This window comes from Macaca thibetana, chromosome 17, assembly GCF_024542745.1.
Source record: "Macaca thibetana thibetana isolate TM-01 chromosome 17, ASM2454274v1, whole genome shotgun sequence".
NCBI classification, from domain to species: domain Eukaryota; kingdom Metazoa; phylum Chordata; class Mammalia; order Primates; family Cercopithecidae; genus Macaca; species Macaca thibetana.
The window spans coordinates 23,933,840-24,048,055 of record NC_065594.1 but is presented as its reverse complement, the minus strand read 5'-3'; the positions used below and the strand labels follow the sequence as shown (position 1 = coordinate 24,048,055).

At 45.0% G+C, this 114,216-nt stretch overlaps 2 protein-coding genes, 1 long non-coding RNA gene and 2 other non-coding genes across 9 annotated transcripts; 4 read left to right on the top strand and 1 right to left on the bottom strand.

Annotated features, from left to right (window-relative positions):
• Positions 1-18,776: 18,776 nt before the first annotated feature.
• SLC25A30 (solute carrier family 25 member 30) lies at positions 18,777-95,564 on the bottom strand. 3 transcript variants are annotated; one of them, XM_050766222.1, is made up of 11 exons: positions 95,533-95,564; positions 92,409-92,526; positions 75,886-76,006; positions 35,247-35,365; positions 32,956-33,103; positions 29,561-29,655; positions 28,012-28,097; positions 25,932-26,027; positions 24,749-24,873; positions 22,613-22,751; positions 19,687-19,971 (listed from the first exon to the last, which is right to left on the bottom strand). In XM_050766222.1, the coding sequence occupies exons 4-11, from the start codon at positions 35,308-35,310 to the stop codon at positions 19,843-19,845; spliced, it is 882 nt and encodes a 293-aa protein (XP_050622179.1). In that variant the 5' UTR covers positions 35,311-35,365; positions 75,886-76,006; positions 92,409-92,526; positions 95,533-95,564; the 3' UTR covers positions 19,687-19,842. The 3 variants fall into 3 exon arrangements, with proteins under 3 accessions (XP_050622180.1, XP_050622181.1, XP_050622179.1); XM_050766223.1 differs by lacking the exons at positions 19,687-19,971; positions 75,886-76,006; positions 92,409-92,526; positions 95,533-95,564 and adding exons at positions 18,777-19,656; positions 20,905-20,985; positions 42,169-42,276; XM_050766224.1 differs by lacking the exons at positions 75,886-76,006; positions 92,409-92,526; positions 95,533-95,564 and adding an exon at positions 42,169-42,207 and having other exon boundaries at positions 19,686-19,971.
• Positions 42,407-48,883, top strand: LOC126940398 (uncharacterized). 2 transcript variants are annotated; one of them, XR_007720736.1, is made up of 3 exons: positions 42,407-42,605; positions 43,865-44,010; positions 48,444-48,883. It is a non-coding gene; the product is annotated as an uncharacterized LOC126940398 (long non-coding RNA). The 2 variants fall into 2 exon arrangements; XR_007720735.1 differs by having other exon boundaries at positions 48,439-48,883.
• A 43-nt stretch (positions 95,565-95,607) lies between the features above and the next one.
• TPT1 (tumor protein, translationally-controlled 1) lies at positions 95,608-99,683 on the top strand. Of its 2 annotated transcripts, XM_050766240.1 has the most exons (6): positions 95,608-95,817; positions 96,074-96,147; positions 96,673-96,863; positions 97,258-97,363; positions 98,070-98,186; positions 99,468-99,683. In XM_050766240.1, the coding sequence occupies exons 1-6, from the start codon at positions 95,790-95,792 to the stop codon at positions 99,468-99,470; spliced, it is 519 nt and encodes a 172-aa protein (XP_050622197.1). In that variant the 5' UTR covers positions 95,608-95,789; the 3' UTR covers positions 99,471-99,683. The 2 variants fall into 2 exon arrangements, with proteins under 2 accessions (XP_050622197.1, XP_050622198.1); XM_050766241.1 differs by lacking the exon at positions 96,074-96,147 and having other exon boundaries at positions 95,794-95,817.
• LOC126940895 (small nucleolar RNA SNORA31) lies at positions 99,251-99,378 on the top strand. The gene has a single exon (XR_007720968.1). It is a non-coding gene; the product is annotated as a small nucleolar RNA SNORA31 (small nucleolar RNA).
• A 722-nt stretch (positions 99,684-100,405) lies between the features above and the next one.
• Positions 100,406-100,542, top strand: LOC126940896 (small nucleolar RNA SNORA31). The gene has a single exon (XR_007720969.1). It is a non-coding gene; the product is annotated as a small nucleolar RNA SNORA31 (small nucleolar RNA).
• The last annotated feature ends 13,674 nt before the right edge of the window (positions 100,543-114,216 follow it).

The window sequence follows — 114,216 nt, the reverse complement described above, 5'->3', positions numbered from 1 at the left end:
ATTGAATAAATAAATGGTGGAGAAGAGACAATCTTCTATCTTACAAAAGAATTCCAATCAGGAAATGTAGAATGAGTGACAGAAATAAAAAATCATCATTAGGACACCACAGTAATAATTGTAGCAGGCAAGATCTAAGGATGAATGCTAAAATGATTGGGTGAAAGTTAAAGGAGAAATAAATTTGCATAATCCCAAAGAATCTCCCTGAGATATCTATTAATAACAAGAGGGAATAGTAACTTCACAGAGGAGAAACTTGACAGACACCACCTTAACCAACTGATCAAAGTCAGTATCATGAAACTCCTGGCAAGATGGGTTGAAGACAGGATACAACTTCTGTGGTATTCTTGTCAAAAATGCAAAATGTCATTCTAATCATGAAAAAAGATCAAACAAACTCACATTGAAGAGCTTCCTACAAAACAACTGACCAGTATTCTTCAAAAGTGTCAATGTGTCATAAAAGACAAAGGAAAGACTAAGGAACCATTGCATTTTGGAGGAAGCTAAGAAGACAAGACATCTCAATGCAATGTGAGATCCTGAAGTGGATCTTAGGACAGAAGAAGGACATTTGTGGAGAAAATTAAAAAATAAAACATAGAAAGTGACATAAGGTCTGTACTTAGGTCACAGTTTTGTACCAATGTTCATTGCCTGGTTTTGATTATTGCACATGGCTAGGTAAAATGATAACATTAGGAGAAGCTGGGTGAAGAACATACCTGAACTGCTCTTGCAAGTTTTATTAAGTCTAAAATTATCTCAAAATAGTGTTTAAAATTTCATGTTACAGAAAATATGTATTTGTTTGGAGAAAATGGTTCTGATATAATTGAAGCAAATGAAGCAATATATAATCCTGTTGGCCAGAAGGAACATTTCCAAAACACTGACAGATAGTAGGAATTACTGATAATTTTCTTTTCTTTTCTTTCTTCCTTCCTTTTTCTTTTTTTTTTTTGTAATGAGTTTTGCATTTTAGAATGAGTTTTTTTTTTAAATATTCAACCCAGCTTCAGAGTACTGTTTCCCCATCATCAATCCACCACTGTTTTCTAAAGAAAGTCATCTTGTAGATATGTATTGACATGTGACACTATTTGTTTAAATGCCTAAAACATAATTTCTTCAAGCCAGAGTGATCTTTAGTTCCACAATTCTCAAAAATAAGATTAATCCCGTTGAATTTTGCGATGTCAGCTCTTTACCAAACATTATCCTTCAAGGGCCAAATGTAAGCAACTTCTCTCCCAAATGTGTTGCTACTGCAGATTTTCATAAATCCTTGATCACTCCACTTTCTTCTAAGCATTATTTTCAGTTCCTTTTTGAGACAGGGTCTCACTCTGTCACCCGGGCTGGAGTGCAGTGACACAATCATGGTTCACTGCAGCCTTGACCTCCCCAGCTCAAGGGATCCTCCTGCCTCAGCCTCTTGAGTAGCTGGGACTACAGGCCCAGGCCACCACACCCAACTAATTATTTGTATTTTTCGTAGAAACAGAGCTTTGCCATATTGCCCAGGATGGTCTCGAACTCCTGGGCTCAAGTGATCCGCCTGGTTCCGCCTCCCAAAGTGCTGGGATTGCAGGCATGAGCCACCTTGCCCAGCCAAAATATTTTCACCAACTGGTGATTCATGGTGCTGAAGGGATGCAAGGTAGATCATGATACCCATGGAAAAGATTTCGGCCAAGGTTGGAGGTTTAATCAGGTCAAATGAGGGGAGATGAAGGAAAACACAATGCTGCCTGATCTATTCTTGAATGAGGAATTGAGGGAGCCAAGGAAGACAGCCATGCCTGGAGGATCCAGTAGACACCAGCTGGCTTATGGAGGACACGAGAAGAGCCTATGGAACAGACTAACAGTGATTTTTATGGGGTGTTTTAATTGTATGGAACAGTAGCATAGAAGTATATACATTTAAACCATGCAGTGTTGCTCAAAATCTAGTGGAAAGTGTGTTATACGACATGCTGAACCTTCTACTTCATTCTAGTTTTCTGTATGAAGAAATACTGCCTAGTCCTCCACCACCACCCAAAAGTACAAATTTCCTATAATGGATTCACTGTTATTCTCTGTACTACAAGTCAAATTTCTTCCTGTTTCTAGGTGATGTTTAGCTTACTCCCAGAAGGACTACACAACGTGACGAATACAATTGCAGTTCTTAAAATGTGTTTATTTAAGTATTGGTAATTGTTCCCATAAAATCATTCAAATTGACAGAACAAAGACATACATTGAGTATATCTATACATGAAAGGTTTAAATATATATTCATATTATGTTTGAGAAAGAGCAAGAGAATGAGAGACAAGATTGCACAAAATATCTTGGGAAAGGGACAAAGATAAAGTCAGAGGAGGCTTACCCCCAAATGATTAAGGTCCCCATATCACGGTAGATGATACCTTGTTTGTAAGATCTTATTCAGATGTCAGTTTTGTTTGTCAAAATAGCACGTCTATGCATAAAAGAAAAAAACAAAAATAAATTTGTAAAAACAGATTTCAGTTTTGATCTCTTGATCACAACCCTGTGCGTAAGCAGAGTAGGGGTTATTATTTTCCATTTAAAGATAAGCAAATAAAACACAGGGAGATGAAGTGAGTAGTCAGAGACTTTTCAGAGGGTGAAGGAAAAAGGACACTTTTGTGGCAGGGGTTGATACGCTCTTTTTAGAGGGAAATTTGCCGACACCTATCAAAACAGAGGCTAGAGAAATGGAGAGTGAGACAGAGAGAGAAAGAGAGAGAGAATATAGTCCTTGGATCCAGCCATTCAATCTTTCTATCACTGGGAAATTATTCTAGAGAAATTCTTATATATGCAAAAAAGTACATTTACAGGACAGTTTTTAATGGAGAAAAATTGGACACACCCTAAATGTACATCAATGGGGCATAGTTTTGTTCCTGTTGCCAATTGCTATATAAAAAACGAATCCAGGCCAGGCGTGGTGGCTCATGCCTGTAATCCCAGCACTTTGGGAGGCCGAGGCGGGCAGATCGCCTGAGGTCAGGAGTTCGAGACCAGCCTGGGCAACATAGTGAAACCCTGTCTCTACTAAAAACATAAAAATTAGCCAGGCATGGTGGCAGGCACCTGTAATCCCAGCTACTCAGGAGGCTGAGGCAGGAGAATCGCTTGAATCTAGGAGGCAGAGGTGGCAATGAGCCAAGATCACGCCATTGCATTCCAGCCTGGGCAACAAGGGCAAGACTTCGTCTCACACACACACACAAAAACTAATCCAAAAATTGTGTGCTTAACAATCGCCATTTTATTATTATCTCATGATTTTGTGGGTCAGGAATTTCCAAAGGGCACATTAGGAAAGATCTGTCTCTGCTCACAATGTCTGGAGCCACAGCTGCAATGACTCACATGGCAACAGGCTGGACAGTTGAAAACTGACCATGGATCTCTACATCCTCACATAGGCTCACAGCCTCTGTGTCCACTGTCTCCAGCCAGTCTCTCAAGCATAAAGACATCAGGGCATTTCGACTTCTTTCAAACCTGGCTCAAGGTTTGAAGAGGCTGTTCCCCTAGTCTTTTTTTTTTTCTTTTTTGAGACGGAGTCTCGCTCTCTCCCCCTGGCTGGAGTGCAGTGGCACGATCTCGGCTCACTGCAAGCTCCGCCTCTCGGGTTCCTGCCATTCTCCTGCCTCAGCCTCCCAAGTTGCTGGGACTATAGGCGCCCGCCACTGCGCCTGGCTAATTTTTTGTATTTTTAGTAGAGGCGGGGTTTCACCTGGTCTCGATCTCCTGACCTTGTGATCCGCCCGCCTCGGCCTCCCAAAGTGTTGGGATTACAGGCGTGAGCCACCGCGCCCGGCCCCCCTAGTCTTTTTTTGACCTTCATAGAAGGTCACTTGTGCTGACAGAGAGACAGAGAGAGAGAGAGAGAGAACACCATCACACCACCATGGACCGCCCAGATTCGAGAAGGGAAATTGACTCCACTTCTGAAGGAGAGCAGCTGCAAATAACTTGTAATATTTTTAATCTACCACAAACCTGATACTTTACAACCATTAAAAGGAAGTATTTTGTGGATTCTACTTCTATATAATCTGTGAATTACCTAAAGTCATGAGAAAATTTTCAAAAGTGATTAAAATGTTATTTTGGTATAGTGATGGTCTCCCAAGTATACACATATCCCAAAATTGATCAAATTGTACATTTTAAATATGTGTAGTATACACATGCACATGTAATGTACTTCAGTTATACCTTAACAGAACTGAAAAGGAGGGGAGAATTGAGTATATCTGTAAGTACCGACATGGAAGAAAGCTCACCATATATTATTGAATTTAGAAAGCAAGTTACATCAATTACAGTATGAATGCAATTTTGTTCCCAGAACCAAGCCAGGTTCGGCTGCGTTTTCTTGAGGCCCAATAATGAGAAGCGGATAGACTAGGAAATAAGAGAATTTATTGCTGTAACTGGATACAGGGAGAAGGTTGGAAATAATTCCACCAGACGAACTCAAAGTGTTACAATTTTCTTAGGGCTTATATAGGTTAGGATTATGTGCCTACATGCAATATAGCATTTGCCTAAGTCTACTGGTAACTAATTTTGTTTCAACTCAAGTCAGAGGCAAAAAATGCTTGCTAAGTCTGATTTAAAGGGCCCCAGTACCTTCAAGGCCTGTCTACTGTGGTACTGGACTGATTATTTCTATCTTATCTCCTTTACAGCTTGGTCCGAAGAGCTGCCTTAGACTCTCCGATGAATCTATTCAAACAGCTGCCTCTGTTACCTTGACTTGTCTCAGATTCCGCTGACCCGAGACAGGTCCTGGCACTAGGAATGTGAAACTGTCTCTATTATTTTGACTTGCTCCAGGTTAGGGAGAAGCCTATGCAAGGCTCCTACTGACCATATGTTTCATTTCTAGCTAGGATGTCTGGGCACTGGTTTCCCTAGGTTTAACTACTTGCTCAGTGTTGAGGCAGTGCTGTGGATTATCCCTCTGTAACTGGAGTGCTATGTAGACCTGTCTGTGTGATTGTCATGCACGCCTGTGTGATTGTCAGGGAGAATTGGCCTGCCACAATTCCATTTCTGGTTCAAAAACACAGACACACAGAGTAAAAAAGTCTGAAAAAACACGTAGCAAATTGTTATTTGTAGTTAACCTCTACGGGTTGGATTGGCAGAGCAGGTAGAAGACAGTAGGACAAGGTCTTCCTTATTTTAAAATTACTGAAAAAGGCTGGGCGCAGTGACTCATTCCTGTAATCCCGGCACTTTGGGAGGCCGAGGCAGGTGTATCACTTGAGGCCGAGAGTTCAAGACCAGTCTGGCCAATGTGGTGAAAACCCATCTCTACTAAAAATAGAAAAAAACTAGCCAGGCGTGGTGGCACACACCTCAAATCTCAGCTACTTGGAAGGCTGAGGCAAAAGAATTGCTTGAACTTGGGAGGCGGAGGTTGCAGTGAGCCACCTTGAAAAAGGGTTGTTTTTAAAAAATGAATATTGGCCGGGCGCGGTGGCTCACGCCTGTAATCCCAGCACTTTGGGAGGCCGAGACGGGCGGATCACGAGGTCAGGAGATCGAGACCATCCTGGCTAACACGGTGAAACCCCGTCTCTACTAAAAAATACAAAAAGCTAGCCGGGCGAGGTGGCGGGCGCCTGTAGTCCCAGCTACTCGGGAGGCTGAGGCAGGAGAATGGCGTGAACCCGGGAGGCGGAGCTTGCAGTGAGCTGAGATCCGGCCACTGCACTCCAGCCTGGGTGACAGAGCAAGACTCCGTCTCAAAAAAAAAAAAAAATGAATATTGAACTGAAGATCAGAGTGAATTCTAGTTCTAGCTCTGCTGCAACTAGCTGATTATGTAAATTAATTTCCTATAAACATGTAGAAAATGTACATATTTATAGCAATACTTTATATCCTATTAACACCTATTCAAACCCACACATATAGTCCCCGTGCCCCGACTCTCCTTCCAGGCTGAGGTCTAGGGCAGATGGTCTACAGTCTGCTCTGGGCCAGTGGGCACAGGCAGTCACCGGCACAAGGGGAGCTTTCTTCTTCTCCATCCTTAAGCACATTAGACAAGGTGTGTTTTCCACTCTGCTGGGGCCCCTCTTTATGGCACCTACCTTGTGTTCTAGAGGACTGTTTTAACACATAATACTATAAAATGTTTGCAATTATTATTACCGGACTCATACCCCATACGGAATCATTGCCATAGGCCAGAGACACCCAGCTTATCTGAGTCAACACAAGTTATGGAGGCCTCTTCCTGCTCCTTCCTGGGGTCAAGGCAGGTGGAAACAGCTTTGTAGCAATTTCGACCGTTGCCTGGGTGAAGTCTGCAGGCTTTAGTCAGGCTTTATAGCACAAGCCAGTGCCTGGTTATGTTCCCAAACGAAGGCTCTGGTCTTTTAAGAACAGAATTTGAGGCCGGGAACAGTGGCTCACACCTGCAATCCCAGCACTTTGAGAGGCCGAAGCGGGTGGATCACCTGAGGTCAGGAGTTCGAGACCAGCCTGATCAACATGGAGAAATCCTGTCTCTACTAAAAATACAAAAAAAATTAACTGGGCATGGACGTGCATGCCTGTAATCCTAGCTACTCAGGAGACTGAGGCAGGAGAATCACTTGAACCCAGGAGGCAGAGGTTGCGGTAAGCCGACATTGTGCCATTGCAATCCAGCCTGGGCAACAAGAGTAGAACTCTGTCTCAAAAAAAAAAAAAAAAAAAAAAAGAATAGAATTTGAAGTTGGAAGAGAATTTTAAAATTATATAGTCAAGCCCTTTCTGTCTACAGACGAGCAAACTACAACCTGCAGAGGTGAGATAAGCAGCCTAACGTCCTGCAATCAGGTGGTTGACATCAGAGTCACCACTAGAACTTAGATATCCTGACTGTGGCTGACACCTTTTATATACAACAGAGTTTCTCCAAGTTGACTGTTGTACAAAGCCCTTAAAAAATCTGCACATCCCCAATGTTGATGTAAATAATTGTATTATATTGCTTAAGTATCAACAAAAATAAGACTTGACATAAGCTTTGGATGTTTATACCAAAATAGACTTGCAAGTTACATGCCAACAGAAATGTAACTAACATATAACAGTATATAACAAATAACATTCAAATTAACAACTCAAGTGAGATGTGGGATATTATTTTGCTGGAAAACGAAATTGCTTCTGGCAACACGAAGACAGTCCTGACTACTGCTATACAGTTGCTTGGGAGTTCACCATGCTTCTGTTATACCAGCAGCATGATGTGTTCCCTGCCATTTGAACTACTGGGAAGACTTGACTCAAGGTAAATCCCTAATACCATTTTGCCTCTATCTGGCTTGTACATATCGTTGGCATATTAAAACAACCCTGCTGTTTTTTAGTAGCTTAATTAAAAATACTCTATATGCACAAAGAAGGAAGGCAGAAGCTGAAATCATGTGGTAATCCTAAACTATAAAACTGTCATGTCGGTGATCCAGAATATGCATTAATACAGTTTTAAGAGTTGAAATAAGGCCAGCATGGTGGCTCACGCCTGTAATCCCAGCACTTTGGGAGGCCCAGGCAGGCAGATCACAGGGCCAGGAGATCGAGACCATCTTGGTTAACACAGTGAAGCCCCGTCTCTACTAAAAATAAAATTAGCCAGGCGTGGTGGCGGACGTCTGTAGTCCCAGCTACTCGGGAGGCTGAGGCAAGAGAATGGCATGAACCCGGGAGGCAGAGCTTGCAGTGAGCTGATTGTGCCACTGCACTCCAGCCTGGGCAACAGAGCGAGACTCTGTCTAAAAAAGAAGAGTTGAAATGAAAACAAGTATTTTAAAAATATAATCACAAGCTCAAGTTTGAGAAAGACTGCACCACATCCTACTGTCTACTGCCTAATAAAGACACAGACCATGGTTAAACTTTCCTATTACCTACTACAAGTGTCTGCAATTCCACATTTCTTTGCTTGCTAGGGTTTTTCACCCAGTAATATCTTAGAATAAGCCCCTGGAGATGGAAAAATGCCTAAGGGATAAGGGGCAGAAGTGCTCTAGATCGAGGAAAGGGAGAGATAGGGAAGGAGACGATGGTAAGGATCCAAAGACCTCCTTATAGTGGGTGCTTCATAGCCTCACCGTGGTCAGCCCTCCTCAATGACTCAAACCTGGACACTACAAAGGACCCCTGCTGATAATGTGGCATTGCAAGAATAGTTCATGTGATGGTTTCCAAAGCACCTCTCATCTGCTCCTCACTTTCACTCGGGTAGGTAGTTGGTGGATATTATTTTTTGCCCTATTTAATGAATGATAAAAACAAACTTCAGGGAAGTTTCTGCTCAGCATAACAGTTAGTAAAGGGCAGACCTGTCATTGGAACCAGGACACTGGGCAGGACCTTCTCTTTTTCATCTACGCTAACACAAATGAAAGTGAGGGACACAAAGACGTACATTTGAATCCATTAGTACTTTTTTTGTCACAGGACATCTTAGCAAGCATGAGTTCCAAGGATGAGTATTACAGGCTCACAGAACTGCCTCCCAGCCTTCTATACTACTTCAAGGTTGTACTAGGGCCAAAACACTAAATCACGGCGTAAAAGAGGAGGAACGTTAGAACACACAGACTTCTCAGATCATTTTCCGTTTTACTTCATTGCTTATAAAACAGCAAAGTTACAAAATGGAATAGTTCAAAAGAAATCATTCTTACGCACAGCTGCACATGTACAACTGCCTCGTGAATTTTCAGAGCGCGTTCATGTGGAATTGATGGCTTTCTTTATGTATACTCTTCAGCCTATTATCAGAAGAACCACTTCCCTTGTTATAGGTTTCTAGAGCTTCATCAAGGGTCTGAAGCTCTGTTTTCCTTTTCAAATTATTTCCTTTCTTACTCACTTTATCAATTTCTCATTCACACATCAGTGACTATATAAATCACTGTAAACTTTGACAATGTATTTAAATAGTAGCTAAGGCTTTATTTCATAATAACGGAAGAATTAGACAAATAGCACCCCAGCTTAGAATTCAGAATCAATATTTAGAATCAAGGCATGTTTTGAAGAAAGACATAATTACCTTCCAAGATTTCAACCTCAAAAAGTTATGAACTGCCTCTTTGCTAATAATAAAATTAAAACACATGCAATAAAGTCATGTATAAATGTTGGTAAAAACATTTTTGGAAATATCTATCAGTAGCCTTGAAATGCTCACTTTTTTTTACTTCCTTTTCCAGCACTTTTTCATAAATTGATAATCTCTTAAATTTTTTTAAAAAAGCTTTATCTACAAAGATGTTCACAGCAGGATATTAACAAACAATTAGAAACAATTTAAGTATAAAATTATGGTAAATTTACTTGATGGCTTATTAGACAGTCATTTTAATTACATTTAAATTTTACTTGTATTTTGTTTTTTAAACGTTTTTATGAGTATGTGTTATTTATAATGATAAACATAAATTATAATTATGCCTATATGTTTGTTGTGTGTGTGCATGTGTGTGTATGTGCTTATTGTGCAGCATTAGAGATCTCATAACATTACAGATTACCCATTCATTCATTCGCTCATCCTCTTATTAAACATTTATTGTGTGTTGGGTTCTGTATTAGTCCGTTTTCATACTGCTGATAAAGACATACCTGAGAGCCAGGCACAGTGCTCACGCCTGTAATCCCAGCACTTTGGGAGGCCAAGGTGGGTGGATCATTTGAGGTCAGGAGTTCAAGACCAGTTTGACCAAGATGGTGAAACCCCATCTCCACTAAAAATGTAAAAATTAGCCAGGTGGTAGTGGCACATACCTGTAATCCCAGCTACTTGGGAGGCTGAGGCAAGAGAATCACTTGAGCCTGGGAGGCGGAGGTTGTGATGAGCCGAGATTGTGCCACTGCACTCCAGTCTGGGTGACAGAGTGAGACCCTGAATCAAAAAAAAAAAAAAAAAGACATACCCAAGACTGGGCAATTTACAAAAGAAAGAGGTTTATTAGACATATAGTTCCACATGACTGGGAAGTCCTCACAATCATGGCATAAGGAAAGGAGGAGCAAATCACGTCTTACATGGATGGCAGCAGGCAAAGAGAGAGCTTGTGCAGAGAAACTCCCATTTTTTAAAACCATCAAATCTCATGAGACCCGTTCACTATCACAAGAACAGCACCAGAAAGACCCACCCCCATGATTCAATTAGTCCCCACCAGGTTCCTCCATGACATATGGGAATTGTGGAAGTTGCAATTCAAGATGAGATTTGGGTGGGGACACAGCCAAACCATATTACATTGTGTGCTGGTCTGAGTATTCAATACTAAATCAGAACATTTCCTGTATTCAGGGAGCTTACAGTCTGGTAAGGTAAACAGACAAACACTGGCAAGTGCAATACAATATAAAATGTGGTGTCTGTGAATAAGCATAAGGTGATATTACAGGAAGCAAGGAAGAAAAGCATCTAATCCATACTTGGACGATGAGGGTAGGTTTCCTGTTAAAGGTCTACCTTTAACAGTGCTTGGCATACAGTAGATGCTCAATAAATATATTTTGAATGAATTGGGATCTGAACAGCAATAAGACAGAGAAGGAGAAACTTTTTCAAGTGAGAGGGAACAGTATGTGCTAAGGCCTAGAAGCAAGACCATAGAACATCTGTGGGAAGTAAAATTTGACAATATGATTAGAATTTGAAGTTGGAGGTAGAAAGATGACAAGAAATGATGTTAAAGAGGTGCATACGGACAAGACTGTGAAAGCCTGGGTGCCATGATAAGGAGTTTGGCCTCTGTGCTGAGGAGATAGAGCAGTGAGGACATTGCCCATTGGCCGTATAGAGAAGTCCTGGATGGTGTGACATATGCATTGACTAGAAGCCAACCCAGAAGTGGGGACACAGAGTAGAGGCTGTTTCAGTCATCTGGGCCTGAATTAGGAGTGTTGGTGGACATGGAGAGAGGAGAGTGAATGGAAGAGATATCAAAAAGATAAAGTCCACTGGGATTGAGGTGTAATTGACTGGACATGAAGGAGTCAGGATGTCTGGTTTGGACACATGGTTGTGTCCTTCACTGAGAGGGCAGCATGGAAGAAGACGGCTTGGCAGAGGGTGACGAGTCCAGTGTTGGACACAAAGCATGCTGTGAGAATGTTTTCCACATACACAGAGCTCCCTGTCTATTCTAATGAGCCAGACTTGCGTATCCACCACCTAAACGGAGGATTGCCACAGTAGACCCAACAAACAACCATGTCACATGGACAGTTTTTGAGCTTTAAAAGCAGCCACTCAGTTGTAAAACAGGTATTGGGAAAATACACCTATTTTTGTCATACCTTAAGAAACTAGGTGTTTTAGAGAAGAGAGGGAGTCCACAGAAGGGAGCAGGATGGTGTCTTGCAGCAAGTGTTTTTGAGAAGGGGTTCTACAGTCTGGGTGGTGGGGATGAGGGTGGTTCACAAATGTTCTGAGAGCAGACAAAATATATCTCTTGCTTCCTAAGTATGGTGTTAGAGAATGAAAAAAGCCCAGAGTACTCCCAAGTCCTAGAGTAGCACATGAACAATGGAGTAGGAATGCATGAGAAATTCTGTAGGCAGCTTCACAAAGACCCTTCACACAGACTCAAGCATAGTGCAGGGAACGACACATGCTATTCTATCTCCAAGGGTGGGAGAAGAGACCTTGGAGCTACAGTTGGGCCTGGAGAAGCCTGGAGTCCAGTAATTTGGGGACCATTACAAATGGCTAGATATCCCTCAGTTCTCAGCTTTAATGTCTTTCTCAGGGGCATCTACTCTGCAGCCTGGCTGAGGTCCAGCCTCCCATCATATACTTCTGGGGCCCTGTACTCCCCCTTGTCAAAGGACAATTTTCAGAGCATGGCTCTCATATACATGCGAAATGAAGGATGCCCTGCATGGTGGCACATGCCTGCAATCCCAGGTACTGGGGATGCTAAGGCAAGAGGATCACTTGATGCCAAGGAGTTCAAGACCAGCCTGGGCAACACAGCAAGACTCCATCACTAAAAAAAAAAGAAAGAAAGAAATCAAGAAGTAAATCAAACAGGGGAAGAAGACTATCAAAAATAGCCAGGCAGATTATAAAATAATCATATAAAACTATACAGTTGACCCTCAAACAACACGTGTTTCAACTGTGCAGGTCCACTAATACATGGCTTCTTTTCAACCAGACACAAATTGAAAATACAGTATTCACGGGAGGCACAACCTGTGTATCCTGAGGGCCAACTTTTGGTATATGCAATTTCCGCAGGGCTAACTGCAGGACTTGAATATGCATGGAGTTGACTATATGCAGGTGACCCTGGAACCAATCTCCTTGCATATACCAATGTATAATTGTAATGATAAATTTATAGTTTTTTTAAAAACTATATTTTTTAAACAATCCTTAAAACTGAAAAATATTATTGTCAGAATTAAAATAGGTAAATAGTTGAAGAGAGAATTACAGTAAGTTGGAAAATAGATATAGAGACATTTCTCCAAATACAGCACGAGACAAGAAGATGGAAAACAGGAGGTTTAGGGACACAGAGGAAAGAACTAACAGATTGTATTTGGATAGGGTCCCATCAAGAAACAGAATTTATCTGAGATTGTTCAAATAAAGAGACTTTAGTAAAGGAAATAATTACAGAGGTGTGGGGATAGTTAAAGAGACCAATAATAGATGTTAAGGCACTGTATTAGTCTGTTCTCACAATGCTATAAAGAACTACCTGACACTGGGTAATTTATAAAGAAAAGAGGTTTGATTGGCTCATAGTTCTGCAGACTGTACAGGAAGCATGGCTGGAGAGACCTCAGGAAACTTACAATCATGGTAGAAGGCGAAGGTGAAGCAAGCACATCTTCATATGGCCAGCAGGAGAGAGAGAGAGCAAAAAGGGAGTTGCTACACACTTTTAAATGAGATATCATGAGAACTCTGTCATGAAAGAGCACTAGGGGGATGGTCTAAACCATTAGAAACTACCCCCATGATCCAATCACCTCCCACCAGATCCCATCTCCAACATTGGAGGAATACAATTCAACATAATATTTGGGTGGGGACATGGAATCAAGCCATATCAGGCACCTAGAGACTTAGCAATAGTGGGAAACCATTACCACCTGTAGGGTTGAGAAGACAAGGTTAGAAAATAGTGACAGCAGAGCCCAGTGACAGTTGTAACTGTGGAGCTATCGCCAGGGACATGGCAGTGAAGCAGGGAGAGCATGAAAAAATACCATCTTCTCTCTCTGCCTCCAATTTCCTGCTAGTGTTTTTCATTGGTTAAATGCAATTGGAAGCCAGAAGGTAAGGGAATCTGAGTAATGCAGTCTCTGAGTCATGCAAGAAGCCGGCATCCAAAAACATAGAGCAGGGCACAGAAATCATAGATCTGAGGGCAAATGGAGATTAACTATCTTGTCCTTGATCATGGATTCAAGATTTCCAGTCCTGGAGGTATATACATACTGGCTGGAGTTCTAAACACTTGGAAGATTTTCTTTTCCAACTATTTTTCAGTGATACTCATGACTGGGGCTGTCACAGTGTGGCAATTCATTTCTATCTGGTGCCTATATATTGTTCAGAACCATCAATAAATGAGGCCTCAGTTTTTTCTTTCTCTGTCGACTGGCCATAGGGAAATGCCTACGATGCTACACGTGTGGTCTGAGGGAAAGGCAGCAGTAGATATCTCAGCCTCGACTTATGCCTTCAGGAACTGTTTGAATTTGACACTGTATATACCATACCACCTCCATTTGCTGACAGAGTGCTGTTGTGCACACCCAGCTCATGATGTGAGCCACTGCGCCCAGCCAATTTTTAAAAATTTTTTGAGGCCAGGAACAGCGGCTCCTGCCTGTAATCCCAGCATTTTGGGAAGCCGAAGCAGGAGGGCCTCTTGAACCTAGGAGGTCAAGACCTGCCTGGGCGATATAGGGAGACCCCATATCTACAAAAAATTTTAAAATTAGCAGGGTGTGGTGGTGTGCACCTGTAGTACCAGCTACTTGGAAGGCTGGGGTGGGAAGATTACCTGAACTGGGAGGTGAAGGTTTCAGTGAGCGGAGATCACACCACTGCACTCCAATCTAGGTGAGAGACCTTGCATCAAAAAAAAAAAAAACTTGAACTCCTGGGCTCAAGCAATCCTCCTGTCTTGGCCTCCCAAAGCACTGGGACTTTTACAGGCACCACCAGTTACTACAGGACCCAAAAGCAGCTGTGCACTGGACCACTCTGCATTGTGTTCGGTAAGGCCGTGTCTGTGTATAGATACAAGAATGCTGAGGAACAGCACTGAAGAGTGACCTAAACAGCAATCACCAACTGCTGGTGTTTGGCTTTGTTCCTCATATGAAAGGATTCGAAGCCCAGGGAGGAGGCTGGTTGAATGAAAAATATTTGCTTGGCACGATAGTTGCTATTTCTAGATCAGTTCAGGGAACTATGGGAGCCTCTCACAAGTGTGAAAAATCCAAGCATTCAGATGGAAGTTGGGGCTCTTATCTTCCAGCTTGGGCTGTACCAGGGCTACAAGGACATACAATGCTAAATAAATTAAAAACCAAAATCTACTCAAAACCATTTATTTCAAAAAAGTTCTGGAGATGGATGGTGGTGACGGTTGCACAGCAATGTGAATGTGCTTAATGTCACTGAACTGGGCACTTAAATATGGTTAGGATGGTCACGTTTTATGTTATATATATTTTACAAGTAAAAAATTTTTTCATCTCAGCCTGAACTGAACACTAGCTGACAGACGTTTTGATTTCTTTGACCATCAAGGAATCTTGGCCAAGCGCGGTGGCTCACATCTCTAATCCCAACACTTTGGGAGGTCGAGGTGGGCGGATCGCTTGAATCCAGGTGTTTGAGATCAGCCTGGGCAACATGACGAAACCCTGTTTCTAGTAAAAATACAAAAATTAACCAGGCTCAAGCCACGATCATGCACCACTGCACTCCAGCCTAGGCGACAAAGCAAGACCCTGTCTCAAAAGAAAAAAAAAGAAAGAAATCTCAGCAGGCTGAGATGGAACTCATTCTTCTCAAGAAGAACATGGCAAGCCATTATACAGAGGGGCCGTAGTCTGGAAAGCAGGGGATGCTTACAGACATATAAGTTGTTTCCAATGTTTTGCTCTTGGTACTCATGGTTCCACTATTTACATCAACCTTTTGAGAAACAGATCTATACACTGTCTTCTATTTCCCTCCTTTGCCACAGAATGAATCTACTTGTAATCTACCAAAAATTTATCCTGTCACATTTCCCCAGCTGCTGGTTTAAAAATAAATATCCTGGATTTAAAGCCAATTGTGTCTAGCAGGTGCCGCCATCCAAGTGAGGATTTCACTGTTCACAGGCATTTGAGACACACCAGCAGCTGGCGGTTCTCACTGCTCTTCATATGGAGGCAACCATATATGGATAAGTCATTCAGTCTCTTAGGTAGGAGAATTGAGGCCAATCTCCCCACTTTTAGGACTGTGAAACTGTTCTGTATGATACAATAATGGTGGATATGCATAACTATACAGTCATCCAAATCCACAGAATGTACAACACCAAGAGTGAACTCTACTGTAAACTATGGACTCTGAGTGACAATGATGCATCAAATAGGTTCATCAGTTGTAATAAATGCACTGCTCTGGTGCAGAATGTTGATCATGGAGGAGACAGGGGTACATGGGAATCTCTGTACCTTCCATTCAATTTTGCTAAAACCACCCTAAAAAATAAAATTTAAGAAAAAAAAATAGCTCCCCTCTTTCCCCCATTTTACCATTTATTTATGCTTTGTGAAATGGAGTCTCACTCTTGTCTCCCAGGCTGGAGTGCAGTGATCTCAGCTCAATGTAACCTCCACCTCCCGGGTTCAAGAGCTTCTCCTGCTTCAGCCTCCTGAGAAGGTGGGATTACAGGTGCATGACACCATGCCCGGCTAATTTTTGTATTTTTAGTAGAGATGGGGTTTCACCATCTTGGCTAGGCTGGTCTCGAACTCCTGAACTCAAGTGATCTACCGTACCTGGTAGATGTTCGTTTTTAAATAAACAACTATGTTTAATTCACATGCTAAAACAGGCACCTAGAGAATAGTTTCAGCTAAAAAGATTAATGAACCCACTTCGCATTGAGTTAGCTGGTTGTTTTCTGCCACCCAGGTGTCCCTGCCTGGTCCACAGTTGACCAAGGATCCCTCCATCTGCCTCTAGCAACACCCAACACTGTATGAAGGGCTGAGGGGATCGGACAGTTCACATCACTGACGTCCTCCCACTGGTATTTTCGAATGCGAAGCCAGTCCTCAAATCAAGTTCACTGGCTTGGACTGAGCTGCCAGGTATTTCATATATGGGAAGAGGGGATAGCGGGGGAGGAGAACCACACAGGTGCCAGGCAATGAGTAAGATTATCCCAGCAACTTCTCCATGCAGAGAGAAATGTCTGCAGCTGCAACAGTATTTCTACTCCAGCCTTCTAGACTCCACGTAGTTTGCCTTTGTTTGAATGTTTCCATTTATCTGAAATAACCAGAAATCATTTTTATTATTATATATTACTCCAGTTTATTAAATAAATGAAACAAGGCTTATGTCACATATTCCAACAATGTTTAAATAAAGAGCTTGAAATATAAAGGCTTATGAAAACTTCATACTCTATATAATGTGTACTATTTCTAGCACATGAATAAATATAAAGGACAGGAGCCACTTTTTATATTACGAATCCACAACATTAAGTATCAATGATTACACAAATCCATAAGCACACAAACAAAAAAAACCCATTGGTTATAAAAACTAGAATTCTGGCCGGGCGCGGTGGCTCAAGCCTGTAATCCCAGCACTTTGGGAGGCCGAGACGGGCGGATCACGAGGTCAGGAGATCGAAACCATCCTGGCTAACACGGTGAAACCCCGTCTCTATTAAGAAATACAAAAAACTATCCGGGCGAGGTGGCGGGCGCCTGTAGTCCCAGCTACTCGGGAGGCTGAGGCCGGAGAATGGCGTGAACCCGGGAGGCGGAGCTTGCAGTGAGCTGAGATCCGGCCACTGCACTCCAGCCTGGGCGACAGAGAGAGACTCCGTCTCAAAAAAAAAAAATAAAAAAAAAAAAAAAAAAAATAAAAACTAGAATTCCTTTTGGCATATTTAAGAATACCCAAAGGTGGGGAGGGGCTTACAGCCAGACCCCTGAAAACAAGGGGACCAAGTCTCCCGATTCCTTAAGTTGTTTCTTGGTTAGAAGCTTCAACAATTGCATTAACTCTTCCAAAAAAACAGAAAAAGTAGGTTAAGATCCTGTTCAATAAGGCACTTAACAAATCTACACTGAAGAAATACTATGCTTTTATCTTAAATCATGCTTAGTTTCACCATGAGGTTTGAATTTCTTTCCACCTTGGTAGGAACATGTACGTAATCTGAATAAACTGGTAATAATGAATACTGTCTGACATTCACTCTTTACATGGTCTGCAGAATGAATTTGCTTCTACTGTTTTAAAAATCGTATGCACATTTGAAAAAATAAAATTTTTCTACATTAAAAAAAGAGTGGTTCAAGAAAAGCAATCTTTAAACTCAGAGATCTCAACAGTGAAAGCCTCACTATAGAAAGTCTTTATAAAATCAATGGAATGTTTTGGAAAGAAGAAAAAGTCCTAAGGTGTAGTTTAGAACCAGGAGCAAGGCCTGAATGAGCTCTGGGGTCCTCTGCTGCCCTCTAGGATTGCCCAGGGAGAGGTGGACTTTCATCTGAGTCTAAGCAATTAACAGGTCACCCTACCCAACCCCTCCCGTCTTTTATCCTCTCTTTTTGATGACTTTGTCTTAGCTCTCACTTTTGGAAATAATATTCAAAGGGACCATTCATTCATAAGGAAAGCAAGGGAAAAATGCCTGGGAGGAAAAATTATCTGATCCCCCACAAAACCCTGCATTCCTTCTATTCTGTCTCAACGAAGAGACTGGCCAAACTGGGAATTTGGCTGCACTACTGTGGAAGGAGAATGCCCTGGAGCCCCAGCTAGCATGTATTTAATGTTGTTCTCAAAGGGGGAACCGAAGGGACCCAAATAAATATGTTCCCTGTCCTGTGGCTGCCTTCTGGAAGTGGAGGTTCTTGGGGTTCTCACAGTCATCTTTTGTTTTGAAAAGAGTAAGATGAAGACAAGAAGGAAGAGGGCTCTTTCTCTGAAGCAGGTTAGAGAAAAGAATAAGAAAATAGAAAAAGAAAAAAAGAAGAGGGAGAATGATTTATTGTGTCTATAGAAGGAAAGAAAAAGAGAAAATATTACATGTCACCTATCAGAAACTAGCTAAATAGATGCACTAAAGAAATCATTGTTAAAATTTCAAGCAGGTATTTTCCATCCAAACTAAACAGGAAGTCCAAGGCAGGCACAGCACAAACTAAAGTAAAAAGTGGAAAGCTGGAGAAATCAACTCTTTGATTCACTACCAACATTTTGCTAAGGAAAATGTACTAAAGCCTGAACTTATACAGTGTTCTTTCTTTAATAAGACCTTAACAAAGGGCTTCATTCACAATTACCATGAGAAGCCCAGGATAACACGCTCCTCTTCTACATAGACTGTTTAGAGCTATTCCACAGCATGATGTAAACATACTTACATTTCAAGTCAAGTAGCAGCAGCTACTTTTTGTTCTTCATTTGACCCTCTACATCAATAGATGTTATTATCCCCATTTTACACATTGGGAAATACATTTTTTTTTTTTTGCTAAAAATCATAAAGCTAATTACTAACATTACCTAAGACAGAACCTAAGCTGCTTGAAAACACCTCCCACCAATACGGACCTTGCAACCTTCAAAGCCAACGCATAACACCACCACGAATTTAGAGATTATTACTTTGTAACAATTTCTCACAAATGTCAAGTCTTCAAAAGCTTAAAATCACTTATTATAAGTGGAAGATCCTGCCAAAATAGGAAATTATAAAGCAGTGCGATATTCCTAGGATCCATTTCCTGCACCGTTTATACCTGGGGTTGAACAGTCCAGGTCTCCATACATGAAATTTCTTCAGCTGACAAGGAGCAAAAGTTCCCAGAAATTCAGGAGCCACAATATCTTCTCGGAGGCTCCATTCCATGGTTCCGATGAGCTTTTCTAGAGCAGTCTGATGTTCTCAGTCATGAGCTGAGATGCATCAGGAGCTACTCTCCCTGAATAAAACAATCCAGAGCTCCTGATTTTCTTGCAAGTTTTCTTTAGCAAGGAACATGCATTTCATATATTATCTTTGATGTTGAAGGGTGCTCCAACGGTAAAGACTAGTGTTTGGATGTTAGTTTATGCCATTAAACGTTTGATGAAGAGCATCCAATGCCAACACACAGCAATCTGAACTAACCCAATCTTCATCTGTTGCTCACATCCCAGAATCTGTGATGAGCCAAGCAGTGAGAAGCAGAGTGAAACACAGGAAGCTTTGCTGTTTCAGAAGTTACCGTTTTCAGAAAGATGTCTCATGCAGCCTTGACTTGTCATAAATCCAATTTCTTCAACTGCTCGTATGTCACAAAGAACTGTGGTTATGGGTTAAGGATGACACAGAAAATGCCATCTTCACAACTCCAGTGCATAACAACAGACTTACAAATGACACACTTAATAACAAATAGGTACAGGCAGACCCACGCTATGGACACGATTAAATAAAAGGGGTTCCATCCTTAACTACATCAAACTATCTGCCCATAAGCCTTCCAAGGTCAGCTTGGAACAGAAAGATCACAGCTGAGATATGTAAATCCCGTGGCATCATCCTCTTCTGAGATGGCATCTACGCTGATTAGCTTTTGTGGCTTTGCTGTGGTGGAAAAACTTTCCAGCACGGTAAGCTTTTGAGAGAGAGAGAGAAAGACAGTTAGCAAGTCCTGGGAAGCTCTCCTCAAAGGCTTCCACTACGCAGCCTTCCTCGGGAGGCGGGAGCTGATAAAGAGCAACAAGAGGACGGCGAAAGCCAGCATTCCTGCTTCACCATTCTGCCCTTCCGTGTCTAATTAACTGCCTCACGGGCGCGGTGGCTCATGCCTGTAATCCCAGCACTTTGGGAGGCCAAGGGGCGGGTCACTTGAGGTCAGGAGTTTGAGACCAGCCTGGCCAACATGGTGAAACCCCATCTCTACTAAAAATACCAAAATTAGCCAGCCATGGTCGTATGTGCCTGTAATCCCAGCTACTCAGGAGGCTGAGGCAGGAGAATTGCTAGAACCCAGGAGGCGGAGATGGCAGTGACCCGAGATTATGCCACTGCACTCCAGTCTGCGTGACAGAGTAAAGACTCAGTCTCAAAAACAAAAAAAAAGTTACCTGCCTTTCCTTTCCTGCCTCCCACTGTGGCACCCAGGAAGCGTGCCGGCCTGCCAAACAATTCCGGAGCTAATTCCTGTTTATCTTCAGGCGCGCTCTAAGATAGGCATTCTAAGACATCGTTGCCAACCACATCCTTCCCAAGGTGGCTAGGGCTATAAAGCCAATCCTTCTCTCTCTCTCTCTGAAATCATAAATATCCTCAGCTTCTAGAACAGAGTCTAACTAAACATTTTTAGTAGTATCATTACTTTTGAATAATATCACCATCAAAGCAAGATTCAGTGTCTAGCACAGAGACTTTACACTTCCTAAAAAAGAAACTAGTGACTTCCTAGCATCAGAGGAACTCAAAAGAATCAGAACCTACTTCTAAATTGTAATTAATAACATGAGAGTTTATACAAATGGTATTCTTTAGCTATATCATTTTCTAGATCTATTGCAACAGAAAAGGATACAATGATATTCCAAGGACCAAGTCTCAACCAATTTGGCCAAAAGCCTTTATAGAGAGCAAAAAACCCTTCATTCTTCCATGTCTGTTAAAAGAAAAAAAAAAGTTAACTTCCAACTTTCTAATTATGCCAAATGCATTACTAATTAGTGGCCAGGCCGGGCACAGTGGCTTTCGCCTGTAATCCCAGCACTTTGGGAGGCCGAGGCAGGCGGATCACGAGGTCAGGAGATCGAGACCATCCTGGTTAACACAGTGAAACCCTGTCTCTACTAAAAATACAAAAACAAATTAGCTGGGCATAGTGTCGGGCACCTGTAGTCCCAGTTACTTGGGAGGCTGAGGCAGGAGAATGGCGTGAACCTGGGAGGTAGAGCTTGCAGTGAGCCAAGATCACGCCACTGCACTCCAGCCTGGGTGAAAAAGCAAGACTCTGTCTCAAAAAAAAAGAAAAAAATAAAATAAAATAATAATAATAATAATTAGTGGCCAGACTGATTTGTTTTTCTTAAAAATAAAATCCTGTTTGGAAGGACTGCCTACGAAATCTTTGCTCTTTAGAGGCTTCTGTGTGGGTGAAAGACTAAGGCTCCACGCCCAACAACCCCAAAGAGGACTGAATGAACTCCACACAAAACAGATAAACAGTGTTGAATGAGTAACAAATGAGATTTAATTCCAATTAGGGTCTTTTGCTTCCGTGTCATGTGGGCTCCTGAACAGGTCAGAAATGAAGCAATAGTGGTAGAGATATCATTCAGAGTACCACTATTTCCCAAGTTGTTGGGTGGATGAATATGGTAAGTGTCTTTGCTTTATTAAGGCAACACCTGAAGGGTAAAATGTGCTGGTGTCATGTCGGAAAACAGGAACCACAAAAGCGGCCCCTGTAGCCATAAAAAAGAAATCACCTTCCTTGCAGCAACATGGATGGAGCTGCAGGCCATTATCCTGAGCAAACCAACGCAGAAAAAGAAAATCAAAAACCACATGTTCTCACTTTTAAGTGGGAGCTAAACAATGGGTATATACGGACATAAAGATAGAAATAACAGACACTGGGGACTCCTAAAGGGGAGACGCTAGAGTTGAAAAATTATCTATCTGGTGTAATGTTCACTATTTGGGTAATGGGTACATTAGAAGCCCAATCTCCACCACTACGCATGTGCCCATGTAACAAACATGGACATGTATCCCCTGAATCTAAAATACATTGAAACTTGAAAATAAATAAATAAATACCACCTAAAAAAAAAAAAAAAGTGGCTCCTAATCTGACCACTGGCAATCTAGTGAGGGAGCAGTTGAAAACTTTCACCCACTCATAAAACAGTAGGCCCAATTATTTAAACTGAGAATTAAAGTAAGATTGATGTGTTCCTTTAAGAAGAGATGTCTGAATGAGGGATATTCATACTAGTTTGACCCAAAAGGAAGAAAGTATATTTTGGAAGGAGACCCAGTTCTTCTATAATCACAGGAAATATTATTATTTTCTCACCTTTCACAGGAGAATGGAGGTATAAAGAAAACAACATTGTATTTATAAACGTTAAGCACACTATGGCAAAAATGGTCTCCTATATGTACATCTCAGGGCTTTAAAGCATCATTCATCTTAGTTTTAGTAGCTCTCATAATTCAGTTACTTCTTAGATCAAAAAATATATATAATTCACAATCCTGCAGAGACAGACATTTGCTCTTACCTGTAACAAGCAATCCAGGGTTCCTGTGTAGCCAGAGCATCTGCCATCTTGAAGGACTCTCTGATTCATCATACGTGTCCTCACAACATCAACAGGGTTTGAGGCCAGGGCCCCTGCCAGACCACAGGTGAAGCTTGAGCTATAAAGACACCATTGGAAAAAAAAAAAAGTTAACCACCACTGAGCTACAACCACCATCGAAGGCAGAAAACAGCTTCTGACCAAACTATGGGGTTTTCTTGTTTGTGGTTTTTGTGTTTTGTTTGTTTTTGAGGCAAAGTCATGCTCTGTTGCCCAGGCTGGAGTTCAATGGTGTGACCTTGGCTCACTGCAACCTCTGCCTCCCAAGTTCAGGCGATTCTCCTGCCTCAGCCTCCCAAGTAGCTGGATTTCAGGCACACTCTACCACACCCAGCTAATTTTTTTCATATTTTTAGTAGAGATGGGGTTTTGCCATGTTGGCCAGGCTGATCTCAGACTCCTGATCTCAAGTGATCTGCCCACCTTAGTCTCCCAAAGTGCTCAGATTACAGGCATGAGCCACCATGCCCAGCCCTCAAACTATGTTAAACTAACATATATCAACATGAAACATATCAAGAAGGGCCGTATCTAGAGAGCTTGATAAACTGCTTAAATATTAGGACCGATTATACTAGCTGATAAATCCCAGCCACAGCTAAGAATACTTGACATTCTAGAATGTCAAAGGATCATAAAACATAAAGGAAATCCTCCAAGGATGATCTTTCCCATCTATTTACCTGTAAGTGGACATCAGAGTAATTCTAGCCATATCATAATTAAATCATTTCTTAGACATCAAAGAAAAAGATCTCCCTACTATAATGCCCCTCAAAGGTCTTAGGTTCTGCTATATTTTCAGTCCCACAAGACTACCACGGACCATACTTTGTATCAATTAATTCAGAGCAAGGTTTCTCAGCCTCAGCACTAGCTATATCCCTGCCTCTCCCACTAGATGTCAGTAGTATTCCTCTTGGTTGTGACAATCAGAACAGTCTCCACACATTGCCCACCAATGGATTATATATGATTTTATATATATATATGTATGTATGATAATATATATGTATGATATATCCATACAATGTGATAATCTGCAGCTATTAAAAATAAACGAAGACCAGGCCTGCAATGGCTGACACCTGTAATCCCAGCACTTTGGGAGGCTGAGGCGGGTGGGTCACTTAAGTCTAGGAGTTTGAGACCAGCCTGGGTGACATGGCAAAACCACAGCTCTACAAAAAAATACAAAAATTAGCCAGGTGTGGTGGCTTGCGCCTGCAGTCCCAGCTACTTGAAAGGCTGAGGCAGGAGGATCACTTGAGCCCAGGAGGTAGAGGCTGCAGTGAGCCGAGATCGCACCACTGTACTCCAGCCCGGGTAACACAGTGATACCCTGTCTCAAATAAATAAATAAAGTCTGTAAGTACTGACATGAAGTCTGTAAGCACTCAAAGATATTTGGAATATGTTGTCAAATCATATTTTATTTTAGAGACAGGGTCTTTCTCTGTTGCCCAGGCTAGAGCTCAGTGGCCCAATCAAGGCTCACTGCAGCCTCAACTTCCTGAGCTCAAGCAATCCTCCTGCCTCAGTCTCCCATGTTGCTGGGACCATAGCCATGCACCACCATGCCCAGCTAAGTTTTTAATTTTTTGTAGAAATGGGGCCTCATTTTGTCGCCCAAGCTGGTCTTGAATTCCTAGGCTCAACTGATCCTCCTGCCTCGGCCTCCCAAAGTCCTGGGATTACAGGCATGAACTACTGTGCCCAACCTGTTGTTAAATTTTGAAAAGCAAATAAAAGAATGTAAAACATGATCTTATCTGTGTAATAAAGTTCATATAATACACTTTTGTAGACAATGTTTGCATACACATAGAAAACGCCTGGAAGATACTTATCAAACTGTTAACAATAGCTGCCTACGTACAGGAATAAGGACTTTTACTTGGTCCTGCCTCACTTCTGCACTGCAACTTTTCAAATATGAGAATATAATACTTTTATAATAAACTTGCTTTAGAATTTCTATAAATTTGTGCCAAATTTCCACCCTAAACTCATGCATACCTAAAAGATTAATTTTTAAAAAATCCATACACATACAGGAAGTGGGTGTACACAGTGTCTCCCATCAGGCCCGAGAGAATAAGATGCTTCTTGGTGATGTCATAGACCGGCAGCTCCACACCAACAACAATAGCAGCCCTCTGCGCAGTAAGGGACACACCCTGGGTAAAAACATTAACAATAAAAATGATTCTGATTTGCCTCTGTAGAACGAGTCTTGCAAATGTGCAAAGGTTCTAATCCATAAACTATGATCAATTTTTATCTTTTCCTCTGGGGAGGCAGAAATGTAGAGTGACAGAGTGGAAAAGATCACAGGGCAAGAACTCAAAAACTCTGAAGTCTAATTCTGATGCTGGCATTAACTATATGACCTTGGGCCAGACTTTGGCCAGGACAAGTCACCTCTCAGAGCCTCCGGTTTCCTTGTATGAACAGAGAGATCGCACTGGATGATCTTTAGGGGCTATTCTATGAACTGACAAGTCATTAGAATACTAGGAAATAACACTGTACACCGCATGCATGCCTAATAACAGACTTCAGTTACAAGCCATGAAATCGTATGGATCAAAACACCCAATGGAACTGTAACCTACTTCTCCATAAGAATTTAAAAAAAAAAAAAAAAAGAGCAAACGACCAAACAACAATAAAAAAAGTGCTTATCCTTCACACAACATCTTATTCATAAATTATTCAAAGGGAACTTTAAAAATCCTGACATAGGCCAGGTGCAGTGGCTCACAACTGTAATCCCAGCACTTTGGGAGGCCAAGGCAGGCGGATCACCTGAGGTCAGGAGTTTGAGAACAGCCTGACCAACATGGGGAAACCCTGTCTCTACTAAAAATACAAAAATTAGCCGGGTGTGGTGGCGCATGCCTGTAATCCCAGTTACTCAGGAGGCTGAGGCAGGAGAATTGCTTGAACCCAGGAGGTGGAGGTTGCAATGAGCCAAGATTGAGCCACTGCACTCCAGTCTGGGCAACAGGGTGAGACTCCGTCTCCAAAAAAATAAAAATGACATATTCCTTATATGCCCATTTTATAGATAGGAAAATAAAGAAAGATATTTGCATGGGCAGAAGATGCCACTCTTCTTCCCTTACTCCATTACGACACTTGGATTAAAATTAAGTGATAGAAATAGAACAAATAAATTCAAAAAAGGAAGAAAGAACTAAATAAATCAGTTGGATCCATCCTTCCGGCTTACCTTCCACAGCCCTCTTGTCCCCTCTTGCTGGTAAATGTTCATGAAGTTGCCTATCATCCCTCCTTGAATGGTGCTGCTTTGCGCTTGCATCCGAATCTAGAGATTATTTTAAAGACCAACATCAGAAAGAAACTACCACAATCCCAGCCCCAACCAATGGATACCTCTGACAGTCAGTCACTCAGTCAGTCAGTCAGTTGCTAAATAACCATTAGCAGAGAAAAAACTGTCATATAAATACTGCTATGATGCTACCTTAAAATGACTAAAAATTTTTTCTTAGGAACTCTGAGATCCCCAAAAAGCATCTAGGAGAGTCCAGAGTCCTATGCACAGCAGTTCATTAAGTGTCAAAAAAGAAATTGATTTTGTGAAAAACGTCTTTCTAGAAGGATAGAAAACAGCACACTTCCCTACTACTATATAGGTGAGAGAAAAGTTAATTACAAAGGTTTAATAAAATTAATGAGTTATCCAGCGTACTTGGCAGCATTAAGCATAGACAAGCATAGTTCTTAAATTAGCTGCTCCAAGCCACTACAGTCTCCAACCAGCTGAACCGAAGGTATGCAGGCGAGCTGGCCAAGCGAGAGCCACATGATACCTGTCACACTCTGTTACACTTTAATTAGTGGAATCCACATGACCAAGATTCCAACATAAACATAATGTTTGATGTAGCTCTTTGCATTTTTAAGAATGAAAACAGATTTTTTACTAAAAAATGTGTACCTTATTTTTGTTTACGGAGCAAATACATTACCACTAACTTCTAAAGGAACTGTTCTTGCCACACTAACATGGGAAAATAAACCAAGATACAGGAACTACCTTCCCAGAAGGCCTAAGATATAATTAAGAAATTAATAAGAGGGTGAATATTTTTCTCTAGCTCTCTTACCCCACTACTGGTAAACTTATGGCAAAGGTACCTTGCATTTCTTCCTTACCCACGTGGTCCCTTTGCTACAATGCATGTATAACTGTAGTGTACCCAGAACACTGCAGATGGCTGTAATGCTTGTCAGAATTCCCTATTAGATTGAAGGCTCTCTGAGGGCAGGGTCCTTGTCTTACTCATTTTTGGATTCTAACCATGGCATATACCAACTGGTACAAGGTAGAAGCATAGAATACTAGTTAAATAGTGGGGCAGAAAAAGAAAAGAGGGGAGATAGGAAAGGAATACTCAGTAGGAGTTCAAAAATAAGTCATACTGAATTTTTATTTTATTTAATTAGTTACTTCCTTGCTTTATTCCAAAAAGGAATTAAGAAGTTATAATATCCCTAGTATTTTCAATAAGGTCACCTAACGTGTTATGTAATCTAATTGTAGTAATTAAATTTTTTCATCTGTATTTCCTGAATTAAATTTAACAAAGAAGATGCAGGCGGGGTATGGTGGCTCACGCCTGTAATCCCAGCACTTTGGGAGGCAAAGGCGGGTGGATCACGAGGTCAGGAGATCAAGATCAGCCTGGCCAAGACAGTGAAACCCCATCTCTACTAAAAATACAAAAATTAGCTGGGCACGGTGGCAGGCGCCTGTAATGCCAGCTACTCAGGAGGCTGAGGCAGGAGAATCGTTTGAACCCAGGGGGGCGGAGGTTGCAGTGAGCTGACATCGTGCCACTGCACTCCAGCCTGGGTGACAGAGTGAGACTCCATCTTAAAAAAAAAAGAAAAAGAAAAAGAAAAAAAAAAAAGATGGATTCAAAAATAATCATTAATGAGCAGCCTAGATCTGTGTAAAACTTGCAGTCCATCTATATTTAATGAACCAATAAAACAAAGAAGATTTTCCATGAAAAACGAAAATCAAATGCAGGCCAAGCCTAAATTTTTTTTTCTCCTCAATCACCAAAACCTGTCTCCAAAATGAGCTCTACTTTTGAGTTCTTCTGTATCAGTGGGAAACCCACCTTGTGGACATTGAAAAGTTAGAGTCTTCATGGCACTTAAATTATAAACAGATTCACATATACACAGATGCTACATTCACAGATTCCATTACCTGAATGTTGTTCTCAATAAGAAAATGTGGAATGTGCCTATAAGATATAGATAGCACAGCTTACTTTCAAAACATCAGTTGGATTAGCAATGGTTGAAGATATGACTCCAGAGAGAATTCCACATATCACATTTATCAGTAGAGTTTCATCTGTAAACAATGACACGTTATTTGACTCTACATATTTACAGAGTTCTTCCTGTGAGAAACTCAACTTATTTACACATTACTTGTTCACCTTAAGATTTAAAAACGTATGCTTCAGGCTGGGCACCGTGGCTCACATCTGTAATCCCAGCACTTTGGGATACCAAGGTGGGTGGATCACTTGAGGTTAGGAGTTTGAGACCAGCCTGTCCAACATGGTGAAACCCCATCTCTACTAAAAATACAAAAATTAGCTGGATGTGGTGGCAGCTGCCTGTAATCCCAGCTACTTGGAGGCTGAGGCAGGAGAATCACTTGAACACGGGAGGTGCAGGTTGCAGTGAACCGAGACCACACCACTGTACCCCAGCCTGGGCAACAGACCAAGATGCCATCTCAAAAAAAAAAAAAGTATGCTTCATGAATCCAGTAATTTTAAAAGGATTAGAAATTTCACTAATGAAGGAATTTTGCTTTGCAAACTTTCTTGATATCTAAATGTGAGTTTATTTTTTTTCTTTTGAGACAGGGTCTCACTCTGTTATCTAGGCTGGAGTGCAGTGGCACAATTACAGCTCCCTGCAGCCTCGACCTCCTGAACTCAGGTGATCCTCCCACCTCAGCCTCCCCAATAGCTGGGACTACAGGCGTGCACTTCCACACCTGGCTAATATTTTGTATTTTTCGTAGGGATGGTGTTTCACCATGTTGCCCAGGCTGGTCTGGAGCTCCTGGGCTCAAGTGATCCACCGCCTCAGCCTCCCCAAAGCACTGGGATTACAGGCATGAGCCACTGCACCCGGCCCCAATTCACATTTATGTATAAATTCAGACCATCGTAATTCAGATGAGCTATGTCTGTTAGGACAATAATTCCTATGAGATAACATGACGACTTATTTGGCACAGAAAGTTTTTATAGCACATCATATGTATTTAGTTTGAAATATCCTGAAGTATTTCCAAAGCATCTTAGCTCTTGTTCGCCACTCTCACATAATAGTGTCTGGTACTCAACCCATTGTGAAAAGAGATGAAGACAGGCAGTTCTATGGATTAAAACAAAGCCACAGAACCAAAAAGCTGCAGAGTATTAGCATTCAGTGTTGTTAACATTAAGAAATGTATTCACTGTTTTCCTGAAAACTAGATGACAATTCATATGATTTTAGCAAATTTTAAGTTGGATGGAATGGTCACAACACATCCCCTGGTCTAGGCATTTTGGAAATGGGGACAACTAATTAAAATGGTTGCAGAGATGGTTCCTTTTCATTATTTCTCCCCTCAATTGAGCTGATAACCAACTTGCTTTCAGCACAATTAACTAAGACTTTACACCCAGAGTTCTTGTAGTGGCAGGAAAGTCACAAATAAGCTGAAGAAAACCTGCTCCAGAACCACTTGAATAGAAAGACAAACAACCCACCTCCTGTTCACAGCGGGAAAACAGATTCCCCACTCACCTTCTGGGCGTTCAACGAATAGTCGCTTCAAGCTCTGGTAAGTGCCTATCTTGATGGTGCCATAGGATGCCTGGCGTAACATCGCGGGGGCAATCCTGTTAAATCAATGTACAAAGGGACAAAAGCAATCTAAAAATCACTTAACATGGGCTAGGCAACCCACAGGCAGAATGCCATCCATAATCAAACTACGTTCTCTAAAACAATATTTTTTATTTTTTGAGACATAGTTTTGCTCTGCCACCCATTGCACTCATTGCATTGAGTATAATGGTATGATCTCAGCGCACTGCAAGCTCTGCCTCCTGGGTTCAAGCGATTCTTCTGCCTCAGCCTCCCGAGTAGCTGGGAATACAGGCACCGGACATCACACCTGGCTAATTTTTGTATTTTTAGTAGAGACAGGGTTTCACCATGTTGGTCAGGCTGGTCTCGAACTCCTGACCTCAGGTGTTGGCCTCCCAAACCTGAGGCTGGCCTCCGCACCCAGCCTCTAAAACGATTTCTTAAAATTCAGAATCCAACAAAAACACAGGTGGGGCCAGGCGCGGTGGCTCACGCCTGTAATCCCAGCACTTTGGGAGGCCAAGGCGGGCGGAACACGAGGCCAGGAGATTGAGACCATCTTGGCTAACACTATGAAACCCCGTCGCTACTAAAAAAACAAAAAATTAGCCAGGTGTGGTGGCAGGCACTTGTAGTCCCAGCTACTTGGGAGGCTGAGGCAGTAGAATGGTGGGAACCCGGGAGACGGAGCTTGCAGTGAGCCGAGATCGCACCACTGCACTCCAGCCTGGGTGACAGAGCGAGACTCCGTCTCAAAAAAAAACCAAAAACAAACAAACAAACAAACAAAAAACACACAGGTGGGTCCAGATAAATCTGTGCAAATTATTAGCTCACTAAGTGAAAGTCTGGCCCCTCATATTTATTCTCAATGAAAATGTAAATGAACGAGTTCAAGACAGAATCAGGAAAAACAAGCCTACTTTCCTCCATCCAATATGCCTGTCCTATTATCCTCTCCAAACCACAACCACAGTGTGGCATCGACACTCCCCAGCTCTCTTTCCGCAATTCCCCAATTCCTTCTTGAATTGCAATCAGGGTTTCTGCTGCCCTCACCCTCAAAACTCCCCTCATCAAGGTGACCAACTGACACTTTTGTTGCTAAGTTAAAATGGGGCTTTTCAAGTAGGATCTTGTATAGGCTCTTTGCAGTGTGTGCCACGGTTTACCCTTTGTCCTACTTGTAGCTTTCTCCTCCCTGTTCTGCTGTAGCATTACCCCATCCCACTTCTTTTCTTTTCTCTACAGCATCCTACCTGTGTCTGCTCGGGTTCCCCAGAATTCTATCCTATGCTTCTTCTCTCCTTACTGTACATGCTCCCTGTGTGAGCTCATCTACTCCCAAGGCTTCAACTACCATCTAAAGACTGGCTGGGCATGGTGGTTCATGCCTGTAATCCCAGCACTTTGGGAAGCCAAGGCAGGCAGTCCACTTCAGCTCAGGAGTTTGAGAGCAGCCTGGGCAACATGGCAAAACCCCATCTCTGTAAAAAATATAAAAGTAGAGCCCAGACGCGGTAGCTCACACCTGTAATCCCAGCATTTTGGGAGGCTGAGACAGCAGATTACTTGAGGTCAGGAGTTTAAGACCAGCCTAGCCAACATGGTAAAACCCCATCTCTACTAAAAATACAAAAAATTGGCCAGTTGTCGTAGCTGGTGCCTGTAATCCCAGCTACTCGCAAGGCTGAGGCAGGAGAATTGCTTGAACCTGGGAGGCAGAGGTTGCAGTGAGCCTGGGCAACCAAGTGAAACTCCGTCTAAAAAAAAAATTGTGTGTGGGGTGTGTGTGTGTGTGTGTGTGTGTGTGTGCGCGCGCGCACAGGTAGGTGCAGTGGCTTGTCGTGCCTATAGTTCCAGCTATGTAGGGGGCTGCAATGAGAGGATCACTTGAACCTGGGAGGTAGAGGCTGCTGTAAGCCATTTTGTGCCACTGCACTCCAGCCTGGGCGACAAAGCAAGATCCTGTTTCAAAATAAATAAATGAAAAATAAAATAAAAGACTGATGACTCCAAATCCATGCTTCCAACACAGATCCAAAGACATATTTCCAATCTTCCTAGAGTCTCAATTTAGATGTCCTGTGTATACCTTCAGATAGGGTACCACACTGAACTGCTTCTCTTCCTTCTCCAAACAATCATCTTTCCTCTTGTGTTTCCTAGACCAGGGCATGGAACCTCCAGCTACACACTGGCAAAAACCACCAATTGAGACATTAGCCTCGGCTCCTCCTTCTCTTCTACCCAATTCATGTATGGAAACCTCATATTAGGTCACATAGTGCTATTAATCCTACACCCTAAATAGTTTTCTAGCCTGTTTTCTTTCTCCTCATCCCCGAAACCAATTCAGATCCTCATCTAGTCTTCCTACATGACAGCCCTGCTTCTAGTGCTGTCTCTTAATTCTTTCTCTCCATGGCAGGCAGGTGATGTTTACAATGTAAGCTGATCAGGTCCATCCTCCTTCTTAAACCCTTTCAGTGGCTTCTGTCTGCCATAGATATAGCAAACTAAAATGCTGACAGGTACCAAGAAAGCAGATGCTAAGAGTGAATGATCCAGGCTGGGTCGAACTGCACACGCATACACTATGTGGTTGACAGAGGTTTTGTAAACCAGAGACAGTATCCTTCACCCCAGCTACCACTGTCATAACTGAACAAATGTGGGCCTAATGTTGATTTCTCTCGAGAAGATGGAGTCCCAGATTTTTACGTGCAATTTCTCATTTTTTAAATATTGGCTCAGTTAAAAAACAAAAACCTTTGGGGATTGGTGGATCCATGGCAGGGCTATGGGTCACCAGTTTGTGGTGTGGTATACTGGAGAAAACCAAGAGGCTTAGCATGGCATGAGGCTGTCCATGTTCTGTTCCTGTAGGTATTCTGATATAGATCTCACTCACTTTCCTATCCAGTGCCTACAGAATACTGTTCATTAAATACTGAAAGACTGGAAAGTAGTTCATGGCAACTCTTATCCACATCATACAATTTTCATTATGGCAAAAACCTCCTTAATTCAGAATATCTAAGGAAAAGTGCTATTTTCAAAGAGTTTAAAAACTGAACAGAATGTTTTTAAGCAAACAGAATTTTTTATTGTCTGTCTGTACTTGAATATAGTAAAAGTTTCACCAAAATATTTGCCACATAATATATATACTTAGAAATTAGAGTTGAAATTAAAAGTGAAAAATCTATCATGCTCTTTTCAAACATACCTCAAACTGCTTACTTGTGATCTGTGCAGTCTTGGTCTGAAGTCTACCCATGTGAAACAGTGAACAGGGACACAGAAATGCATGAAGGCCTACTCACCCCGAGTAGAGTGCTTTCAGTCCTTCTTCTCTGCCTATCCTCACTAATGCATGCAACATTCCTCGATATCTAATTTCTTTAAATTTTGCATCATTCGTCTGGCCTTGAATCTGGAGCCGTGTCTTGGTTAAATCAATTGGAAATGTACCTTAAAATTTAAAAAGAAATTCACTTAATAAAAAGAAATTCCACTAACTAAAGGATACGTTGTGATATATTACTGAGGAAACATTCAGACTATAATGTGAACTAAGAAAGTGATTAAGAAATGGCACTTTGCAATCTTGTTTATATTTTTAAAAATTGAGGAATCAAAAGACTAATAAAACCCAAAAAATGCATAAATATATTTTCCTTTATCTTTTTATTTATACCTCATCTTATTCTACATAGGATTTGGGTAGGCGGCATTGTTGTAGAAAGCAGATACACAGTATGATTACCTAAACAGGAAATCCATTGAAAAACGTAAGTTACTATTCTGTATATAATTGAAGGTTAAAGTTAGGTTGAATGTGAACAAAGAGGTAAAAAATTTCATTTTCTAAAGGAGTTTTTCCACTTGGGAGAGTGTTTTATAGTCTAAAATTAATCTGGGCCAGGCGCAGTGGCTCATGCCTGTAATCCCAGCACTTTGGGAGGCTGAGGTGGGCAGATCACCTGAGGTCAGGAGCTCGAGACCAACCTGGCCAACATGGTGAAACCCCGTCTCTACTAAAAATACAAAAATTAGCTGGGTATGGTGGCAGGCACCTGTAAGCCCAGCTACTCAGGAGGCTGAGGCAGGAGAATCGCTTAAACCTCGGAGGCAGAGGTTGCAGTGAGCCAAGATCACGCCACTGTACTCCAGACTGGGTGCCAGAGAGAGACTCTGTCTCTAAAATAAAATAAAATAAATCTGATGATGCAAATAAATATGTTAAATACTTTACCTAACAAATAGTCCACCCAAATATATAAAACCCATCCTTAGACAGTAACCTTGATTCACGGTGTCAACGAGAAAGCCCACCAGCCCAGAGAGCCTAAGCTGGTGAGTGGGTGGTTACCACGGCTCATCCAGCTTACCCCTTGGCCTCAATTCCCCCCAGCCCCACAGGGGTAGTATTCTGTTCTTGGACAGCAGTGACTGAGCCCTGGAAGCAATAATGTGTCCAACCCAGCACAGGGCATTCAACAGTTGCTCAATCAGTGTTTGTTGAATGAATGATTCCAGAGAATAAACAAACAGGGTCTGATGTGGAACCCAACCGATGAGGAAGTCACAAATGGGAACTAGATAATGTGCATCATCAGAAAGTGACTAGATAACTACAGTCCATCTTATCTGGCTCAGGGAACACCCTTGAGCTTCTCAAACCTCTTTACAGCCAAACAGGTTAACAGTGGCAAAGCTGGGGAAAGGACAAGGAAAACAGACAGACACAATCCAAAAATGATTCATAAAACTTGTGTTTGGGGCTGGGCACGGTGGCTCACGCCTGTAATCCCAACACTTTGGGAGGCCAAGGCAGGTGGATCTCTTGAGCTTGGGAGTCAAGACCAGCCTGGGCAACATGGCAAAACTCCACCTCTAATAAAAATACAAGAATTAGCCGGGCGTGGTGGTGCACATCTGTAGTCTCCCCTACGCGGGAGACTCAGGTGGGAGGACCACTTGAACACAGGAGGCAGAGGCTGGAGTGAGCTGAGATCAGATGACTGCACTCCAGCCTCAGCAACAGCACCAGACCTTGTTTCGAAACAAAAAATTTTAAAAAATTTGTGTTTGGTCAACAGGATCAACTTTCTCTCCACTAAACTTTGAACCCTAAACTGCTAATAGCAGCCAAAATGACTATTTTGCCTTAAAAAGCATTACCAAAAGAAAACTTATTTTTTTTTTTTGAGACTGGGTTTCATTCTGTCACCCAGGCTGGAGTGCAGTGGTGCACACGTGGCTCACCACAGCCTCGACCTCCTGAACTTAAGCAATCCTGCCACCTCTGCCTCCCGAATAGCGGGGACCACAGGCCTGTGCCACCACATCTGTCTAATTTTTTTTTTTTTAACAGAGATGGGGTTTCACTCTGTTGCCCAGGCTGGTCTAGAACTCCTAGACTCAAGGGATTCCCCTGCCTCAGCCTCCTAAAGTGCTGAGATTATACGCGTGAGCCACCACACCCAGCTAAAAGACATTTTGAATTCTGAGACAAACATTTCATCATCTCACATTCTACACTTGAACTACATTCACATCACACACCATCACGCACAGCAGGCTATGTGACCCACCACCCTCAGGTCCTTACCGCACTCAGCTGTGATGGAGGCCAGCCCCCCATACACAAATGGCTTCCAGTTGAGGGCTGACATTCTCACACTGTCTCTTCTTTGATTTACAGAAACATCGCCTCCAACGCAGTTTTTCCTGGACACAACAGTAAGATATGATAAAGCTGTAACTTCTCACACAGGCAGTGTCTTCTCCAAACTCTTCCCCTAGGTTTTATTTGGAGAGTGCTATCACCAAAACCCCCTGTAGCCATTCCCAAGGGAAGCCTCCCCTTAATAAAGCAAAGCACCCCTATTTCCTAAACCTCAAGTCAGCAATTTCCAAGCTTACTTTATCAGTGGTCTTAATTTTTACTGTGACCTCAAGAAGTAATCAGCTACTTTGGTAACTTGGTATGCGTGCTATGTATTCAGTGTAGTGCAGTGGAAGCTGTTTTCTGAAAGTCTATTTTATCTTAAATCTATTCTTCATACAATAAGTATTTGCAGCGGGCATGATGGCTCACGCCTGCAATCCCAGCATTTTGGGAGGCCAAGGTAGGAGAACTGTTTCAGCCCAGGGGGTCAAGACCAGCCTGGGCAACACAGTGAGACCCTGCGTAAAAAAAAAAAAAAAAAAAAAAAGTATTTGCTATTCATTCACCGCTATCTTAGTGAGTCCTTATTGGGGGGACATCACATCCCTCGGGTGCACTGCAGCAGAAAAATGTTGCAAACTTGTGTCATAAGGTAAAATGACAATTACTTAAAATTACAAGCTACTTATTTTATTTTATTTATTTTTTTTAAGACAGAGTCTCACCCTGTCACGAAGACTAGAGTGTAGTGGCACAAACATGGCTCACCGCAGCCTCAACCTCCCGGGCTCACGTGATCCTCCCACCTCAGCTTCCCAAGTAGCTGGGACCACAGGCACACACCACCATGCCCGCCTAATTCTTTTATTTTTTGTAGACTGGTCTTGAACTCCTGGACTCAAGTAATTTTGCAGCCCTGGCCTCCCAAAGTGCTGGGAATAGAGGTGAGAGCCGCCACGCCCAGCCACCACAGGCTACTTGTAATCTATATTCTATAAATATCGGCTCACTTCTCTTAGCCTTATTACGTTACCAGCTGTGAGGCAGCTTGGCATGAGGAAAGAGGTTGACTCCGCGGTCAGAGCCACCCCACACCTTTCCTTGAGAAGTTCCCACACACCTGAGTCTCGGTGTTTTCTTCACCAACACCATCGTCACCACAGCAGACAACACAACCAATTAGGGGTACAGCCATACTTTTATTCACTAAGTTAAATAAATGTCAGGCTGTAGGCCTATTGTGTGGATTAAGCCGTATATATTTTAAAGACACTCACAAATGTTGCCCTCCATCTTCCTTTTCCGTAATAAGACCTTGCTCCCTGTGATGTGTACTCTCGTGCCACAGCTCAGGTCCTTCACATTCATGTCACGTTCTACAGTTGTATGTAATTAGAGCCGGTAAATGTGGCCTCATGCCCATTAACAGGAGACTCATACAACTAATACACTTTTGTATATATACTATCAACTATAGCTACTGTTGGTTTAAAACAAAATTTCTAACTTTTCAGTCATTATTGGCAGGCAATATGCCCAACATGTTTACTTTGCCTGTGTTTAGGAACTTCCCAAGTCTCCTTTTCCCAGGAGAGGGCTACCACGAGTCACCACTGCCCAGAATATCAGTTTCCAACGCTAGGATCCCCCTATAGAGCACCTTGAATAAACCTATTAATCATTATTCCTTGTTGATGGATACTAACCAAATTCATAGCAGTTACAAATGAGTAAAATAGAAGGTTCTGTAAGAATGAAACATGAAAACCACTATGTTTTTAGGTATTTCAGTACCAAAGAGCAAGCCCTTTCCCAAAAGACTCCTATCAGCTCCCTATTATCCTTGAAAATATTTAGTAACTGCACTTAAGTAAATCCTAGCCTTATTAAATTGGTAACTCATATAATAATTAAGACTGTAAGTTAGAGATTGTAAGAACCTATTAATAATAAATCCAATAATTCATTTACCATCCAGTACTAACTTCCTCAACTCATTCTTAGACTTAGCTGATTGCCGATTAAAAAGCCAAACGAAGGCAGGTGTAGTGGCACACATCTGTAGTCCCTGAAATCTGTTGTCTTGAGCGTAGGAGTTCAAGACTAGCCTGGGCAACAGAGTCAGATCCATCTTTTTTTTTTTTTGAGACAAAGTCTCACTCTTGTTCCCCAGGCTGGAATGCAATGGCACAATCTCAGCTCACTGCAACCTCCACCAGGTTCGAGTGATTCCCCTGCCTCAGTCACCCAAGTAGCTGGGATCACAGGCATGTGCCACCACACCCAGCTAATTCTGTATTTTAATAGAGACAGGATTTTGCCATGTTGGCCAGACTGGTCTCGAACTCCTGACCTCAGGTAATCCACCTGCCTTGGCCTCCCAAAGTGCTAGGATTATAGGCGTGAGCCACTGTGCCTGGCCAGCTAGTTAAGTTTTAATGAGATCTGGCTACTTTTTCCTCTGTCGGTTTTGATATTAAGTTTTCAGCTGGTTAGGTTAAAATCCAGAGGCTCTCGGTTAATACTAACATGTAAATACTCAACTAGAGCTAAAAAATGTGATGGAATTGCTTCTTCATAGTTTTGAAACAAATGGGATGAATCACGTGCCCATTCATTCAGAAGTACCACCAATAAAACTTTTCTACAAATTATTGTCCACTCCCGGATCAGCATCCTATAAGCAAGTACTTCCATTCAATTACAATTTTTTAAAGTTAGCTAGTCAGGAGGCAAAAGAACTTTTTGGCCTTTCTCTTTCCTTTCCAAAGCTAGGACTAGATCTCTAAGCAGTTAATATTACTGGAACTTATCAAGTCAATGTTTGCCGAGCAAAAGAATCATTTGGCTTAAATATGAACCAGAGAGCCGCAGTAGATGGGCAAACATCCAAATAAGGAAAAGGGGCGGGCGCGGTGGCTGATGTCAGTAATCCCAGCACTTTGGGAGGCCGAGGTGGGCGATCACCTGAGGTCAGGAGTTCGAGACCACCTGGCCAACATGGCAAACCCAGTCTCTGCTAAAAATACAAAACTCAGGCAGGTGTGGTGGCAGGTGCCTGTAATTCTAGCTACTCAGGAGGCTGAGGCAGAAGAATCACTTGAAACTGGGAGGCGGAAGTTGCAGTGAGCCAAGATCTCAACACTGCATTCCAGCCTGGGCAACAAAAGCGAAACTTTGTCTCAAAACACACACACACACACACACACACACACACACACACACACACACACACACACACACACACACACACACACGCAAATGGCTAGTTAGGACTGGAATAAGTAAGTAGATGTCCACCAAGTTGTACTGGCCACAGCAAGCTGTGACAGGGCTATAGTTATCTTAGGTTGAAACCTCTGTTCAGTAAACTAACCCATTTCTTTGTTTTGGAGCTCTTTCTGAAGGGGAGTCTCCTGAAACACTTCCTTAAATTCCAAACACAGTTGTTTGGAAAAATCCCAAGTGGATCTATAGAAGTCCCAAGGCTGCCAAGCCAAGACAGTCAGAGAGATTCATGTGTCCTTAGCAGTCAATAGTGTCTGGGCAGCAACTCGGGGAAGGAATTAAAACTTTGCAGAAATTCCAGTGTCGGGCAGTGGCTGTACACTGATTTTACACTCCTCTTACAGCCATGTTCTCTAAGCCACGCTAAAACCCAGTAATTCGTTCCTTCTCCTTGCTGCATTATGAACATACTACTAACACTAGCAGTCATCCCTGAATACCTGCTGTCAGGCATTGCTATACATTTTCCTCACAATCCTATGAAAGAGGTATCATCAGCCACATCTCACAACTGACCAAACAGCCTCAGAGAAGAAAAGTAACTTTCCCTAGTCAAAGCTACCAAATATTCAAACTAAGGTCTCTCCGAAGGATCACATGACCATTCCTCTAGGGACTACTTTGCAGCCAAACACTATCTTCCAAAGGCTGTTAAAAAAATATTGGTGGGTGCAGGGCAGGGAATTCTATACACGCATTATAAATATAGAATTTTCCAGCAGAGGAAACAAAAAATTTTATTTTTAAAAATGCTAGCTGTTGGCTGGGCATGGTGGCTCACACCTGTAATCCCAACACTTTGGTTGGTGGAGGAGGGTGGATCACTTGAGGTCAGGAGTTCAAGACCAGCCTGGCCAACATGGTGAAATCCCGTCTCTACTAAAAATACAAAAATTAGCTGGGCGAGGTGGAGATGCCTGTAATCCCAGCTACTCAGGAGGATGAGGCAGGAGAATCGCTTTGAACCCAGGAGGCGGAGGTTGCAGTGAGCGAAGATGGCGCCACTGCACTCCAGCCTGGGCGACAGAATGAGACTCTATGCCCCCCACAAAAAAAAAAAAAAAGAAAAACTTGTTAGCTGTTAGTGACTGGCTGAATAATTTTTTCTTTTTTTTTTGAGATGCAGTCTCGCTCTGTCACCCAGGATGGAGTGCAGTGGCACTATCTCCGCTCACTGCAACCTCCATCTCCCAGGTTCAAGCAATTCAGCCTCCTGAGTAGCTGGGATTATAGGCATGCGCCACCATGTCCAGCTAATTTTTGTATTTTTGGTAGAGATGGGGTTTCACCATGTTGGTTAGGCTGGTCTCAAACTCCTGACCTTGTGATCTGCCTGCCTCCGCCTCCCAAAGTGCTGGGATTAGGCATGAGCCATGGCACCTGGCCCAAATTTTTTTTTTTAACTTAAAAACAAACATGCCGGGTGCAGTGGCTCACACCTGTAATCCTAGCACTTTGGGAGGCCAAGGCAGGTGGATCACCTGAGGTCAGGAGTTCAAGACCAGCCTGGACAACACCGTGAAACCCCATCTCTATTAAAAATACAAAAATTAGCCAGGCATAGTGGTGGGCGCCTGTAATTCTAGTTACTCGGGAGGCTGAGGCAGGAGAACTGCTTGAACCTAGGAAGCAGAGGTTGCAGTAAGCCGAGACCGCGCCACTGCATTCTGGCCTGGGCAACAAAAGCGAAACTCCATCTCAAATAAATAAATATATAAATAAATACAAAAAAAAGTGAAAAATACAAATTAAAAAAAAACAACAAAGTTGTTAGCTGGGCTAGTCACACATATCTGTAATCCCAGCTACTTGGGAGGCTGAGGCTGGAGAATAGCTTGAGGCCAGGGGTCCAAGACCAGCCTAGGCAACAGAATGAGATGACCATCTCTACTAAAAAAATCCAAAAAATTATCCAGGCATGGTGGTAGGCGACTCTAGTCCCAGCTACTCCGCAGGCTGAGGTGGAAGGGGCACATACGCCCAGGACTTCAAGGCTGCAGTGAGCTATGATCATGACACTGCACTCTGGCAGCCTGGGTGCCAGAGCAAGACCCTGTCAAGAAAGGTTAAAAACAAGTTTTCTGAATGAAAATGTCTATACAAATTAAGAATTTCAAAGGATTCTCCCTACACTTAGGATATATGCTAAGTTACACGTCCTGTCTACATTTTCTCTTATATGGTTGCTTAGTGTTTATTTTCACCCACCTGACCTCATGTGCACAGCTGTAAAGGGAGGTAATTAAATATAATACTAGCTGCTGGTACTTCTGAACGCTTTCCAAGTTTCTAATATTTATTTATTTAGAGGCGGAGTTTTGCTCTTATTGCCCAGGCTGGAGTGCAAAAGCATGATCTCGGCTCACTGCAACCTCCACCTTCTGGGTTCAAGCGATTCTCCTGTCTCAGCCTCCCAAGTAGCTAGAATTACAGGAATCCGTCACCACGCCCGGCTATTTTTGTATTTTTAGTAGAGACAGGGTTTCTCCATGTTGGCCAGGCTGGTCTCGAACTCCTGACCTCAGGTGATCTGCCCGCCTCGGCCTCCCAAAGTGCTGGGATTACAGGCGTGAGCCACTGCTCCCAGCCGTTTCTCTTATTTAATTCCTGATACGTTCTTTCAGTTTTACTTGCTGTTTCCTTTTCAGTCTGAACTCTTAAACTGTAATCGCACAGCCTTTAAGGCTTCTGTGCTCTCATACATTTTTGTTCCTTGCTGGACCGACTGCCCTTTCAATAATGCCCTTTCATGAACTTTTCCTATTTCCTGTTCTTTTTAAAGGTGCAGAAGGAAAACTAAGGTCATCACAGACTTCCAAAAAGCGGGGTTTAAAAGAAATCTTCTAAGTTATCATCTCGTTTCACGTTAATTAACTGAGTCCGCGGTCACAAAGCTTCGCAACGGCAAAGCCAAAAGCAAAATTCATGCCTTTCAACTTTCTCACTACCCAAGTAGGACGGCAAGCCGAATCCGCAGGGCAGTGCCAACACTGTTTTTGCTACTCTTGCGCAGAACAAAAATGCTAATCACTGCAACTGCTTTACATGAAATTGCACCTAGAAAGACTTTAAAACCCAGAGGTACATTAACTCTCCAGGCAATTTCCTCCCAGCCTAGCATGTGCCACGAGCGATTCCGAATGTGGTGTGCCCTCTCCCAGAATGCGAAGCTCGCGGGCGCTCAGGCTGCCGTTTGAATGAACCCACGAGTGGGAGGGACGTACAGGCAGGGTTGCAAGCCCGGGGCACGCGTGCAGACGCAGAGATGCCACGACGGGATTCGCACTCGGATCTCAATGACCCTGGAACAGGAATCACCCCACGCCAACAGCGATGCACCAGCCCGACCCAAGGAGGGAGCAGCCCGAGAAGCGGAGCCCTGTCCCAGTCCCCCGAACCTCGCGCCCCGCCGAGCCCCGCCCGGCCTGCGAACTGGAGAGCAAAGGCAGCCCAGAGCACGCCCGATTGCAAAGGAGGCTCCCAGGAAACCGCAGCCCAACCCTACCACAGGCCCGGGTTCCGGGAGCCGCAGAGAAAGAGGGGCCGGCGGGAGGAGGCGCGGGCCAGGACTTACCTGGAGGCGGCGGCCCCACACCTCCTGCAACCCGGACTCAGTTGCTACAAGAACCGGAGGCCGCTCTAGGAAAGGAGAAAATGCCGCGCCGGCCCAGGAGCCTGCGCGCAGCCCCGCCCCGCCCCGCCCGCGCAAACACGCCAACCTCCTCAGTTCCTATTGGTTTCTGCTAGCACTAGCCACGCCCATGGCACGCCCCTGACCCCCCCCCCGACAGAGACACTTAGGGGCGGGGCCAGCCCCAAGTCCCTTTCGGGATCTTCCACTGCCGCTGCCTGAGGAGGAAGCTGCTTCGGACTCGGTGGCGCCTGATGTGGCCTCTGATATCGACTGGGAGGTGGAAGAGAAATTTGGGGAACGCATCGAGAACCCTGGAAAAGCAACCTTCTCAGGGGGCGGTTCTCTGTGCCCGCGTGAACCTTCACAGTTGGATGGAAGTAAATTTGCCCTTATTTTTTTATACCCCAGCTTTTAGCTTGAAAATGTACAGATTAGGCCGGGCGCGGTGGCTCACGCCTGTAATCCCACCACTTTGGGAGGCCGAGACGGGCGGATCACGAGGTCAGGAGATCGAGACCATCCTGGCTAACACGGTGAAACCCCGTCTCTACTAAAAAATACAAAAAACTAGCCGGGCGAGGTGGCGGGCGCCTATAGTCCCAGCTACTCGGGAGGCTGAGGCAGGAGAATGGCGTGAACCCGAGAGGCGGAGCTTGCAGTGAGCTGAGATCCGGCCACTGCACTCCAGCCTGGGTGACAGAGCGAGACTCCGTCTCAAAAAAATAAAAAAATAAAATAATAAAATGTACAGATTAGCGTAGCCGGACGTGGTGGCGGGCGCCTGTAATCCCAGCTACTCAGGAGGCTGAAACAGGAGAATCGCTGGAACCCGCGAGGCGGAGGTTGCAGTGAGCCAAGATCGCGCCACTGCACTCCAGCCTGGGCAACAGAGTGATACTCCCTCTCAAAAAAAAAAAAAGAAAATGTCCAAATGGACCAAAAAATTAAAAGAACCATACTATATGAGTAGAAACTTTTACATATATAATATATATAATATACATATATGTAAATAGTTGTATATTAATATATCACATTTTTTAATGGTATTGCAGTGTTTGTGTTCAAGTACACCCAGGTATATTTTTGTTTTGTTTTGTTTTGTTTTGAGACGGAGCCTCGCTCTTGTTGCCCAGGCTGGAGTGCAGTGGCGCCATCTCGGCTCACCGCAACCTCCGGCCCCCAGGTTCAAGTGATTCTCCTGCCTCAGCCTCCCAAGTAGCTGAAGCCGGGTGCCGTGGCTCACGCCTGTAATCCCAGCACTTTGGGAGGTCAAGGCGGGCAGATCACCTGAGGTCGGGAGTTCGAGACTAGCTTGACCAATATGGAGAAACCCCGTCTCTACTAAAAATACAAAAAGTAGCCGAATGTGGTGATGGCACCTGTAATCCCAGCTACTCGGGAGGCTGAGGCAGGAGAATCACTTGAACCTGGGAGGTGGAGGTTGTGATGAGCCGAGATCACACCACTGCACTCCAGCCTGGGCGACAGAGCGAGACTCCATCTCGGAAAAAAAAAGAAAAAAGAATAAATGCATATGTATAAAACTTGCATCTATTGATGCAAAGTGGTACTCCAGGAATCTTTACATTCCTTGATTCATTCAAGCCAAAGAAATGTTATTTCCATTTTACAGGTGATGAAACAGAGTTTTCATGAGATAACTGGCCTGTTACAGAACCAGGGCCCCGGGCCATCTATCTCATTTCCTTCTGTGTCTCCAGCTCAGGCCCCAGGCGGAGCTTAAACAATCCCTTTTCTGTCCTCCAAACTGGACTCTAGGTGAGTACCTGGATTTTTGCCACGCACTCTTTTGAAATCAATAAAATATGGACCCGTTTGAAGTATCCCCTGAATTCTGGCCATAAAAACAAATACAATCCCCAGCCTGTGGGGGAAAGTCATTGGAATGCTTGCCTTTCTAGGGCAGGGAAATAAGAACATGACGCTTTCTACCTCTCACTCACCTCACCAAGTCCTTTCCAGACTCATGACTGTGTGGCACTGCATACTAAGTACTGGATTCCTCCCTCTCCTGTAGAGCTTTTGGACACCCAAAGTCTACCATTACCCTAAGCCCCACCAGCCTGTGCTAATACTCACATAATACTTAGAAATACACAGGAATCGCCAAACTTCAAGTATGAAGATCCCTTTGTGGGTTTTTTTGTGCTTTTGTTTTGTTTTGCTTTTCAAGACAGGGTCTCGCTCTGTCACCCAGGCTGGAGTGCAGTGGCCCAGTCACAGCTCACTGCAGCCTCAAACTCCTATACTCAAGCAATCCTCTTGCCTTGGCCTCCCAAAGTGCTGGGAGTACAGGCATGAACCACCATGCCTGGCCAAAGATCTTTTGGAAAGAAAAATGAATTTTTTAAAACTCTGGAGTCCCTATAAAATAGATGGTAGTATTCTCAGTGTCCATTATGAAAATGCATATTGAATTTGTGGGCCCCCTGCAGTAACCTTGGGTTCCCCCAAGGGTCTTGGCCCATGAATTGGAAACTATTTCTCTAGGGAATAGTAACTTGGTTGCAGCAGCATAACCAGTTTAGAAACAAGAATAACAAAAAAAGTTCGGGCGCCGTGACTCACACCTATAATTCCAACACTTTGGGAGGCCGAAGCAGGTGGATCACCTGAGGTCAGGAGTACAAGACTAGCCTGGCCAACATGGCGAAACCCTGTCTCCACTAAAAATGCAAAAATTCGCTGGTCGTGGTGCTGCCTGCCTACAGTCCCAGCTACTTGGGAGGCTGAGGCAGGCGAATTGCTGGAACCTGGTAAGCGGAGATTGCAGTGAGCTGAGATTGTGCCACTGCACTCCAGCCTTGGCAACAGAGCGAGACTCCATCTCCAAAAAAAAAAAAAAAGAATAACAAAAAAAGTAGTAAGTCCAGAAATATATCTATGAACTATTCAGTGCTAGTCCCTATTGGAAGCAGCTTCTTTTTCATCTATTGTTTGGCTTCAACTTTCCCCCTATTTGGCTCTTTGTGCATGTTTTTTATCTGACTACAGTTAACACACCCAGGTAGCAATATGGAAATGAAGACCTAGGTTCTACTCAGTCCTGGTCACAACTTTATTAGCTCTCTGGCCTTGAGTTCATTAAAGTCCTCAGTTGCAAAATGGAAACAATACCCTCCCTACAGAATGTTAAATGAGATGACGTGTGCAGAAACGTACTTTGTAAAATGTAAGTGCTGTAGAAATTTGAATTCATCCGGCCATGGCACTCACCAGTTTAAAATTCTTCATTGGCTCCCCAGTGTCCTCAAGATTAAAAGTAAGCCCTCAGGCTGGCACACAAGGCCCCTGACCAGTGGTCCTTAGAGCCCTCCAGCGGTAAGAATCTAGTTCCCTATCCGCGTCACTCATGTACTTGCCTCTCAATCCTGTATTCTAAAGTCCGGCCACATAGACACTTCTCAAGTAGCTGGACTTTTTTTGCCACTTAAGACTTTTATTAGCAAACTGTTAAAACAGTAAGATCCATACAGCCAAAAACCCTCACTACACTCCCTTAGGTGGATGATGCCAATCTCTATGAGGAGCTGGGCAGCAGGAACCATTTTTTACCCACATCCTGTTTTCATCATCTTGGCAACTGTATGTGCACTATATAGTGGCAATAAAAAACAAATGCTTTGGAATCAACTACAATTTGGTAAATGTTTGTGTAACCACATTAAACTACAGGAATGGTGCAGATAATATGGACCTGCATCTTGCCAAGAATGAGTCTAGCAGGTTTTTCTGGATGGGGGTCCCTCGGTGCTTGCAGAATGAAAGGCCTTAGTCAGACCTTTCAGGGGTAGCAATTGGTGGTTGGTGGAAGGAGGAGGTTGTATCTGACTGAGACATCTGGTCACCTCCTCTCCTTGGCAAAATGGAGCAGCAATGAGCCATGGCTACTCCTAACAAGAACACCTGGATAGGCCAGTGTTCCTAGCTGGTGTACTGGGAATGAGCCCATGACATTCTTTATCATTATATTTTTTTGCAGCAGTTCTCAATCTCAATGAGATTTTGCCCTCCAGGAGACATTCGCAATGTCTGGAGTTTTTTGGTTGCCTCAACTCTAGATGCTTGCTACTGGCAAGTTGGTAGGGACCTGGGATGCTGCTAAACGTTCAACAATGCCCGGGAAAGTGGCAATAGTACTGAAGTTTGAGAAATCCTGTTTTATAGGAATGTTGCTTTGGGCATTTGTTTTTCCTGGTTACAGGTGCTTTGTTGAGAATGCATCTTTTGTGTAAGTCATTGAATGGTCGTATAAAATACTCATAGCTCCCCAAACACAGTGACACTCCCTTTTACCGCTGCGACTTGGCACACACTGCATTGCACCTGCTGAGTTATTTCTCTTGCTAAGTTCTTCTCATCCATCAGGCCTCAGTTTGGACACCATGTCCTCTAGGAAGTCTCTCCTAGTCCCTAAAAACTGGGTGCAGTGGGTGCCTGCCCACGTTGTGCATCCATGCTGCTATGAGAACAGTTACCGCACTTCAAAAGAATGAGCCGTTTTCTTGACAGTCTTCCCATGGAACCGTAAGCTCCTTGGGGTAGGGACCCAGTCTTGCTCACTACCGTATTCTTAGTGCTCAGCATAGTACCGGGCACTGTGGGCCCCCAATAAATACAAGCACATTTGGAGAGTCTCTATAATTTGAGAGTTGGCAGGAAGACAGAGGTCAGGACGGAGGCTTTTTCAAATTGTCTGTCCCTTCCCATTGATATCACCACAGTTGTAAGCCCTGCTCAAAAGTACTTCTGCTTCCTTAGATGTGTTCCAGTAGACACAATGGTAAGAACAACAGTGCAGGGAAACTCATGTGAAGTCTGGTGAGTTGTACTTAGAAATCTGGTTTATTTAATTTTGCGTTATTCTCTGCATTTATTTATTTTGATATCTTTTTAAATTTTATGCCCAAGGGTTAGCAAATTATGGTCCATGGACCAATTTATCCAGTTGCCTGTCTTGGTATAGCCCCAGAATTAAGAATAGTTTATATTTTTTTATTTTTTATTTTTATTATTATTATTTTTTTTGAGACTGAGTCTCTCTCTATCGCCCAGGCTGGAGTGCAGTGGCGTGATCGCGGCTCACTGCAACCTCCACCTCCTGGATTCAAGCGATTCTTGTGCCTCGGCCTCGAGAGTAGCTGGGATTACAGGTGCCCACCACCATGCCCAGCTAATTTTTAGTAGAGATGGGGTTTCACCATGTTGGCCAGGCTGGTCTGGAACTCCTGACCTCAAGTGATCTGCCCGCCTTGGCCTCCCAAAGTGCTGGGATTACAGGCGTGAGCCACCGCCCCCGACCCAGTTTTTATATTTTTTAAGTGGCTACATTTTAAATGGTTATGTAAGTATCTACAGAATCTCAGTTTTGCCTCCTGGGCCCTAAAGAATAAAATCTTCACAATCTAGTTCTTTACAAAAACTGTTTGCCGATCCCTATGTGAGCCTTTAGCAAAATTTGCATTTGAATATTCCAGTCTGGTCTCAGCTGTGCCTTGGCTGTCGTTTCCTGAGCCTGTTGGGGTTCATTTGGTAAAAGGGGAAATGGCACAGCCTGTAACAGCCTGTAACAGTAGCAGAAGCAACTGTCATGAGACCTTGAAGAAGACCTCCTGACAGCCTTACCGGACACTCTTGTAACAAGATTATCTTAATACAATCAGTACAATGTATACACTTTACCAAATTATCTCACACCTTCATTTTAAAGTCACAAATATAAAATCAATTGCACATTTTAAATTGAAATTGCAAGGTAATCTGTAAGATTCCCTATGAGGATAATTTCTTTCTTTACTACTACACTTCGCATGAATAGCAGACACATGCAGATTGTCTTACACTTAATGGTTAGTACTAAAAATATTAGTACTATGGGTTTGATTTAGCTCGTCGTTTCTATATTTAACTCTAAACCTTCCAGAGTTACATGATCATATAACAACAGATATACCAGCCTAGATGAGCTGGGTAATTGGATGATGAAAAAAAATCAGGACATTAATGAGATTGTTTATCTTGAAGAGATCTGAGACTGGGCACCAGGACTAGGGAACTATACTGGGCTGGGTCCTGAAACTGCTACCCCAAAACACGGTGCTTTGACATACTGAACTGAACAAGAGGCCACATCTCTCTAACCTTCCTCCCATCTTCCTGTCTCTCGATCCTCTGTCTCTCCCGTAGCACAGGAGGAAGTTGTACTCTGAAGGTCCTTTGTCTGCCTGAAGTCTGGATCCACCAAAAAAGAAAACAGTTACCTCTGGTCCCTTCCTCAAGTTTTCATTAACTGAACTCATTGCAAGAAGAAAGACAACTTGGTCCACACACATGGATAGACTTTCGTCACAAACCACTGTTTGCTCATTGGGTCCAACAGAGTTTGTCCCAGGCCGTTGTATATTTCGATTCCATTGACTTCCCCTGAAGATCATTTACTACCTTCCTAAATCATCCACGTTTCCCCATCTCCCTTTCACTCAAGAAGAGGATATGAGACCTTCAGGAAGACCTCCTGACAGTCTTACCGGATGCTCTTGTAACAAGATTCTCTACCCCACTGTGTGGGGAAGAAATCGCTCTGTGATTTTCCCCCATGCACATTAATAAATTTTGTCCGGCATTTCTCCTATTAATTTGCCTTTTGTGAATTTATTTTCAGCAAGGCTTCAGACAGCAAAAGGGAAGTTTTCCCTTGGCCCCCTACAATTTTTTTTTTTTTTTTTTTTGAAACAGATCTCATTCTGTCGCCCAGGCTAGAGTGCAGTAGTGCCATCTCGGCTCACTGCAACCTCTGCCTCCCAGGTTCAGGCGATTCTCCTACCTTAGCCTCCTGAGGAGCTGCAACTACAGGCATGCGTCACCACTCTTGGCTAATTTTTGTATTTTTAGTAGAGACAGGATTTCATCATGTTGGCCAGGCTGGTCTCGAACTCCTGACCTCAGATGATCCACCCGCCTCAGCCTCCCAAAGTGCTGGGATTACAGGTGTGAGCCACCATGCCCGGCTCCCTACAATTATTATATGTCCCATTTTTATAGGGAAGTTGTGTCTGATCCATCAGCAGGGACCGTGAGGAAGGTAAGCCTTTCTGTTGTCATTGAGTTTTGCTACCTTCATCCCTGGGCATTTTTCTGCCAGTTATACCCTTCTCCAGTTTGTTCATGTTATTTTTTTTTTCTTTTTTTGAGATGGAGTCTCGCTCTGTCGTCCAGACTGGAGTGCAGTGGCGCAATCTTGGCTCACTGCAACCTCCGCCTCCTAGGTTCAAGTGATTCTCCTGCCTCAGCCTCCCGAGCAGCTGGGACTACAGGCACATGCCACCACACCCAGCTAATTTTTGTCTTTTTAGTAGAGATGGGGTTTCACTATACTGGCCAGGCTAATCTCAATCTCTTGACCTCATGATCTGCCCACCTTGGACTCCCAAAGTGCTGGGATTACAGGCATGAGCCACCAAGCCCAGCCTTCTTTTAAACATTTTTTTTTTTTTTTTTTTTTTGAGACAGAGTCTAGCTCTGTCACCCAGGCTGGAGTGCAGTGGTGTGATCTCTGCTCACTGCAACTTCCACCTCCCAGGTTCAAGCAATTCTCCTGCCTCAGTCTCCTGAATAGCTGGGATTACAGGTGTGCACCACCATGCCTGGCTAATTTTTGTATTTTTAGTAGAGACGGGATTTCACCGTGTTGGTCAGGCTGGTCTTGAACTCCTGACCTCGTGATCTGCCCGCCTCGGCCTCCCAAAGTGCAGGGATTACAGGCGTGAGCCACCGCACTCGGCCTCTTTTTAACTTTTAAAGCCTAATTTGGGTGGGGAGAGAGAGAGAGACAAAAAAAGAGAAACAAATCACAGTTAAAGGATTAAGAATAATGATAAAACTTCTCAATAGCAATTCTGGAAACTAGAAAATGATGGAGCAATGACTTAAATTTGAGGGGAAATCATTGCCAAACGATAATATCCACCTAACCACACCAGCAGTGGGAGAATTCAAAAGTTACATATGTGCAAGCTCTTTTTTTTTTTTTTTTTTGAGATGGAGTCTTGCTCTGTCACCCAGTCTGGAGTGCAATGATGCAATCTCAGTTCGCTGCAACCTCCACCTCCTGGGTTCCAGCGATTCTCAGGCCTCAGCCTCCTGAGGAGCTGCAACTACAGGTGTGTGTCACCACACCTGGCTAATTTTTGAATTTTTAGTAGAGATGGGGTTTCACCATGTTGGCCAGGCTGGTCTCGAACTCCTGACCTCAGGTGATCCACCTGCCTTGGCCTCCCGAAGTGCTAGGATTACAGGCATGAGCCACCACACCCAACAGGTGCAAGCTCTTAAAGAATTGACCTCTTTCATGTATGTGTCCCCAAGAAAGCTAATGCAGGATATTCTTCCCCAGAACTAAGGAAGAAACTGAGAAATGGAGTTCAGGAAATAAAAGACCAGCAAAGGAGGATGGGGAAAGGAATTCTCAAGATAACACTGAAAAGAAATCTCCACTCCAGCCTGGGCGACAGAGCGAGACTCCGTCTCAAAAAAAAAAAAAAAAAAAAAAAGAAATCTCAGAACAGCTGGGCACAGAAGACTCGGGAAGATGGCGAAACACAGTTTCTACCAAAACAAACAAACAAAACCCAAAAAACAAAAATTAGCTGGGCATGATGGCACACACCTGTAGTCCTCAGCTAGTCAGGGGGCTGAAGTGGGAGGATCACCTGAGCCCAGGAAGGTTGAGGCTGCAGTGAGCCGTATCGTGCCACTGCACCCCTGGGCAACAGAATGAGACCTTGGCCCCCCAAAAAAAAAAAAGAAGAAGAAATTCAATCTGAACCTTAACTGGAATTGCTTGTATTATCTTTTTTAGCCCATCATTTGGCTAAATATTTCACTCTCTAACTTTCCGAGTTGCTTTCACATAGGTACTGCCAAAGCAAGCTATCAGACTTAAGTTTATCACAGGCAAAATTTAAAGGGCAAATTGCAACCTCCAAGAGATGAAATGAATGGCTCTTTTCATGAAAAAGAAGTTGGGGAACTGTAAGTGATCCGGGGCACTGCATGCTGAGAGCTTCAAGCATAAAGGGTAGTAAACAGGTGGCTCCCAGGGGTAATTTTATCCAGAGTGTTCTGCAGTGTGGCTTTTCGGAGCGTCAGGGAGGACAGTGCCCCAGCTCGTCACTGCAGAAACGCCCTCGATCGTTCAAGTATATTCACAGAATAACCAAGGAGAGCACAGTCAGAACTGACACCGGTTTAGGAACTGGAAAATTGAAAGTTGTATGACCCTGTGAGGACTGTGTTCTCAGTTCTTGGAACTTGCCCTAAGAACAGACTGTCATGCTCCATTTTTGCCTCTGATAAAGAGCATACATGAGTTTAGCACAAGGACTCTGAACATAACCATGACATTTCCATCTGGCAATAGTGGAAGGGTCAGGGAAGCTGGCTGAGGCCCAAGGCTGGTGAAAAAAGTCTGAGCTGTTCTGACGGGTCCAAAGCCATTTATGTCCGTGGCTTTCAAACTTGTTAAACTATAACCCACATTAAGAAATGCATTTTACATCATAACCCAGTAAACACATATACACACAAACACACTACTGAGACAAACATTTCTAGAAGGAATACTTAATCTGTAATGCACCGTATTCTTTATTATTCTATTTTATTTTTTGTTCATACTGTTCATAGCCCACTAAAATGAAAATCCAGTTTTGAAAAAAATACTGATTATAAAATTCCAATCAGGCTGGGCACAGTGGCTCATGCCTGTAATCCCAGCACTTTGGGAGGCCGAGGCGGGCGGATCACCTGAGGTCAGGAGTTTGAGACCAGCCTGGCCAACATGGTGAAAACCCATCTCTACTGAAAATACAAAAAACCAGCCAGGCATGGTGGTGCATGCCTGTAATCCCAGCTACTCAGGAGGCTGAGGCAGGAGAATTGCTTGAACCCGGGAAGCAGAGATTGCGGTAAGCCAAGATCACGCCATTGCACTCCAACATGGGCAACAAGAGTGAAACTCCATCTCAAAAAAAAAAAAAAGTCCAATCAAACCATACTCTTCGTTTTTTTGTTTCTTTGTCTTTTTGTTTTGTTTTGTTTTGAGTGCAATCCCAACACTTTGGGAAGCCAAGGCAGGCAGATCGCTTGAGGCTAGGAGTTCGAGACCAGCCTAGGTAACATGGTGAAACCCTGTCTCTACTAAAATTACAAAAATTAGCTGGGTATGGTGGTGTGTGCCTGTAATCCCAGCTACTTGGGAGGCTGAGGCAGGAAAATGGCTTGAACCTGGAAGGCGGAGGTTCCAGTGAGCCAAGATCGTGCCATCGCACTCCAGCCTGAGTGACAGAACAAGACTCTGTTTCAAAAATAAATAAATAAATAAATAGTTGTTTAGGTTGAGCAGCAGCTTACCCTCTGACAACTCATCTTGAGGCCTTATGCTGCTGAAAAATTCCTCTCCCAGTGGGTGAATTGAAGGAGAGCTTCTGTTTTTTTGTTAGACATAGCCACCTGTGACCTTGACAGTGACTTGGTTTGGTCATCATTTGTTTGTTTTTGTGTAAATTTAACTGCTATCTAAATAGCCATAAAATGGTTAAACAATAATCTTCGGTGAACACATAGCGTCTCACTGCAAATTCTGCAGCTGAGGGATGGCAGACCATGAAAGACCAAGGAGTTTCTGAGAATTGGGAGAGTTGCCCGAGACTTTTGGTCAGGAAGATACCTTTTCCTTATGCAAAGTCAAGAAAGGCGTTTAGGTCCATAAACCTATAGCACCTGGGGCCAGTCTAGCAGGCAACGTTGACAGAGTCTTTTCAATACAGGAGAAATATCATCCCCAACACTCATGCACACTTGTTCAAAAACATATCTTTTGGAACCAGGTAAAGGTGATGGTTGCACAACACTGTAAACACACTAAATGTCACCAAGTTGTGCACTTTAAAACACGTAAATGGGTTGGGCACAGTGGCTTACGCCTATAACTCTAACACTTCGGGCGGCCATAGTGAGCAGATCGCTTGAGCTCAGGAATTGGAGACCAACCAGGGCAACATAGCAAAACCCCATCTTGACAAAAAATACAAAAATTAGCCGGGCACGGTGGCACGTGCCTGTAGTCCCAGCTACTCTGGAGGCTGAGGTGGGAGGATCACTTGAGCCCAGGAGGTCAATGCTGCAGTGAGCTGTGATGGCGCCACTGCACTCCAGCCTGAGTGACAGAAGAAGAGCCTATCTCAACAAAAGAAAACAGTTAAATGCTATGCAAATTTCACCTCTCTCTCTCTCTCCCCTTCTCTCTCTCTATTTCTCTCTCTTTATATATATATATATGCACATATATATATACAAACACACATATATATACATATACATACACACATATATATATTTTTTGGAGACAGAGTCTCACTCTGTCGCCCAGGCTGGAGTGCAATGGTGCGATCTCGACTCACTGCAACCTCCGCCTCCCAGGTTCAAGTGATTCTCCTACCTCAGCCTCTAGAGTAGCTGGCATTATAGGCATGCACCACCACACCAGGCTAATTTTTTGTATTTTTAGTAGAGACGGGTTTTACCATGTTGGCCAGGCTGGTCTCGAACTTCTGACCTCGAGCAATCTGCTGGCCTCGGCCTCCAAAAGTGCTGAGATTATAGGCATGAGCCACAGTGCCCAGCCTATCAATTTTTTAAAAAAAAAAAAAAAAAAAAAATATATATATATATATATATATATGAACATACACCACCAAAGCAATACAAATGTGACCTTTTTGGTTATTATTTGTTCTGGTTTTCTGGCACCCTGCATAGTCAAGGCAGAAAGGTTTTAGGGATTTAATTTCAAGAAAATGAAGATAGAAAGATGAATGATTGTATAAATAGTGAAATAGCTGCATTTTTTAAAAATGGGCTTTGCAGATGCTGCCACCACCAGGAGCCTTGTACTATCAGCCACGGTCAACCCCACGGTGTTCTTTGACATCGCCATCGACGGCAAGCCCTTAGGCTGCGTCTCCTTCAAGTTGTTTGCAGACAAGTTTCCAAAGACAGCAGAAAAAAACTTTCACACTCTGAGCACTAGGGAGAAAGGATTTGGTTATAAGGTCCCTGCTGTCACAGAATTATTCCAGGGTTTATATGTCAGGGTGGTGACTTCTCATGCCGTAATCGCACTGGTGGAAGTCCATTTACAAGGAGAAATTTGATGACGACAACTTCATCCTGAAGCATACAGGTCCTGGCATCTTGTCCATGGCAAATGCTGGACCCAACACAAATGGTTCCCAGTTTTTCATCTGCGCTGCCAAGACTGAGTGGTTGGAAGGCACGCATGTGGTCTTTGGCAAGGAGAAAGAAGGCATGAATATTGTGAAGGCCATGGAGCGCTTTGGATCCAGGAATGGCAAGACCAGCAAGAAGATCACCATTGCTGACTGTGTTTTATCTTAACCACCAGACCATTCCTTCTATAGCTCAGGAGAGTGCCCCTCCACCCGGTTTGCTCATAGTATCCTGGAATCTTTGTGCTCTCGCTCAGTTCCCTTTGGGCTCCATGTTTTCCTTGTTCCCTTCCATGCCTAGCTGGATTGCAGAGTTAAGTTGATGATTATGAAATAGAAACTAACAACCAAAAAAGAAAAAAAAAATGGCTAGTTTGATACAGCTTAGCAGATGGCCTAGAGCCAGGGTCCAGGACTAGCCATTGTTTCACTACCTCCTCCAAAGCCCCGGGGAGCCCATCTCACCCACAATCCCCTCTGAGTGTGATCAACAGTGGTTACACATGACCCATCACCCGGTCACACAGATAGGTCAAGGGAGACATGGATAGAGGCCCGAGGTGGCCTTGAGAGCTCTGCCCTATAGTGGCCCTCTGCTGGATGGTGAAGGCTGTCCCACAGGAACTCTCGGGACATTTGACATAAGGTACGAGTGAAAATCTGCTGATACAGACGAGAGCAGTAGAGTCAGAAGCAAAACAGCTCCATCCCTGTCATGGTGGAGCCCCAGACCAGGGATCCCCACAGTTGCCCAGTTCTGAAGAGTCACTTCTAGGTATTGTGATGGTGCCACCAGAGTTGCTATCAGAGCCACGGGGCTACAAGTACATCCCCGACCACTTCCTGTATGGCCTCATCACGTGGCCTGAGACAACTTCCTGTGTCCTTTATTTCCCCATGTAGCCTTATAATTGGCCTTCATTCATGGAAATAATCTGAGGATGTGCCTGCTCCTTGAAACCCTGAAAAATCTAATTTACATCTAAATGCCACAAAAGGAAGCCACTGAAAAGATTCTGGTCACATCTTCCTTCCCTAATGAAGGACTGGTGGGGACTCTCTAGAAGCCATTAGTAGGGCAACTTATTTCTAATCCTCCTCTGCTGTGCCAGCCTCCACTATGGAAGCTGAAAATGTTAAATACTTCTTTCCCGGCTGGGCGCGGTGGCTTACACTTGTAATCCCAGCACTTTGGGAGGCCGAGGCAGGCGGATCATGAGGTCCATGATCGAGACCATACAACGTGGTGAAACCCCATCTCTACTGAAAATACAAAAATTAGCTGGGCATGGTGGCACATGCCTGTAATCCTAGCTACTCGGGAGGCTGAGGCAGGAGAATCACTTGAACCAGGGAGTCAGAGGTTGCGGTGAGCCAAGATCACACCACTGCACTCCAGCCTGGCGAAAGAGCGAGACTCCATCTCAAAAAACAAAACAAAACAAAACAAATTTCTTTCCCAGCCTTTCTTGCAGCTAAGCATGGCCACGTGACAAGTTCTGTACAACGAGACAAACATGAAACTCTTGGGCAGCGTAAGGGGGAGTGTTTGAGAAAGGCTTTACTTCTGCACAAAGAGGAGAGGCCGAGGAGCAGTGGTCACTGGCACTGCCCCTTCCCCATTCTCGTGCTTGAATACAAACATGGTACCTGCAGCTGTGGCCACAATCTCACTCTCACGAAGTAACAAGCATGTTAACAAAAGGCCCACGTGCTAAGAAAGGCAAGACTGAAAGACAGAAAGGGTCAGCGTCTTATTGACATTATCGGGCAGCTAAACCAATGCCAGCAACTTTCTACCTCCAGGCTTCTTGTTTCTTGAGAAAAAGACCACTTTAACTGGGTATTATTGCCTATGGTTTTCCTCACTGATAACACTGTATATGTAAAACTAATAACAAAATGTGCATCATAGGCCGGGCGCGGTGGCTCCCCCAGCACTTTGGGAGGCCGAGGCAGGCGGATCACTTCAGGCAAGAAGTTCAAGACCAGCCTGATCATCATGGTGAAACCCCGCCTCTACTGAAAATACAAAAATTAGCCGGGCATGGTGGTGGGTGCCTGTAATCCCAGCTACTCGGGAAACTGAGACAGGAAAATTGCTTGAACCTGGGAGGCGTTCAAAGATATGGGAGGCATCTGGCCGGGTGTGGTGGCTCATGCCTATAGTTCCAGCACTTTGGGTCCGAGGCAGGTGGATCACGAGGTCAGGAGTTTGAGACCAGCCTGACCAACATGGTGAAACTCCGTCTTTGCTAAAAATACAAAAATTAGCCGGGTGTGGTGGTGGGCGCTTGTAATCCCAGCTACTCAGGAGGCTGAGGCAGAAGAATCGCTTGAACCCAGGAGGCAGAGGTTGCAGTGAGCTGAGATTGCGCCACTGCACTCCAGCCTGGGCAACAGAGTGAGACTCTGTCTCAAAACAAAACAAAACAAAACAAACAAACAAACACAACCTACAGGAGACATTTCCTGAGATGGAAGCCTCTGCACTCCAGCCTGGGCTACAGAAAAAAAAAAAAAAAAAAAAAGTATCCTAGATTTATAACTTACTTAAGTAAATCTTTAAGCAAATCACATGTTATTGATTCCACAGCAGGATTCAGTCACTCCGACTATTTCTTGTACAACCTCAAGTGGTTTAATTTGGTGTTTTTTTGTTTTTTGAGACAGAGTCTCACTCTGTTGCCCAGGCTGGAGTACAGTGATATGATCTGAGCCACCACGTCCGACCATAAGTTTTAAAATCACTTTGGGTTTTAAGGAGAGTCTTGTGAGGGTCTCTGCATACACCAGTGTCCAAGCTCTGCAGACATGCCAGAAACAGAGTACTTTCTGTTTGACTGTGCCTGCTCTTACACAGACACTACTCATGTGCATGGTTGTGGATGGCTTCATGCAGTAAGAGTATAAAGACCTGACTCAAACACACAATTAAGCACACTTTATCACCGCTCATGTGAACGGGAGCTACTACAGAATCAAGGCATGAAATTGTTAGGGGTTGATTTGCAACAATACGGCTGGCCCTAAAGGACATTATGCTAGGTGAAATGAGTCAGTCACAGAAGGACAAATACTGCATGATGTCGCTTACATGAGGCCTTTAAAATAATCAAATTTAGAGAAGCAGAAAATACAATGGAGGCTGCCAGAGGATGGAGGAAATAGGGAGTTTTTCAATGGGTGTGAAGTTACAGTTACACAAGATGATTAAGATCTAGACATCTGCTGTATAACATAGTGCCTATGGTTAATAGTATAGCATGTCATGCACTTAAAAATTTGTTAAGAGGGTAGATTTCATGTTAAGTGTTCTTCCTTGCATACACACACATAAAAAGACAGAAAAAGGGGCACAACGAAACTTTTGGAGATGATGAACATATTTGTTACCTTGATTGTGGCAATGGTATCACAGGTATGTGTGCATTATAACCAAAGTCATCAAATTGTATACACTTAAATATGCACAATTTTTTGTATATCATTTGTACTTCAATTAAAGCTGTCAAAAAATTAAAGCATTGTAAGTTAAAGAAAAAGAAAAAAAAGAAAAGAAAAGGTTGGGCATGGTGGCTCACACCTGTAAATCTATAAGCCTAGCACTTTGAGGGGCCAAGGCAGGTGGATCGCTTGAGTCCAGGAGTTGGAGACCAGCCTGGGCAACATGGTGAAACCATGTCTCTTAAAAAAAAAAAAAATACAACAATTAGCTGGGCATGGTGGCACACACCTGTGGTCTCAGCTACTCAGGAGACTGAGGTAGGCGGATCACTTGAGCCTAGGAGGTTGAGGCTACAGTGAGCTGAGATCACACCACTGTACTCCCCCTGTCTCAAAAAAAAAAAGAAAGAAAGAAAAGAAAGGAAAGGAAAGGGACCCTGTACAGAATCTAATATGGACATAATGCATCATGTAAAAAAAAATTAGGGGATAGTTGTTAGAGAAATACATAGCCACACACATATTAAGTATCTTCCCAAAATGCTCAATGTATTTATGACCTAAAGAGCTGATACTTAGCTAGCCCACATAACAGGAGCTCTAAATAGAATAGACACTCAACCAATGCCGGGTAACTAACAAATTCCTCTGCAGAAGGGCAGCTCTAGAAGCAGATGCATTTCACCCTCGTGCTTATGCTGGAGCTGATAACAATGTCCTGCTGGGTTTCTCTCCTCGTCACGTCCTTCCCCACAGGTCAAGGCCAGATCTCAGTTGATGATTCGAGTCACAAGGACATGCATTCCTCTCAGAGTGGACAAATGCCAAACTTGCTCTGTGAACACCACATAAGGGTTTTTAATGGCTAGAGGTCTCTATATGACCTGGAACTCCTAGCCTTAATTTTGACTTTCCAATAGTCTAGGAAAAGTTCTATATCCAGAGATGCAAGTACTGACATTACCACCATCACCCTTTCACCTACTTACCTAAAAAGGGATAACTAGACCTTGGCTGGGGCTGATTGATCTAGGCAACAGAGTGCCCTCTGTACCTTGACACTCTGTCTATTTCTCAGATGTAATGCAATGTCCACATAAATAAACAGAATGACTCTTTCCCCAAATATGTTTCCTTTAATCAAAGTTCACTGAAAAACAAAAACCAAGGATGATTTAACAAAGTAGTTTGTATGTGGTGTTCATTGTCCTCTTTCCATTTATACTAAAAAGAAAAGAAGGCTGGGTGCAGTGGCTCACGCTTGTAATCCCAGCACTTTGGGGAGCTGAGGCAGGTAGATCACCAGAGGTCAGAAGTTTGAGACCAGCCTGGCCAACATGGTGAAACCCCGTCTCTACTAAAAATACAGAAATTAGCTGGGTGTAGTGGCGGGCAGCTGTAGTCCCAGCTACTCTGAAGGCTGAGGCAGGAGAATCGCTGGAACTCAGGAGGCGGAGGTTACAGTGAGCCAAGATCACGCCATTGCACTCCTGCCTGGGCAACAAAAGCGAAACTCTGTCTAAAAAGAAAGAGAGAGAGAGAGAAGGAAGGAAGGAAGGAAGGAAGGAAGGAAGGAAGGAAGGAAGGAAGGAAGGAAGGAAGGAAGGAAGGAAGGAAGGAAGGAAGGAAGGAAGGAAGGAAGGAAAGGAGGAGGGAGGGAGGGAGGGAGGGAGGGAGGGAGGGAGGGAGGGAGGGAAGGAAGGAAGGAAGGAAGGAAGGAAGGAAGGAAGGAAGGAAGGAAGGAAGGAAGGAGAAAGGAAGGAAGGAAGGAAGGAGAGAGAGAGAGAAAGAAGGGAGGGAGGGAGGGAGGGAGGGAGGGAGGGAAGGAAGCAAGGAAGGAAGGAAGGGAAACTTGATAGAATGGTCAGATGGCTTTTTCAGTGTAACTCTATCGTACACAGCATGATATGAGTGCTAAATAAATGTTAGGTAAGTTATCAGTAAAGCCGATCTGGAAATTTACAAGATTCGACTGAGAATTGTTTCCTGTCCTCGGTTGCTATGAGAATACCAGGGGAACACTACCAGGGCTTGTCCAGGATGAATGTCTTCAACTTCACACCTTATTACTTGCTCTCATGCACTAGTGCTTCACCTTAAAATGAATCATAACAGCAAGTTATCCAGCAAGAACACGACGGGAGGTGAACTGTCTAGCTGTGGTGCTTCCACAGCCAGCCACAGGAGGGGCTGTAAAGAGATTCTCTTGCCTAGGACAATGGCATTTCTGATTGCTAATTTTGTCTGACTGTGGTTTACAAATTCAACTTCCTTTGAAGATCTGCATTCACTTGATTATCTGGCCCAGCAAACTAGAACAGAATGTCTAGCTACCAATGTGTATCCTGAATATTTGTTTCCTCTTGGGTTTAGTAAAGTAGAAAATGAAACAGAACCACAAGAGGAAATATGCCTAGAAAAAAAACCTGATTAAATCTGTGGAGAGTGGTTGGTAAAAATGGAAACATTTCACATTTCACCAAAAATCTTACATGTTGCTGTGGAAAATAAATGAATTTTTTATTTAAATGCATGCATTTAACAACCACCGATTGATTGTCATGCTGGGTACAAAAGGTAGGGAAATGCCTTTGCATTTAGAGATTTACAGTCTGATGGAAGAGGAAAAAAGAAAAAACAAAATTGTATAATGGCCTGGACAGGTTCGTAGAAGTCTTCTTGGGAAAGGCCAGGCATGGTGGCTCATGCCTGTAATTCCCGCACTTTGGGAGGCCGAGGCAGGTGGATCACTAGGTCAGGAGTTAAAGACCAGCCTGGCCAAAATGGTGAAACCCTGTCTCTACTAAAAATACAAAAAAAAATTAGCCAGGCATGGTGGCAGGCGCCTGTAATCTCAGCTACTTAGGAAGCTGAGGCAGGAGAATTGCTTGAACCAGGAGGCGGAGGTTACGATGAGCGGATATTGCACCATTGCACTCCAGCCTGGGCGGCCGAGCAAGAAAAAAGAAATCTTCCTGGGAGAGATGACACTTTAAAAATAATAATAATAATAGGGCCAGGTGTGGTGGCTCATACCTATAATCCCAGCACTTTGGGAGGCCAAGGCAGGCAGATCACCTGAGGTTAGGAGTTTGAGACCAGCCTGGCCAACATGGTAAAACCCCGTCCCTACTAAAAATACACAAATTAGCTGGGCATGGTGGCACGCACCTGTAATCCCAGCTACTTGGGAGGCTGGGGCAGGAGAATGGCTTGAACCCAGGAGCAGAGGTTGCAGTGAGCCAAGATCGCACCACTGCACTCCAGCCTGGGCAACAGAGTGAGACTCCACCAAAAAAAAAAAAGAGACAGGAGAGAGCTTGCTTCCTCTCTCTACTCTCTGCCAGATGAGAATACAAGCAGAAAGTAGCTATCTGTGAACAAGGAAAAGGGCCTTCACCAACAACCAGCCTTGGCATAAGCAGAAATAATAGACACTGGCAACTCCAAAAGGGTGGAGGTTGGGAGGGGAGTGAAGTTGAAAAATTACCTAGGCCGGGCGCAGTGGCTCACGCCCGTAATCCCAGCACTTTGGGAGACCAAGACGGGCGGATCACGAGGTCAGGAGATCGAAACCATTCTGGCTAACACAGTGAAACCCTGTCTCTACTAAAAATACAAAAAAATTACCCGGGCGTGGTGGCAGGCGCCTGTAGTCCCAGCTACTCGGGAGGCTGAGGCAGTAGAATGGTGTGAACCCGGGAGGCGGAGCTTGCAGTGAGCGTAGATTGCGCCACTGCACTCCAGCCTGGGCGACAGAGCGAGACTCCATCTCAAAAAAAAAAAAAAAGAAAGAAAAATTACCTATCAGGAACCATGTTCACGATTTGAGTAATGGATACATTAAAGCCCAAATCCCCACCGGTATGCAGTATGTCCATGTAAGAAACATGCACATGTACCCCCTGAATGTAAAACAAACCAAAAGAAAGAAAGAACCTGGCCGCGCTAGCACTCTGATCTCGAACTTCCAGCCTCCAGAACTGTGAGAAACAAATGTTTGTTGTTTAAGCCACCCAGTCTGTGGTAATTTGCCACAGTAACCTGAACTAAGGCAGGACAAACAGGATAAACTTTGAAATGAAGGATACTGACTTTTCTTCCGAGAACGAAGTGAAGGGGAAAGGGGAATAAAGAGATGATTTGGAGAGGAAGAAAAAGGCAAATGATAGCATCAGAGACACATTGAAGAGGAGATTACTGAGGATCGTTCCTGGCACCCAGTTGGTCAGGAGTTGAGCGATAACACGTTTCCGCAAAAGACAAGAAAGCATGGTAGAGATGAGGGTTAGCTCTGTCACCAACAAGTCAGGTGATCCTGGTGAGCCTGAGTGACCTCTACATTTCCTTCTTCCTTTAAGACGGGGGACTCCCTTCCCACTCGTGCTGAATACCTGATAGGTTCTTCCTACCTGCTGTACAAACAAAATCAACTCACGGAGACCACATCACTGCAGTAAAGAAAGCATTTAATTTACCTGAGGCCAGCCACACCACGTGGGAGACGCATCATCACCCAAATCTATCTTGTCCAAGGCCTGGAGGTTAGGAGTTTTTCAAAGGTAGTTTGGGGGAGGAAGCGGGTGCTTGCTGCTGATTGGTTGGGGGTGCCATCGCAGGGGTGTAGGAAATGGTCCTCCTGTGTGCCGATTTGCTTTGGGTAGGGCCACAGGAGTGGTTGGTGGGTCCAAGTGGAACCATCATCGGCATTAGACATGCAAAAAACCTGAAAAGGCATCTCAAAAAGCCAGTCTTAGGTTCTACAGTAGTGATGTTATCTGCAGGAGGCATTGGGGAAGTTGCATATCTTATGACTTCCAGAATGATGGGTAGCAGTGGTTTATGTCTACACCTTAGCAGAATTCAGGCTCCTCTCCTCTGCCTAGCCTGGTGGTCTCTCAGTAGCTTTACATAGGCAGTTGAGTTTTGGGGAAGGTCTATTATTGAGTATCTCCCACAGTTAGCTTGGCCCAGTAAAAACTAAGGCAGCTTGAAGGCTATAGGCAAGAGGGAGTTGGTTAGATCAGATCTCCCCCACTGCTATAATTCTCTCACTGTTATAATTTTTGCAAAGGTGATTTCACTGGCCCTCTCTCCACCACCCTTCTCAAAGCCAAGGTAAGTCCTACTGAGCCCCAGGGAACCGAATCCTATCAGGTGCAGTGATGGCTGGTGTAACTGCCCAGTAGGTTCTCCTTACCCTCTGCTTAGATAAAGCTGATTTACTGAGACAGGGGAATTACAATGGAGAAAGAGTTTAATTCACACAGAGCCGGCTGTATGGGAGACCTGAGTTTTATTATTACTCACAACATTCTCCCCGAAAACTCTGGGGTTGGGGTTTTTAAGGATAACGTGGCAGGTAGGAGACAAGGGAGTGGGGAGTCCTGATTGGTCGGGTGGGAGATGAAATCACAGGGAGGGAGTCGAACCTGTCCTCTTGCACTGAGTCAGTTCCTGGGTGGGGGCCACAAGACCAGATGAGCCTGATTATGGGTCTGGGTGGTGTCAGTGATGCATGGGAATGAAGGGTCTGCAAAAGAGCTCAAGCCCTGATTTTAGACTTTACAACAGTGATGTTATTCCTAGAAGCAATTTGGGGAGGTTGAGAATCTTGAAGCCTCAGGATGCATGACTCCTAAACCATAATTATTTTCTGTTTGTTTGTTTGTTTGTTTTTTGAGACAGTATCGCTTGTCGCCCAGGCTGGAGTTCAGTGGCGCGATCTTAACTCACCGAAAACTTCACCTCTTAGGTTCAAGCAATTCTCCTGCCTCAACCTCCCGAGTAGCTGGGATTACTGGCGCCCGCCACCACACCTGGCTAATTTTTGTATTTTTAGTAGAGACAGGGTTTCACCATGTTGGCCAGGCTGGTCTCGAACTCTTGACTCAGGTGATCCACCCGCCTCGGCCTCCCAAAGTGCTGGGATTACAGACATGAGCCACCGGACCTGGCCCTAAACCATAATTTCTAATCTTGTAGCTAATTTGTTAGTCCCACAAAAGTAGACTGGTCCCCAGGCAAGAAGGGAGTCTGTTTTGGAAAAGGGCTGTTATCATCTTTGCTTCAAAGTTAAAGTATAAACTAACTTCCTCCCAAAGTTAGTTTGACCAGTAATGAGCAAGGATAGCTTGGAGGTTAGAAGCAAGATGGAGTCGGTTCGGTCAGGTCTCTTTCACTGTCATAATTCCCTCAGTTACAATTTTTGCAAAGGCAGTTCAGTGGGACGAGGTCTATTCACTTGAGTCTCCCACCCCTATAGGACCCTGCAGCTCCTGGTGTCCTGGTTGTAACAGGAAAAGCCATCCCAGCTCAGCAGAGACACTGACTCCCTCAGTTGGAATCCAGGGTGTCTGGGAGGTGACATCGCTGGTGCAGGTCCCATGGTTGTTGATCTCGACACTGCAGAGGGGCTGGGTTCAAAGCGCCATCATTCCCACTCTGCTCCCAGCTTTTCATTACGTGCCCCAAGCTTGTCCCTGACCTTTATCCTGCATGTCATGCCAGGTTTCCGCATAACAGAGACCTTTTCTGACAAGACAGTGAAAGCAATTGACCTTATTGTGGAGAGCTCAGAGCTGCGCTGTTAAAAATTAAACCTCTTAACAATTCCCTTTCATTTCATCTCTTAAAAGGCTCCTGGGGCCGGGCGCGGTGGCTCAAGCCTGTAATCCCAGCATTTTGGGAGGCCGAGACGGGAGGATCACGAGGTCAGGAGATCAAGACCATCCTGGCTAACACGGTGAAACCCCGTCTCTACTAAGAAATACAAAAAACTAGCCGGGCGAGGTGGCGGGCGCCTGTAGTCCCAGCTACTCGGGAGGCTGAGGCAGGAGAATGGCGTGAACCCGGGAGGCGGAGCTTGCAGTGAGCTGAGATCCGGCCACTGCACTCCAGCCTGGGCGACAGAGCGAGACTCCGTCTCAAAAAAAAAAAAAAAAAAAAAAAAAGGCTCCTGGTCCAGCAGATCCGTTGGGAAGAAAAAATTCAAATTATTTGCATACAGTCCCATAAATTCATCTTGGATTTTTCACACTGTCATTTCCCACTTTCTTCCTTTAACCTGTTATTGAAGGCCCAGCTGTGAAAGGAAAATAAATCTCAAGACCCTCAAATCAGTAAGCCAAAGGGAAAAGTCAAGTTGAGAACTGCTTAGGGCAAACCTGCCTCCCATTCTATTTCAAAAAAAATATTAGCTACTAAGATAAATTCCTGTGGACAAAGGACAGACAGAACTCAAAGTCATCCCTCTGCTTACTGACATAAATGCATATCTGATTGTTCCTTTGGAAAGGCTCATCAGAAACTCAAAAGAATGCAACTGTTTGTCTCTTACCTACCTATGACCTGGAAGCCCGCTTCCCAATTTGAGTTGTCTCGCCTTTCAGGACTGAACCAATGTACATCTTACATATATTGGCTGATGTCTCATGTCTCCCTAAAATATATAAAACCAAGCTGTGCCCACCTCGGGCACATGTCAGGACCTCCTGAGGCTGTGACACGGACACGTCCCTTACATTGGCACTTTATAAATTGACTAAGAAACCAGTATCTCAGATATTTGGAGTTCACACAGTCAAACTTCCCACCCTCTAGAAAGGCTCAACAGGCCGGGCGCAGTGGCTCACACCTGTAATCCCAGCACTTTGGGAGGCCGAGGAGGTTGGATCACTAGGTCAGGAGATTGAGACCATCCTGGCTAACATGGTGAAATTCCATCTCTACTAAAAAATACAAAAAATTAACCGGGCGTGGTGGCGGGTGCCTATAGTCCCAGCAACTCGGGAGGCTGAGGCAGGAGAATGGTGTGAACCCGGGAGGTGGAGCTTGCAGTGAGCCGAGATCATGTCTCTGCACTCCAGCCTGGGCGACAGAGCAAGACTCCGTCTCAAAAAAAAAAAAAAAAAAAAAAGAAAGGCTCAACAAATTGTTTGTTCACCAAGAAACCTAGGGCTTAGATGCCTAGAACCAAGTATGTTATGAATGAATAAATCTAACTCCATAAAAGGTTTTATTGATGCTATTTTTTTTTTTTTTTTTTTTTTTTTTTTTGAGACGGAGTCTCGCTCTGTAGCCCAGGCTGGAGTGCAGTGGCCGGATCTCAGCTCACTGCAAGCTCCGCCTCCCGGGTTCACGCCATTCTCCGGCCTCAGCCTCCTGAGTAGCTGGGACTACAGGCGCCCGCCACCTCGCCCGGCTAGTTTTTGTATTTCTTAGTAGAGACGGGGTTTCACCGTGTTAGCCAGGATGGTCTCGATCTCCTGACCTCGTGATCCGCCCATCTCGGCCTCCCAAAGTGCTGGGATTACAGGCTTGAGCCACCGCGCCCGGCCTATTGATGCTATTATTCAGTAATTAATATTGACAGTCAACCTATCTTGGTACATCTCTTGTATTATTTAACTTTAATAAGTTTATATCTCATATCTCAAATCTAGTGTTGATATCATGTCTTGATGCTTCTCTTTCACATCAGTGAGCACAATATTTTTATTTTTATTTTATTTTATTTTTGAGATAGGGTCTTGTTGTGTTGCCAAGGCTGGAGTGCAGTGACACAATCATGGCTCACTGCAGCCTCAACCGCCAGGCTCAAGCAATTCTCCCACCTCAGCCTCCCAAGTAGCTGGGACCACAGGTGGGCACCACCACACCAGGCTAATTTTTCTCTTATTATTTGTGGAGATGAGGTCTTCCTACGTTGCCCAGGCCGGTCTCTTAACTCCTGGGCAAAAGTGGTCTTCCCACCTCAAAATGCTGAGGTTACATGCATGAGATACCCTGCTTGCCCTAAGCACAATATTTTGAACATAATTGCGGTCCAATAATACTTGTTGTCTGAGAAAGACTCTAGAATTTTGCCAAAGAGCTTTCTTTTCCTCAACTCCCTCCAGACTCATCCTGACCTTGCATCTGTTCATCCTCTGACCTTTAACACTACCCTCCAGTAACATTTCTCACCTCCAGAAAAACCCGGAACAGTCAAGAGAAAACAGCAAGACTCCAGGAGGGCAATGAAATGGAATTAAGATTCCCTGGAAATCACTCCAGATGACTGAAGAAAATACCTTCAGAATAATTCTTCCAAACTTAAAAAGTCCCAAGGCCGAATAGCTACTTTGTACAGTAAACTGAATCATGAGCCACTATTCATTGGGAGGTGACCCTGGCGTAAGTAGTTAGAGCTGACAGAGGCAATAAAATGCAAATGCCACTGTGGAATTCAGCTTATGAGGATATTTTTTTAAACGTTTCCAGGGACTTAGTAGAAAACAAAGCGAGATCATACAATTCTAAGGTTTAATACCAAGAATTACACTATACCAAGTAAAATGTTAACTCAAGGAGGATTTTCTAGGACAGCTTGGATGGACATATATGTCTTTTCTTATGTGTTGCTTTTGCTAATCACTCAAAATTAACCTTGGTAAGGGTCCGATTTTTCTTGCCTTTTTTTTTTTTAAGATGGAGTCTCGCTCTGTCGCCGAGGCTGGAGTGCAGTGGCGAGATCTCAGTTCACTGCAAGCTCTGCCTCCTGGGTTCACACCATTCTCCTGCCTCAGCCTCCCAAGTAGCTGGGACTACAGGCGCCCACCACCACGCCCAGCTAATATATATATATATATTTTTGTATTTTTTTAATAGAGATGGGGTTTCACCGTGTTAGCCAGGATGGTCTCGATCTCCTGACTTCATGATCCACCTGCCTCGGCCTCCCAAAGTGCTGGGATTACAGGCGTGAGCCACCACACCCGGCCAGAGTCCAATTTTTCTAACTTCTGAACTAGTTAGTCTGGTTGCCAAAAGTTTGGTTCTCTCTTTGAAGTCTGGGTATTTGGTAAAAAAGAAAAAAGAAAAAAAAAAAGGTTGGTTCACTGATAAAGCTATTCGTATTGTTATTAATTATAAAATTACACATACTCAATTGAAAATGTATTTCAGGGCTGGGCATTGTGGCTCACGCCTGAAATCCCAGCACTTTGGGAGGCCGAGGCGAGTGGATCACTTGAGCCCAGGAGTTCAAGACCAGCCTGGGCAACATATTGAGATTCTGTCTCTTTTACGTAGTACACATTTTTAAAAATAAAAAAATGTACCTCAGCAATTAATTCTTGGGCCCACAGCACATATATTAATGTCTGTGTGCTATGCGTGTTACATACGGTAAACCAAAAGTATCTGAGACAGGTCTCAATCAATTTGGAAGCTTATTTTGCCAAGGTTAAGAACATTCCTGGAAGAAACAAACAAGGAATCACAGAAACAGTCTCTGGTATGTGTCTTTCTTCAGAGATGATTTTGAGGGCTTCAAATATTTACAGGGGGAGCGTGCGCTGGAGTGAGAAGAGGGAGGTTATAGTCACATTACTGAATCCACATGTTGCAAGAGGGAAGGAGCAGGTAAGGGAAATTGTCAATTACATATTTACCTGGCATCAGTAAATCAACATTTTACAGAAGATAAAGGGAACATAGAATAGCTACCTGTGGAGATATTTAACCCTTTATCTGTAGCTGTCTCTTAGGAACAAAAGAAAAGGCAGCTTCTTTTTGTTGTTGTTTTGTTTTGTTTTGTTTTTTTGAGACAGAGTCTTGCTCTGTCACCCAGGATGGAGTGCAGTGGCACCATCTCGGCTCACTGCAAGCTCTGCCTCCTGGGTTCAAGCAATTCTCCTGCCTCAGCCTCCCGAATAGCTGGGATTATAGGCACCCACCACCACATCTGGCTAATTTTTGTATTTTTAGTAGTGACGGGGTTTCACCATGCTGGCCAGGCTGGTCTCAAACTCTTGACCTCGTGATCCGCCTGCCTCGGCCTCCCAAAGTGCTGGGATTACAGGTGTGAGCCACCGCACCTGCCTCCCCACTCCTTTTTTTTTTTTTTTTTTGAGACAGGGTCTCCCTCTGTTGCCCAGGCTAGAGTGCAGTGGCATGCTCTTGGCTCACAAGTGTGCACCACCACACCCAGCTAATTTTTGTATTTTTTTAGTAGAAATGGATTTTCCCCATGTTGCCCAGGCTGGTCTTGAACTCCTGGGCTCAAGTGATCTGCCTACCTCAGCATCCCAAAGTGCTGAGATTAAAGGATGAGCCACCGCGCCTGGCCTAAAAGGTAGCTTCTTGCATTACTCAGCTTTCAGCTTAATTTTTTTCTTTTGGCATAGTGAGTTGGGGTCCCAAGTGTTTCCTTTCTTTTCACAATACTTTATTCTGTTTTATCCTTGTAACAAACCATGGAAGATAGGAATTATTGCCCCCATTTTCCAGACACAGAAATTGAGGCTCAGGATGTAGATTTAACAAGCACCCTAATGATGAATCAATAACCTGTGTAGCTTTGCTTATTGGGAAAGGATGCTCTGAGCAGCAGATACAAGTTTCCCATCTATTCTATATTATTCATTGAATATAAAGAAAGTAGTATTCTGGGCCGGGCGCAGTGGCTCACGCCTGTAATCCCAGCACTTTGGGAGGTTAAGACAGGTGGATCACGAGGTCAGGAGTTCAAAACCAGCCTGACCAATATGGGGAAACCCCATCTCTACTAAAAATACAAAAATTAGCCAGGCATGGTGGTGTGTGACTGTAGTTCCAGTTACTAGGGAGGCTGAGACAGGAGAATTGCTACAGCCTGGGCTAGAGAGCAAGACTCTGTTTCTGAAAAGAGAGAAAGAGAGAAAGAAAGAGAGAAAGAGAGGAAAGAAAGAAAGAAAGAAAGAAAGAAAGAAAGAAAGAAAGAAAGAAAGAAAGAAAGAAAGAAAGAAAGAATTCTGAATTTTATATATCAGATTCTCGTAAGACTGTTTGGTCTAGGCCAGGCGCAGTGGCTCACGCCTGTAATCCCAGCACTTTGGGAGGCCGAGGCAGGCGGATCACGAGGTCAGGAGATCGAGACCACCCTGGCTAACACGGTGAAACCCTGTCTCTACTAAAAATACAAAAAATTAGCCGGGCGTGGTGGCGGGCACCTGTAGTCCCAGCTACTTGGGAGGCTGAGGCAGGAGAATGGCGTGAAGCCAGGAGGCGGAGCTTGCAGTGAGCCGAGATTGCGCCACTGCACTCCAGTCTGGGTGACAGAGTGAGACTCCATCCCCCCCTCCCCCAAAAAAAAAACAAAAACAAGACTGTTTGGTCTGAGAAAGTTTCTGGAACTAGTTTGATTGATCCAGTTTACAAGGCAGGACATGGTGGTATCAGGGCCCCTACTCCAACTCTGTCCCAACTTTTCCAGGCCAAGGGCAGCAGGCCTGGGAGAAGCACCTGAATACACACTGAATCTGGACTGTGCTTCACAGCATCAAGAGCCCCGAATAGTGGAGTTTGAGGGCCGGCGATGGCATTAATTACTCCCATTCCTTCTGTTGAGTGATTCAGGATAACAAAATTCTGATAATAGGCCTGATATTAAACTGAACAAGAAGGGCATCTTTCGGTCATCCCAGACCAATGTGGGCTTCTCTCGCTTCTCTGAGTATCCTACTCTTCACTTCCTTTCCTGACTGCTGACCACGAAACCCCATTCCTCAGCCCATCATCTTCTTTTTGATCCTGCTCCTTATGTCGTCCAAGTCAGAGCTCCAGGGTCATCTTTAACCCATTGTCTTCCTCACCTCCATCCACAAGTATTAGCGTGTCTCCCTCCTGCACCCAAAATGTGTCCCCTCCCACATGTCCCTTGAGCAGGTCCTGTGCTAGGCCATTCTTGCATTGCTATAAAAAAATACCTAAGACTGGGTAATTTATTAAGAAAGAGGTTTGTGGCCGGGTGCGGTGGCTCACACCTGTAATCCCAGTACTATTGGAAGCCGAGGTAGGTGGATGGCTTGAGGTCAGGAGTTTGTGACCAGCCTAGCCAACCTGGCAAAACCCCATCTCTACTCAAATACAAAAATTAGCCAGGCGCGGTGGTGCGCACCTGTAATCCCAGCTACTTGGGAGGCTGAGGCAGGAGAATCACTTGAACCAGGGAGGCAGAGGTTGCAGTGAGCTGAGATCATGCCACTGCACTCCAGCCTGGGCAACAGAGCAAGACTTCGTCTCAAAAAAAAAAAAAAAGAAAAAAGAAAAAGGTTTGTTTGGCCCATAGTTCTTCAGGCTATACAAGCAGGACTCCCTCATCTGCTTCTGGTAAGAACCTCAGGAGCTTCACAATTTACAGTCAGGGCGGAAGGCAAAGGGACAGCAGGCAATGGGACCTGGCGAGAGTGGGAGCAAGAGAGCAAGGTGGGAGGTGCCAGACACTCCTTCCTTCCCTCCTTCCTTCCTTCCCTCCCTCCCTCCCTCCCTCCCTCCCTTCCTTTTTATTTATTTTATTTTATTTTATTTTTTTTCTGAGACGGAGTCTCGCTCTGTCACCAGGCTGGAGTGCAGTGGCGCAATCTCAGCTCACTGCAAGCTCTGCCTCCTGGGTTTTTAAGCGCTTCCCCTGCCTCAGCCTCCCGAGTAGCTGGGACTACAGGTGCGTGCCACCACGCCCAACTAAAACACTCAGCTCTCCCATGAACTCACTCATCATCACCAAGGGGATGGTGCTAAGCCATTCATGAGGGATCCGCCCCCATGAACCAATACCTCCCATCAGGTCCCACCTCCAACACTGGGGATTACATTTCAACATGAGATTTGGAGAGAAGAAACATCCAAACTATATCAGGCCCCCACCATCTCCATATCTGCCCTGCTGTAACCCACCAGGACTCACTGGCCTCCTGCCTCTGGACCTGCCTGGATTACCTAACCTATTCTCCATATCCGGGTCAAAGGTCTTTCAAAAATGAAAATCTGGCTGGGCATGGTGACTCATGCCTGTAATCCCAAAAGTTTGGGAGGCTGAGGTGGAAGGATTATTTGAGGCCAGGAGTTCAAGACCAGTCTGGGCAACATAGTGAGACCCTGTCTCAACAACAACAAATACACACACGCACACGCATGCACACACACACACACACACACACACACACAATGCAAATCTGCTCATTTCCTTCCCCTTTGTGATTCCCTACTGTCTTCAAATGAAAATCCAAGTGCCCTGGCATGGCACCCAAGGGCCTTCTGGACCTGGGTCCTGCCTTCCTCTCTGGCTTCAGTCTCTCCTTCCTCCACACCATGGCGTGCAGAACTTCAGCTCTGGTAAGGCAGGAGCACTTTGCCACATCGGCAGTGCTTACACCTCCCAGTTTTCACACTGGGCTTTCTGCCTGGGCCCCTTCCCATTCCTTTGTTCTGGTTAACTCCTTGCTAGATTACTTGTAAAAATTGTCCCAATCTTTCCCCTCTCTGTATCCAGGCTCCTTTGCAAGGTGCCTCTGCAGCTTCAACCATCAAGAGATGGAGTCTGTCTTCACATCGGCCAAATCTGGACTGGCCTGGGATTTGCTTTGACCAATAGAATACACTGGAAGTATGTTCTGAGCCTGGGCCTCAAGAGGCCTGCAGCAACTACTCGATCTCTTAGATCCTTATCCAATCACTGTGTGAACTTGAACTTCATTTTTGGATATAAATAAAACAACATAACGTGAGTTTTGGGATATGATCTCCTGGGCAACCTCTGAGGAGGGGCTGGATGGAATAAACCAGAGGTTCTGGAGCGTTAACCACCCACAGTGAACCTTGACCAGTTGGAAATGGGGAATAGGAGGGAGCCAGACGACACTTTCCCTGCTTTCTGGCTCTGTGGACTGCTCTGCCCATCTATGCAGTCCTTTCTGTGGGTGGATGCATGCATGCCTGCTGAGCGACCTGCTGTGTCTCCTCACAACTCATGGCAAAGTGGTGGCCAGGCAGTGTCCTCACAGCAAATCTAGGCATCTTTGTCTGCCTCACTTCTCCTTTTCTCTCACCCTCACCACCCCTGGCTTGCACCCCTAAATCCATTTGTTCAGGTCCTAACCTTTGCCTCAGGTCCTGCTTCCCAGATGACAAGGCCAGGGCAGCAGCCGATGTGCACAGCGTCATAGCTTGCGTCTAACTTAGATGCTTTGCTTCCCACTCCTCAGAAGCCAAGAAATCCCAGAAAGGACACGTATTCATTTTCTGTGGCCACTGTAACAAATTGTCACAAAGTTAGTGGCTTAAAACAACACAAGAGGCCGTGCCTGGTGGCTCATGCCTTTAATCCCAGCACTTTGGGAGGCCGAGGCAGGCGGATCACCTGAGGTCAGGAGTTCAAGACCAGTCTGACCAACATGGAGAAACCTCATCTCTACAAAAGATATAAAATTAGCCAGGCGTGGTGGCACATGCCTGTAATCCCAGCTACTAGGGAGGCCGAGGCAGGAGAATCACTTGAACCCAGGAGGCAGAGGTTGCGGTGAGCCGAGATCACGCCATGGCACTCCAGCCTGGGCAACAAGAGCAAAACTCTGTCCAAAAATAAATAAATAAATAAATAAATAAATAAAAATACAAAAATTAGCGGGGCGTGGTGGTGTGCGCCTGTAGTCCTAGCTACTCGGGAGGCTGAGGCAGGAGAATCACTTGAACCCAGGAGACAGGGGTTACGGTGAGCCGAGATCGCACCATTGCACTACAGCCTGGGCAACAGAGCGAGACTCTGTCTCAAAAAACAAACAAACAAAAACAACACAAGCTTACTGTCTTCCAGTTCTGGAGGTCAGATGTCTGAAATCAGTTTCATTAAAGCCAAAATCAAGGTGCTAGCAGGGCTGGTTCCTTCTGGAGGCTCTGAGAGGAGAAGCCATTCTTTGCCTTTTTCAGCTTCTGGTGACGTCCCTATTCCTTGGCTGTGGCTCCTTCCATCTTCAAAGTATGTCGCTCTAATCTTGGCCTCCATTGTCGCACTGTCATCTCCTTTTCTACAGGCAAATCTCCCTCTGTCTGTGTCTCATAAGGACTCTTGTGATGACATTTGCAGCCTACCCATGTAACCCAGGATAACACCCTCATCTCAAGATCCTTTACTTAATTTCATCTGTGAAGTCTCTTTCACCATACGAGTTAACACTCACAGGTTCCAGGCATTAGCACCTGGGCATCTTTGGGGGCCATTATCCAGCCTCCCACAGCCTATATAGTCTTTTTGCGCCCATACCTTCACACCCAAGTGTAACAACCCAGTTACCTGTCAAAGAGTTCTCTGGAGTAGGTTTCTACTGTAGTATCAGGCCTTTATGTAAAAATGAAAGGCTACGTTTACCACATAATTCATAGTTAATTTGAACAAATATTCTATCTCATCCTCTCATTGTTTAAATAAATGAAGCCTCTGAGAGTTCAATTGTCTCTGGTCATCACAACATAAAGCAGATAATTCGACCAGTGTGGACATCAGATGCCCCAATTTTATCTGACTAGGCTGTTTATTTTACCCAATCTCTTTTTCCTTTACTGCTGGCAGGGCCCAGCTGGCTTTCAGACAATAACTTTTCATGGTTTCTAATTAGAAATTAGAGCTTAATGCACTAAATTGATACCATGCGTAATCTCCTTTATGACCCAATTTTAAGACTTACAGGAAATTCACTAGGCACCAAAAAGAAATTGAATGCAGATCAGCAGATTACCCGGTTGTCTAGATCTCATTTCCTCAATACTTTATTCTCAAAAAAATCTTATTCTTGATTTAGCCAATTTAAGTATGTCAAAACTGTGATGACAGTCTAGTTTAAGGCATTGATTTGATTGTGTTGTAAAAAATATATTCTTTCAGAAAGATAACATGCTTGTTCTTTCATTCAGTCAATATATATTTATTAATTGTATTGCTATGCCAGTGTCTTAGTTCATTCGTTTGGCTATAAAGGAATACCTGAGGCTGGGGTGGTACCATGTTGCCTAGAGTGGTGCCATATTTTCTGGGATAGCACTATGCTGGCTGGGATGGTGCCATGTTGGCTGGGGTGGCGCCTGCCTCAGCCTCCCAAGTAGCTGGGATTACAGGCACCTGCCACCATGGCTGGCTAATTTTTTGTATTTTTAGTGGAGACGGGGTTTTGTCATGTTGGCCAGCCTGGTCTAGAATTCTTCCACCCACCTCAGCCTCCCAAAGTGCTGGGATTACAGGCATGAGCCACCACACCTGGTTCAAATTTCTTTTATCATGCTCCATAGGCTCAATAGCAGGAAATGTGTAGAGATTCCTGTTGGTAACTGGTCATCATATCAGTTGGATGAGCTATAGACAGACCTTGAATTATCCTGTATCTTACTGATTTGCTATCTTTGTACACTGCAGTTACATAGACATGTGTCACCTCCGCCCCACTATCCAGAAATATGGGCTCCTTTGTGCAGGGCCAGATCTGCTCCCCTGTGCATCCCCATCACCCGGCACCAGGCCTGCCCATGCTAAGCCTCCATAACATTGTTGGACTAAAAGGTGACATAGGATATTCAACTTCTCCCAGCCATATGTTTTCATGAATGAAATGGCAGTGCAGAAAGGGAATGTTTGCGGTTTCAGTGGGCCTTTCCGAGGGCACTGCAGGGCACACTTCTGCCATCTGGCCCTTGGTGCATAGAGTCGTGGGAGTTGCAGAATGGGGTCTCTTCAGAAGCCACTTTCAGAGCCCCTACCAAGGGTAGCTCAGAAGGTCTGGTTTTCAATGAGTCCACTAGGGAAGTCCATGTATGACTGATTTGACTTTGATGCTTCTACCTCGCCAATTTTCCATCTGACCCATCTGACTCAATTCCTACATCTAATAGTAGGGTTCTAGGCTGCTCCATGAGCCAAATAAATCTTCTGCTCATTATGAATGACTCAGTCTGTGGTCTTGCGTTATAGTAGCACAAAACAGACTGAGGCACCATTCCAGAGATATGCAAATATTCAAATGTGAGTCTCCAAAAATGAGATGGCAAATTCAAGTTCAGCTCTGTCAGAAGTGACAAGAAGGTACACACAATGAGCATCACATGCATCTCCTACCTTCTGGGCACATGTGGTCACATCTAGCCAGTCTCCCTGAGCCAGCAGGTCCCAAAGCTGTCTTTGGATCATTGCTTCTCCATGACAATTTTTGCCAGTTCTTCGCTGGTCTGCAGCGTTCCTTTCAAGTAAATGAAGCAGAAAGGAGGCTTCAGGCACGAGAATTTAGGTTCCTCAGCTGCCACAAGCGAAGAGCACCACTTGTATTTTTTATTACTACCTGCTATGGACTGAATTGTGTTCAGTTCATAACGGGTAGTAATAAAAATTTACAAGTCGAAGCCCTAATCCCCAGTATGATGGTATTTGGAGTTGCAGGGCGGGTGGGCTTTGGGAAGTGATTAAGGACAAGGTCAAGAGAGTGGGGTCCCCACGATGGGATTAGTGGCTTTGTACCAAGAGGAAGAGAGAACAGTTATCTCTCTCCTTTTCCCTCCCTCCCCCCACCTGTCTCTCTCTCTCTCTTTCTCTCTCTCTCTCTCTCTCTGTCTCTGCAATGTGAGGACATAGCAAGAAGGTGCCATTTGCAAGACAAGTAGAGAGCATCCTCCCCAGAAACTACGTCTGCTGCACCTTGATCCTGGACTTTCCAGTAAGAAATAAATGTCTGGACTGGGCGTGGTGGCTCACACCTGTAATCCCAGCACTTTGGGAGGCCAAGGTGGGCAGATCATCTGAGATCAGAAGTTCGAGACCAGCCTGGCCAACATGGCAAAACCCTGTCTGTACTAAAAATACGAAAATTAGCCAGGCGTGGTGACGGGCGCCTGCAGTCCCAGCTACTCAGGAGGCTAAGGCAGGAGAATCGCTTGAACCCGGGAGGCGGAGGTTGCAGTGAGCTGAGATGGCACCACTGTACTCCAGCCTAGGCAACAGAGTGAGACACTGTCAAAAAAAAAAAAAAAAAAAAAAAAAAACAAAAAAAAAAAAAAACAAAAAAACAGGAAACTCACCCAGTACCATTCCCTTCCTCCAAGTATTGACTCCTTTCTGAGAGTCTGGCTTTTGATCTCTTAGTGACTTCAAGTAATTTTTCTGCACTTAGAGTTGTTATTTACAGGAGGTCATTCTGATAGTTTACCTGGCTACCACTGGAAGTGGCCCCTGTTGAGGATATTATGAGTAGACCAGCTGACTGCTTATCATTCACTTCCCTCACTTCCGTCCAGCCTCCCAGGAAGTTCATTCCCTCGCTATGAAAACAGAACTTGTCTACCTGAGAAGCCCTGTCCAAGCAGTGGTCATGCAGCTCACATGTCAATACAATTTGATAAATTAAGGGACCAGTTTGCTAAGCAGCCCAATCTTGAATTCAACCACTCTGAAGTGCTAAGGATTAAGATTCTAGAGGGGACCAGGTGCGGTGGCTCATGCCTGTAGTCCCACCCAGCACTTTGGGAGGCCGAGACAGGTGGATCATGAGGTCAGGAGATCAAGACTACCCTGGCTAACACAGTGAAACCCCATCTCTAATAAAAATACAAAAAAAATTAGCCAGGCATGGTGGCGGGCACCTGTAGTCCCAGCTACTCAGGAGGCTGAGGCAGGAGAATGGTGTGAACCCGGGAGGCAGAGCTTGCAGTGAGCTGAGATCGTGCCACTGCACTCTTTAGCCTGGGCTACAGAGCAAGACTCTGTCTCAGAAAAAAAAAAAAAAAAGAAAGAAAAAGATTCCAGAGGGATGAAAACAGAGCCAACAGGCCTGTTAGGCCCAGTTCTTCCAGGAACCAGCAGTGTGACCTTGAACAAGTCACTGACCTTCTCTAACCCAGCAACATACAAGGAGACTATCATACCCGCCAAACCCCACCTGCGGGTTTGATTACAAAGATCAAATGAGGTAACATATGGGAAGCGCTTCGTAGACTGTGTCTGACATTGTGATTCTACTGTGACTTCCTGAAGTTTAAAGACAGAATTCTAGTCCCCAGGGCTTGACACCAGAGTAGGAGCTTATGTACTCAGAAGAATGAAGGGAATGAGTCTGTCCAGATTCTTTTCCAGACAGTGTCTAGTAAGACGTGTAAAATAAATGGTCACTCAACTTAGTCCTAAAGGGAAGAGGGTCTGCTTTTCTTTCTTTTAGAACCCAAAGCTGAAGTCATCTGTGTGTAAAATGCAGAATGAAATACAATCCTAACTAAGTTGTGTCACAAGACATGCTGCTCAGGAGCCCCCGCCCCTTGGGAAGCCATCCACAGGAAACACGAGCCCGAGGTGACTGGGAGGGCCAGATGGTGTCACTTAATACAAAGGAGAAAGAAACTAGGCACGTACTAGTGATAGACAGTTACACTAAAGGGAACTGGGTTTTAATTTCAATGGAAATAAAGCCCTGAGAACTTACAGGGAAAGCAAGGGGCACGGATGCGGGAATCTGGGGGCACGGAAGCGGGAAAGTGGGGGCACGGAAGCGGGAAAGTGGGGGCACGGAAGCGGGAAAGCAGGGGGCACGGGTGCGGAAAAGCGAGGGGCATGAATGCGGGAAAGCTAGGGGGCATGGCTGCGGGAAAGCAGGGGGCACGGGTGCAGGAAAGCTAGGGGCACGGATGCGGGAAAGCACGTGGCATGGATGCACACAAGCGAGGAGCAGGGCTGGAAGGAAATTGAGATGGGGGCCATCATTCAGTGTGCCCTAGTTCAGTGCCTCCTGTGTGAAATGAGTTAAATGGCACCACCCACCTCTTAAAGCTATGCAGCTATTTTCCATATCCCCCCATCCCCAGTCCTCTCTGCCTCTGTGGCATTTGTCTTGAGGACAGGGAGAGTAGCTCCCTGTGTTCGCATGGCCTGGGGAGGGCCTTCCAGCAGCTTGACCAACCCGCAGCTGCCCTCCCTCCCTCTCCAGACGCAGCCTTTCCAGTGGGTGCTGGCTTTAGTTCCCGCTTTCTCTCTCCACGGGCTAAGAGGCCGGCTCCCTCTCCGCCCAGCACATGCTACTGGCCTCTTTCATGGCGTTCCCTCCTTCCGGTTCTCTGAACACACCAAACTCACTCCTTGGGGTTTTTGATAGCTTGCTTTTTCCTCTCTCCAGAAAGTTCTTCTCCTCACCTGGAGGTGCGGTCAGCGCTTTTTCATTGTCCAGATCACTGCTCAAATGTCAGCTCCCTGGAGAGGAATTCTTGGACCCACCAGCTTCAGCTCCCTGTTCCCAGCCACTTTCTATCACATTCCTGCGTTCTGGTTTCCTCAAAGCTCTTATCTCTACGGGAAATTATCTTGCTTATTTGTGTGGTTGTGATTGTCCGTGTTTCTCCATCAGAATGCATGTTTGCTCATTGCTGTATCCCCTGTGCCTAAGACCCTAGGATCACAGGCCACTGTAAAATGATAGTCATTCAGTTAGCCAAAGTGATAATTCCAAAATTTATTTCTTTCTTTTCTTTCTTTTTTTTTTTTTTTTTTTTTTTTTTGAGACGGAATCGGGCCCTGTCGCCCAGGCTGGAGTGCAGTGGCTCGATCTCAGCTCCCTGCAGCCTCTGCCTCCCAGGCTCAAGCAATTCTGGCATCTTGGCCTCCCAAGTAGCTGGGATTACAGGTGCGTGCCACATGCCTGGCTAATTTCTGTGTTTTTAGTAGAGACAGAGTTTCACCATGTTGGCCAGGCTGGTCTCGAATTCCTGGCCTCAGGTGATCCTCCCACCTCAGCCTCCCAAAATGCTGGGTTACAGCCTGAGCCACAGGGCTTGGCCTAGCTCTATCTTTATTATTAGCTTCATTTTACAAGCTGTGATGCCGGGGGTTGGGGTAGTACACAGAAAGATCGCGCAGCTAAAAAGCAACAGGGTTGGGAGTGGAAACCAGGTTTGTGTCCTCCTCTCTCCTTCGGCTCCCCAGTCGCCTTGGGGAGTTCCCACAAATGGACCCCAAACCTCCTGATCATCAAAATCAACGGGAAACGTCTTCAAGAGGGTCCAGGGCCCGCCCAATTCCTGTGGAACCAGAATCTTTGAGAGTGCCGCCCAGAAGTCCTTGTTTTTCAAAAGCTCTCCAGATCCCAATACTCAGCGGGAACTTGGAAACCACGCTCTTTACCGGGGTGTGAAGCCACCCCAGCAGCTGGAAAGCGTCCTAGGAATGCGCTGAGGCCTCTGACTGTGGTCACTGGGAACATCATTCCGCGCTCCCTTGCCCGGCGGCTGGAGCAGCGTGTTCGCAGCGCCCTCTGCCGGACATTTGGCAAAACCGTAACTGCAGCCAACGCCCTCGGCGGGGTGTGTAGGGATGTCAAGCAAGCCGCGCTCACCAGCCCCCTTTGCAACGCGGGAGAATGTAATGCAGCTCCCTACCGCGAAGTGGAGGTGAGTACTAAATAATACCCGCTGACTGAGAAAGTGCAAGTTCATCCGATTTTATTAATAGGCCGGCGCGGTGGCTCACGCCCACTAATCCCAGCACTTTGGGAAGCCGACGCTAGAGGATCCCTGTAGCCCAAGAGTTTGAAACCAACAACATAGTGAGATCCCCGTCTCGATCTTGTAGATAAACATTTAATTAAAAAAAAAAAAAAAAAAAGGTCGGGCGCGGTGGCTCACGCCTGTAATCCCAACATTTTAGGAGACCGAGGCGGGTGGATCACTTGAGGTCAGGAGTTTGAGACCAGCCTGGGCAACAGGGCAAAACCCCTTCTCTACTAAAAATACAAAAAACTAGCCAAGTGTGGTGGCAGGTGCCTGTAATCCCAGCTACTCGGGAGGCTGAGGCAGGAGAATCGCTTGAACCTGGGAGGCCGAGATTGCAGTGAGCTGAGATCGTGTCATTGCACTCCAGCCTGGGCAACAGAATCAGACTGACTCAAAAATAAATAAACAAATAAATTATATTAAAGAACAAACAAATTAAGAATTTACTTCTAATTAGAACACTCCATACTAGCAAAACACACATAGGTTAAAAAGATGGTTACATACATGTTTATCCAATAGATTTGGCCACCACTAGGTAGAGTTGCGTCCTCAGGAGTTTCCCACACTTCTAGCTATCCCCTAGTGGATCCAGAAAGAGAAGGCGGAGAGAGGAGAGAAAGCCAGTGCCTGAGGGGAGCCAGGAAGGACTCACAAGACAAACACAGCCTAGAACTGTGCTTACATTGTGCTGGGAAAAAGAAATAGACACCAGATTCCTGCTTCCTGTTTCCTTATGTGAACCCAAAATATCTGAGACAGGTCTCAACCAATTCAGAAAATGTATTTTGCCAAGGTTGAGGACACGCACCCGTGACACAGCCTCAGGAAGTTCTGATGACATGTGTCCAAGGTGGTCGGGGCACAGCTTGGTTTTATACATTTTAGGGAGACATGAGACATCCACCAATATGTGTAAGATGGACGTTGGTTGGGTCCAGAAAGGCGAGACAACTCGAGGTGGGGGCGGGGCTTCCAGGTCATAGGTGGATAAGAGACAAACAGTTGCATTCTTTTGAGTTTCTGATGAGCCCTTCCTTGTGGAAGTACGAATTTCCTTGTGGGCAAATTATGAGCAAGGTATGTAGCTTTTTTTTTTTTTTTTTTTTTTTTTTTTTTTTTTTTTTTTAATCTTTGCGGCTCTCTTATTCAGGAAATAAAATGGGAGGCAGTTTTGCCTGAAAGTTCTCAGCTTGACTCCCTTGGCTTAGTGATTTTGGGTTCCTTGGAAAACGATTTATTTTCCATTCACACTTGTGGGAGGAAGTGGCCCAGACTCATGGGGTTTCGGTGTCAAATTCTAGGCTAGTATAGAGGGAGCCCATGTGCTTGTCTAAGTTTATTCATTTGTCTACACTAGCAGGTGGCAGCTGGCTGGGCGTGGTGACTCACGCCTGTAATCTCAGCACTTTGGGAGGCCGAGGCAGGTGGATCACTTGAAGTTAGGGAGGCGGGTGGATCACTTGAAGTTAGGCGGGTGGATCACTTGAAGTTAGGAGTTCGAGACCAGCCTGGCCAAGATGGTGAAACCCTGTCTCTACTAAAAATACAAAAATTAGCCGGAAGTGGTGGCAGACGCCTGTAGTCCCAGCTACTCAGGAGGCTGAGGCAGGAGAATCGCTTGAACCCGGGAGGCGGAGGTTGCAGTGAGCCTAGATCGTGCCACTACACTCCAGCCTGGTGACAGAGCGAGACTCCGTCTCTCTCTCTCTCTCTCTCTCTATATATATATATATATACACAAAAATTTAGCCAGGTGTGGTGGCACATGCCTGTAGTCCCAGCTACTCGAGAGGCTGATGTGAAAGGATCACCTGAGCCTTCATCACTGCAGTGAGCTGTGATGACTGAACAGGGTGAGTCAGCTTGGGGGCAGGTGCCTACAAGCCTTTGAGAGAGGGAGTTCACTCTGAGGACGGGTGGGTGGGGCTCAGGCATTGTTAGTCATATTCTTGTTCTCATTTCCTGTTATGCTTTTTTTTTCAATCTCTCTCTGCCACTTCCTTTGATTTCACCCATTTCTCCTCTATCTTATTATCTTCCCCCCTAAAAAGCTAAATATGATTTTAGCAATCATTTGTCCCCACAATCCCATGATAATAAAATGTCCTTGTCCTCATCAATTAATATGCTGATTTAATTTTTTTTTTTTTTTTGAGACAGTCTCGCTCTGTTGCCCAGGCTGGAATGCAGTGGCGCGATCTCGGCAACCTCTGTCTCCTGTGTTCAAGCGATTCTCCTGCCTCAGCATCCTGAGCACCTGGGATTACAGGCACGCGCCACCACGCCCAGCTAATTTTTGTATTTTTAGTAGAGACGGGGTTTCAAGATGTTGGTCAGGCTGGTCTTGAACTCCTGACCTTGTGATCTGCCCACCTTGGCCTCCCAAAGTGCTGGGATTACAGGCGTGAGCCACTGCACCCAGCCAAATTTTTTTCTTTCACATCTCTTTTGAGTTCTTGAAAATTGCTGCTGGATATGTTTTTTGTTTGTTTGTATTTCTTTATTTTGAGGTGGAGTCTTGCTCTGTCACCCAGGCTGGAGTGCAGTGGCACAGTCTTGGCTCACTGCAACCTCCGCCTCCTGGGTTCAAGCGATTCTCCTGCCTCAGCCTCCTGAGTAGCTGGGATTACAAGCACCCACCACCATGCCAGGCTAATTTTTGTATTTTTTTTTTTTGAGACGGAGTCTCGCTCTGTCGCCCAGGCTGGAGTGCAGTGGCGCGATCTCGGCTCACTGCAAGCTCCGCCTCCCGGGTTCACGCCATTCTCCTGCCTCAGCCTCCTGAGTAGCTGGGATTACAAGCACCCACCACCATGCCAGGCTAATTTTTGTATTTTTAGTAGAGATGGGTTTCACCATGTTGGCCAGGCTCATTTTGAACTCCTGGACTCCCAGTGTGCTGGGATCAGAGGCTTGAGCTACCGCGCCTGGCTTGTTTGTTGGTTGGTTGGTTTTGAGACAGAGTCTTGCTCTATCGCCTAGGCTGGAGTGTAGTGACGCAATCTCGGCTTACTGCAACCTCCAGTTCCCGGGTTCAAGCAATTCTCTTGCTTCAGCCTCCCAAGTAGCTGGGACTACAGGCAAGTGCCGCCCTGCCCAGCTAATTTTTGTATTTTAAGTAGAGATGGGGTTCCATCATATTGGCCGGACTGGTCTCAAACTCCTGACCTGCAGTGATCCACCTGCCTCAGCCTCCCAAAGTGCTGGGATTACAGGGGTGAGCCACTATGCCTGGCCTACTGCCAGATATGTTTTTGTTTGTTTGTTTGTTTGTTTGTTTGTTTTTTGAGATGGAGTTTTGCTCTTGTTGCCAAGGCTGGAGTGCAATGTTGCAATCTTGGCTCACTGCAACCTCTGCCTCCCGGGTTCAAGCGATTCTCCTGCCTCAGTCTCCCAAGTAGCTAGGATTACAGGCATGTGCCACCATGCCCAGCTAATTTTGTATTTTGAGTAGAGACGGGGTTTCTCCATGTTGGTCAGGCTGGTCTCGAACTCCCAACCTCAGGTGATCCACCCTCCTCAGACTCCCAAAGTGTTGGGATTACAGGCGTGAGCCACGATGCCAGGCCCAGATATGTTTAAGAGGATTTTGTCTCCATAGTGGGGAGAAGGGAAAGATGAATCCTCACCCTAAGGCCCAACAGTAGTTCAGGGAGGTACAATTCTATGCAGAATGGTCTCCCGTGTTTAGCCTGACAGGCCAGAAATACAGGTAGCTGACTCATTGGGGAACTTCTGCCATTTAAAAGAAACTATCCTTTTCTTAATTATAAAAGTATATTTTGTTGTAGAATTGGACTCCTGAAACTTTAATGAGCATGTGGATCCCCTGGGGGGCTTGTGAAGCAGCAGCGTCTGACTTGGGAGGGCTGCGGTGGGGTTGGGATGCCGCATTTCCAAGCTCCATGGTGGTGCTGAGATCACTGGCAGACAAACCACACTTGGGACTATCAAAGATTTAGCAAACAAACAAAAAATAGCTAGGATTGCATAAGCCAGCTGTAAATTTGCCTCCTCAAATGGGACATCGCTTTCCATTCCTCTCTCCACGCCGGACTAGCTCAGGGCTCCAGGCTTCCCTCTCCAACGTCACCCAGAGCACTGAGAGAGGGAACAGATGGAGATGAGGATGTAGAGTCGCTGGGGAGGCCAGAGGTTTGGAATGAGTGAGTGGGGTGGGGAGAGGTGGCCAGGGAAGGAGAAAATCAGAGGGGAGTCTCGTGCTGCTGCTGCCTGAGATAACTGATGCTTTGCCTCCTCACCTGAGGTGAGTCAGATGCAGGGATATGCAGAATGAAAGGGAGAATCCGGGCAAGAGCTCTGAGTGGGTGGGAAGCTGAGAAAACAGGTAAGGTGGACCAGACCCAGAAATCCACTTCTCCACCCTCCCCTCCAAGCCTAAGTCTGGAGAATGATAATCCAAGGGATGCCCCCTGCCAACCCCCCAACATCTCTCAGTGCTCTCCCTGGGAGGATGAAGAGAAAGCCCTGAGCTTGCTTCTCAGGTGGGGAGCCTTGGTGCCTGGGACTTTCCACTCCAGGGTGTGTAAGAGGCCATTCTTCCATTGCTACGAAAGAAAAAAAAAAAAGTACCGGCCGGGCACAGTGGCTAATGCCTGTAATCCCAGCATGTTGGGAGGCCGAGGCGGGCAGATCACCCGAGGTTGGGAGTTCAAGACCAGCCTGACCAGCATGGAGAAACCCGTCTCTACTAAAAATACAAAATTAGCCAGGTGTGGTGGTGCATGCCTGTAATCCCAGCTACTCAGGAGGCTGAGGCAGGAGAATTACTTGAACCCGGGAGGTGGAGGTTCCCAGAATTAAAGAGAGATGAAAGACCTCAGACTGACAGAACCCATAGAGGCCACAGGGGAGAGATGAGGAAAATCTGACATCTACACATATTCTTGTGAATCCAATAACATCAAAGACAAAGTCCTTAAAGTTTTCAGAGAAAAGGAGCAGATCACTGGCAAAGACACCCCACTAGACACACACAGCTTACTAAGTGAACATATATCAGAGGGTCCTTACACAGACGGGGGCAGGGAGAGAGGACAGCAGTGGGTAGGAGTGCTGAGGGGGACTCCCAAGGAACGTCTGCTTGCTGGCACCACGAGCAGACCCCGGGATACAGCAGTATCCTGGGAAGGGCCCTATGGAGTGGAAGGACCACCTCCTTACAGACCAAGACCGCACTCTTGGCTATTCCTAACATCAGTACCTCCTGGGAAGGGTGAGTGCTTCTCTTTTTTAAGTTAGCGAGTGCCCATGTAGAAATGTCTCAGACAGAGGCTGCTGGCTGCTCAGACAAGGCCCTCACTGAGGGTTACCACTGACAGGAAGCTGGTCCTCAGCTTTGCAAGTCAGGGGGCCCTGAAAGAGGATCCATGCCTGGGTGACTGGCACTTACTCAGGAGGAGCTGGGGATGGGCTTGCCTCTGGAGAGCCCCCTTGTGCTGGTGGCCAGGGACACCTTCCTTTTACCCCCAGCCACTAGCCTTTGCTGATTGGGGTGGAGACAGGGAGGATGGAAAATGAACACCTGACCCAAGTGAAGTGGGTTTCCCCTTCCTGGGACACTGAGAGTTGAGCCCGTGGGCTGCTTTGAGCTGAGCAGAACATGAAAAATGGGACCAAGATGGCGCCATGGTAAACCAAACACTGAGGAAGCCAATAAACAGAAAGGACAGTGGAGCAGATTCATGGAGGGAAAAATGAAAAGTAAGAGTTCCTCTAGCTCCCAAGACAGACAGAGAGCATCTGCAGATTCTAACCCTGCTTTGCTCATTCATCAGAAAAGAGATTTTCCTCATCACGTACCATGTGCCAGGCACTATTCTAGGCTCTGAAAATGCAGCATGGAACCAGGCAGCCAGAACCTCTGCCCTCTCGGAGCTTACCTTCTAGTGGAAGCAGGAAAAAGATAAATATACAAGCAGACCTACAAGAGCATGACAGCCTGTAACAGCAGGGGCTGTGGAGCAGCCACTGCAAAGGGTGGTCAGAGAAGCCTCTCTGAAAAGGGAGGAGACGGATGGACTCTGGAGCAGCAGCAGTGGAAACAGGAAGACTGTTAGTGAGGACACAGGTCCAGGGAGCAGTGGTGACGACTTCATCAAAATGTGCAGCCAAGACGGCAAGAAAGGGACGGATTTTCAATACGTGTGAATGGTCTGAATGACAGGACTTGCTGAAAGCTCAAACACGCAGGCAAGAAAGAGAGTCTATTCAAGGATGACTCCTAGGTTTGAAGCCTATGCAACCAGGAGGAATATATGCATTTACTGAGATGGGGAAGTTTGGAGCAGGGGAGAGGGCCAAGAGTTGAATTTTGAGATGCCTGTTTGATACCCAAGAAGGGACATCAAGTAGGCAAGTAAGTCTATGAATCTGGAGCACTTGGAAGAAATCAGGGCTGGAGGTGGGAATCTGGGTGTCGCCAGCACATTGACTCACACTGAAAACCCAGGGCCAGATGATGTCATCTAGAAAGGGTGTGGCATAGAAGACTCCCCACACAGAGGTCTGGGGCATTTCAAGGCACCTGGAGTAGAGCTGGCAGAAGAGTCTGAGAGAAGGGGCCAGTGAGGGAGGAGGGAAACCAGAGGATATATTTCCAAAGGAAGAAGAAAGCACCGATTCTGGCTAACACAGTGAAAACCCGTCTCTACTAAAAATGCCAAAAAAAAAAAAAAAAAGCCGGGCACGGTGGCGGGCACCTGTAGTCCCAGCTACTCGGGAGGCTGAGGCAGGAGAATGGCGTGAACCCGGGAGGCGGAGCTTGCAGTGAGTCGAGATTGCACCACTGCACTCCAGCTTGGGTGACAGCGAGATTCTGTCTCAAAAAAAAGAAAGAAAGAAAGTGCCTCAAGCAAAAGGGTGTGGGCTGGGGCGGTGCTCACGCCTGTAATCCCAACACTTTGGGAGGCCAAGGCCGGCAGATTACTTGAGGCCAGGAGTTCGAGACTAGCCTGACCAATATGGCAAAACCCCATCTCTACTAAAAATATAAAAATTAGCCAGGCATGGTGGCGTGCACCTGTAATCCCAGCTACTCCGGAGGCTGAGGCAGAAGAACGGCATGAACCCAGGAGGCGAAGGTTGCAATGAGCCGAGAGTCTGCCATTGCACTCCAGCCTGGGGGACAAGAGCAAAAGTCCCTCTCAAAAAAAAGGAGGGGGGAGGGGAGGGAAGGAGAGGGGGGAGGGGAGAGAGTGGTTAACTGTGCCACATTCCCCACATTGATTCATCAGCAAATCTGACTTAGGGTCTCTACCTTCAAAATGCACCAGTAGGATCAGATGTGGTGGCTCACATCTATAATCCCCATGCTTTGGGAGGCAGAGGGGGCAGGATGAGGCCAGGACTTCGAGACCAGCCTGGGCAAAATAGCCAGACACCCCATCTCTACTTTTATTTTATTTAAAGAATAGGCCGGGTGCGGTGGCTCACATATGTAATCCCAGGACTTTGGGAGGCTGAGGCAGGCGGATCACCTGAGATCAGGAGGTCGAGATCAGCCTGATCAACAAAAATTAGCTGGGCATGATGGCACATGCCTGTTTACTCGCAGCTAGTTGGGAAGCTGAGACAGGAGAATCACTTGAACCCGAGAGGCAGAGGTTGCAGTGAGCGGAGACCATGCCATTGCATTCCAACCTGGGCAACAAGAGTGAAACTCCATCTCAAAAAAATAAATAAATAAAAAATAAATAGGCTGGGTATGGTGGCTCATGCCTGTAATGCCAGCACTTTGGGAGGCCAAGGAGGGTAGATCACCTGAGGTCAAGAGTTTGAGACCAACCTGGTCAACATGGTGAAATCCTGTCTCTACTAAAAAATACAAAAGTTAGCTGGGTGTGGTGGTTTGCACCTGTAATCCCAGCTACTTGGGACGCTGAGGTAGGAGAATCGCTTGAACCCAGGAGGCAAAAGTTGCAGTGAGCCAAGATCATGCCACTGCACTGCAGCCTGGGCGACAGAGCGAGACTGCATCTCAAAAAGAAAAGAAAAAAAAAGAAATAAGCCATAGGAAACCCATTACTAAATTCACTGTAGGGGTTTCGTTGAGACTAAATCATATAATGAGGGCCCATGAGAGAAATGCCTTGTGTGAAGTCTACCTCTGCCAACTGTGCAGGACTTGATGACACATCCTTTGATATCATCCTTACCCCTGGCTTCATCTTACTGTCTTATTTGTATTTTCGGTTTGCACCAATGGCCTCCTTAATGTTTGAGGGAGCTATGCTACACAGAACTCTAAAAGCTGCTAGCAATAATTTTTCAAGCAAGGCAAAGCATAATGAAAAAAAATTAATACGCTTTCCAAATTCTGTTATCTCTAATTCCCACCTCACTATGCTCTTCACTTGAAAACTTATCTTCCTTCTGCGGCATGTTGGCAAGCATTCACCCAACTCCTCTTCACTACTCCCAAATAAGGACTTGCTGATATTTTTAGCAAAACAATTTATAGGTCCATTTTTCAAAAATCAAGCTAGTTCACCCCTGTGTGTGCTCATGCACACACACACACACACACACACACACTCACATACTGCTTAAGTGATCAGAAAACCCAGCCACACAATTTATTTATTTATTTATTTAGTTTTAAAAGTAGAGGCTGGGTCTTACTACATTGCCCAAGCTGGTCTTGAAACCCTAGGCTCAAGCTATCCTTTTGCCTCAGCCTCCCAAAGTGCTGGGATTACACGCATGAGCCACGGCACGGGGCCAGCAATGTATGTATGCATGTGCATTTTCTTTTTTTTTTTTTTTTTTTTTTTTTTTTTTTGAGACGGAGTCTCCTGGCGCGATCTCGGCTCACTAGCCTCCCGGGTTCCCGCCATTCTTTCAGGTATATATACAGGCGCTAATTTTTTGTATTTTTAGTGCACTGTGGTCTTTCCTGACCTTGTATCCGCCCGCCTCGGCCTCCCAAAGTGCTGGGATTACAGGCTTGAGCCACCGCGCCCGGCCTAGTGCATTTTCCTTATATATTGTTTATACATGATACAAATACTTCCCCATACTTTATTTGCATTATTATGTTTGGTATCTGTGAGAACAATAATATTTTGGATATTCGAAACATTATTGGGGCAAATATCCAAGCATTAACAATTAATGCTATAGTTCCCCTTTATCACTCACTTTTCCCCAGCTGCCTCCCAGAATTAGCCACTGTTATCAGTTTGATGCATAACCTTCTAGATTCTCATGTTTGCTTTTGTAAATATATACACGTATCTAGAGCAGTCTATTGGTTTTTGTCATGTGTATGTGGGTGTTAAATGAAGGAGTGCTGTACAGGTTGTGCTGTTCTACAACTTGCTTTTTTGATTTAGCTATGTCTTAGGCCACTTTTCTTCCTCCCAGGGAAGAGCTCTTTTCTATGTTTTTTTTTTTTTTTTTTTTTTTTTTTTGCAGGGGGGGAGGGTTGTTTGTTTTGTTTTGTTTTTGAGACGGAGTCTCACTCTGTCGCCCAGGCTGGAGTGCAGTGGCATGATCTTGGTTCACTGCAACCTCCACTTCCCAGGTTCAAGGGACTCTTGTGCCTTAGCCTCCCGAGTAGCTGAGATTACAGGTACACGCCACCAGGCTCAGCCAATTTTTTGTATTTTTAGAGACGGGGTTTTGCCATGTTGGCCAGACTGGTCTCAAACTCCTGACCCGAAGTGATTTGCCCACCCTGGCCTCCCAAAGTGCTGGGATTACAGGCATGAGCCACCGCACCTGGCCATAGGCATGGTTTCATGCACTGGGAATACAACTGTGAGCAAAAAACTCTCTTTACCTCCATGGCACTTAGATTGTCTAGAGGGCTGACAGCAAACAAAGTAAGTATAAGAAAATAACATGTTGGGGCCAGGCATGGTGGCTCACACCTGTAATGTTAGCACTTTGGGAGGTCCAGGCGGGCGGATCACCTGAGGTCAGGAGTTCGAGACCAACCTGACCAACATGCAGAAACCCTGTCTTTACTAAAAATACAAAATTAGCCGGGTGTGGTGGCGCATGCCTCTAATCCCAGCTACTAGGGAGGCTGAGGCAGGAGAATCACTTGAACCTGGGAGGTGGAAGTTTCAGTGAGCCAAGATTGTGCAACTGCACTCCAGCCCAGGCAACAAGAGCAAAACTCCATCTCAAAAAAAAAAAAAAAGAAAAAGAAAAAGAACATGTTGGTTAATGACTAGTCCCATAAAGAAAAATTTGGGATAAAAGAAAAGCCAGGCATGGTGGCTCATGCCTGTAATCTCAGCACTTTTAAAGGCCAAGGTGGGCGGATCACTTGAGGCCAGGAGTTCAAGACCAGCATGGCCAACATGGCGAAACCCTGACTTTACCAAAAACAGAAAAATTAGCCAGGCATGGTGGCATATGTCTGTAGTCCCAGCTACTCAGGAGGCTGAGGAGGGAGGCAGAGGCTGCAACGAGCTGCAATTGCGCCACTTCATAACCTGGGCAACATAATGAGATCCTGTCTCAAAAGGAAAAAAATCAAAAACATAGGGATTTCCAAGAGGCAGGGATTGTAATTTTAAACATGATGGTCCAGGATGGCCTGTGGAGAGAGTAGCAAGTTGAGCGAAGTCTATGTCTTTCGTTTCTATAGACAGTAGCTTCTTTTTCAGACGGAGAGAAAACTGAGGTGTTTTCTTTCTTTCTTTTTTTTTTTTTGAGACGGAGTCTTGCTCTGTCGCCCAGGCTGGAGTGCAGTGGTGCGATCTCCGCTCACTGCAAGCTCCGCCTCCCGGGTTCACGCCATTCTCCTGCCTCAGCCTCCCGAGTAGCTGGGACTACAGGCGCCCGCCACTGCACCCAGCTAATTTTTTGTATTTTTAGTAGAGAAGGGGTTTCACCATGTTAGTCAGGATGGTCTCGATCTCCTGGCCTCGTGATCCGCCCACCTCGGCCTCCCAAAGTGCTGGGATTGTATACAGGCGTGAGCCACCGCGCCTGGCTGAGGTGTTTTCAACGTTTTTTTTTTTTTTTTTCCCCCATAGAGGTGGGGTCTCGCTATGTTGCCCAGACTGGTCTCAAACTCTGCCTGAAGTGAGCTTCCCACCTTGGCCTGTCCAGGCTGGAGCACAGTGGCAATGATCTAGGCTCACTGCAACCTCCGCCTCCCAGGTTCAAGTGATTCTCCTGCCTCAGGCTTCCCAGTAGCTGGGATTACAGGCGCCTGCCATCACGCCCAGCTAATTTTTGTATTGTTAATAGAGACAGGGTCTCACCATGTTGGCCAGGTTGGTCTTAAACTCCTGACTTCGGGTGATCCACCCACCGCGCCTCCTGAAGTGCTAGTATTGCAGGCATGAGCCACTGCACCCGGCCGGCTTTTTTTTTTTTTTAAACTAGTCAAGGACAGTAGTGAAAAAGGGAGGAGAGAAAAATAAATTTTCTGCAATCTCTTTTTTTTTTTTTTTGGGACAAGAGTCTCGCTCTGTCGCCCAAGCTGGAGTGCAGTGACACAATCTCAACTCACTGCAACCTCCACCTCCCAGGTTCAAGCAATTCTCAGGCCTCAACCACCCGAATAGCTGGGACTACAGGCGCCTACCACAATGCCCGGCTAATTTTATTATTTTTAGTAGAGACGAGGTTTCACCATGTTGGGCAGGCTGATCTCAAACTCCTGACCTCAAGTGATCCGCCCAACTTCACTTCCCAAAGTGCTGGGATCACAGGTATGAGCCAGCTCACCCAGCCTGTTTTCAGCAATTTCTTTCCCGCCACACAGCCCTCCTGCAGTTGCCTCAACTTACTTCCGAGACCTGACTGTGGAGCAGTTTCCTGCTAATATAGGGTCAGAATGATCACACTTCTCTCAGCCCCTACACAGCATGCCAGATCTCCACTTGGCTGTTTTCTCTTTCTGGCAAAAATTGTCCAAATGAGCTAGAGTCAAATATAAGTATTTGCAAAATATTGGGGCCATTAAAAAAAAATCATTTGCTGAAATTGAACAGTTTATGATGCCAAGTAATATATTCGAAAAGAAAAATTGCCCAAGTCAATGGATTTCAAAACATTTGACTTATATCCACAGGAAGAAATATATGTGGGATCTAGTACATTCATACATAACAGAAATCTAAAACATACCTGGGAGTGGTGGCACGTGCCTGCAATCCCAGCTACTCAGGGGGCTGAGGCAGGAGAATCGCTTGAGCCTGAGAGCCAGAAGTTGCAGTGAGCCGAGATGGCACCACTGCACTCCAACCTGGGCAACAAAGCGAGATTCAGTCTCAAAAAATAATAAAATAAAAGTTTCACAAAATAATACTTACCTTTACTGTGATTCACCTTTATATGTGATTTTTCTTTTCCATTCTATCTTATTTCATTTTAAATAAAGTTTTTCACTATTCACTAAATTATTTCTCAACTGTCTGTTTATTCTCGGGGGTTGGGTGTTCAAGACCTTTTCTTTTCAGAACCCGCAATTTTATCAATAAACTTTTTCTTGTTGTTTGTAGTTTGAGACAGAGTCGCTCTGTCCCCCAGGCTGGAGTGCAGTGGTGCGATCTCGGCTCACTGCAAGCTCCGCCTCCCAGGTTCAAGCGATTCTCCTGCCTCAGCCTCCTGAGTAGCTGGGATTACAGGCGCCTGCCACCAGGCTCGGCTAACATTGTATTTTTAGTAGCGACTAGGTTTCACCATGTTGGCCAGGCTGGTCTCGAACTCCTGACCTGAAGTGATCCACCTGCCTCAGCCTCCCAAAGAGGTGGGATTACAGGCGTGAGCCACCGCACCCGGCCAAAGGCAAGATTTTAATCTAGGGTGCCTTGACTCTAACTTCAGTACTTTTTTTCAGCACGACTATATTTTTATAAAACTTGAAGAAATGTTTCGACCTGAATATGAGATTGGACAGGTGAGACTAATGTTTGAGGGTACTGCATGGGTCAATGATAGTATTTCTGAGTAGTTTGGAAATATTAAAACTGAGGAAAATAATTATACTTGCCGGGCGCAGTGGCTCACGCCCCTAATCCCAGCACTTTGGAAGGCCAAGGCGGGCAGATTGCCTGAGCTCAGGAGTTTGAGACCAGCCTGGCCAACATGGTGAAACCCCGTCTCTACTAAAAATACAAAACAATTGCACGGGAGTGATGGCAGGCGCCTGCAATCCTAGCTATTCAGGAGGCTGAGGCAGGAGAATCGCTTGAACCCAGGAGTCAGAGGTGGCAGTGAGCCAAGATCACGCCACTGCACTCCAGCCTGGGCGACAGAGGAAGACTCCGGCTGGGCGGGGGGGGGGGGAGGGGGTAGAAAATAATTATACTGTAATAATCTGGAAAAAAATATGTTCACACAGTATTAATGTGTGATCATCATCTCATACATTCCAGAAATGAGGTTTCAGAGAGCTTTCACTGACCATGTGTCATAAGATATCCATTTATTTTCGGATCCCTTTCATCCCATTTTCAGCTTCCTCCCAGTTGCCCAATGTCCCCTGGAGTTTTCTATCCAAGACCCCCATCTTCTTTTTTTTCCCCTTTCACCCCATTTTTAGCTTCCTCCCAGTTGCCCAATGTCCTCTGGAGTTTTCCATCCAAGATCCCCATCTTTTTTTCTTTTTTCTTTTTCTTTTTCTTTTTTTTTTTTGATACTGGGTTTCACTCTTGTTGCCCAGGCTGGAGTGCAATGGCACGATCTCTGCTCACTGCAACCTCCGCTTCCCCGGTTCAAACGATTCTCCTGCCTCAGCTTCCCGAGTAGCTGGGATTACCGGCGCGTGCCGGGATTACAGGTGTGAGCCACCGCACCCAGTCCCCCCCATCTTCTTAAACGGGTCAATTTCTTGGCTCTTGCATTTTGACTTTTCCATCATTCCAACTGCCATCCTGTGTCCTGCTCTTTCCCAAGGGTTGCATTCTTACTCTGCTGAATGCTATATTATTGGATTTATGAACAATTGTTAATGTATTATAATTGTCTGATACTTTGATTTACCAAAATGAACACTTCTATGAGAGTAAGACTGGATCGAACTTGTTCACAATTAGGATCTTCGTGCATATCCTAGTTCTAAGGGATACAGAGCACAAAATATTTGTGAAATGGAACAAGCTTTCAGACTTCATACTAGCATATATCTTTGCCTTATGCCAAAGATGTGAGGATATGACTAAATATTGAAGTTTTGTTTTGTTATTGAGCCAAGGTCTTGCTCTGTCATCCAGACTGGAGCGCGGTGGTGCAATCATAGCTCAGTGTAACCTCCAACTCCTGGGCTTAAGCGATCCTCCCAGCTCAGCCTCCCTAATAGCTGGGATTACAGGCAGGCACCACCGCACCCAGTTAATTTTTAATTTTGCGTGTGTGTGTGTGTGTGTGTGTGTGTGTGTGTGTGTAGAGACAGGGTTTCAGTAGTTGCCTCCCAAAGTTCTGGGATTACAGGTATGAGCTACCATGCAGGACCTGTTCTGTTTTAATACTTAGTAATTCGGTGTAAAGTCCTCCAAAGAACAGGTGGGGCAGGTGGGAAACTCCCTTTGTTTGTTTGACCCTCTAGCACCAGGGATAAAATTTCAACTTCATTTTAAAGTGACAACGTACTTTTCCAAGACCAAGTGCGAAACAGTAAAGGGAAGAGCTAGCTCCGTAGCTGTCCGTCACAGAATGCCACAAGCTTTCAATTATGGGACAAAATTGGAACACATGGAAACCCTGTGCAAACTCCCGTGACATCTTCCCTTCTCTCCAAGTCCCTTCCCACAGACCCTGCGCCCTCCACGATTATTCCCCAGGGGCCAAGCTGGACAACTCGGGTCCCACTACCCGGACTCAGCGGTGCCCCCACAAAGGCGTCCGAAAAACGCCGGGGCAAATGTGAAAAGTTGTCAGAGGCCCTCGGGCAGTCCCGAGATCTCCCCCAGGCCAGAGGGCCTGACTCTCCCTAAATGCCATGTTCCCCTACATCGATTCCCAGGTTCCCAGAAAAGGGTGGAATCTAGGTTGGACAAGGCGCAGCGCGAAAGTTAATTCTTCTGAGCCCCACCCAGCCCCCAGCACCTCTCCGGGCGGCCCCGTGGGGTAGGGAGGAGCTGGGTCCATTAGACTCCGCTTCCCCCGCTCCGCCCACCCAGGGCTAGGGAGCACCCCAAGAGTTGGCCTCCTCCCACGCTGCGCGCGCACCTACCTGCCCCCACCCCCCACCTGCTGGCGTGCCCAGTGGAACAGAGCCTTGTGTCTCCCCGTCAAGTCCCCGGATGCTCACCTCCCCGACTCGCCCCCGCTGTGGCCCCGCCCCCGCGCGGCTCTTCGTGCCACGTCACCGCCTGCGTCTCTTCCGGAGGCGCAGCGGACGATGACGTAGAGGGACGTGCCCTCTATATGAGGTTGGGGAGCGGCTGAGTCGGCCTTTTCCGCCCGCTCCCCCCTCCCCCCGAGCGCCGCTCCGGCTGCACCGCGCTCGCTCCGAGTTTCGGGCTCCTGCTAAGCTAGCGCCGCCGTCGTCTCCCTTCAGTCGCCGTCATGATTATCTACCGGGACCTCATCAGCCGTGAGTGCTCACTGCACTATCCTTACTGCAGCACATGGGGATCTGGGGTGCGGGTGGGGGCGGGGAAGGCGCCGCCGTCGCGGGCCCGGGGAACTCCGGCGGCCTTAGCCGAGCGCGGAGGGATCGGTGCCCGGGGCTCGCGGCCGGCTCTGTTGCGTTCGGGAGCGGCAGAAACCGCGTGCGGCCGCCGGCGCGGGAAATGCGGGAAATGGCGGCGCCGGGCGCTCGGTGACGGGCGGATCTGTGTATCCGGCAGACGATGAGATGTTCTCCGACATCTACAAGATCCGGGAGATCGCGGACGGGCTGTGCCTGGAGGTGGAGGGGAAGGTGAGTCGGTCGGGCCTGCGCGTGGGGGAGGCCGGGCCGAGCGGGCTCGGGTTTCCGCCGCTCCCCCGCCTGAGGTTGTGCAATCCTCCCCGCCGCCTCCTGGCGGAGGAGACGCTCTTTCCGGGCTTGGGTTTTTCTAGAAAACTGGAGGCGGAGCTGATCCTGGAAATAGGCCCGCCGCCTCGGCGCCCATCCTCCTCCCGGGGTTGTCCAGGACACGATGCCTCCCGCTTAGGAGCCCCGAGCCCTTTCGTGTGCGCCGGGTCCCTACTTATCAACCAGACGCACCACAGGCCCGCAACTGGAACCAACTTTTTAATGACCCCATTTTTTGTTCCGGCCAACAGACAACTCTTAAGTTGGGCCATTTTGAGAAATCCACGGGTCACAACTTCATTCCCAAAATAGTGCTTTTTTGATTTTCAGCAAGAACGAAGAATACTTCTTATCCGTGAACTATTGGCTTGGAAGGTGCTTTGGATGTGTTTGTGTTTTTTGCAACTATATTGCTTTTTCTTAATGCAGATGGTCAGTAGGACAGAAGGTAACATTGATGACTCGCTCATTGGTGGAAATGCCTCCGCTGAAGGCCCAGAGGGCGAAGGTACCGAAAGCACAGTAATCACTGGTGTCGATATTGTCATGAACCATCACCTGCAGGAAACAAGTTTCACGAAAGAAGCCTACAAGAAGTACATCAAAGATTACATGAAATCGTAAGTGATATTGGCAGTACCTAGCTGATGTCTGGAATCTTACGGGATTTAAAGATGGGCTAACTCTTGAGGTTCTTTCGCAGTGGATGGATATACTTTTGTGAAAGTCTTTGCTTTTTATTAATGAGTTCACTGAAAAGAATGGTTGCTTTTCTATAATGTGAGCATATTGAAGCCTGCAGTCTGGTTCCGTTTAGAATTAGAATAGTACTTTGAAAATAGTCAACAAGAAATGTAAACATTCTTGAAGGATACCTTCTGTGAACTAGTAATGTCTTAACAGCTGGTTGCCTTTTTCAGTGTTGTCTTTTTTTAAGCTTGGGTATTTTTTACTTTAAAAATTGATTTTACTGAAAATTCAGTACTTCAACTTGTTAATGAAATGTTGTTTTAGAATCAAAGGCAAACTTGAAGAACAGAGACCAGAAAGAGTAAAACCTTTTATGACAGGGGCTGCAGAACAAATCAAGCACATCCTTGCTAATTTCAAAAACTACCAGGTAAATACCTTAAGTATTTGGATCAAAGGATTGTACAATTTTAACTTCAAGAGCAAAAATTAAGTTGGTTAATCTTCAATTCTATACTAGTATTCAGGGTGTAGAAAGTGGCTTTCCCAGCTCTCAGGTGTTTCCAAATCCTGTCGTCTTGATTGAAAATTTGCTTCCCAGATGACATTTCTCAGTTTTTCTTTTCCTGAATTGCTTAACCACCTAAGTGTTCTTTGTTTTCTGTTTACAATTCTCATGTGTCTCATTGCTACTGGTCCTCCTTCTGATATATCTGAGCTTGTTAATTCTACTTTTGGAAAATATCAGTGGCTTTCCCTTTCCTCTAATTTTCCAACTTCATGCATTCCTTGGCCATAAGATACTTCCAAACTGTATGGTATATTCTATCACTGTCAGCCTTATATTCCCTTACAAGCATGCTCTAGGGTTTGGGATTGTATTTAGGACTGAGAGAGTAAAGGTTTCCAGAAAGCCTGGTGTTCCTGGATTGCTCTGTACATTATTTTTCTATGTAGGTCACTAGTAAGGTGCCTTAACCCAGTGAACAGATGTTTATAATAAGTGGGCATCAGTGCTTTTGGGTACTGGAGTTCTCCTGATTTTTGTGGTGTTCTAAACCTTCCCTTGTACTGTAGGGAATGGCATGTACTTGTATGTAATGGTCTAATTCTAGGTGTTTTGTTTGCTTCCCAAGTTCTTTATTGGTGAAAACATGAATCCAGATGGCATGGTTGCTCTATTGGACTACCGTGAGGATGGTGTGACCCCATATATGATTTTCTTTAAGGATGGTTTAGAAATGGAAAAATGTGTAAGTACAAGGGGGAGTGGGTTAAAATCAGTAATGTAAAAAAAAATGAAGATATTTTAGATGTGATTTCCAATTGTTTTGTGACACAGAATGAGTTTTACAGCATTCTGAAACATGGATTTAGTTTTCTCTTTGGGGATCAAGAGAATTGTGTTTCATATGTAAAAGATTCTTAGGGTATAAAAAGGCTTAGGACCTTGTTTGTGGAAAACGTTGAGTGCAGATGGAGCATAATAAAGTACAGTTTAGGCTGGGTGTGGTGGCTCACACCTGTAATTTCAGCACTTTGGGAGGCAAAGGTGGGTGGATCACCTGAGGTTAGGAGTTCGAGACAAGCCTGGCCAACATGGCAAAACCCTGTCTCTGCTAAAAATACAAAAATTAGCCAGGCATGGCGTTGGGCACTTGTAATGCCAGCTATTCTAGGGGCTGAGGCAGGAAAATCACTTAAACCTGGGACGGGGGTTGCAGTGAGCCGAGATCCCACCACTGCACTCTAGCCTGGGCGACAGTGAGGCGCTGTCTCAAAAAAATAAAGTACAGTTTGAATGCTGAAGGAGATCACAGAACACCATTGATCTTCCTCTAGATATGGCCTCGCTTTCACTTCATAATCATGTTTTGTTGTATACATATGGATCAGTATCAGTGTTTTTCACTTTGGTTTGCTGATAATTGGCAGCTGATCATTGAAAGCTTAGTGCAGTACTAGCTTTTAAGTAAATAGAGCTGACTGCTGAACTGGTATGCAAATTGCTTTACTAATATATATAACTCAGTGTCTCCTATGGAAGGAACTGCTGGAAGCTGTATAGAAACAAAGGCATTCTTTATCCTAGCTTTCATAGGCTTCTGTATAAATTAGGAAGAAGATAAACATAAGGCTATACTGAACAAGCAAGATCGAGAGTCAACAATAGACAGATTACTTAGAACAGTGTAAGATGACTTACCAAAGGGGTTATTCAGAGAGTATCTGAGGTTTTTGTTGGTAGAGCAGGGTGTGGGTGGTACATGCCACAGCCTTCTGGAAAATGAACTACCGCTGATTTGGTAAGGGTATTCTGCATCCACTGATAGACCTTGAACAATTTACTGTTGTTCTTTTGGTTTGCACTAGGATGCAAAAGAAAAATCCCTGCGCTTTCTGTCTGTCTTTGTGGCGGCCCAGATTGAATTGGGGAATACATCTATAGCCTAGAAATATAGGCTATGTTAATGGTAATGTAATTTTTGCAATGTAACGTTTGAAAAACATTAATATAGTTTTTGTTTTTACAGTAACAAATTTGGCAATTACTTTGGATCTATCACCTGTCATCATAACTGGCTTCTGCTTGTCATCCACACAACACCAGGACTTAAAAGACAAATGGGACTGATGTCATCTTGAGCTCTTCATTTATTTTGACCGTGATTTATTTGGAGTGGAGGCATTGTTTTTAAGAAAAACATGTCATGTAGGTTGTCTAAAAATAAAATGCATTTAAACTCAAATATTTGAGAGAATGCCTTTTAGTTTAATGCATAGTTAAATTCATCCTGTAGTGTTCCTGGAGGAGCTAGAGCCTGGTTGTAGGCTACTACTCATCAATTAACTTCTACAGTGGAGACTACTACTGGGACTGGAATATAAAAAAGAATCAAAGGTTTTGATTGTGAGTTGCAATAAAGGGAAAGACCATGCTCATAGCAGTGCCAACATCTGAAGTGTGGAGCCTTACCCATTTCATCACCTACAACGGAAGTAGTTAACTGGAAGAGATTACCAAGAAAATAAAAAGAGACTCATTCAGTGGAAGCAACTTTGTCTCAGCTTATTTAACATAGAGCCAAATCTGTTGGGATGAATGTTAAACTCCCTGGTAACTACAGCACAGGGACTGGCAAAACTAGCCTGTCTGACCACCTGTTTTGTACACTTTAAGGTGGTTGGTTGCCTTTTTAAATGGTTGAGGGGAAAAGAATACTTTGTGGGATATGGAATTTAAGTTCGTGTCCAGTTTTACTGAAACGTGGCTATGCTCATTCGTTTGTGGATTACCGTGGCTGTTGTCGCTGCATGAGCAGAGTTGTGTCTAAGACTAGAGCCTGTGAGTTTGCCAGCCCCTGATTTAAAAGATGAAGGTACACAGAATGTGGGCTGGCTGGTGGGCAGAGGGGTAAAAATGTTCTCTATATTGTATCTGAAAAGACTGGGTGTGTGAATGAATAAGAAAATGCATCTATTTGACAGACCTGGAGCAGTTATACTACCTGCTGCTAAGGTTTCCACTACAGATGCAAGAAAAACATGTCCTTGCGCTTTCCGTCTGTCTAATTTGTGGCAGCTGAGATTGAATAGAGGAATACAGGGGAAAAAACGGGAAGAGAATTTTTGAGGAGGGTCGGTCACCCAGGCTTGGAGTGCAGTGGCACAAGCAGCTCACTGCATTCTCTGCCTCCTGGACTCAAGCCGTCTTCCCACCTCATGCTCACTAGTTGCTGGAACTACAGGCATGCACCCCTATGCCCAGCTAACTTTTGTAGAGACCAAGTATCACTTAATTGCCCAGGGTGGTCTCAACTCCTGAGCTCGAGATCTGCCCACCTCAGCCTCCCAAAGTACAGGCCCAGCCTGGAAGGGAAATTTTCAAAACGTGAGTTTTGGGAAATAGTTCCTACCAGCCTTACCTGGTTGATGACACTTGTGAAAGAAAGGTTAAAAGCAAGCCAGTGACTCTGGTCTGTTTGAACATGTGAATGCAGTGGTTTGAGCAATCTGGAGTTTGCCCTAGTGTCAAAATTCCAGACTCTGTCCGTAGTGTCCAAAACCTGAGGCAGATATTAATCATGTTAACACCCACCCCCGTGATTGGAAACAAACCTAAATAAGTATTGGAAACTTAAAACTTCATAGCAATTTTAAGCATTCTGATAGTTTTTTTTGCAGGGATGGGGACATGCCATGTGACCCAGGCTGGTCTGAAAACTGGCCTCAAATGATCCTGCTTTGGCCTTCCAAAGTGTTGTGATTACAGGTGCGAGGCATTGCACCTGGCTTAGCATTCTGATTTGACATTGTAATGAAAAGTGTTGTCTCATCTGCAGAGCCTTTTGTCCTCTGAAACTATAGCAGGGAGGGAGTTTTCAGGCAGTGGTCAAAGCTGGGATAGTGGAGAGGACCTTGAGGTGAGAGATGGAAGCTAATTGGTGAACTAGCCTTGGAAGCTTGAAACAGCAGACAAGTAGCAATTCAGAGGCTTTGTGGGCTCCACCGCCCCGACTTGTTTTGAAAATGTTCAGTTCTGCAAGAAGAGCCCCTGTTTCCCAAGTTGTCTTTTGCTCTTAGCTGTTTTCCCAACATCCAGATCCAATCAAGGTTGGGACATAGCATTTTATTATGTCTATTTAAGCCAGAAGTGATCAACCCTGGCAGTTTACCTCATAATAAACCTTTGAAGATTCCAGATAGAATCTTCTCAGGCCTTGAAGGCTGCCTCGTTTTATGTCTTTTTCTGGTTATTCCTAGGGTCAAGATGTTTTGGGCAAGAATAAGGACGTGCACATCAGAAAGCTCATAACATTTTGTCTTTGAAGCAAGTTTAATACAGGCATGCTTTAGTAGCCTGTGGGCCCTCTGGTTTGTTAAAGTTCTCCAGAGTGGAGCCAGAGGTGTTAGAGGACTTTTCTAGGAAGATCCTTGTAATGTGACATTTGAAAACAAACGAAGGTGTGGAAGTAGGCCATGTGGATATCACGACAAACCATTCCAGGCCAAGACAACAGCAATTGGTCTGGAGTGTGATGTGTTCTGGGAAGAATGTGGCTGCTTTGCTAACCCAAGAAGACGGGAAGGGTTGTAAAGCAGCGTGAGTGCATAAGAAAGGAAGACCAGACCTCAAAACCACAGGCGCTCTGAGCAGAAGAGTTACATGATCTATCTCAAAATTTTCAAAGGATCACTTGGGCTGCCAGGTAGCAGGGTAAAAGCATAGAATAGTTTTAAAGTTTAAATTATTATTATTTAATAATAATGTGTTTTTAAGGCAAAGATGATAATGGTTTAGGGTAGTAGACTGAGGTGGTAGGAAATGGAAGATAGAGACAACAGGATATGCTAATGGGTGAAAGGATGGATTTCATGTTGATATCAAGTATTTTGGTCTGAGCATTTGGAAGAAAGGAGTTGGCACTGAGATGGGAAATTGAGTTTTGTTTGTTTTGGATGTGTTAAGTTTGAGATGCTGATTCTTCAGAGAAGTCAAAGCTGGAGAACTATATAGAGAGTGGGAAGATATCAATAGACATTAACAGTCATGATACTGGATAACGTCATTTGGAGAGTGAGGATAGACTTTGCATTCCAACATGAGATTGGTTGACACAAAGAGAAACCAACAAAAGTAATTAAGAGGTGCTCCCACTGCACTTGTACTCAGAAGGCTGAGGTGGTAGGATTGTTTGAGGCCAGCCTGGACATCACAGGGAGACCCCATCTCAAATTTAGCCAGGCACCGTGGCTTATGCCTGTAACCCCAGGACTTTGGGAGGCTGAAGAGGGAGGATCACTTGAGGTCAGGAGTTTGAGACCAGCCTGGGCAACATAGCAAGACCTAAAAAAATTAATTGGGCATCTGTAGTCCCAGCTACTCAGGGGGCTGAGCCCGAGAGGTTGAGGCTGCAGTGAGCTGTGATCATACACTACACTCCAGTCTGGGCGACAGCGAGACGCTATCTCAAAAATAAAAGTTTAAAATTTTTTTAAGAAAAGAAGGAACTGCCCCTGAGGTAAAAACCAAGGGAGGGCCTCCCAGAGGTCAGGTGGAAAAAGTTTTAGGAAGGAGGAAGCAGTCAATAGGGTTACCTGTTGCAAAGTACTTAAGTAATATGAGGACTGATGGTGGTAAACTTGACTATCGTTGGACTTCACTAGTGGGGAAGAAAGCCTAATTAAAATGCACTCGAGACTAACAGTCACGGGCATGAAATATAATACAGGTATATGGTTTTTTATTATGTGTGCATCTGCTTCAGTGATAGGAGTGAATTACTCATTTGGATCATTAGGAGTTTCAAAATCTAGTTAAGTCACTAGATTTGTGTTGATGTAAATTCATTCTGAACTGCAGCGACTGTCAGTAACTTACTGCAAACTAAACTGGTGATGATAATTATGGTAAAATTGCAAGACGAGCAATAAATCTCAACCAACTTGAGAAAACACTGATAAAACATCCTTAAGGATATATGTGTGTGCACACAGGTGGACTGGAGTGACTGGCTGCCAGCAGAATACTCAGTAAAATGGAACTAAAACCAGGAGAATTTACTAATTTATAACTGGTAGGTCACTACTACACTAAAGAAACACATGCCAATTCCAGCTTTGTGGTAATTGGCATGTGTTTCTAGAGACTATAAGAAATGTGAGTGCAACTTGAGGTTTCTGGAAACATTTAATATTTCATTATTCCAAAGGAAAAGGCCTTGATTAAAGTGTTTTTAACATAAAGCAAGTAAAGAAAAAGGTGCCATAGCTAGGCACAGTGGCTTATGCCTGTAATCCCAACTACTTGGGAGGCTGAGGAGGGAGAATCACTTGAGCCTAGGAGTTTGAGCTTGGGGTGAGTTAATGGCTGTAACACTGCACTCCAGCCTGGGCGACAGAGGGAGGCCTTGTCTCTTGCAAGAGAGAAAGGTGCCACATACCTTCCATTAAATAGAAGTTGGTTGCTATGCTAGCCATCTCAATTGGCTACACTCTAAACGTGGAGCTTGCAGATAAGTTAAAAATCATAATAGTGCTGATAGTTTCTATTTATCCCACTGAAATCCTCCAAGTCTATCCCTTAGTCAATGCAGCAATGATAAATCAGGCCCCTGTGCATGTCAGCAGTTCAAAACAGATTTTACTACTGTAGGGGCAGATTTTTAACTACCAGAACATTCCAGTTTATTTTTTGAGAGCCTGTAGATTTGTGCAGTTACACATAGTTTCAAATAATTGAGCCTGGAAGTTGGCATTGAAGTTTCCTTCATATGCTGGGCCATGAGAACCTTCGGGAATGGATGTGGTTTTAGCTGGAGTCAATACAATTCAATGAGAGAAACGTCAAATATGAGTTTAGGGGAAGATTCTTTCCAGGATAACTTGTGCAATGATGTTTCCCTCAATTACTTTCTCCTCCATTCATTTATATATGCATTCCACTCTTAGACTCTGAGTTCAGAGGTAGAACAAGGAGCACAAATTGGGAAGAACACTACGGTGCTGTTTTGTGTGTGAGTCACAATCTACAGACAAAGAAAAATTGAGACATCAAGGGACTCACTGCAGGGGCCCTCTGGGACACAAGCCACAATTATTACTTAAGAGTTATAATACAGTGTTTTTAATAATGGGACAGTAGAGCTACTAGCTACCATTCAGTCCTGAGTTTCTGGGTTTCTTTTTTTTTTTTTTTTTTTTTTTTTGGAAAGTCAGGGTCTTGCTATGTTGCTGGAACTAATCTCAAACTCCTAGCCTCAAGTAATCCTCCTGCCTTTGCCTGCCAAAGTGCTGGGATTACAGGCATGAGCCACCACACCTAGTTATTAGAAATCTAGTTGTTGGCCAGATGTGGTGGCTCACACCTGTAATCCCAGCACTTTGGGAGGCTGAGGCGGTCAGACCACTTGAGCTGAGGAGTTTGAGACCAGCCTGGACGACATGGTGAAAGCCCATCTCTATAAAAAATAGGAAAAAAAAAAAATCTACTTGTATAGTTGTTGATTTTCTCCACGTGTAAAGAAAGCAGATAAGTCCTAGTTTATTATCGAATGCGGCTTGCACATGACCTCCTCTAGAGGACAGGGTTATCAAATTATTCTGCCGTTCCCCAAGCAGTTGGTAGAAAGGTGGTATTTTCTGGACATCTATTCAAAACAGAGCTATACATGTAATTTCCTTTTCCTTGAGTACATTCATTTGGGAGTTATCCTTAAGAACTACCAATTCATCGTGTAAGTCAAACACCCAAACTAGTACTCAACCTGGGGGTGGAAACTGGCAGTTAAAGAGGAAAATTACTGCACATGAAATTAGAAAGAAAAAATGAATACTTCTTTTGACTACCTCAATGAGGTGGAAGATGCATCAACAGATGGCAAGTGTAAAATTGGAAGCTAAGCAGACTCAGATCTTGGGCGTGATGCCCTGTAACCTTTTCTTCATTATGTTCCTAGCACCCCATCCTTCCTAAGCCTCTCCCATTAGCTTGAAGGGACTCAGTCCACAGTGGTGGATTTTGTCAGATGGAACACAGGCTGTGTGTTAGTACCCTTGGTGACTGCCATTATGTCAGCATGATGGTAACACCAACTGCTGGTATCTATTAAAAGTAAAAGTGACTAAGCTGAAATTTGGTTAAGTAACATGCAACCTGTTCGGCTCTGTTCCATAGACCAGGGAGGCGCAGGAGGACTGGGTGTGAGTGTGAAAAAAGCAGAGATTTTCGTGTAGGGGAGGAAAAATTGCTTTCCACACCCATTGCTAAGTTCATGACTGAGCCCCTATAACAAAAGACAGATCCACAAAAGCGAAGCATACACTTTGTTTTTTTTTTTTTTTGACACAGTCTTACTCTGTCGCCAGGCTGGAGTGCAGTGGTACGATCTCAGCTCACTGCAACCCCCGCTTCCCGGGGTCAAGTGATTCTCATGCCTCAGCCGCCCGAGTATCTGGGACTATAGGTGCGCACCACCATACCCAGCTAATTTTATTTTTAGTAGAAACGGGGTTTCACCATGTTGGACAGGATGGTCTTGATCTCTTGACCTCGTGATCCGCCTGCCTCGGCCTCCCAAAGTCTGGGATTACAGGCGTGAGCCACCGTGTCCAGCTAGCATACACATTTTAAAAATGTTTTCTGTGACATGAGAGCCTTCATAAGGAAATGAGGACCCAAAGAAACAGGTGAGTTTGTGTATTTTTATGTTTCGGTTTAATGAAGAGTGAACGGTTGTGCAGAAGTATTGGACAAAGGGGATGATCTAATGGTAAACTCAGGGAAACTCAGCAAGGCCTGTTTGTTCAGATTCTTCTCTGTGTTTCTGTGTCTTCAGAGATGAGGATGTTTATTTCCCCTGGGTATATGGAGGGTACCTCTCAAATGAGAGTCATTTCTTTCTTTCTTTAAGACAGGGTCTCACTGTGTTGCCTAGGCTGAAGTGGTGTGATTATAATTCACTGTACTCTCAAACTCCTATGCTCAAGAGATCCTCCCACCTCAGCTTCCCAAAGCATTAGGATTACAGGCGCGAGCCACTATGCCGAGCCTATACCACACCTATTGCATCAGAATATCCAGCATTTAATGTTTTGGGTTTTTTGTTTGTTTTTTCAGACAGAGTCTCACTCTGTCACCTAGGCTGGAGTATAGTGGTGCAGTCTTGGCTCACTACAACCCCTCTGCCTCCTGGGTTCTAGCGATTCTCCTGCCTCAGCCTCCTGAGTAGCTGCGATTACAGGTGGCCACCACCATGCCTAGCTAATTTTTGCATTTTTAGTAAACACAGGGTTTCGCCATGTTGCCCAGGCTAGTCTTGAACTCCTGACCTCAAGTGATCTGCCCGCCTCAGCCTCCCAAAGTGCTGGGATTACAGGCATCAGCCACCGCGCCCAGCCAGAATATCCAGCATTTTAAAAGCCCTTCTGCGATTTCAGCTCCCTGCTGGGGGTTGAGAAACCACTATTGTAGCAGGAACCATACGAAGGAAATGAGCTCATGAGATAAAGAAAAACAGCCCAGGCAGCTGGCTTGTGGTTACTGCCCTCTTGCTAAAGCGACATATAAAGCGCCAGAGTGGAAAGGAATCTAATGCGCCTGTCCGGTGCTCAGCATCCTTGACTTCCATCCCTCTTAACCACAGTGCCACAAAGGCCCTGCAGTTCCCCAGATGTGGCTTGGCCTCGTTTTCCACATGGCATGTTAATGCAATAATGTTTTAATGCAGCCTGAACCGACATTTGCTTCTTTGGGTAATATCAGACAGGAGACTTGTCTTGAATTTCTGCCAGGTAAAACCTGTCTTCATGCTTTGCTGCTGAAACCGGGTCTACCCCATCCACACACTGGTGCAGTTGGATTTGGGACTCACCGCACAGGAACTTATACTGTGATACCTTTTTCTCACTTGGCATACCAGATGTCTCAGCATCCGATGTGTACTTTAGACATTTTCCTTCCTAATTCCTTTTTCTTTTCTTTCTTTCTTTTTTTTTTTTAATTCTATTTTAGTGCGGCTAAAACAAATAAAAGATAAGCGTCTGCATCAATTTGGCAGACTTACAAGAAAAAAGGCATTCTTTCAATTTTGGAAGAAGGCATGTGGAATTAGTACTGTGCTGTGGTGGTATTTTGAAATCTGGGTTCTAATAAAAGCCCCACCGCTTGCTGTGAGAAATGCAGCATCTTAATCTTTCTAAGCCTCAGTATCTCCATCTAGAAAACAGATACTCATACTTACCTCATCGGCTGATTTGATAAGTAGAGGCTATCACAGGAGTGCCTTTACTGTGAGAAATTCTTACAATACTGGTCTCTACTGTGAATCAGTGCAAAATACAAGATGCCTGTTCACATTTTCTGACTTTTGTGTAGACTTGGGAAACTGCATCAAGAATATGTTTTAGGCCGGGCGCAATGGCTCATGCCTGTAATCTCAACACTTTGGGAGACCAAGGTGGGCGGATCACAAAGTTAGGAGTTCGAAACCAGCCTGACCAACATGAAACTCCGTCTCTACTAAAAATACAAAAATTAGCCGGGTGTGGTGGCAGGTGCCTGTAATCCCAGCTACTCAGGAGGCTGAGGCAGGAGAATCACTTGAACTTGGGAGGTGGAGGTTGCAGTGAGCCAAGATCATGCCACTGCACTCCAGCCTGGGCAACAGAGCGAGACTTAGTCTCAAAAGAAATGTATTTTAGCTCATCTGCATTACCTACTCCCTGGTAGCTGTCCTCACACCCTATTTTTCACTCAGAATCTCCTTATCACGTACTTGGTGATTTGATAGATGGCTGACCACATGGGTCTGGAGTAAACCCTGAATGGGGACCCATGAGTGCCAGCTCTGGTGCCAGCCCAGAACCCCAAAGCCACAGAGTCCTCCTCCAAAATGAGATGATTAAACTGGGTGATCCTACTTCAATCTCTAGGTCCTTTCTATCTTCTGTAAATGAGCCTACTTACTGAGACCTTAGAGACTTTGGTTGTTTATTAAGACTCATTTGAGGCCAGGCGTGGTGGCTCACACCTGTAATCCCAGCAGTTTGGGAGGCTGAGGTAGGTGGATCGCTTGAGGTCAGGAGTTCAAGACCAGCGTGGGCAACATGGAGAAACTCCATCTCTACTAAAAATACAAAAATTAGCTGCGTATAGTGGTGGGTGCCTGTAATCCCAGCAACTCTGGGGACTGAGGTGAGATAATTGCTTGAATCAGGGAGGCAGAGGTTGCAGTGATCCCAGATTACACCACTGCACTCCAGCCTGAGCGATAGAGAGCGACTCGGTCTCAAAAAAAAAAAAAACAAAACACAAATTCTTATCTATCCCTAGATTCTTCTTCAGGTTAACAAGCAGTTTGATGTCACTTTAAAATGGGCAACTCATACCTTCCCTGTACCATGTGAAACTTTGTGTACCTATATTCTTTTTTTTTTTCCCAAACATTGCCAGGTTGATCCTAGTCTTGAAAGTTCGGGCCTTTCCTCTTGGCCTGTTTCTGGAAGAAATGCTCATGAGGTGGATGAGAGGCAGGTGATATGTGCTGTTGCTCTGGCCCCACCCTGGGGATGCCAGAGGACAGCACCACAGCATTTTCAATAGGTGACCCACCTGAGAGGAGGAGGGACAAATGTGCCCAAGGCCATTATGGAGAACGAACACCTACGCAGTTGGAGAATGCTAAAGATACCCAAGGGTGTTGTCCTCTCCCTCCTGAGAGAAGCTAAGAAGTTCCAGGCTTAGGGTGCTACAGAAATAGAGATTTAGGATGGAAAAAAGGAAGGATTTCCTAACTACCACCAGGGCTATCAGGCACTGATCTGACTTATTTGTGAATACAGTTGTATAGAATTGTTATATGGCAAAGACGAAGATCATGCTAGAACGTCTTCCATGTATCCCTTGGTGGAGGCAGTGGGCAGCATAAAAGTACAAGATGGCAGGTGGAGTCTTTAACCTTGTGGTCTGGAGGCTGCATGATAGGGTTGCAGTGTATTTTCCTTCTCTACACGCTTGGGCCCTCGTTCTGTTTTCTCTCATTCACTCCATCCTAGTGTATTCTTGGATCCTGTCTCCCTCCCCTTGAGATTCTGGCTCTAACTAAAGCCAACTATCAGACCGACTTTACCTGTCTCATTACACCAATCACAGGCAGATTCTTTATTTTTCTTCCTTTTGAGACAGAGCCTTGCTCTGTTGCCCAGGCTGGAGTGCAGTAGCACAATCACAGCTCACTGCAGCCTGAAACTCCTGGGCTCCAGTGATCCTCCCACCTTGGCCTCCCAAGTAGCTGGTATTATAGGTGCGCCACATCACGCCTCACTTAGTTTTTTTTTTTTTTTATTTTTGGTAGAGACGAGGTCTGCTATGTTGCCCAGGCCAGTCTCGAACTTGAGGGCTCAAGTGATCCTCCTGCCTTGGTCTCCCAAAGTGCTGGGAATATAGGCATGAGCCACTGTGCCCAGCCTACATTTATTTTTATCTTTTTTTTTTTTTTAGACAGAGTCTCACTTTGTTTCCCAGGCTGGAGTGCAGTGGTGCGATCTTGGCTGGCTGCAGCCTCCACTTCCTGGGCTCAAGTGATCCTCCCACCTCAGTCCCCTAAGTAACCGGGACTACAGGCGTCACCACCAGGCCCAGCTCATTTTTTTTGTATTTTTTTGTAGAGACGGTTTGCCATGTTGCCCAGGCTGGTCTTGATCCACTCACCTCGCCTCCCAAGGTGACAGGATGACAGGTGTGAGCCACCTCGCCTGGCTGTCTACATTTCTTTTTAGAGAGAAAAGATGGTTCATCAAACTTCAGTATAGCCAGGCTGAAAATGTTTCAGATTTGGGACATGTGATAAACTGGTTGCACTGATGGCCAAACAATCTCCTTGTATTTCTGCCTCTTGCAATGCAGCTTTGCAGCTGCTCCCACCAAGGGGGAGATCTACTTCCCCGTCCTTCACCACCGGCCCTGTGACTTGCTTTGACCGTGAGAATGTGACAGAAGTGTTGATGTGACAGTTCCAGGCCCAGGCTTCAAGGGGCCTTGAGCACTTCTCTCTCTCCAAACACTGCCTCCACTGGGAACGCAATCCTTGACTAGCTGCTGGAAATGAGAGACCGCGTGAAGCAGGGATGAATCATTCTAGCCAAGGCTATCCTAGCTGACATCCAGCTGTGCTACCAGCTGACAGCAGAGGCATGAGAAAGCCTACTCCAAATGACCCAAGACCAGAACTCCCCAGCTAATTAAACTTAGCCTAAATTGCTGATCCCCAAAATCTTAAGCTAACAAATGGTGGTTGTTTTAAGCCACTAAGTTTTGGGGTGGCTTTATGTAGCATAATTCTGGTAATAGGTAATTGTTTCAGGAGAAGACAGGAATGGTTCTGATAATTAGAACCACAATGACTCCCATATTTATGTCACTAGCCAACACTTCTCTCCCTTGAGTTCCAGACCCAAGTACCCAGCCACCAAACCAACATTTCTATAATCAGAACCAAGCTCTTGATAACACCCCAAAATTTACTCCTTCTATAGCCACAGCCTTTACTGTCTTGATAAAATGAATAACTTTCTATTTCCAGTTGCTTAGGCCTAATCCTTGCACTCATTTTTAAGATTACTTTCTTTTACATTCCATGTCCAGTTTATTAGCAAATCCTGTGGGCTCTACCTTCAAAATATATCCAGAATCTGCTCACATTTCACCAAATCTACGGATACTACTCTGAGCCAAGCCCCCACCATGTCTTGACTGGATTGTTCCAGCAGCCTCTTCACTTATTTTTGTTTCCAAGTTAATTGGGCACTTTGTATGTTACCTGGCAACCCTAACCAGGCATGCTTCCACTTCACAGCTTTTGCATCTGCCCAAATGCTCTTCCCAAATAGCTGCATAGCTCACTCTATGACCACCTTAAAGTTTCCGTTCAGATGTTATCTTGTCAATATCGAGGCCTTCCTGGTCAGGCACGGTGGCTCATGCCTGTAATCCCAGCATTTTGGGAGGCCCAAAGCGGGTGGATCACTTGAGGTCAGGAGTTTGAGACCAGCCTGGCAAACATGGTGAAACCATGTCTCTACTAAAATACAAAAATTAGCCAGGCATGGTGGCACGTGTCTGTAGTTCCAGCTATTCGGCAGGCTGAGGCACAGAGAATTACTGGGAGGCCGAGGCTGCAGTGAGCCAAGATCACGCCATTGCACTCCAGCCTGGGAGAGAATGTGAGACTCTGTTTCCAAAAAAAAAAAAAAGGCCTCCTGGACCACCACATGTATTTATTTATTTATTTATTTAATTTCTTGAGACGGAGTCTGGCTCTCTCACCCACACTAGAGTGCAGTGGTGTGATCTTGGCTCACTGCAACCACTGCCTTCTGGGTTCTAGCGATTCTTGTGCCTCAGCCTCCAGAGTAGCTGAGACTACAGGTGCGCACCACCACACTCAGCTAATTTTTTTTTTTTTTTTTTGAGACAGAGTCTCGCTCTGTCTTCCAGGCTGGAGTGTAGTGGTATGATCTCAGCTCACTGCAACCTTTGCCTCCTGGGTTCAAGCGATTCTCCTGCCTCAGCTTTCTGAGTAGCTGGGATTACAGGTGCCTGCCACCATGCCTGGCTAAGTCTTGTATTTTTAGTAGAGACAGGGTTTCGCCATGTTGGCCAGGCTGGTCTTGAACTCCTGACCTTGTGATCCGCCTGCCTCGGCCTCCCAAAGTGCTGAGATTACAAACGTGAGCCACCGCTCCCGGCCCACTCAGCTAATTTTTGTGTTTCTAGTAGAGACGGGGTTTCACCATGTTGGCCAGGCTGGTCTTGAACTCCTGACCTCATGGGATCTGCCCACCTCGGCCTCCCAAAGTGGTAGGATTACAGGCGTGAGCCGCCGCGCCCAGCCAACCACCATGTTTAAACCTACCTTCCTGCCATGGTATGCCCAACCCTCTTATTTTTTTCTCCATGGCACTTATTACCATGTAACATACTATGTATTTCACTTACTTATTTGTCATCTATCTCAACCCCAATCCCATGCAAGCTTCAAGAAGGTTTGGTTTTTGCTCTATTTTGGTTTGCTCGCTGCTGTTTCCTCAGTGTTTAAAACAGCTCCTGGCACTTTGTAGGTGCTTGTGGTGGTTGATTTTCTGTGTCATCTTGACTGCACCAGGGGGTGCCCAGATTAACTATTGTTTCCGGTTGTGTCTGGGAGGGTGTTTCCAGATGAGATGAGCATTTCTGGCAGTGGACTCAGTGGAGTAGACGGCCCGTGTGAGTGGGCATCATCTAATCCATTGAGGGCCTGCACAGAACAAGAAAACAGAGGAAGGAGGAGTTCACTCCTATTACTGCCCGCCCACCTGCCTGAGCTGGGACATTTGGAATGGGATCTATATCACCAGCTACCCCGGTTCCCAGGCCTTTGAGCTTGGACTGAATTATACCACCAGCTTTTCTGGGTCTCTAGCTTGTAGATGCCAGATCATGAGACTTCCTAGCACCCACAGTTATATGAGCCAATTTCTCACTCACCTGAATGCTATATCCCCTTTTTCCATCTTGGTGAAACAGCCTCTAACAGTTTATTGGGAAGCTACCTTTTTTGTTTTCTTTTGTTTTTTGAGACGTTGCTTATATAAAATATCCGTATTTTCTCCTTACACTTGATTATTTGACTAAATATGGAATTCAAGATTAGGCAAACTTATCAGACAGATTTTTGAGGGCCTTGTTTCATTGTCTTCCAGCTTCCAGTGTTGCTGTTGAGAAGTCTGATGTCACTGTAATCGTCAATTCTTTACTTGTAATTTCCTTTTTTGTGTGTGTGTGTCTCGTCTCTGGAAGCTTTTAAGATCTCTGTTTCTGGTACTGAAATGTCATCATGTTGTGCCTTACTATATGACTTTTGAAATTTCTTGTGATGGCTACTTGGTCAGTCATTTCAACTTGAAAACACATTTTTCATTTCTTAGAAACTTTCTTGAAAAAAATTTTGTTCTGATATTTTCATTTTCTCAGCTCTTACTTTCTGGATTTACTGTTAGCCAGATGGTGGGTCTTCTAGACCTACTCCTTGAGGGTGAAATTCAGCATAATCTGGGCATCACATAGGCATCAGGCTCACCAAGGAAGCCAGTTTATGTCCAGGGCGTCAGGAGGCTAATTCTTCACTGCAGCCTGTGCCAATACTTCTCTGCTTCTGTTTCACAAATTAAATGAGAAGCCAGTAGGCCGGGAGTGGTGGCTCAAGCCTGTAATTCCAGCACTTTGGGAGGCCGAGGCAGGTGGATCACGAGGTCGGGAGATCAAGACCATCCTGGCTAACACAGTGAAACCCCATCTCTACTAAAAATACAAAACCAAAATTATCCGGGCGTGGTGGTGGGCGCCTGTGGTTGGGCACAAAGCCTCCCAGCTGCTAGGAAGGCTGAGGCAGGAGAATGGCATGAACCCAGGAGGCGGAGCTTGCAGTGAGCCGAGATCGCGCCACTGCACTCCAGCCTGGGAGACAGAGCGAGACTCTGTCTCAAAAAAAAAAAAAAAAAAAAGAGAGAAGTGACCACGTTGTTAATCCACTGTATTAGTCAGGGTTCTCCCGAGGGACAGAACTAATAGGATAGATGTATATATGAACAAAAGTTTATTAGGGAGAATTGGCTCACACAATCACAAAGCGAAGTCCTGTGATAAGCCATCTGCAAGCTGGGGAAGAAAGAAGCCACTGGTAGCTCAGTCCGATTCCAAAAGCCTCAAAAGCAGGAAAGCCAATAGTGCAGCCTTCAGTCTATAGC

Excerpts from the sequence above, each read along its gene's own strand:
- TPT1 (XM_050766240.1), top strand. The coding sequence starts at position 95,790 with ATGATTATCTACCGGGACCTCATCAGCC. Across the intron at positions 96,148-96,672 it reads GCCTGGAGGTGGAGGGGAAG|ATGGTCAGTAGGACAGAAGG; the intron begins GTGAGTCGGTCG and ends TTCTTAATGCAG. Across the intron at positions 96,864-97,257 it reads ATCAAAGATTACATGAAATC|AATCAAAGGCAAACTTGAAG; the intron begins GTAAGTGATATT and ends ATGTTGTTTTAG.
- SLC25A30 (XM_050766222.1), bottom strand. The coding sequence starts at position 35,310 with ATGTCAGCCCTCAACTGGAAGCCATTTGTGTATGGGGGGCTGGCCTCC. Across the intron at positions 33,104-35,246 it reads CTCCATCACAGCTGAGTGCG|GTACATTTCCAATTGATTTA; the intron begins GTAAGGACCTGA and ends TTAAATTTTAAG. Across the intron at positions 24,874-25,931 it reads GGACAAGAGGGCTGTGGAAG|GGTGTGTCCCTTACTGCGCA; the intron begins GTAAGCCGGAAG and ends GTTTTTACCCAG.